The sequence below is a fragment of the Antechinus flavipes genome, chromosome 2 (genome assembly GCF_016432865.1).
Source record: "Antechinus flavipes isolate AdamAnt ecotype Samford, QLD, Australia chromosome 2, AdamAnt_v2, whole genome shotgun sequence".
NCBI lineage: Eukaryota > Metazoa > Chordata > Mammalia > Dasyuromorphia > Dasyuridae > Antechinus > Antechinus flavipes.
Window position 1 is genome coordinate 115,134,348 of NC_067399.1, and position 144,179 is coordinate 115,278,526.

The 144,179-nt window shown below is 35.0% G+C and overlaps 1 protein-coding gene across 2 annotated transcripts; it reads left to right on the forward strand.

Moving 5' to 3' along the window:
• The first annotated feature begins 65,073 nt into the window (after positions 1-65,073).
• Positions 65,074-119,769, forward strand: ACTR2 (actin related protein 2). Of its 2 annotated transcripts, XM_051975396.1 has the most exons (9): positions 65,074-65,256; positions 82,297-82,407; positions 88,017-88,232; positions 90,719-90,791; positions 99,536-99,672; positions 101,536-101,685; positions 105,818-105,963; positions 109,049-109,181; positions 116,803-119,769. In XM_051975396.1, exons 1-9 carry the CDS (start codon positions 65,209-65,211, stop codon positions 116,971-116,973), a joined length of 1,185 nt encoding a protein of 394 aa, XP_051831356.1. In that variant the 5' UTR covers positions 65,074-65,208; the 3' UTR covers positions 116,974-119,769. The 2 variants fall into 2 exon arrangements, with proteins under 2 accessions (XP_051831356.1, XP_051831357.1); XM_051975397.1 differs by lacking the exons at positions 65,074-65,256; positions 82,297-82,407 and adding an exon at positions 86,083-86,850.
• Positions 119,770-144,179: the final 24,410 nt, after the last annotated feature.

Consider the following 144,179-nt stretch of genomic DNA (forward strand, 5'->3'; position numbering starts at 1 on the left):
GATTAATCAGAACAACAAATGACATAAATGGTCTAATTTCCTAAAAGAGATGGAAGGGAGTGAAAGGAAGGCTCAATTCTAGGCCTTCATAAGCAAGAAAAAGGGGAAGGCACCCTGAGAAAAACAGGGTAAGAATTAAAAAAAAAATCTCAGACCTATAATTTTTAAACCAATTTTGATTATTTTTTATTGATGTTTTATATAATTTTACCTGATTACAATTTAATTCAATCAAATCAACAAAAAATTTATTACTACTGTAAGAATGCATTGTACTAGATGGTGAGGAGGAGATACCTAATTTAGATGTTATCATTTCTGTCCTTATGGAGTATGTAGTACATTGTGAAAAATCATGGCAAATTTTAACTACAATATAAGATGAAATATCACTTTGACCACCAGGAGGGGTGCTACTACTATTACTGGACACTACTTGTTGATGGCCAGAGGCTGCCCATTTTATATTTAATCTACCTAACACTAGAGGGCAGTGAGAGTTATGGGGTAAACAATAAGCTGGAGGGTTCCAGTGAGTTTACCAGAATTCTCTACCCCCTCCTCATGGGGCCATCAGTGAATGTCTCAATTCCTCTAGGCTAGTGGTTTTTTTTTTTTTAATTTTTAATAACTTTTTATTGATAGAACCCATGCCAGGGTAATTTTTTACAGCATTATCCCTTGCATTCACTTCTGTTCCGATTTTTCCCCTCCCTCCCTCCACCCTTCCCCCAGATGGCAAGAGTCCTTTACATGTTGAATAGGTTACAGTATATCCTAGATACAATATATGTGTGCAGAACCGAACAGTTTTCTTGTTGCACAGAGAGAATTGAATTCAGAAGGTAGAAATAACCCGGGAAGAAAAACAAAAATGCAAGCAGTTTATATTCATTTCCCAGTGTTCTTTCTCTGGGTGTAGCTGCTTCTGTTCATCCTTGATCAATTGAAACTGAATTAGCTCTCTTTATCGAAGAGATCCACTTCCATCAGAATACATCCTCAAACAGTATCGTTGTTGAGGTATATAATGATCTCCTGGTTCTGCTCATTTCACTCAGCATCAGTTCATGTAAGTCTCGCCAGTCCTCTCTGTATTCATCCTGCTGGTCGTTCCTTACAGAACAATAATATTCCATAACATTCATATACCACAATTTACTCAACCATTCTTCAATTGATGGACATCCTTTCATTTTCCAGCTTCTATAGGCTAGTGGTTTGTATGGATTAACTAATGTCTTGACTCAAACTCTTAATTCTTGGTTTCCCACCCTTTTCCTTTTCTACTTTTTCCATCAATGGACCCTAATAACAAAGTCTTGGAATCAATAACACAGGCTGAGGCTAAGTATATAGGCTTTTCCCCTGCATTTAATGCCTTTCCACTACCTACTTCTCAATCCTTTGCAATCTTCTTTTAACATCATCATTCTACTGGAACTGCTCTCTCCAAAATGGCCACTGATCTCTTAATTGCTAAATCCCATGATCTTTTCTACAATCCTCTGTGGCATTTGACACTGTTAACTACTTCTCCTGGATGCTGCCCCTCTGGGTTTTGTGACACTTCTCTACCCTAGTTCTCTTCCTGCCTGATTGCTCCTTTCATAATTTAACACTCCAAACACTCCCATACTTGGGGAGGGTACATATGTACCTGTTACATAGTCACAACCCACATTGCTCTTTCCTAATCTGAATTCTTAGATAACACAGTCTAGCAGTTAAGACTAACCCAGAGAAAACAAAGGTTAGCTCTCTAACTAGATTGCAAACTCTTTGAGATCAGCAAACACATAGTATCTCACAACATCTAGCTTTGTGCTTGGTGCTCATTAGATACTTTTTAGGATCACAGAACTTGAATATGCTTTGCTATATTAGCAGAACGGCAGATCAGAGCTCCTGTGATTTCCCAGTTGATTTTCTAGGAGTCTAACTATAGCCAGATAGAGTCTGCCAACAACAGTGGCCTGGAAGTCAGGTGAGCTAGATTCCATCTGTGATTCTGTGTGGCCAAGACCCAACCTTCAGGGCCACAAAATGGCACTAGACTAGACAACCTTTCTTTAGTGCTTGGAAATTTTATGAATCTCTCTGTTCAGAGGTGAATGATTTTAGTGATAAGGACATGATCCTTGAGAGATGGGGTGAACACTTCCATGGTGTTCTCAACAGATCATCACTGATCGAAGCTAAGGTCCTGGACCGTTTACCTGAGATTGAAATCAATCCTTCTCTAGCTGAAATTCCAGGTGAAGAAGAGGTTTTAAATGCCATTAAGCTACTTTCATGCAGCAAAGAATCTGATGCTGATTCTATTCTAGCTGAGATTTCAAGGAATCCAGGTGTTATGATGCAGAGGTCCACCATACCAAAAGGGGAGAATGAGGACTAAAAAGTCAAGTTAGTTCCAATGACTTCAAAGCTCGTCAGTTCTATTTACTTTAATGGGAGATAACTAAATGCATGAAGAATAGTACTGATGTAAAATATTCCCTGAAGGGAGTTCTGCAGCGATTCAACAGGCAAGCTTAGATGGCAAAATTATCAGGATAAACCAGACATCCAAAGCTGGATAAATGAGGTTACAATGTACTTAATCAATTTAACTATCTCTATATGTGACATATCTGGTCTAATAAATACAAGCAAAGTAGCAGTTTCACTGACAGCCAAATAAATATAGAACTGAGAAAGCAACTTGTTTCCAGCTCCAGAATAAAACCATAGTGACACAAAGCCCCTCTCCCCCTTCCCCCCCAGAAAAGACAACTCCAAAGTCAGTGGTATTCTAAGCCAGGTTTTCAACTCCCTTCCCCCCAACTTATATTAAGTACAGTGCAAAGAAATGTTCATTCCAAATGGCTCTTTTATGAAATATTTTGTAAATCACAGTGTTTGGTCTCAGTGTCCTATTTAATTAATGTGGAAAAATGAGACATAACTAAAATAATAAGCCTGATTCCAGGAATCTCACAGGTAAACAGCTTCATGATTTTATAGTCATATCTTCATATATTTTGAATTGAATTATTTTATTTTTCTTTCACCTTTCAGAAGAGATTCCCTGGATTCATTCCCAAAGGCAATTAACATAAAAACAAGGGCATATTTAATTGGGAAAAGAAAAGGCTCAGGAGGACATAACAGCAGTTTTCAGATATCAGAATGCTGTCATACATTTGAGGAGTTAAAACTAGTTATGAATCAGAACCAGAAAACTAAGAGCAGTGGGGTGGGAGCTACAAAGAAGCAGATCAGAGTTGCCCATCAAGAAATATTTCCAACAAAGCACCTTCCCAAAGTGGAATGGTCTGCCTCTGGAAGCTGCAGATTCCTTCTTACTAGAAGTCTTGAACTGACTGGCCCCAGGGAAATCCCTTCCGATCCTGAAATTCTGCTGTTTTGTGATTATATCAAAGGAATACTGCACTTTCACAGGGTAACTTACTTGCAAAAACAAAGTGACCTATGGTTAAATTTTTTTTCCTAGTTTTCACATTAGTTTATAACCAGAAGCTCTTTGGAGATAAGGACTCTTATAAATATAATTTTACTTCTTTCAGCAACAACTTGAAAACACCTAAATTGTTAACATTTAATATTATATTAACATAGACAATAATTTACATATTGATGAATCTAGCAGATATTTAATAAATAAAGGGGCTGAGTTCACTTGCCTCTTGATCCTGTCCTTAGTACAAGTGAAATAAAATAGACATTAATAATTTCATTGCAAACTCCCTTCCTGACTTTTCTTTGTGGGTCTGACTTGGGCAGGAAGGTGGTGCAGTGTTCAAATATGGCCTCAAACATATTTACTGGTTGTATGACCCGGGCAAGTCATTCTGATGTAATAGAACTGTGTCCCCTGATCTTTGTGGAGGGTGGGTCACCTGGCCTGGGGAAATTCCTAAAAATGATCTCCACCCACCTAAATCTCCCTTGGGAAGGCTATCTTGTCTCCCTTGGGAAACATCTACCTCCAATTAATCTGTGAATCACTTTTCTGGGAAACAATCAATACCCTTTATTAATTTGAAAATTAGCCCTTAATTACTCCCTAACCCTAAACCATAGATGGCTAATAAAAAATGACTGTACCCCAAACCTTTGCTAATTCCTATCTGGAAGAGCTCACTAGATAGCTTCTTAGTGTAATAAACCCATATTTTACCAAAACAAACAAACAAACAAACAAACAAACAAAAAAAAACCCTTGCCTACAGATCGGGACTGCAAATTCTTTTGCAAAAACTTGCAATATTGGCCTGAAGACCCCATCACTGTTAGCGTATCTCTCACCCCTCATTTCTCACACCTCAACAACTTCATCCTGTTTGCCTGTTTTCTCTGGAAAGAGGAGAAGCTGAAAAGAGAGAGCTGGAGAAGAAAATGGCAAACCACTCCAGTATCTTTGCCAAGAAAATCTCAAATGATGTCACAGAATCAGAAATGATGGAAAAATGACTGAACAATTCTGAACTAATTATATTGGTAGATGCTAAGAGATAAAGCCAGTCTTCTCCCTGATTCTTGGGGTCCCAAGCTCTAAGATGACAATTCTCCTCTTAGTGAATCAGCTGCGAACCTTAGATACATTATTTGTAGAATCAAAAGTCAGACAGAGATATAGGGCACAGAGACAAATGTATGTCACAATAAAGATAAATTGTTGACACCCCTAAAGGAATATGTGCAGTTAGGGTGTGCAACAAATAGCAGGGAGCCTGGAATCTGGAAGACTTGAGTTTAAATCTAGCCTTGTATACTTACTAGTTATATGACCTTGAGCAAGTCATTTAACCTAGTTTCCTTGACTGTCAAATGAGTTAGAGAAAACCCCCAATGAGGTGATGAAAAGTTGGACAAGACTGAAATGACTGAACAACAAAAACTGATGAAATATCAGAGGAGGAAGAAAGTCCTATATTTAAGACCAGGCAATGTGGTTTTGACGAGGGGAGCCCTGAAACTCTCTCTCTGACTTTAGGGGGGAACACTAAGCTCTTCCCTGAGAGACCTGCCCCAGGAAATCAAGATAAAGTGGTTTTCATTCTGTTATCTAGGTGGGACTGGTTGAGTCCAGGACCACTCCTAATCCTACTAACTTGTAAATTAGCCCAGAGACACTCATTCAATTCCAAGATTTTCTATTCTTATTTTAGCTCAAACTGCTCCTAGCCCCCATCAAGAGCTGCCCCCAACTTCTAGCCAAGGGTTCAATTATAAAAAGAGGCAACTTGGGGCTCACTCCTTGCAGAAGGCCTAAAGTAGCTTGTTCAGCTTCAACTCTGCCCACTGAAATGACATTCTCTTTCAGTGTTACCCCTTCTTTATCTTTTTTACCTATATCCCTTACAAGACCTTATTCACCTCTCTATTGGGATTTCTCTAGAAACATTATCTCTCTCTCTCTCTCTGCCTGGACTTTTCACTAGAAGCTTTACTTCTCTGTCAGGACCTGCCACCAAGGAATTCAGTCTTTCTAGCAAAGGCTGATTTCCCAATGCCAGTAATAAACTTCTTTTTGCCAGTCTAGCTTTTTGGGTTTGTAAATTCCTTTACGAAGAACCTCTGCGCCGATCAAAGGGGTTCCCACAACTCTCTGTCCTGTGCCAAATCCTAGGGGAATCGAGGGGACTCTGTGCTGAACCTCATCATTTGGGGACAGAACCCCAAACCTCATCAGTTTGAGCTTGTATTATATTCTATGAAAAATTGAATGTTTGCTTATTATCTGTGGAGGAATGAATAAATAAGTGAATGAAAAAGCACTTATTAAGGTCCTGTTATATGAAAATATTGGGATGCTGGACCAGGACTTTTAATTAGAAGTTGATTTCATAGTTCTTTTCCCAATAAACATACCAATCATTTTCTCTAGCTCTCTTTCTCGTAGTAAGAAGAGAAAGCTCCACTTTTCTTCCACATCACTTTCTAGCCTATTTCTTTTTCTACATTTTTCTTTGCATAAATCCTAGGACCAGTGAAGGAACTGCAGCTATTCCCTCTGGATATAGTTATCCAGACTCCGCCCTTTAAACAAAATGCCCTTCTAAATCATCAAAACATCAGGATTCATTCTAAAAAAGGAAGTATTTAGGAAAAAAGAAAATAGATGGAAAAACTAGTAATAAGAAAAAGGGGATTGCAGAATACCCACATTAGTCCTCTCCCCTCAGAAATTTCTTTGCATTTAATCTATATTTTGGATCTAATCTTTTGTGTACATGTTGTTTTCTTCCAATGGAATGTAAACTCCTCAAAGGTAAATACTATTGCTTTTTTTTCCCTTTATAGGCATTTATAATGCCTGGCATACAGTAGCAGTTTACTAAATGCATAATGGATGCATGATAATCATGCATTAACTCTCAAAAAATAATGTAACTTGTGTTTTTTAGAAACAAACCTTTTCTCCTGTTTACTGGGTAGTGAGCTTCTGTGGTTAGCTAATACATTTAACATTTCTTGGATTTCGCTTTTCCTTCCATTTCCTCCATATCAACTAAAAATAGGAAATAAATATTTTGAAAACACGTTCTTGTCATAAAGGCATTACACGGATACTTACTGCATTTAGAACACTCACTACAGTAACACATCAGTGACATACAAGCTAGTTATTTTCTTATATTATATCAGCCTTGATCACTGACTTATAACCATCTAAGATTTCTGCAACTACATTCTGTTTCCTGGAATAATAATTGCCATATCACAACCTCTACTTTGTGGCTTCTCTTGATGGCAAAATCTGCTAATACTTAATTGTGAATTCAGAAAAGGAACCAGAAATATTTTAAACATTTTTTCCTCTTGGATATTCATTTTTTAAATTCCACATTAGGGTTGATGTGCAGGTTGATTATTCTTATAAAAGACAGTTATGAAACCCCTGTGATGTGAAGGACACTGGGATAAATGAAGGGGATGAAAAAAGAGGCAAAAGGCAGTCCCTGCCCTCAAGGAATTTATAATCTAATGGATTTGTAGCACTAATTTACATGTTACATCATCTAAGAGTATCTAATAAAAGTTAGGCAAGTAAAACAGAGTGCTGGTTGAACTGGGAACAGAAAGATGATATTATGGTTCCACTCAGTCATTTGCCTGCTATAGTAGGGCATAGATAAATCAATCTGTGTATCCCTCAAAGGGAAAAATAGAATCTTTTGTCTTTTCCCCATGTTTGTTGTGAAAGCAAAATTATATTAAAAAAATGAAATCCATCCCAAGAACTTTACTAGAACCTTTGATGCTCTATAAACATAAAAAAAAAAAAAAAATCCTACAGTGATGAAACAGAAACCAGTTCTCACTCTATTCCTCAACATACAGTGCTTGAAGAAGATAAATGGAAATAATTAGGAAGGGCTTGGAACATCCTGAACTAGATTGTTAGGAGTGCACTACTCTCTCTTTGATAGAAAAGAGATTATTGCCTACTTGCTCCAAGAATACATCCACTTTTAGAGTGTGGAGATTTTTAAAAGCCTATTAAAAGTGGAAAATAACAAACATTTTAAATTGTTTGCCAGTTTCTCACTGCAGACTAATCAAAATCCCACTGGTATTTATTCAACTTTCCTCCTGTGCTAACTAGGTTGGAGAAAAAAGAGAATCCATTTACTGAGCTTTTCTTTTTAAACCTCCCTTTAAGGTTATTTCTCTCGAAGACATCATAAAGAAGAAATATTTAGTGTTTTTAAAAAAGTCATTAAATGCCCAATATGTTCAGAGTGGTAAGCAAATGGAGAGAGAAAAGGCAAAGTTTAGTGTAACATTTTGAAGGTGTCTCCAGATTGGGGCTTGTTCCAGTACAAGAAATGCCTTCAACCAGCATGATTCTTAAAAGTGATTACAGGCTTTTATTGACTACAAGTCACTGGGGAAGCTGGAGGAGCTATCCAGGAGAAAGTGGATATGGTAAACAAGGGACACGTCCCTCAGAAGCACAGAAAAAGATGGAGAAGAGGGAAAGATTTTCTGGAGAACTTGGACAGTTGCTTTGAAAAGAGACATCTGGTCTGGTCTGGGAAAAGCCTTATAAGGGGCTCTAGGGAACCTTTCTTAATTAGGCAGGTGGGTGGGTATTCACAAACCTGGATGAAAACTCTAAGGATCTTCATAATTATGGCTTTGGCAATGATTTTTTTTGTTGGATTGTTTTTAAATCCCAAAGGTAGAGTGGACTCTGTGTGTGTGTGTGTGTGTGCGCGCGCGTGCACATGCACATGAATGCATGCCTGTATATGCTGCTGAGGTTACCTTCTAGGGATTTATTCTAGGTTTGTCTTAAAACAGAAGGCATCTAAATGACTAATTTGTCTAGGAATTATTAGAATAAATCTGAGTTTATTCTAAAACTTGAAAATTTACAGGAACCATCTTGGTAAGGAAAAATATCTTTGAATAGTTACTGACAGACTATATCTAATTAAAAATCTTACAAAGAAGTCTGTATGCATAGTAAATTCAATTTATTCCCTCCCAAAAAATGAAAAAAAAAAATGAATCAGATCTGTTTGTGTCTAAAGTAGCAGTTCTATGGTGATTATGTTTGTAATATTCTTATGGCACTAAATCTCTTCTTTTAGGATAAAGATAAACTGCTAAAATGAAATCATTTAGTGACCACTTTGACTACTACTTAAAAATGAATTTTTAATATATAGAAGAAAATACCTTCCTAGACATTTGAAGAGAGTAGATCCTTGAAGTATTTGAGTAACCTACTTCATTCCATTCATTACCCTCAATTCTCTTCTTTACTCTAGTTTCTGATGAAGAGACAATCCTTCTCTTCAGAGATTTTAATACCTTCATTCATACTCTGGATCCTACCCTCTCCCATCTTCTCAGAGAGCCTGCCCCCACAATCATTTCCTCTTTCTAATCTATAATCTGCTGGCTCCTTCCTTTTGGCCTACAAATAATCCCAGGGTTTCTCATTCTTAAAGAAATCTTACTTGACCCTAGAACCTCTTCAAGCTATCCTTCTATTTCTCTCTAATCTCTCAGGGCCAAACTCCTAGAATAAGTTGTTTATTTCCTTTCCTCTCTTTTCTTCTTGATCTTTTGCAACCTCTGTCTGAATACACCATTCAAATGAAATGCTTCTCTTCAAAATTACCAATGATTTTTGAACTGACAAATCTAATGGCCTTTTCTCCACATCTCTATCAAGCTCCTTAAATTCTGACACTGCTGACCACTTCTCCTCCCAGGCACTCTGTCTCTTCTGAGTTTCTGTGATTCTGCTCTAGGTTTTTCCTCGTACCTTCTGGTTGCTCCTCAGGCCTCAGGTAATGAATCATTACCATTTCATTTCTTGGCTCAACAAATCCCAGTGACTCCTATAACTTCTAGGATAAAAAAAAGTTTTTGTTTGCCATTGAAAGCCTGGCTCGAGGTACCTCTCTAACCTTACTACATATAGTACTCCCCTGCACATACTTTGTGGTCCCAAGCCAGACAGGCCTTTTTGTTCCTCCATAGGACAACCCTTTGGTTAACTCTGTGCACAGGCTGTTCTCCATGACAATTCACTCCCTCTTTACTTTGGGATCTGTCATATAGTTAATTGAACTAAGAAGAAAATACATAGATGATGAAGATCAACACTTCTGGGTTTCTGGCCAATTCTGGCTTCTGCTAGTAATTTAAGCAGATCTATTATTTTCTGTAAATGGTGGCTGTTCAGGGAGAACCTAAAGCTAGAGAAAGGAAATCTTACAAGAAATGAAATCAAGGAATAATGCTGGGTTCTGTTGAGTACATGCAAAGTCAGGATTTATTTTTAAAATTATAATACTTTCTATTAACTTGCCTTATGTAGTAGTACTTCTGAGAACAAACATAGCATGCTTAATAGCTCCCAACTATTAAATTCTTTCACTGACTTACATCTAGAAGTCAGCTTGAATACCACCTACCTTTTTCTGTACTTGTATGCAGAAACATACTCAATAAATACACGGATGTGCTCTTTAATGGAGGAGGATCACAGAATTAGGACTGGAAGGGACCGCAAAGGCCATATAACCAATCCTCTAATTTTAGAAATAAAGAAATAGAATCTTAGGAAGGTACACCCTTTGTGTTTTTTTCTTTTAAGCCCCATGTTCTGATCTTTCCCCTTACTTTGTGGAACAGGAAGTGGCAGGAATCTAAGCTATGGGTAAGATTTGGGATTTCCTCTCCATTTTCCCCAATAACTTGTTGATAGGAATGAGGCTCAGTTGGATAAAACTTAATGTAAGTCCTTCAAGAATTCATCTTTTGATTTTAAGATTATTTAGAAGATAAAAGATTGTTTCACAGATCAAGGAAATTAATTGAGAATAATGAATAATTTAGGTAGCTAAAAAAAGACTAAATTTTTTAGGCTTTTATGTACTGTGTTATAAAAGAATACATTTTAGTTTTTAAAATGTGGCTGAATTGCATGTTTAAATAGAAAAATCCCCAAATAATCTGTATGCTTAAATTTACTTCCTTATAAATAATTTACAAAAAATAGATTTACAGATAGGAAGTGTAATAAATATGTATGAATAAGGGTATATACTATATTATCATAATGATGGAGTTTGATCCAAATTTTAACTAATACATTTAACACAAAATGTTTCTGAAGTATCCCAGAGTCATGATTCATAGTTGGTTAAAAATAATTTAAAGAGACTTTCTTAAAGTTACAAAAGATGTTTAACATAAAAGCATACCAGACCAGGCTCTGAAAGAGTTTAGTAATTGGTAAAAGTTGGGAGAGCTTTACATATTGAAATCTCAGAGCAAGGACCAGATAAGGGAGGAGTCAAGATGTCTTTTAGCAAAGGGTAAGGAGACAGTTAGTCAGGGCTTTTACTAAAGACAAATAAAGAGCAACAGATGAGAGGTTTTATTGTTCTGCATTCCTTAGCTAGATATGCAGTTCTGAGTAGACTGTGAACTCTGACCCATCATCTTCCTCCATTTGTCTTTTGTGGAGAGGAAATTCTGGGGAAAAGGTTTGGGTACCTATCATTTCTAGTCAGAAAGTCTCAGAATAACATCAAAGATATATGATTGTTAAGGAATATGTCACTAAGTTACTAATGTGTGATCTAAGATAGAGATCTACGAATATCTAAATATTAAAACAATTTTTTTCCTGTGGCCATTTTATGGCAACTTTTGTTCATCAAATAATCAACAAAATTTCTTAAATATGTGCCAGGGACTTTGCAAAGCACTGGCTAATTCAAGAATGTTTTTAAAAATGGTCTCTGCCCTCAAGAAACTTATATTCAGATCAGTACATAATCAATTCTGCAAATACAGGTACATACAATATAAATGAAAGGTAATACCAGAGCCAGAGGAAGATATCAGTTCAAAAGATTCTGGGAAATGTCTTTTGCAGAAGAAACTGGGATTTGACAGAAGTAAGTGAATCTAGGAAGCAGAGGTTAGGAAAACATTCCTGGCAAGTGTGACAGATACTACAAAGGAATATATTTGGGAGATAAAGCAGAAAGTTCAAATGGATCTATGTCTCAAACAAAACGCAGAAATTGCCTCACCCTCACCAAATACCTTAATTAAAAATTCTGATTGATTATAGCTGTTAAGGAAACCAGACAACGTTGTTGATGGACTACAAACATTATGAAAACTAGACAAGATCTGGTGAAGATATCATAATTTTCTATGAAGACGCAAACCCCAAATTATATATGTATCAGATTGATACTCTTAACTATATTCTCTTGATTTGTAAATTACTGCTCAGAATGAAGTTATAAAATATGGGAAGTGTTAACTTTTTCTTCCTTAAAGTAACATTTATAATTTAATATGAATGACTATAAAATGACTATTTACTATTAAAATATAAAAATAATCTCAGAAATAAAGTATCATGCCCAGAGAAGCTTGCTTCCCCTCACTCAAATATTCCTATGGTCAGAAAATATGCAAAGAACAGGATAAAATATAATATACTTTGCAAATCTTAAAACTATGTAAATGTTATATACTTTAACATATTTAACATGTATTGGTCTACCTGCCATCTGGGAGAGGGGTTGGGGGGAAGGAGGGGAAAAGTTGGAACAGAAGGTTTTGTAAGGGTCAATGCTGAAAAATTACCTATGCATATATTTTGTAAATAAAAAGCTATAATAAAAATATAAAAACCCAAGCCCCCCCAAACTATGTAAATGTTAATTTTTATTATTTTAAATCATACAGATTAAAAAAACCAGAACTCTTCCAATTGTAAGCTTCTGGAGGACAGGGACTAGCTCTCATAATTCTAGCAATATTCATTTTACACACCACATACTTAATTGACTAATTCTATGACAAAGGAGGAAACAGTTGTAAAACCTAAACTACTTTTTCTCAGCTTGAAGTAATATAGTGAATGACTGGTCTTAATAAATATTTGTTAATTGATTGTAAAAATGCATCAATCATGAGTCCAAAATCCAAACATTACCTGATAAGTATCAGCACTGTGCTTGCTTAGCATATATTCATTTTCTTCTATGATGAAAACCACCTTCTTTTACAAAAGCCAAGGCCTCTTTTCCAATAAGCAGACTGTGAACTGATGTATCCATGACCTTTCAAACCACACTAAGGGGTGTTCCAAATCTTTTTAAGACAAGAAAGTATTACAATGTAATTTGTATGTATTGCTTACATAAAGGATATGTTTATTATTCTCTTAATTCCTATAACTCTTAAAAGTTTTTTTTTTAACATTTTTAAAATTTTGAGTTCCATATTCTCTCTCTCCCTTCAGCCCCTCTCCTACCCTTTGAGAAGGCAAGCAATATAATACCTATTATAAATGTGAAGTCATGTAAAACGTATTTCCATTTTAGGCATGTGGGAAAAAAGCAAGAATAAAGAAAGTTAAAAAAAAAAAAAAGCTTCAATTTGTAGTCAGTCAGTCTTCATCAATTCCCTCCCTGGAAATGGATAGCATTTTTCACTATGAGTTCTTTGGATGAATTCCTATAATTCTTATTCTAAACCAAGTGTTAATCCAAACATTTCATAGATGCTTATTTCCACAATATTTTTAAAGAATTATGTCTTAGACTTTTTTTTTTTTTAACTCTTCCCCACATCCTAGCTTTATACAGAACAATCAATGGGCAATGATTTATTAAGTATTTACTAAGTGTGAGGCACTGTCCTAGGTGCTGGAGAAATAAACACAAAAATGAAACAGTTCTCTTCAAAGTTCTTAGACTCTACTAATAAAAACCTGTTGCTTTAAATACAATATGATCAAGTGCTATCTTTTTTTAAAGAAAAATTTAAAGTAGATTAGTAGAAAAAATAGGATCAAAGAATTAAATTAATTGAAACAAGCTGATTTTTATAAGAGAAATTATAGATGGTTGGACCTTTCTGCTTTTGTTTTATTCTTACTCTTTCCCACTTCCTCAAGGACTTAGGGCATTGAATTATTCCCTCTCTTTCACTAATCAACTGATAGGTGTTCTTTAAAGCGCTTACTTAGTATCAGCAGATTCTGAACAAAATGAGATCCCCTCTCAGCTGAAGGCTAAGGAAACTAGTTTTAAAATAATTAATCTAAAATCTGACAGTCATGTCTACATCACTTTTAGCTGCATCCAACTACACTAGACATATAAAGAACTTGTGGGATTACAGAAAGCATCCAGAATTAATTTCTACAAATGGAACCAGAAACCTGAGGAGGGCACTGCTGCTTTAATGATGGAGCAATGTTGGCTCTCAACACTGCAATTTGGGAGATTTCCTAGGAGACATGTTCTGGGGTTCTCTTGAATGTGCAGGGCACGAATAGGACCTCAGAGAAGACCCCAAGAATGAACCAAACTTAATATTTATATAATATATAAATTATACTATAATTTATATTATATCTAGAAATCGAGAACAGTGAGGATCAGTACGTAATTGGACGAGGAGGCTACTCAAAAAAAGATGGGCTGGTTCAGTGTAATACAGCTGTCATGGAAGGGGTCCTTGATTGAGTTGTGGCAGTGGCAGCCTTACCTGGGTATGTGTTGATTTGTTAATGTAAACACATTAATGTTATGTGTGCTTAACAAGCTCACTGAGATTGTGTCATTTGTTATTTAAATACTTTGGGAGCTAGAATTTCACCAGTGTGAGGACTCCTTCAATTGATGAACACAGCAACGCCCTTTTTATAACTTAGTAGAAAGTCTCTTAAGCATTGTCAAGATCAATACAAACAAACAAACAAACCCCAAAACCAAAAACCAAAACAAAAATCTCATCAGTCTACAGAAAAATTAGAGAGAACTTTCTTCATCCCTAGGTTGGTCCTCAGACTACAGACATTCAGCAAACACCTCTGGTACCACAGCCAAGCTTGCACTCTGGGCTCTGGGAGGCGAGCTGTCACTCCCTCAGCCAGAATCACACAGCTTGTCAGAGATGTGACAAGTACTCCTCCTCTCGGGGAGGCTTCCGGCCCTCCCCTTCCCAACTCTAGTTCCCCAAGGGGCCTGGTTTTCTCTCCCTGAACCGTAAGTAAACTGAGACAAGGACTGCTTTGCTTGCTCCTATTTGTAAATTACCTGTTCATCCATTTGGCGCGTACTCGATGCCCTGGTATGGTAGGGTCTACAAGAGCATGCTCCTCCAGCAAAACCTTCAGGACCTCAGAATTACCTCCATGTTAGCTAATACTTATAGGGGACTTTAAGGCTCCCAAAGCCCTTTACAGATCTCATCTCATCCTCAACCTTGTGGGGCAGTACTAGTATTATCCCCATTTTGTAGATGAGGCAACTCATGCAGATAGTGACTGAATAACCTACCCAGAGTCACACTACTAGATTTAATAATGATAATCGTGATAACTATGTGCCAGGTACTGTGCTAAGCACTTTGCCATCATCATCTTCTCTGATTCTCACAACCACCCTGGCCAGTAGGTGACAGATGGGGAAACTGAGGTGGAGAGAGGTTAAGTGACTTGCTTAGGCTCACACAGCCCAGAAGGGTTTCAGGCTGAACGGGAGCTCTGAACTCCAGGTCCAGCGACTTGCTAATATGGAGAGCTGCTCCTTGCAATGTTTAGCACTTAAATGCTCACTGGCACAAAGTCAGTGCCCTATCAATGCTTATTCCCTTTCCTCCTTCCTGCCTCCATGCCATGATTAAGACTTTTGTGGGGTCTGAATCACTACGTATTGCAGAAATTATGAAAGTAGTTCCAGTGAGCAATTCTGTTGTTAGCATGCTAGCAGAGATTTTTTGTAGAATGAAACCAGGAAGTACATGTCTTTAAGGTTAAGCTTCCGTGACTACATTGAGAAAATATGCTTTTCAAGGATCATCAAATTGAATCAATCACTTGAATCAATCAACAAACATTTATTAAGTATCTACTACCAGACATTATTCGAGGCCCTATTTCCCAGGAGTTGTAATGCTCCTACTTATATTACAATAAACTTTAAAATTATATCAGGTAGCAAAAATACTTCAATATTTCAGACTATAGAAGTACTAGATAGAAATTGATTCTAGTTGCAGTATATCAATAATTGATAAAGTTACCTTTTACCACAGTTATCAGCCCTTCCATACATTGGTATCATTCAGTTAATACTGCTGGAACCTCTGCTATAGGTATATAATGTTTCTGTGTAGAAATTGATTTATTATTCTTTGGAAGCAGTACAAAAAGGTTCTTATTCATACCACCAAGAAAAAAGTTATTCAAACTATGGAGGCAGATTTTGGGAATAGATGGGTACAACAAGAATCTCTGGTTATCACAATGTAGTTTTCAAGGGACATCCACTGTGCCATTTCATTAGGATCCTGCTATTATACTGACTGGTTTGAAAGTTAAAAATAGCTTTTTTTAAATAAAAAAGTGAAAAATTTGAGCATTGAATCAAATGTGGCGCTCATGATGGTTGAACTATGCCAATTGTGCTGAGCTAAAGATAAGAAACTTTGTAGAGATGGTGAAGACTGTAAGTTTATTGTTAGTGAGGTGCTTTAATGAAAATAAAACCTAATCTGTTTTCCGTCATTTTCTTGATATTTTTGCTAAAGGACAGACCTTTGCTAAGTCTTGTCCAAACTTATCAAAGGATGATTTTTAATGATGCTCCTATAGATGCCTCCATACAATCATTACTTATCAAAGGGCATTCAGAGTTAAGTATCTTCAGCTTTAAATGCTATTGCTTCTAAAACTATGAAAATGGAGACTGAACGCTGACTGATAAAAATCCCTTGAATCTGAAGATTGTGAGTCATTAATAATTTTCAGGAAGCTATTTCAGTAGAGTAATGAGAAGGGGAATTGAAATGATTGGGGATGGGTAGAGTAAGCAGCAAAGCAAGAAGCAGAAGCAACAAGTATGGACCAATAATTAAAGAAATTGGGCTATGAAACAAAAGAAAGAAATAGTGGCGGCAGTCCTGTAAAGTGAAATTTTTTCAAGATTGAGATTAGTCATGATAGTGGACAGTGAGGAAATAAGTAAAAGGAAGAGATGAAAAATGTGGGGAAAGAAAGTTTAATTGAAAGGATCAGAACCCTTAGGAGGAAGAATAGAATAGGGTCAAAGGCACACCATGCCTTAATAGCAAGTTATTACTTATCAGTATGTATACTCATGTGTATATATGGGTATCAATTTATGTATATGCACACACTGTATCTAAACATATGAAAGAAAAATATTTGTTAATAATCATGTGAATATGTGAATTATGATTATATATGTTAAAAGATTTTGTATGTGACTATTTCCTTCCTGCGGACCTTCATTGTAAAATGAACCTTCATTGTAATAAGCACACTTAACATTAATGTATTTATTTACATTAACAAAATTCAACACATACCCAGTAAAGGCTGCCACTGCCACAACTCAACCAAGGACCCCTTCCATGACAGCTATATCACACTGGACCAGCCCATCTTTATTTGAGTAGCCTCCTTGTCCAATTATGTATTGATACTCACTGTTCTCGATTTCTAGACATAATTAAAAGCAGACCATAATTAATGCCTAACTTTGGTTATGTATTTTATAAGGTGGTTTGGAAAGTAAATATCAATCTGAAAAGTTACTACTATACCATAACAATAGTGTGGTTATTAATTATCAAAGAATTCATAAAAACATTTTTAAAATTTTTCTTACGTTTCCTTCAAAAGATCTGTGATTTCATCAAAATAAGCATATCCTCTTATCATTAAAGATTGCAATTTATATCTTCTTATTTACCTGGCATGCTGGAGATCTTCCTCTAATTAAAAAAAATACATTCTGAGGCTAGCAATATGGCCATTCTTCTGTATTTTCTCATTCTTGCTATATGAAAGGCTTACTCCCGCCCCCTGAGTTTATCATTATATCACTATAAACATGCACAATCTACTCTGTCCAAATCTCTCCACTGCTTTTTACAGGTCCCCCACAAGTTTGATTCTTTGAAGACTGGTGATATTCACAACCATTTGATGTCAATTAAAAAAATTTTGTGTTAAAATAGATGCGGTTCTTGCTAGATAATTAAAAGAAGTAAACAACTTCCCAAATGTATTAATCTGTTTTCTTCCTATTCAAATCTGAGCTTAATTCACAAATCTATTAATAGTGCATATCCCAATAAGGTGGCTTTTCAAGTGTATGTCAAAGCCTAAACAAATTGAATTTTTCATTCATTTGGTTTCTTTCTATATTTGGATAATTAGGTATCTCTCTTTTGAATAGCCACTCAAAATCAGGTTCAATAAAGAAGCCCCTCAGAGCTCTAGGTTTAATAAAATTAGCAATTATCATCACCTTACAGAAATATGTATCCTTCTCAATCACTTTTTCTTTGGGTAGCAATATCATCTAATGATTCCCTATCTCTCTCTCATTCTCTTAGTATGTTCCCTTCTTTGAATAAGACTAATAAAATGATTCCTTAATTCTTTCACTGGCATCTCTATTCTGGATTTCATTGGCACATACCTGGTCTGTTTTACTTTGTGTCTTCTAGTGATACTTCTACTCCTCAAATATCATGGAGAAGACTAAAGTACTAGCATCCAAATGTGGCAGTTTCACTCTCTGATGATGAAAAGGGTTGTAAGACTGTGTATTTTAGAGATAGATGGGACTTTTAAAGGTTCCTTTGAGAACAATCCCTCTCATTTCATAGGTGAGGAATTTGAGGTTATAGGGTCTAAGTTACTTAACCAGGGTTATATAGCTAGTAAATATCTGATGGGAGACTAAAACCCAGGTTCTTTTAACTCCAAGTTTAGTGCTCCATCCAGTCCACCACATTCCTCATTACAGAATCACTGACAAATCTTTTCTAATTTCTGTCTAATTGTTGTTCTCCTACCACTCCTTGTATAAATGCCTTCGGGATAAGGCTCAGTTGGGATTTATGCTAAGTTTTCCATAGCTTTTATCTCCATTGCTTTTCAGTTTTATGAAGTGATACTACTTATAATCTTCCCATCCTCCTCCTGCAGTATGTGGGTTTCCTGAGTCCACCTAGCACTCAACTCTCACCTGAGGCTTCAAAAAGTTTAACATGTACAAGGCCAAGTCCCAGTAAACCATCTTGACGGATGAGTTGAACCAGGTTAAGAGTCATCACAGGCCTCCATCCATGACTTGGAGGTGTCTGTGACCTCAAGCACGTAAACCAGTATACCACTGGAATAGTGGTGGGGGAGAACAATTTGTTCCAGCAATCTTGACAGCAGAAGCCAAGTGTGGTTGGGCATTGAAGATGCTGTCCAGTGCATCCTGGGCCATTACTGGTCAGCCAGAATTTTCTCTTGCCATTGGAATTTGAAGACTCTCTAAGAGAGAGGAGACTGAAGACTGTGCAACTTTGCCTCACTCTTAAATCCAATTCACTGATGAAATCAAGACATCACCCTGGGATGTCCTTGTCCTCTTTGAAAATGAAACACAAACAACATCCTTCTTTATAGAATTTTAAAATTAATTTTATTTTTCAATTATTAATTATTTTTTCTCCCTCCTATCTTCTCCCTTGGAAAAAACAAAAACATAATGCAAACCAAATTTCCATGTATTGTCCATGTCTAAAAATGGGTATTTAATCCTGCATATTTAATTCTGCAATTTAATTCTAGCACTGACATCTGTCAAAAAGTGAATAGCATTCTTTATCACTGGTCCTCTGGAATCATGGCTAATTATTATAATGGTAGGAATTTTCAAGTCAGTCTATAGTATTTTATGAATTAATCTGAATGCTAAATCTTAATGTGAATCTTAACCATTACCTCTTTCTGCTAGTCAATACTGAATGTCTGCTGGTTCAGATGGCTTCTTGGATCTTGACCTCCTAATGGTGGTGGTTACTTTATATTAGTTAAATTTCTTTAGGAAGAGGTGAGAGGAAGATGTCTTAGACTTTTTCTGTTTTCCATTTTTACTATCAATAACTCGTCTGACAAGACCAAATTGAAATGGTTGCATTTATATACAATTTTAATCACTATCTTTTCTTCTAATTTGAGAAGTATATAGCGTTGGGGTTGGAGTAAAGAAGACTCGAGTTCAAATTTTACCTCTAAGATTTACTAGTCAGTACATAGCACAACACTTGGCATATAAGACATAAGACATATTTATTGACTAACAAGCTTTATGATCATGGATAAGTCATTTAGCTTCTTTTCTCATCTTTAAACTCAGGATAAGAATTGTAATACCTACAATTCATAAGTTGATTATGAAACTAAAATTAGAAAATATATAGTGTTTTGTAAACCTCAGAGTACCAGATAATAGCTAGATATAACTGCTGTAATTTGACACTGATTGATTTTGACCTTCACTTTAAATAGTTGATGACTGATTGCATTTTTGACAGTTGATTCTGATATTGCTCTTACACCCCAGATTAGTGGTGTCTTGCCTCTTAAGATGAAATTGATTTGATTTTGTGGTAATAGTTGTTTGATGTTCTCTGTGTTCAGCATCTTCTGGCTTTATTCTTGAAGAAAGCATTCATGACTACAAGTTATGAGTTGATAGGCCCTTGTCCTCTTTCTTTCTCTTTTACATATTATTTTTCCTGTTCTTCCCTGATCTATCAACTTTCAAAATATTTGTTAACTTGATTTGAAACATGATGTGATTTTCTAGGCAAGAAAAAATACTGTAGATATGAAAGACAAATAGAAAAGACTTCAGTTTAAAAAGTTATATTTGCTAAATCTTAAAAGGAAAAAAATAAGCAATTGTTTTCCATTTTTCTTTTAAATCCAAACAAAGATATTTCCTACTTTCTTATTAAGATTATCTCCTTTGGAACCCTGTTCCCACACTTATCCTCTTCAGTCTCCAGCATTTCTAATTTCTCTATGTTTGCTGACTGTTCTTCTATCTTCAAACATGCACTGATTTCTTCCTCATTGAAAAATTATTGACTTGTTTTCCAGTGAATAAGTGGTCAAAATATATAAACAAATAGTTCTCAAAAGAACTGCTAATTATTAACAACCACAGGAAAGAATGCTCCTAATAAGAATCCAAATCAAAGAATTGTGAAGATTCACTTCAAACCTAGAAAAAATAGCAAAGATGAGAAAATATAGAAATAGTAAATATTGCAAGGGCTGTAGAAAAATGGGCACACTAATATACTTAGTGGAGCTACAAATTGGTTCAACCATTTTGGCAAACAATTTGGAATTTTACTAAGATGCTTACTAAAATGATCAAATCCTTTGACTCAGGGATCACATTACTACACAAGACATATACCTGAAGGCATATATAAAACAAAATATTTATAGCAGCACTTTTTCTAGTAGCAAAGAAATGAAAACAAAGTAAATGCCCATCAGCTGGGAAATTATTAAGATGGATTATGATTCCTGAGTGTGCTAGAATATTACTGCATCCCCAAAAATGGTGAATGTAAACACAATAGAGAGGCAGGGAAAAATTTATATGAATTGATGAAAAGTGAAATAAGAAAGAGTAGGAAAATAATATATAAAAGGATTACAAAAATGTAAATGAAAAGAATTAGTATCAAAAATTAAAATTGAATAGTTTGTAGTTATAATGATGGATGATCTTGACCTTGAAGAAATATGAGAATGCACAGAAAGCACTTCCCTCTTGTCTTTGAAGGAGGGGAGAGGATCTATGCCATGTAGAACACAACATATAGTTTGATCAATATACTGACTTGTTTTGCTGAACTACTTTCTTCTTTCTTTCCTTTGTTAGAAGAAACACCTGTCTGGATGAGAGAGGTAAAGGATGTGATAGGAAATGAAAAAGATTAATAAAAAAATAGAAACAAAAATTAATTTAAATAAGAAAAATTTTTGATGCTCTTTTTATAGACCATCCCATTTCTCTCCTTTCTTTCACTTCAAATTTATCTTATTTCATTTCCTCACCATCCCTTCCTTCTTTCACCTTCTGCTGTCTGTTTTCCTTATCTATCTTCTATGTGAAATTTTACTCAAAATGTATGAGTTATCTCTTTGACAAATCATGGGAGTTCAATGAATCTTGAATTATTCCAGATTTCTTTGAGATATAATTCACACAAATGTTCTTTCTCCTTTTCTCAAATGATCTTAAAGGTTTCTTATAAACACTTCTATGGTTTTTTTTGTCATACTGTTCTCTGAATGTCCTCTCCACTTTTCACCTAGCTAAATTTTCTTAACTTTCAAAGTTTAGCTTAAGCTCCTTCTCCAAAAAACATTTTCAACCTATTTGAAGCCACAGTGACTTCTAAACTAACAGCATTCACTGTCTCTAATATTCATTTAGAAATCAGATATATTTTATGAATATTTTTATATTATTGTTTTTATTGCTATTTAAATTTTCTTAGGCTTATCCCTTGTCTACAAATCTTTGAGGATATAATCTAGGTTCACAATCTTAGTAAGGACTGCAAAGATCACTACCAGCTATACCATCTCTCTAAAGAATTTCCAACAGCTCTATATGCCCTACACAAAGCAGGCCCACTTTGAAATTGTCTTCTCTAGACTTGTTGCTATTCAGTCGTTTCAGTTTTCTCCAACTCTTGGTGACCCCATTTGGGGTTTTCTGGGCAAAGACACTGGAGTGGTTTGCCAAAAAAGTGAAGTAAAAAGTTGACTTGTCCAGGGTCACACAGTTAGTAAGTATCTGAAGCAGAATTTGAACTCAAGAAGAAGCGTTCCTGATTCTAAGCCCAGCATTCTATATACTGTGCCTCTTAGCTTCCCTCCTCTTTAGGTTACTTCACTTTACATATTTCTGTGGTTCCCTGTATTTCTTTTTCTTATTCTTCTTCATTCCCTCAGGTATGGTCATTCCCAAAGGCTCAATTTTAACTCTAAGAAGAAAACATTTTAAAAAGTACAACTCAATATTAAAAAAAAATTAATATAACTCAAAACAACTAGTAATGTTTTTAAAAACAACACAATAATAGATTGCATTAGAGAAGTATTATGGTTATATGAAGGGAGGTAACACTCTTTCTGGATAGACCACATTTAAAATTGTGTTCAGTATGGGATGTTATGTTTGTAGGGTGGTGGGTAACATGTTGATAAAATGGAATATATCAAGAAGAGAATGACCAGATATTACAGGTCTAGAAATTGTCAATATAGAAAATGAGGATCTATAGCTTGGAAAAGGGAAGAATAAAAAAGAACAAGAAAGTTTTTTTCAACTTTTTGAAGGGTGTTTTATGAAAGAGGAAGTAGTTATCCTTTGCCATTCTTAAATGCAGATCCAGAACAAAAGGGTAGAAAAACATAGGGAAGTTTTTTTATGAGGTAGTCAATTCCCCCTCTTCACTGGTATGTATTAAGCAAGAAATTTAAAATCCATATGAAAGGCTAAAACAAATATATACACAAATAATTTGCAACAAAAATAAAATTTGAAAAGTAATTTTATAATATGGGTTTACATTAATGAAAGAATGACAATTATAGCTGATATGAACACCTGCATGAAAAGAATATTGACTAATTTCAACTAGAATTATAGGGTTTAGAAAAAGAGAATGCCATCTTGTCATTAAGTCTACTACCCAATTTTTACTTGATTTATCATAATTTCTTCTAAGCCCCGACTGACTAATGCTTTCCTGGCTACTCCCTTGATAAAATATGCTTATAACTTCATACTTTCTAAATATGTAACAACATAAACTTTAAAAAGTACAAAACTGTAAATACTCCCTAATAAAGTATATTTCTCTAAGTTATTTAAAGTCTTGATATTTACTGTATTCAACATAGCCTCTTTCCTGACCTATACTATCTTTAAAATTAACAAAGAAATTTAGTTTGAAAAGAATTTAAATTTAATAAACAGCAATCACAAAAAAGCCAATCAAGTCTAATCAAAACCATCTTTGTCCCAGTGGCCATATTTTAAATTACACAAAGAAATCTTAACCATGTTTAGAAGAAAACTTAAATTCATAAGACCTTATGACAGGGAAGATTTTAATTTTATAAAAAATTGTGCATTTTTTCTGTGTGAAATGCTCTTTCATTGAGCCTGGTAGATTTCATCTACAGGAGCTAAATTCAATTAGTTCATAGCAATATGGTTTCCACCCTACTGGGAATTATGTTTCTGTATCTTTATGAAGGGTAAAAAATGAAAATAGAGATGAATTCTTGAGGCTTCATATTTTAATTAGCCCCTCTAGTCAAGAGATTTCTTGAGCTCTGTCATTCTCTTAGGATCTACTGTACTAAGTAGAGTGATGTAAGTTAAAAAAAAAAAAAACACTTCCTCCTAATGGGGTAAATAAACACATGCATAAATATAAAGTGAAATAATATATATGCATAGTATACACAAATATATGGCAAATAAAACATACATAAATACATACATGTAAGGTAGTTACCAGCAGTTAGCAAGCTCTCTAAGAAAGTCCTTGGGCAGAATGGTGCTTGAGCCTGAACTCACTATTAGGAGAATGAGGTAATAAGACAGTACATTCCTAGGCATAGGAGACAGCTATAATGAGGGAACACATTCCTAGGCATGCGAGACAGCTGGAGTGTATTATGTGTGAGGGACAGAAAGAACAGTTTCACTGGATTGTACAGTGTGGGAGGAAAATCATTTCTAATGAGGTTTGAAAGCTATGCTGGGGACAGACTGTAGAGTTTTAAAAACTAAAGAAAGGTTTTTTATTCGTGTGACAATAACAAACCATTGAAATTTATTTAGTACATGAATGACATAGTCATTTCTGTAGTTAAGGAAAATTACTTTGGCAGCTGGAGATTGGACAGGAATGGGGAGAAATAAAATGCAGGGAAATCAAAAGGTTGTTGTTCTATCCAAGAGATGATAAGGGCCTGAACTAAGGTGACAGCTGTATGAGTGGAGAGAATGTGGGATGTGGGAGTTATTGGGATGACAGAAGCAGTGATATTTGGCAATTGTTTAGATATGTGGATTAAGAGAGAGTGAGAAGTTCAGGATTATAAACCTAGGAAACAGGAAGGATGCTAGCGCTTTCTACAGAAATAGGGATGCTTGGAAGAAAGTTTTGGAAAAAGAAAAGCACTCCAGTTATGGAGATGATGAATTTAAAATTCTCTGGTATATCCAATTTGAAATGTTCAACAGGAAAATGATGATGTGGGACTAAAGTTCAAGGGAAAGACAAGCTAGATATATAGACCTGGGGTCCTCTGAGTTAAGCTCATGGGAGCTGAAGAGATTCCTGAGAGACAGGATGTAGTGGCAGAAAGGATGGCCTAGGACACAGAACCTTGAGAAACACCCACCTGCATTTAAGGGCTGTGATACCAGACTAAGAACTTGCCAAGGAGATGAAAGAAAATTCTGACAGGGAGATGAACCAAAAGGGGGCAACATTATGAAAACCCAGAAAGGAGAAAGAATCCAGGAGGAGTGTGGTCAAAAGAGTAGCAAATGTGACAAGAAGGAAGGAGGAAAACCACCAAAGCAGACAATTAAGAGATCACTGCAGTTTAGGGTTAGTTTCCATTGAACGGAGTAATGAGTTAAGAATGGCAAGGGGTTGAAAAGTGAAAGAAATGGAGGTAAGGTAAAGGCAGCTTTTTCCTGGAATCTGGCTGAGAAGAAAGGCCCAATTTAAATGCGTGCTAAATGGGATTAGGAAGGAGTATTTAGTGATGGTACTTAAAGTCTCAGGGAGACACAGGCCTTTTTGAAGGCATTAAGAAACCAATTAAAAGATTTGCAGTGACAGGGAAGATTGTGGATGTGATGTTGGAGAAGAGAGGAGAGGATGGGATGCACATAGAAGCAGGTTGGTCTTGGCGAAGAAAAAGGCCTCCTATTTGCCATACTAGGGGAAAGAAAAGGGAGTGGTGGATGTCAAGGAGTTTTACAGTGAAGATAAGGGAGGAAAGAGTTCCCCTAGGAGAAGGAGTTAATGTCAAATGGTCCCAATTTATCGTAAATAAGAGGCAAGATCTGTACCTGAGGATAGGAAGAGAATATGTAAAAGACTTGAAGAAAGAGAAAGTTCAGAATAGCTTCTTTGGCAAGTGAGGCAGGGCATTAATGAGGGAGGAATAAAAAGATTGCCTTGTTACAGGAAGAACCCACTGGATATTGGATAAATCCGTATTGTATCCAGTCGACATGGCTATGAGACTTCATTTGTGTTTAGCATCTCCTGAGCAACAAAGAAGAAAGTAGAAGGGGAAGTAAACCAGGGTTGAGGTCTGCCAAGAGAAGAGAAGAGGCAAGTGGGCAAGATGACCACATAGAACTGATATGGGTAAACATTGGGCTGAGGGTGGAGAGGGAATAAATTACAGAACAGTTGTTGGCCTAAGGAAGTACTGAGAGAAGGAGGGTTTGGAAATCTTGGTGAAGAACAGGTTTAAGAAAGGTGGAATGATAGGAGATTATAGCTGGATAGAGAAATGTCAGTTTCTAATTAGAACAATGGATTATTTATGGGTAATGGTGAGATCTAATGTGTGATCATTTCCTTGGGTGGATGAGATAGAGTAGAGGAATAGGTCACTGGATTTACTGAGCCTGAAGAAATAGGAAGCTAGGAAGTCTGATGAAGCACCTAATTGGATATTAAAGTCCCCTACTATAAAGGGAAGAAAGAAAGATGGTGAGCTAGGTAATGAACTATTTGAGAAAGGAGGGAGAATGACCATAATTCAGACATCAGTTGTTAAAAATTGATGAAATTGACTTGTCACTCTGATGGAATATCAATAATATTCTCTAAGGCCCCTATATAGATATTCAAAGCATCATTCATTGAAACAAATTTCTCCTGCTTATTTCAAAATGTGATGCAACAATTATCTGTCTTCAATTTAACAAGTACTTATTATGCACCAACTACACGAAAAATATATACCTCCCTCTTCTCCTGCATCTCTAATGCTCTTTGATCCAGTAATGTTGGCCTCCTTGCTGTTCATTAAATAAAAAACTCCATCTCCATTGTCTTTCTCCTTAAGGTGCTTAAGAATATTTAATGATTGACATTTGGGCACTGGAATACAGTGCCAAGCCTAAAACTGCTGTTTTCTTGTTGTTAAGGAAAACTAAGGATAACAAAAAGGGTTTTAAAAACTAAAAACTATAAATTGGGAAAATGAGGAATAATACAAGAAGAACAAGGACAGAAAGAAGGCCTAAATGTTCAACTCTTAGCTTGTTTCTGTTCTCTTTGCCTAGGAAAAAAAATGATCTTTGTTAAGTCAGTAGTAAGCATTTAAGTGCTCACTATATGTCAGGCACTGTGCTAAGTACTGGGTACAGAAAGATAAAAGAGGGCAGCTAGGTGGCACAGTGGATAGTGCATCAGCCCTGAAGTCAGGAGGACCTGAGTTCAAATTAACACTTCCTAGCTATGTGACCCTGGGCACCCTGGGCAAGTTACTTAATTCCAAATGCCTCAGTCAAAAAAAAAAGGTAAAAGATAATCCTTGTCTTCAAGGAGCTCACAATCTAATGAGGGAGACAACAAGCAAACAGAAGCAAAAATAAGCTATATAGGGAATAAGTGGAAAATAATTCGCAAAAATAATGATTGGGAAGGGCTTGTATTAGAAAATAGGATTTTAACTTTGGCCCTCTTTGAAAAGGAAGCACGAATAATAGAGTTTTAACTGAGATTTGAAGGAGTTCAGGGAGGAAGCCAATGGGCAGAGAGGAGGGAAAGCACTCAAGGCCTGGGGAACAGTCAAAGAAAGTGCCTGGTATCAAGAAGCCTTTGGACTGGAAAGATTTCTCATGAATTATCAATTCCACATTCATATCATGGAAAGAATTTGGTAAGCTCCTTTCTTTTGCTATTTTTGCAAAACAGTTTGCATAATATTGGAATAAACTGTTCTCTGTATTTAATACTGGATAGAATTCATTCGTGTATCCATCTGCTTCCAGAGTGTTTTGGAGGAAGTTAATTTATGTCTTGTTCAATTTCTTTTTCTAAGGTTAGGTCATCAAAATTAAATTTTCTATTTCTTATTCTATTAATTTGGATATTTTGTATTTTTATAAATAGTTATTTCACTTGACTTGTTTGGCTTTTTTACCATATAGTTGGGCAAAACAATTTCTAACAATTTCATTTGTTTTTTCTTTATTATAAACAGTGTACTCTTAATTGTTAAATCTGACAAGTATACCTTCTTTATTCTTCTGATTAAGTCCAATTTAACACACATTTATAAGTACCTATTATGTACAAGACATTTGGAATCTAATAATAAAATGAAAAATGGTTCCTGCTCTTCAGAGAGCTTGCAATCTATTGGGAAGATACAACATATAAATAATTATAAGATCAAAGATTTAGAGCTAGACCTCTTTCCTTATAAAACAAAAAGATTGTACTATGTTCTCTGATCCTATAGTATTATTAAGTATATACATGATGAGGAGGATGGAGAAGAGAGCATTAATAATCAAGGGGATCTGGAAAAGCTTCCTACAGTAGACAGCACATAAGATGAGCCTTCAAGAAACCTAAGCATTCCTATGGGTGGAGATGAGGAATGAGTATATTCCAGCTATGGAGTCCCACATTTGTATAAAATTATGGAGGGAGAAAGAGTACAAAATTTGTTTTTTTTCTTTTTTAAAAATATCAGTTTTATTTTCCTTTTACATTTTTTTATTATAGCTTTTTATTTACAAGATATATGCATGGGCAATTTTTCAGCATTGACAATTGCAAAACCTTTTGTTCCAATTTTTCCCCTCCTCATTCCTCTCCCTTCCCCCAGATGGCAGGTAGACCAATACATGTTAAATACATTAACATATACGTTAAATACAATATATGTACACCTATCCATACAGTTATTTGGTTGCACAAGAAGAATCGGATTTTGAAATAATGTACAATTAACCTGTGAAGGAAATAAAAAATGCAGGCGGACAAAAATAGAGGGATTGGGATTGCTATGTAGTGGTTCACACTCATTTCCCAGAGTTCTTTCGCTGGGTGTAGCTGGTTCAGTTCATTACTGAATAATTGGAACTGATTTGATTCATCTCATTGTTGAAGAGAGCCACATCCATCAGAATTGATCATCATATAGTGTTATTGTTGAAGTATATAATGATCTCCTGGTCCTGCTCATTTCACTCAGCATCAGTTCATGTTAAGTCTCTCCAGGCCTTTCTGAAACCATCCTGTGGTCTTTTCTTACAGAACAATAATATTCCATAACATCCATAGACCACAATTTATTCAGCCATTTTCCAATTGATGGGCATCTACTCAGTTTCCAATTTCTGGCCACTACAAAAAGGGCTGCCACAAACATTCTTGCACATACAGGTCCCTTTCCCTTCTTTGGGAGTACAAAATTTGGAAAACTCTTCCTTACCCCTCTTAATTTTGATGCCTTTCAATGTTATTATTTATTCTGTACATAGCTTGTATATAGATAGGATTTTCATATTGCCTCTCCCATCAGAGTTCCATGAGGGCAGGAAGTTTTTTGCCTTTCATTGTATCCCCAGTACTTAGCATGGTACCTGGTACATCACAAGTGCTTAATAAATGTTTACTGACTCACAGAAATAAGAATTCTAATTGAATGAAATAAAATCTTAAAAAAGCAACAAAATGGAATACTGTATAGTTATAATAACTAATCTTAATTTTCAGAAGAAGCTCCCACTTTTCATTGGAAATGGAGAGTGTGAAATGTTTCACGTGATATCTAATTCAAATACCATTTCAAATGGATTTGCTTAAATGCTAGATTAAGGAAAATTTGCTGCAAGGAGAGGACTAGAAGAGGTTTTTTCAGAAAAAGTGTGATGTAAATGCAAAAGGCATAAACAAAACAAAAATAAGTTTCTCTCTCTCTCTCTCTCTTTCTCTCTCTGTCTTTCATTCTTTCTTTCTTTTATGATGCAACTGGAATTGTGATTTGCCAGAGTCATAGCTAGTAAGTGTTAAATGTCTGAGGCCAGGTTTAATTTAGATCCTCTTGACTTCAGGACCACTGCTCAATCCACTGCACTATCTAGCTGCCCAAATAAATTATTCTTTTAACAAAGGATAAAAGTCAGAGATCCAGTATGAAAGAGGATTTAACAAAAGATTGCAAGTTCCAGGGAACACTGAGGAACCCAGAGAACAGTGATGAGGAGGGGGAGAGCTAAACTCAACAGGTATAAGGCACTGAGAAAAATCAAGGGGGGAAAAGTTGTTATTGCTTAAGAAGATGCCAATTCCAAATCATAGATATTAGAAGAGCTAAAGTTAGGAATTTCCTACAATATAAAAGGAAGTATACTAAGTAAGAAAAGTTTATAGATTAAATCAAAACTCAAATTAAATGTTAGGCCTCTCTAATGTTATTTGCTAAGTGGAACTTCATCAGTTGATTTCCACTGAATTTAGTCCTTTCTACCAAAACATAATGACTCCTTTTTACAACCTCTTTAATTTTCAAATTTTTTTTCCATTAATAAATCAAGTGGTTGGTTTGGAATTATGCAAAAAAAATTTAAAAAAATATATCTATTGATTGAGAATTACCACTGCTGGGCATATGGCCCAAGAAGTTTGGAAAAGGTCCTATAGACTGAGAAAAGACCACTAGATTTAATCTTCAATGACTAGTACAAATAGTAGGCAAATAGGAGTTTAGTAAATGTTTGTAGATTGATAAGAAAAAAAGTAAAAGTTCTACAATTACAAAAAAAATTCATAATAAAACTTTTGTGGTTGCAACCCCATCTCCATGTCCTTCCTCCCCCACAAAAAACCAACCACCACCAGCGTAAAAACTAAATATCTATCTATTAGGCAATCTATAGTATGGGAAGCTAGATGACACAGTAGATAAGAGTCAGGTCTGGATTCAGGAACTCCAGACTCATCTTCCTGAATTCAAATCCTGCCTCAGACACTTATTAAATATGTGACCCTGGGCAAGTCACTTAACCCCATTCTCTTCATTTTCTTCATCTGTAAAATGAGCTGCAGAAGGAAATGGCAAATAATTCTATTATCTTGACTAAGAAAACTTCAAATGAGATCACAAAGAGCTGGATGATAGAAAATGCCCAAACACACAAATACACATTATTTATAAGTAGCAAGGCATCTGAGAAGAGCCAAGAAGCATCATGTGCCAGACAAATTAAATGATCACTACCATTTGACTTCTATCCTTTCTGCTTTATTTATTTATTTATTTAACTTCGGGAAATAATTTTTTTTCAATTACATGTAAATACAGTTTTCAACATTTTTAAGAATAAGATTATGAATTTTATTTTTTTTCTCCTCATCACTTTCCCCCATATGGCAAGCAATCTGCTATAGGTTACACATGTGCAATCATAAAAATGTATTTCCACATTAGTCATGCTGTGAAAGAAGAAACAGAACATAAGGGAACAGTCACAAGGAAAAATAAAAAATAAGTAAAAATAGCATACTTTGAGCTGTACTCAGAATCCATAGTTCATCTTCTGGATATGGATAGCATTTTCCATCATGAATCTTTTGTAATTGCCTTAAATCACTGTGTATCATGCTCTCCTGGTTCTTCTCACTTCACTCAGCATCAGTTTACATGAGTCTTTCCAGATTTTTCTTAAATCTGACTGCTCATCAATTTCATATCAATAGTATTCCATTGCATGCATATACCACAACTTGTTTAGCCATTCCCTAGCTGACTGAGTGAAAGAGCATTTCCTCAATTTCCAATTCTTTGCCACCACAAAAAGAGCTGCTTATATAAATCTTTGTATATGTAGGTCCTTTCCCCCTTTTAATGATCTCTTTGGGATAGAAGACCTAGTAGTAGTATTGTGGGAGCAAAGGGCATGGGCTCCATCTCTTCTTAAACTTGAATAGACAAAGATCAGGTTTCAGAACCCAAGAACTCTGAGAAGTGAAGTGCTCCACAGCCTAGACCCTGAAGCTATCATTCTGAGAAGCCATCCATGTAGAAAAGTGATCCATTAAGCACAGCTGTAGGTTCTGCAGCAACCACAGCTACTGAAGCCTGGGAAAAGAAAATTACTACCTCCCAAAGTTCTTGATACTGTCAACTACCGTAACACCGGCAATGGATATACTTTTATCAGTGGAACTGATATTAAAGATGTGTTATGATCTGCTTCACTGATGCATCCTAAGGACTATGAGACCTTCTTATTCTTTGCAACTACATGTGTTATCAGCTTCATTAGAATATGAGCCCCATGAAAACTAGGAAAGACTCCATTATTTGTATGTCCCACAGTGCTTGGCAGACACTAAACACAAATTCTTTTTTCATTTGATCATTTGCATTGCAGTATTTGGATATAAAGAAATGTTATTTACTGCACTGTAATAAAGGATGGAAATAACAGTCTAGAGAAATTTAAGATTTGTATGAACTAAAGAACCAAAAAAACATAATGACCTGAGTAATATAAAGAAAAAACATGTTAAAAAGATATCAAAATTCACTTAATCTTCTTCAAAATTCACTTAATCTTCTTTGATTTCAAATAACTAATGATGAAACACATTTCTCTCGACAACAAAGTGTTAGAGGAAGGGAATGAAATTCTATCAATGATGATACATGTATAACCTGTCAGGCATGACTAATGGGTGAGTTTGTTTGACTTAGCTGTTCCTCTTTGTTACAATGGGAGGGTTAGGGGTGTGGTAGCAATGGTTATTATGAAATGACAGTGATATAAAATAATAGATAAATCAATAAAACCTTTTAAAAACAAAAGAAAATAAGATAGAGCTTAATTTTTTTTAATACCATTCTATAGTATTATTTTAGATTTGGAAGAAAGAGTTAATTAGCTCCTTGGCTGTCCATACTCTATCTGGAAGCCAGGAATAAAATGATTAGTTAGAACAAGAGTGGGCTAAAGATTTTCTTCAGGGAATTCTAAGACAATATTTCAGTTGGATTTAGAAAAACCAGAACAGAGAGGAGAAAAAAGGATGATTAAGATGCATTAGACACATTATATCTAGAATAAATGGAAAAGGCTGTTTGCCATTCATCTGACATAGTCTTTTTTATTTGCTAAACTCATGTCTTTATTTTTGCCTTGTTTATTTAAAGCTTCGTGGGTATTAAACAGATTCTGAAAAGGCTCTTGTTGTTCCAGTCCCTGCTGTTGGCTGCCTAGGTTGTCTTAAACGCCCCTTTCTGTCATCATTCATTAAAGATCTAAATTTGCCTCTGCCCCCACAAGCTTTGTGTTCTCTTTTTTATTGCAAATTATCAGCATTCAATTTTGAGCCTGAGCTCAGAGCAGAGAAAGTGCAATTTAGGTAGAAAATAATATTAATCCAAATGAAATTTCTTTTCACTCCTATTTTCATCTTTTGAATGATTCTTAAAATGGGAACTTAGATTACTGTTTTGATACCTTCATCACTCTTGGCCATAGGATCATAGATTTAGAGATGGAAATGATCTTAGATACCATCTAGTCCAATTCCTTCATTTTGGAGATGAGGAAACTGAGACCTTGACAGATGAAGGGGAACCAAAAGATGAGGGTTACTTGTCCAAGGTCACAGATGGCATGTGGGGAAAATATGTTTAAAATTTAGGTGCTCTGACTACAAAGCCATCATTGTTCCCAATGCACTAACCTGCCCTTAATAGGTCAAATGGCACAGATTAACAGAAAGTCAAAAGCTTGGTTTCTGCTACTCTCAGGCACATATTTTGAAAATTCATTTGTAAAACATTCTAAAGCACTCAAAATTAAACGATATTAGAATGAGTTAAATATGTTACCTCAAAATTGACTGCTAAAAATACAACTGTGCTATTTTTAATATGGGTCAGACTAATATATTGTACATTGTATTTTCTGGTGAAATGGATTCCCACCCTTATTCTTTACCAAAATGACACAGATCTGTTGTGTGAAAGCTAAGAAAACCTTATTATGAGAATAGTCGTTAAACCCACCAGTGAAATATGTAGCAATATCACTGTAAAGAATAATGAAGATAACTCCTTGAGAGAATGCTGTAACATTATGAACCTAATTGAAAAAGTAGATTACATTTATACCTACTTAATTCCTTTCTTCTAAAGATTTTTAAAGGATTTAATGAAACTAGAAGACAGAATGAAGTTAGCAGGAAAATGGAAAGATAGCTAATTGATTTTATTAGGTATTCAATGGTGTAAAAAAAACTTAAATTCATGGGATATTTTGGCCATTTCTCAAGGTAAATATAAATCTGGAATAATCTGGTAGAAACCAGAATTCTCACAATCATTTGTTTTTGTATCCCCAGCAACCAACACAGTGCCTTGCACATAGCAAGTACTTAAAGAAGCTTGTCGATCAACTTCATTCCTACCTTCCTTCGAAGTTCAACTCAAAAGATTACCTGAAAAAAAGACCTTTCCTGATTTCCCTAGTTACTTGTTTCTTCCCTGTCAATTAACTTTGTTTTTTATTATGGACATACTTCAGTATATATTTAAATACATATCTGTTATTTCCTAAACAGTATGTAAAGTCCTTGAGAAGAGGGACCATTTTACTTTTCTTGTATTGGCAAGAACTGCACAATGCCTGGCACAGGGTAAATAATTAATAAATGCTTAGTGATTAGCTGATTAACAGATTGATTTCTCAGAAAAGAACAAGAAAATGTTGGATATGGTGAACACTGAATACCATAATGTTTAATAGACAAAAAATACCTCATTTTTAATGTGCTAATCATTCCTGAGTCACTGTCTACATATAGTCAAATTTTTTGGAACAAACATCAAAATTTTTAAAAAGCTGAAAAAATAAAAATGAGAAAAAGATGTGGTTGGCAAAAAAACAAATCCAAGTTGCTTTATTAAAATTATTGATGCCAAAAAATGGAATGTAACAGAAAATGTTAACATTACAATAATTTCATATAAAAGTTTAACTGGCATAAATCAATTGCCATAACAAGAAGATGAAGAGGCCCTAAATAGATCTAGTCAGTAAATAGTTACTGTCAAATTGAGAGATAAAGGCAGCCAATAGCAAAACTAATGTATAGAATGTGAGATCACTGGGAAAACTGTATAGTATATAGCAGAAGATTATGAGCAGTTATCACACCATAAAAAAACAGGAATTGGGATGTAAACCCTTTTTTTAAAATTTTACCTTGGGCTTGGAAATAATTTAAGAAAATATACTCTTTCCTTTTTTTGGAGATGGAGGATTACAGATGTGGGATACTGAATATGTTGTCAGATATGATTGCTACATTGGTTAGTTGTGTTGAAAATCTTTTTTTTCCCCTCTTTTAAAATTCCTATTAGAAGAGTTGGCTTTCTGGGTAGGAGAGATATATATGAAAATCCACATAACATAAAAAAAGGATCCATAAATATACATTAAAAAAAATAAAGTTCAGTGAGATGCAAAGTCATTCTGAGAATACTGACAGATGGAAAGAGAAGAAGAGCAACATACCAATGAAAGATGAAAAGATCAGCAAAAATTTTTTATCATAAACTCAGACTCTAACATCACAGTCCTAGGTGGGATCAGAGAAGAAGTAGAAACACTAAATAGAACAGATATGGGAAAAAAAGCTGGACTAGATTAAATGTACAAGGAGAAAGTCTATGTTCAATTCTAAGGGCCAAGGAGAGTGATTCTCAGTTATTTATTTGAAAGGGGAAGATAGCAAAAGGGTGGGGAGGAAAAAAGCTTCATTAGTCCTTAAAAAAAAGTTAACTTAGGGAATATGAGCAATTATTAGATGCCAACCTGTATGTGTGTGTATATGTGTGTGTGTGTGTGCCACAATAAAGACCACATTTTCACTATAACTGACTGAAAGTCTATTTTTTTAAATATGAAAAAGCATTTGACTCTAGAACAAAATGCTGTCTCTAGAAATAGTGTTTCTTATGATTATATCAAAATTATACAAGATTCCCTTAAATATTTTATAGATATTATCTAGTATAATAACTTTCTAATGAATACCATAAGGGGAAACTTTGTAACACGGGCACATATGTTTATCAAAGGTAGTCACTTCTGTTATAGGAGAAATCCAATATACATTTTAAGTAAAAAAATAGATTTCCTACAGCGGAAAGGTCATCCAAATATTGCTTTTTGCAGATGACACTGTGCTGATTGTCTTAATCTTTAGAATACTGCAGATGAGTGTAATACTCATTAAAAAATGAAAAGGTTCACCTATTTTTAGGCAATGCTTATCATCTATATTCTGATACTCAATTTGAAGGCAAATCTATGCAACTCTTCTAGCTTAAATAGCTTAAAATCTAGCTTAAATACTTAACAACGAAATGAAAAGGCATAATGGGGGTATAACGAACTTAGAAAATCTCAAAATTGTTTTTTTTACAAAAAAAAAAGGAGGGCTCATTTTTTCCCCCTTCAAATGATCTTTATTTGTTATGAACTCAAGGTCCTTCATTATTTTGGATAACTTCCTCTAAATATTTTTAGTTTATCAATATCCTTTTTTCAATAATAGCTTTTTATTTTCAAAATACATGCAAAGATAGTTTTCAACATTTACTCTTAGAGGCAGCAAGGTGGCGCAGTGGATAGAGCACCAGCCCTGAAGTCAGGAGGACCTGAGTTCAAATGTGACCTCAAACATTCTAACACTTCCTAGCTATGTGACTCTGGGCAAATCACTTAAGCCCAATTGCCTCAGCAAAATGCAAAAAATAAAATAAAAATAAAAATTCGCCCTTGCAAAAGCTTGTGTTCCAAATTTTTCTTCCTACCTTCCCCCCATTCCCCCCCTAGACAATAAGTAATCCAATATAAGTTAAACATGTGCAATTCTTCTAAACATATTTCCACATTCATCATGCTGAACAAGAAAAATCAGAAAAAAAAGTGAAGGCTCATCTTTTTAATATCAATATTGATAGGTAGGCAAGCCAGCCTAACTCAAGTCCTTGAGGCAGAAAAGGGATCAAGTGTCAAGTAAGTCAAATTACTGCTCCTACCTAGACTACAATCTCTCCATTCAGAGCCTGACAAGAGTCAGTCTAACACTGAACTCGAGTTTTAGAAATAGTGATGTTCCACAAACCACAATTCCTGCTTCGGATCCTCATTTTGAAGTCACATTTGAGGAGAAAAAGGAACCTACTTTCCTCAACACCATAACCAACTGCTGATCCATGGCTACCAAAAGGCAGATAGATAGGTAGAGCCCTGAGATGGGCAGATTCCCCAAACCACCAATCTTGCTTAAGCCCAGACTCATCCTTTAAGGAGGTAGCTCCTGTGGAAAAGGGATCAGTCACACTCACTATCTATCAATCAATTGGCATCCACAAAGGAGACAAGCCGACGTGGCTGAAACAGTAAGGTACTCAAAGGAAAAGATGAAAAGCAGCATGAACCAGGCAAGCCAACAACCACCATCTCCACTTGGACCTGAACCCAAAAGCCTTGGGAATGGCAATGCTTCCAATTTTGTGTCCACATGTAACCTGATGATGGCTCCCACAAAGGTTTATAGCCACATCTACTGAAGACCCATAAAAGAAATTTCTTGCCACCAAAGTCCTTGGCACTGTTAAATGGCTCAACATAAAACCAAGGTGATTTTATCAGTGAAAATTACATTAAAGAAGAGGTATCACCATCTGCATTGAACTCTAAAATAAATTTGTCATAGTGACATAAGTTGAAACTTTCCATATTTTGTCTCCCCCATTATAATGTGAGCTCCTTGAGAGAAGGGACTGTCTTAATTATTTATTTGTGATCTCCAACACTTAAGATTGTGCTTTTCATGTGTAAATAAATAAAACTAATAAATGCTTTATTCATTTATATATTTAATAATCTCTTGTACTACACAGCTTAGAGTTAAGATCCCTGAAAAACTAAAAAAGAGTATCACCCACAGGGTAACAGTGAGATTCATGATGGGGGTGAGTAGACTGTGACACATTACAAAGAATCATAAAACAAAGCAGAATATACTATGAATGCTGGCAAAGAAACATGAAAGGATATGGGCTAGTTATGGAGTAAAAGTGGTGGATAATCTATAGACTGTCCATATGCTCCTTTGATATCCTTGTGACATCAAGAAGGCTTTTCACATATGAGATTGACCTTATGTGATTGACTTTGGGTCAACATTCAAGAGTCAATAAGCAGAATGGGTAAAAATAATAAGTAAAAGGCCGGGACAAATGAAGACAAGATGGAGAAGTTTTTTCCTCTCTTTCTGATTGCTATAATGGCAATCTTCTGATAGCTACCTCTTCATAAAGATAGTGACTTTCATAAATCTAGAGGGTTTTTGAAACCTTTATTAGCTTAATTAAGCCACTCCAGTGAATTGATAATCAGTACATATATCTAGGGCAGGCACTTCCTATAGAGAATGAGATGGGACATCCTCATTGCACAGGAGGAAAAGAACAGGCTGATTGCAAATGGGAAACTGGGTAATATCATTAACCTCTTCAAAATATAACTCACAAGAAAATCACATCTTTTTAATATGAGTGTTCTACATTTGGTGCTGCGTGTTCAAGAATCTTGGAATATCAGTACAATTTTGATAATTGTGTTTCAAAAGAACTGGTTTCCTTTTAATTCTAAGTATTTTATTTTATACATTTAAAAATAGTATTCTGAGAAGGGGCCACAGGAGCTCATGACAAAATGTTAAAATCCTGTGGCCCAAAAGAACTCTCCTAAAACTTCAGGTAGATCCTAATAGAAGATCAATGAGAGGACATGGGCAAGAATGGTGAGGGTGAGATATAGTTCTCCACTGATGGAAAGAATATCCAAATTGATGAGATCATTGAAATTGTGAAGCATCTCTATTCTCATTTTCCTATAATCTGAAAGAGAAGTAGAATGAATAGTTTCTATCCTGGCTTAACTGCAACATGACACTTCCTTCTTGATTATCTCAGCAACGATCCATCCTTTGCAAAGTCAGAACAGGGAAAGCTCATTCATTTAAGAATTACCTTGATATTATAAAGATGCTTTCTCACTTTCTCTTCATAAATCACAAATTTAGAGGTGGAAAGCACCTCATAATCTGTCTAGTTCAACCTACTTACTCTATAGTTGCAGTAGCTAAGATTCAAAGATGTTAAATGACTTATTTAAAAGCATATAGTAAGCGGCAAAGCTAGGATTTAAACCCATGCTCATTACTCTCAATCAAGCTCTCTTTTCACTAAGTCATGCTGCCTGTCTTTTAATTTAGGAAGCTCATGGTACATGCTATTACATCTTGAATATAGTCTGTGCAAAGCATCCTCATTTTCATAGGATGCAACAAACTCGAGATAATTTAAATCCTAGTTCCACTTTTATTGCTATATTTTCTTTAAACTTTCTGAAGTAGAAATACATTGATTTCAAGGATTTTAAATAGCCTGATGAGGTCTCCAGACTTTTATGAAGATGGGTACTATTATCCATATAAATAAGTTCCAAGAGGCCAGGGACTTTGTTTTGCTTAAATTCCTTGGCCTAGCCCAAGGTCTTAGGTTTTCACAATCACCTCAATCTACTGTTCTGAAAACTTTTTTTATTCCAATTACATGTAAAAATAGTTTTTTGTTATTTATTTTTGTAAGACTTTGAGTTCCAAATTTTTTCTCCCTTCTCCTCAAGATAGTAAGCAATCTGATATAGGCGATACATGTTCAATTACATTAAGCATATTTCCATATTAGTCATGCCGTGAAAAAAGAATTTTAATAAAGGAAAAGCCACAAGAAAAAACAAATTAAAAAAACTAAAAATAATATGCTTCGATCTGCCTTCAGAATCCATAGTTCGTTCTTTGGATATGGAAGGCATTTTTTACCACAAGTCTTTTGGAATTGTCTTGGATCACTGTATTTCTGAGGAAGAACAAAAATCATAATTGATAATTACAAAATCTTGCTATTATTGTCTATAATGTTCTTCTGGGAATGCTCATTTCATTCACCATCAGTTCATGTAAGTCTTTCTAAGCTTTTCTGGAGTCAGCCTGCTCATCATTTTTTATAGAACAGTAATATTCCATTACCTTCATATACAACTTCTTCAGCCATTCCCATCTGATGGACATCTACTCAATTTCCAATTGTTTGTTGCCATAAAAATACTCTAATTATTTTTGTACATGTGAGTCCTTTTTCTTTTTTTTAAAAATGATTTCTTTGAGATATAGACCTATTAATAGTATTGTAGCACATTTTTATAGCCCTTTAGGCCTAGATCCAAATTGTTTTCCAGAACGGCTGGATCAGTTCACAATTTCATCAACAGTGTATTAGTGTTCCTGTTTTTCCATATTCCCTTCAATATTTATCATTTTCTTTTATTATTAAAGCTTTAAATTTTCAAATTACACCTGAAGATGTTTTTCAATATTTACCCTTCCAAAACTTTGTCTTCTAAATATTTTTTCCCTCCCTTTTTCCCACCCTCTCCCTAGATGGCAAGTAATCCAATATATAACTTTTTCTTTTTGGCATTTTAGCCAATCTGATAGATGTGATGTGGCACCTCAGAGCTATTTTAATCTGAGTTTCTCTAATCAATAATGAATTAGAGCATTTTTTCATATGACTATAAATAGTTTTAATTTCATCTGAAAATTGTTCATATCCTTTAACCATTTATCAATTGGGCAAAAACATTGCTAACAATGAAACTCCATAAAGAAGGATTCCAAAGCATATTAGACTTTAGAGACTAATTCTGACTAATTCTAATAAATATCACCTCCAGAAAAAAGTATAAATCCTTGTGTCATAAGATTCCATCATAAGATATCATGGATATCATTAATACGTAAAATTTCAAGATGGAATCTCTCATTTCTTGAGAATTCACTGAAAACTGAAATACCTTAGTTTAAGTTACATTTCTTGCTTGGACATGTCACATTCATAGGCAATGCTGTTTTGTTAACAAAGAGAACATTGGTAAGGAATGCATTCTAAGGATCAGGCTAAAAGGCTAAGCTGGAAAAAATGAGATGGTGGAGTAGATGAGTTTTGGATCTGACAGCAGAAGGTCCATTGGGTTCAACTCCCAGCACTGTCACTCAATATTTCTGTGATTCTGGACAAGTGTCTTCACATCACTGTTTCTTCTTCTGTAAGGTTAGGTGTGTTCCCCTAATGAATTCCTCTGAAGATACACAATTGGAAAAAAGGGCGCATAGCTCATAGCTGTGGAGCAGCCAGAGTAGCAGAGACACCTGGTTGTTTCAAAGTCCCTCAAAGTTAACTAGTTCATGTCTACCAACCTGAAACAAAAATTGTTCTTTTGGACGATGGAATTTTGGGAGAATGATATGATGATCTGGATTTCTTGAGATTAAAGTTTATATTCTGGTCCAATGGTTCTAAAACTTTCTTAAGATCCCTAAAACCAAAGGAGTCTCTAGACCCTTTTACAATTTTAAAAACTATGTACTCATGAAAAGCTTTAGTTTATAGCTAATAGCAATATATTAGAACTTAAAATGTCTAAATATTATGATGGAAATGGTTTTGGCTTTGCAGACCACAGTTTGAGAGCTGCTTCAGTCAGAGAAAACTGCTCTATTTGTAAGAACATAAAGCAATTGGTAATTGAAATTTATCGTCATTAAATGAACACTTTTAGCAAGAATGACCCCTTCAAGCATATGAGTGAAATCTAAATCCATTGTAACAGGGATCAAAGATATAGATGGAAGATGTATATCAAAGATGGAAAGGAAGAAAGAAGTCATCTAGTTCTTGTTCTCTGTAATGTTGGTATCTCACATAAATCATCTGTCTTGACCACATAAATCAATAGCCTTTCTGGAAAAGTTCAACAGGGAAAAAAAGGAAGTTACTTAAAATAACTACAGAATGTATACAATATTTAGGAGTCTTTCTACCAAGTCATATAAAATAATTACATGAATATAACTATAAAATACCTTTTGCAGAAATGGAAAGACTTACATAATTGGAAATACATTTCTTTTAGAAGGGCTAAGCTAAAATAAAACTAACAACACTATATTACTTAAATTACATTATACTTTGAGACATATCATTCAAACAATTTAGTAAATACTTTATAGCTCTAGAAAAAAATGATAATAAAATTCAGTCAAAAGAAAAACAGATGTAGAATCTCAATGAATAAATGGTGGGGGAAAAAGGGCTTAACATCAAGTTTTATTAAAAAGTGATCATCCAAACATTATGGCACTGGTTTAAATAAAAAAAGAAAAAATTAATCAATAGAACAGAAGCAAATAAATCTAGTATGCTATAAAACCAAAGAACCCAATAGCCAAGTTAAGGTTGACATTCAATAAAATGTCTGGGAAAACTGGAAAGACTTCTGCAGAAATTAGGCTTATTTACACCATATACCACAATAAGCTCCAAATGAATACAATCACATCATAAAAAATTAAGAGAGGCAGGGAAGAAATACATTTCACAAATAAGGAAGATTTCTTGACCAAACAAAAGGTAGCAAGGATAATAAATAATAAAATGAACAATTATGATTATATCAAGTTGAGAAGTCACAACTTCTCAAATATAAATGAATGAAATTGATATTAGAAGGAAAAAAACTGAGAAACAAAAATCTCTGTAGCAAGTTTGTCTGATAAATCAAAATTTAATACTGAAAATATCGAGAGAGCTGATTATTATTTTTTAAAAAGTTATCCTTTAAGAGACAAACTATCAAGCTATGAATAGGCAATTCTCAAAAGAAAAGCAAGGATACCAAAAACTGTAAATCAACAGTATTAAGAAAAATGCAGTTTTAAAACTGAGGATCTACTTCACATTCATCAAATTAGGAAAGATGATGAAAAACCCCAGTAATTGTTGGAGGGGAGTTGGGAGGACAGGCATAAAAACTATGTTGTTGATAGAGCTGTGAATTGGTTGAGCCACTTTTAATAGCAATCACAAGTAAGCATAAATTTCAAAAAAAGGGAGAGAAAACAAATGTACAAAAATGTTCATAGTCATACTTGTTACAGTAAATAAATAGAAATGACAGGATTATTCATCAACTAGGAAATGGCTAACCAAATATGATATGTGAATGTAATGGAATATTATCTAATAAGAAATTATGAAAAAGATGTATCAAAAGAAACTGGGAAGATTTAGTGTGGATAGAGGAAAATGAGCAGAATCAGAACAATTTATGTAATAACTACAATGTTATAAATGTTATAAAAAAAAGCAACTTTTAAAAGATGAGAAATCAGATCAATGCAATGATCAACCACAAATCCAAGGGATCAATGATGAAGCATATCAGTCACAGAGGTTCAGAGAAAAGAATGATGCAACTGTTTTTCAGAAATGGTTAATGTAGAAATTTGTTGCAATTTTTCATTTGAGAGATTAGGTAGAGAATTGTTTATTGAAAAGAAGTATTTTTTTTTTTTTAAGAAAAACAACTTTGAAAGACTTGAGAGCTATGTTCAAATATAACTTCAGAAGATGGATAATGAAATGAGTTTCTCATGATAGAGAAGGGATAGACTAGAGGTACAGAGGAAGATCTACATTTTTGGACCTGGTCAATATGTGGCTTTGTTTTACTTGACTATGCTTCTACAGATGACACCCATGAAAAACCTTTCCTGATTCACTCCACAAACTAAGGTTCTCCTTCCCAAACTACCCTGCATCTGTTCTCTTTATATTTATTCTGTCTCCTCACCCCAGATATACACACACCTGTGTGTATGTATATGATTGTATGTGCAGCAGGATGACTATGAAAATAAATTTAGAAGAATTACACATGTTTAACCTTTTAAAAAAATGTTCTCAATTTCCTTGTAGGCAATAAACAAAGAAGGCAGAGAATGAAAACAAACACCATGTTTCTTCTGCTTTGTATTCAAAGTTGGATTTCCCTAAATCAAGTCAACAAATTGATTGCTAAGAAGCTAGAAAATCTGTACTTATTTTTATTAGTGTCATTTTCCACAGGAAACTCCTTATTTGGCCAGAATCCTAGATGTTCTCGAAATATCCTGAAATCTCCCTTCTTCTCTCCTGTTTCTCTCTGTTTTTTCTTCCTCTTTTCTAACTTATTTTTTCTCTCCTTTCCCCTCTTTTCTTTGTCAACTATTCTATACCATTTCTATTATTAATTTCATTTTCTCCTATGAATGCAATTATGATCTTTATGCTGATAATTCTCCATGTTACAGCCTTTTATCTCATATCTCCAATTACCTATCATCTCAAACTGGATATCCTATAGATATTTTCAACTCAACATGCTCAAAATTTAACTCATTATGTTTGTCCCCACACCTCCTAACTTACTGCTAGTTAAATGACAAGCTATTATTGTCAAGCATACCACCATTTCCCAGGGACTACGGCTTACAACCTAGGTCTTATCTACCTATTTTCCACCCACTTTTTCCATCCATATTGCATGCAATATTTTTTGAAAAATCCTATCAAATTTACCTTCATAACATTTCTCACATATTCTCCCTTCTCTGTTCTATGACATCCATTAAAATGTAGAACATCATAGAGTCAAAGACAGATTTCTGATGTACTCTCTACTATAGAAGTCACTCCAAGTTGATTTTATCCATCAATCTTTGGGTTTGGATATTCAACTAGTTCCTGAATTCACTTAATTATATTATGATCTATCTCACACACCAGCCTCTTAATAAGCATTTTTGATATGTCATAAACATTTTGCTAACAGGGAATACAAAGAAAGGGTAAAACACAGTCCTAGCCCTCAAGAAATTCATGTTTTAAGGGGAGAGGCTGCCAATTTTGTACATTTCAAATATACACAGAGAAAATGGAAGGCAATCTTAGAAGGAAAGCACTAGTAATGGTGGTTATGAGTGAAAGGTGAGAAAGACCTCCTGAAGAAAGTAGAATTTGAGTTGGGTCTTAAAGAAAGCCAGAGAAGCCAGGGAACAGAAGTGGGGAAACAAAGGAAGTATATTCCCAGGGATGGGGGAACAGCCAGTGAAAAAGTAGAGTTAAAATGAAATGTCAGGTGTGAAGAAGTTCAAGATTATTGGATTGCAGATAGCATAGAAAGGAGTAAGACTAGAATGGTTTAAGGGGCCAGCTTATTAAAGACTTTAAAAGCTAAAAATGGTGGATTTTATATTCAATCCTTGGGACAACAGTCATTGGAGTTTACTGGAAGAGACTGGGGCTGACATGGTCAGATGTGCACTTTAGGAAGATCATTTTGGCAACTGAGTGGAGGATAGGCTAGAATGGAAAAAGACTTGATTCAGGGAGGGTAATCAAAGGACTAATGAGCTAATCCATATATGAAGTGGTGAGTTCTGAACCAGAGTAGCAGTGAGAGTAAAGAGAATGGGTAGTATCTGACAGATATTGTGACAGACATAAGAAAGAGTAAGTAACAGACTGTGAAGAGAAAGTTCATTTTCACCTCACAGTGAAAAACAGAAGCAGAAGGGAGCATCAAGTGAAAGGTCAAGAATAACACCTTGATTGTGCTCCTGGGTGCCCTCAGTATTAATGGAGAAGCAAATTCCCAAGGGAATTTGTGATTGGATTTTGTTTTAAACAACATGTTGTCTTTGAGATGCCTATAGAATATCCAGCTTGAGGTGATATGAGACCAAAGGATAGGAGGAGTTTAGGACTAGATAAATAGATCTGACAACAACATCTAAAGAAATAATAATTGAACCCAGAGTAGCTGATGAGATCACAAAGGAGACAGAAGGGAGATCAAAGAAAGATGGACCAGGATAGATTGTCAAAGAATATTTACCATTAAAGGAGGTGATATGGAAGATGTTTCAACAAAGGACACTGATTCTGGAGCAGTCAGAATGGTAGAAGAACTGGGAAAAAACAATGTCCAAAAAACTAGAAAGGAGAGAGTATACAGGAGGAAAGAATGACAGTGTCAAAGACTAGAAAAAGATGAAAAAAGATGAAGATTTAGAAAAAGACATTAGATCTGGCGATTAAGAAATCATTGATAACTTTGGAAAGACCACTTTCAGTTGAAAGCAGACCACTCAGTTTCTGTAAGTCTGCTGAGAGTTCTTCCTTTTAGGGTTGACTCTAGCACTCTTAATTTTGAAATTATAAAAATCTAAGTTTTTATCAGAAATGCAGAAATTTCCAGAGATTGCCTGGACATAGTTATTCAAGAATCCAGCCTTCTATCCCTTATTAGGAAATCCCTAGGGAAGGAATTCCTAGACTTAGAATCGGGCATGTGCCAATATTTTCTTTTAAAGAAAACTTTCTTCTAAAGAAGTTTAGAATTGAGTGATGAGAGAAGGTGAATATATGGCTTCATCCAAGAATTTAGCTATGAAAAGAAGATAACTGATGATGGTCAGATAAAGTCTTTTCATTTTTAGAATGGGAAAACTTGGGAGCAGATTGTATCAAAAGGAAACCACCAGAAGATAGGGAGAAATTTCAGATTGGTGACAGAATGGGGATAGTAGCGGGGACAATTTGCTGAAAAATACAAGACACAATGGGATCACGTGCATATAGAGGAATTTGTCTTTACTAAGAGAAAGACCATCTCTTTATTTGAGTAGAAATGAAAGATAAGTCAGTAGGGTAAATGTCTGAATGATGTAAAATGAGGAAAAGGGAAGTCTTAGAAAATAATCTTAATAGTGAAATGAACCAAGTCCTTAGTCAAGAGTGAAGAACGGAAATTGCTTGGAATCTGAAAAGGTTTAAAATAGCCACCATGGTAAATGTGGTGATGAACTGGTTAGGGAGATAGGAAAAAAAATGTTCTCCTGAAATGAAGGCCTATATGGGGAGTGCGAAAACTGGAATAGAAACAGGGCCAGTACTGTAGTGGGTGTTGCCCTCCTAAGGTTGTGCTTATCTACCTGTTGTGGTAGTTAGCAGTTGTTGTTGATGGTGATGAAGAAAGTGGAATCCTTCTCCATCTTGGTTTCTTCTCTCAATTATGGCTGAAGGGACTGAGTTGGAAATAGGTCTAGTGGTTGGGGATGTGAGGGTGTGTGTGTGTGTGTGTGTGTGTGTGTGTGTGTGTGTGTGTGTGTGTAAGCATTATAAAATTTTGTTCTTCACTTCATTGTTTTGAACTATATGACTTAATCTTATTAGTCTGATAGAGTATGTACATCAGTGTGATTCATCAGGGGAGGTGGACTGACAGAGTACCCTTGAAGCTTGGGTGGGCTTTTCTAAATATTTGAGGGGAGATCTGGGGTGATCACAGTACTATACAAAAAAATTCTACCTCCGTGTCCAAAACACCTTCACACTTCAATATGTATTATTTACCAAACATGTTAAGGCTGGCTCTAGATTTTTTAATTTTGCTTGAGATAAACTAAAAGTTTATATCTTTGTAGTATAATTCTTTATTATACTAGTAAATATATAGTAGTAACTCTTTATAAACTGATTTTTAAAATGACAACCTACATAAATATTTAGTCCCTCTCACTTCTACATATCTGTTTTTTGCTTCATCCATTGATTTTAAAAACATGTTTCTGGAAATTAAAAAATGATTTTTTAGCATTGCCAAGAAAAAAATGGGCAGCAGCTTAGGAAACAGAGAAATCTAGGCCATAAACATTATAATGTGTTAGTTTTGCTGAACTTTAAACAACTAGTGGTCTAAGTTTAAAGGAATTGTACCAACAATTAGTGTAGAACTCTGATCCCATCTGGAACGTCTCACTATAAAATACATTAATAATATGGTTATTATTGGGCAAAAAATAGTATTATCCTAAATTTATACTCAAACACTTGACAGGAAAGTAATTAGATATTATAATCTACAAAAAGAATTTTTACCTAAGCAATATTGAGAAAAAAAATCTATTTTAAGCCATGGATCTTTATGTTTAAATGAATTTTTAAACATTAAGATCCAATAAAGAAGGAAAGAAAAGTTCCTTTAAAAAGAGCAACTGATAGGATAAGAATAGGCTTATATTCTATGTGTTAGAAGATTGCCAGAGCAAAGAAATAAAGATTAACATTTTTGTGGCCTCAAAAAAATGAAAAATTTTGGATTATATTACTTTTTTCCCCTCAAAGTAAACTTTAAATATTTCAGCAATATTACAGCTTCTCTGGTATAGTTTCTATCTCTAATGACAAAATGATAAATTCACTCCACATCTTTTGTTATTATCATCTCTGGGAAGCTGAAATTTACTTAGACTATGGAACTTTGATTTTGGATCTGACTTTTAAATTGACCTTTTCAATTAAGCTGACTTCATTTAATTTTATTTCATTTAAGGCACTCCTCATGGCCCCCTCTTGTGGCACTCCTCATGGCTCTTTCTTGTGGCCCCTGCTCATGGTCCCCTCTTGTGGCCCTTCCTCTCATGGCCTTTCCTCTCATGGGTCTTCTTGTGGCACTCCTCGTGGTCCCCTCTCGTGGCCACTCCTCATGGTCATTTTTGTAGCACTTCTCGTGGCACTCCTTGTGGCTCTTCTCATGGCACTCCTTGTATATGATGTTTAAAGAGAGTATTCTCTGCTTTTTTTTTTTTTTAAACAACTATCGAGGGTAATTTTCATAGCAAATGTATAATTTAATGGGAAAGTAGACTAATATTATCTTTCACTTAATGATACCTATAAAAAGGTGGATATTAAAATTTTGAGGCCCCATTACCCAAAAAACACAACAAACATACTTAAAATTTTTTTACTAAATTTCAATAGTGTGTACATTTTTCCCTTTTCAATGTGAATTCTGACAAAAATACAAGAAATGAACATTTCTATATTAAAAAAACAGAAAGAAAATTACATGTAGAGGGCCGAAACTATGGAATTAATGCACTGAGGTCAGGACTGCTGAGTGCTTAAGGCTAACTACTGACTGGACAATAATCTATGGACATATGCTTGGAAAATGGTCTTTTCCACTATCCATACTGGCTCAATGATTGGTGTATAGAGGATTGTAGGAGGGGCGAAGGGGTGGAGTAAAGCTAGCCAGGTACACACATGTTCTGCAGTAGGCGAGAGAGAAGGCCCTTGCAGAGATTCTCTTCCATGCCCTTCATTTCTACCCCTAAAGACCAAGAATAAAGACATATTGTTGCTTATCCTGACTCCGACTGATTCTGGGGTGTCCTGGGTGCTAGTGCAGTTGTTACAATTACATACTCTATTTCTTAGCCAGTACTAAATGGTTTTGATGACCGCTGCTTTATAATAGTTTTTGGTCTGGCCCAGCTAGGCCACCTTCATTGGCAATTTTTTCATTAATTCCCTTGAAATTCTTGATCTTTTGTTTTTCCAGATAAACTTTGGTATTATTTTTTTAGAACTGTAAATTAATTTCTTGAGAGTTTGATTGGTATAGCATTAAATAAGTAGATTGACTTAGGTAGTATTGTCATTTTTATTATATTCACTTGGCTTACCCATGAGCACTTGATATTTTTCCAATTGTTTAGATCTGACTTTATTTGTGTAGAAAGTATTTTGTAGTTGTGTTTATATAGTTCCTGGTTTCCTTTGACAGATAGACTCCCAAATATTTTATATTATCAACAGTTATTTTAAATGCAATTTCTCTTTGTATCCCTCGCTGCTGGACTTTGTTGGTAATATATAAAAAAGCTGATCATTTCTGTGAATTACTAAAGTTGTGGATTGTTTTTAGTTTGTTAGTTTTTTAGCTTTTTAGTTGATTCTCTAAGGTTCTCTAAGTACCCCATCGTATCATCTCCAAAGAGCAATAATTTGGTTTCCTCATTATCCATTCTAATTCCTTTCATCTATTTTTTCTTCTTATTACCAAAGCTAACATTATTAATGCAACATTTACTAATAATAGTGATAGTGATTTTAGTGGAAATGTTTCTAGTTTGTCCCCATTACATGATGCTTGTTGATAGTTTTAAATAGATGCTACTGATTATTTTAAGGAAAATATAATTTATTCCTATATTCTCTAGTGTTTTTTAATAGAAATGGGTACTGGATTTTATCAAATGCTTTTCCTGCATCTATTGAGATAATCATAAGATTTCTGTAAGTTTGGTTATTGACAGAGTCAACTATGCTAATAGTTTCCCTTATATTGAACCAGCCCTGAATTTCTGATACAAATTCTACTTTGTCATAGTATATTATTCCTGGGGGAAAGTTTTCTATAATGTCTTTGCTAATCTTTTATTAAGATTTTTGCATCAATATTTATTAGAAAAATTAGTTTATAATTTTCTTTCTCTCTTTTTGCCCTCTCTGATTTAGGTATCAGTATCATATCTATGTCATAAAAGTAATTTGGTAGGTATCCTTCTTTCTCTATTTTTTCAAATAGTTTATATAGTATTAAAATTAACTGCTCTTTAAATGTTTGTTAGAATTTACATGTAAATCCATCTGGCCGATGAGATTTTTTCTTAGGGAGTTGATTAACAGCTTATTCTATTTCTTTTTCTAAAATGGGAGTATTTAAATAATTTATTTCCTCTTCTATTATTCTGGGCAATCTATATTTTTGTAGGTATTCTTCTGTTTCACTTAGATCACCAAATTTATTGACATAGAGTTGGACAAAATAATTCCTAATTATTACTCTAATTTCCTCTTCAGTGCTTCCAGTCTACCTTCCACCTGTGTTTTATGGGAGAGTTCATCCCATTCACATTCACAATTAAAATAACTAATTCTATATTAACTGCCATCTTATTTATCCCAAGTTATGCTTTTCTTTTTCCATTTCCCTCCTTCCCAGGATTTTACTATTGACCACTATCTGCATTAAACAGCCCTTCCCTTTTATAGCCCTCCCCCTTTCTTGTACCTTTCCCCTACTACTTCTGTTTTCTTTAGTTCTCCCTTTTCATTTTTTAAGACTAGCAATTTTCTCTTCTTTTCTTTTTCTAATCAAATTAACTAAAGGTTTATCTATTTTATTGGATTTTTCATAAAACTAATTCTTATTTTTGTTTATTAATTTAATAGTCTTCTTAATTTAAATTTTTTACTTAAATTTATTTAATTTTATTTAAATAATAAATAAATAAAATTTATTTAAATTTAAATTTAAATCCCCCTTCCATTTTCAGAATGTCAAATTTGGTATTTAATTGAGGGTTTTTAATTTGTTCTTTTTTCTAAGTGAAAACCAATTCATTTTTTTTCTCTCCATTATGTACAGAAATATACAATTTCCCCTAATAATCACTTTGGGTGCATTTCACAAATTTTGGTATGTTGTCTCATTATTGTCATTCTCTTGGATGAAGTTATTGAATATGTCTATGCTTTTTTTTTTTTTTTCATTCATTCATCTTATAGGATTAGCTTATTTAGTTTCCAATTAATTTTTGATCAAATTCCCCAGGCTTTTATTGCATGTGATTTTTATTGCATCATAATCTGAAAAAATGCATTTACTATTTCTGCTTTTCTAAATTTGATTTTGAGCTTTTTATGTCCTAATACATGATCAATTTTTGCATAGATTCCATGAACTACCAAGAAAAAACTAAACTCCTTTCTGTCTCCATTCAATTTTCTCCAAAGATCGCCAAGAAAACAAATTGTGATTCAATTTATCTAGTTCTGAGAGAGCAAATTTGAGATCCCCCACTGGTTTAGTTTTGTGCTCTATTTCTTCTTGCAGCTTTCTTACTTTCTCTTCTAGGAATTTGGATGCTACATCACTTGGTGCATATATGTTTAGTATTGATATTGCATCATTATAATACCTTCCTTATCTCTTTTAATTAGATCTATTTTTGCTTTTGCATGATCTGAGATTAGGATTGCTACTCTTCTTTTTGTTACTTCACTTGAAACATAATAGATTCTGCTCTAGCCTTTTACTTTTACTCTGCATGTATCATTTTGCTTTAAATGGGTTTCTTGTAAACAACATATTATAGGATTTTGACTTTCAAATCCAGTCAGCTCTACACTTCCACTTTATGGGAGAGTTCATCCCATTCACATTCACAGTTAAAACAACTAATTCTGTATTTCCTGCCATCCTATTTACTCCAAGTTATGCTTTTTTCTTCCTTTTCCCCTTTCCTCCTCTCCAGTATTTTGCTCTTGACTACCACCTCCCTTAAACAGCCCTCACCCTTTATAGCTCTCCCCCTTTCTTATACCTTTCCCCTACTACTTCTATTTTCCTTTCTATTAGTATCCCCCTTTTCTTTCCCCTTTCACCACCCACTTCTTGCTAAGGTGAGACAAGTCTGTTTCTCTCTGAAATCCAATATATCTGATATTCTCCTTTTGAGCAAAATCTGATGAGAGTAAGATTCGCACAAAGTTTACCCCCCCTCCCCCTTCTTTCCCTCAATTATAGGTATTCTTTGCCTCTTCATTACATGCAGTTCTCTCATTTTACCTTCATTTTTCTCTTTTTTCCAGTACAATCCCCTTTCCACCTCTATTTTGTTTTTCATATTATCACAATAACATCAAATTATATCCATATGCTCTAAGTATATTCTTAGAGTTATAATTCTCAAGAGTTTTTTGCTTTTTACCTTTTTAATGCTTCTCTTGAGTTCTGTATTTGGAGATCAAATTTTTTGTTCAGCTTTGGTCTTTTCATCAAAAATAAATGAAATTTACTTGTATCATTGAATGTGTATCTTCCTCCCTCAAAAATAATGCTCAATTTAGCTAATAGTTTATTCTTGATTACAATCCAAGTTCCTTTGCCTTTTGGAATATGAAATTCCAGGCTTTTCGATTCTTTAAAGTGCAAGCTGCTAGGTCCTAGACAATCCTGTTATGGCTCTTCAATATTTAAATTATTTTTTCAGGCTGCCTGCAATATTTTTACTTGATCTGATGGTTCTGAAATTTTGCTATGGTATTCCTTGGAGTTTTCATTTTTGCATCTCAGTAGGTGATTGGTGAACTCTTTCAATGGCTACTTTACCTTCTGGTTCTAGGACATCAATGTAGTTTGTCTTGAGGATTTCCTAAAAGAGGATATACAGGCTTTTTTTTTTTCCATCATAGGTTTCAGAATGTCTAACAATCCATAGATTGTCTTTCCTAGATATATTTTCTACACCAGTTGTTTTTTAATGAAGCATTTCACATTTTCTTGTGTTTTGTTTGTTTTATTTGACAGATTCTTGAACTCTTGAGTCATTCACTTTTATTTCTTCAGTTCTAACTTTTAGTGCATTATTTTCTTCAGTTACCTTTTTTAGCTCCTTTTATATTTGGCCAATTGAATTTTTAAATAAGTTAAATAAGTTTAAATAAGTTTTAAATAAAATTTAAATAATAAATAAGAATATTTTAAATAAAAATAATTTTTGTCCAATGCATTTTTTTTCCATTTCACATATTCTGTTTTCCAATGAATTGATGTGTGTATGTGTGTGTGTGTGTGTGTGTGTGTGTGTGTGTGTGTATGTATATGTATATAGTAAGGAGTTCATTTTTTCATTTCCTCAAATTTCTTTTGTAAGGAGTTATAGTTTTCTCCATTTCATCATATTTATTTTTTTAAGAAATTTTCTTCAATTTGTTTTTCCTTTTTCATATCTTTTTTCAAAGATCTCATTTCTTCTTTTCCCCATTTTTCCTCTAGCTCTCTTTTAAGATACTTTTTGAAATCTTCCAAGAAAGCCTTGTGAAATGGGAACCAGCTCATATCAGTCTATGGGGTTACATCTGGATTTGATTTGCGTTTAGGAGCCTCAGGGTTTCACATCTGTTCTTCTCTCCATAAAAACTGTCTATGATCCGAGTTATTTTTGCTTTTTGGCTCATTTTTAAGGGTTGAGATCTGCTCTTAAGGTGATGGGGTGACAGTCACTTTAATCTGCCCTGAGGTAGTTCTGCTGGCTGAATTCTGGTGCTGGGAAATCATGGCCAGTTCCCTTGTTCTTCTGAGGATCACTTTTGTATTTGCTTTTGGAGAATTTTACCACTAATCTGCTAATCCACCTGCTTGAAACCAAGACAGAATAGCCTAAGAACTTCTTCCCTGGTGTGCAGATGCCTCAACTCTCTGGCTCCTCACCCCAGCTCCTCTCCTAAGCTCCCTATGCTGCAGTCTGGGCTTGGCAGACTGTCCCCGATTAAAAGTTCTTCCCAAGTATTTTCTTCTGGCAATGTGTTGTATTCTAAATATTTATGGGTACCACAGTCTAAAAACAATTTAGAGACTTAATTCTGCTATTGGTTTTAGAGAATATGGGAGAGGGTCAGATAAAAGTTATTTCTACTCTCCACCATGTTGGCTTTGCCTTCTAAAAGTCTCATTTCTAAAATATTTAAAGAATTGACTGAAATTTATAAGAATTTAAGCCATTCTCCAATTAAGAAATGGCCAAAGTATAATGAACAGACAATTTTCAAATGAAGAACTTAAAAACATTTCTAGTCATATGAAATGGTACTCTAAATCACTGTTGATCAGAGAAATGCAAATTAAGACATCTCTGAGGTACCACTATATACCACTCATATTTGCTAAAATGACAGGAAGAGATAATGATTAATGTTGCAGGTTATGTGGGAAAACTGGGACACTAATAAATTGTTGGAGGATTTGTGAACTGATTCAACCATTCTGGAGAGCAATTTCAAACTATACCCAAAGGGCTATGAATCTGTGCATACCCATTGGTCCAGCAGCATTTCTAATGGGCTGATATCCTAAAAAGATGGCAAAAGAAGGAAAGGGACCCACATATGCAAAAACGATTGTGGTAGTCCTTTGAATGGATATTCATTAATTGGAGAATGGCTGGATGAGTTATGATATATGAATGTTATGGAATATTATTGTATAATAAATGATCAGCAGGATGATTTCAGAGAGGCCTGGAGAGACTTACATGAACTGATGCTAAGTGAAATGAACAGAACCAGGAATACATGGCAATAGCAAGATCATACAATGATAAATTCTGATGGACACGCCTCTTGTCAACAATGAGATGATTCTGGCCAATTCCAATGGTCTTGTGATGAAGAAAGCCATCTGGACCCAGAAAGAGTACAGTGGGAACTGAATGTGAACCACAATATAGTACTTTCTCTCTTTCTGTTGTTTGCTTGCATTTTTTTCTCATTTTTTCTTTTTTTTTTTGACCTGATTTTTTGTGCAGCATGATATTTGTGGAAATATATATGGAAGAATTGCACATTTTTAATATATATTGGATCATTTGCCATCTGGGGAGGAGGTGGGGAAAAGGGGGGGGAGGAATTAGAGCACAAGATTTTGTAGCGGTTAATGTTGTAAATTATTCACATATTTATTTTGAAAATAAAAGCTTTAATTACAAAATAACTGCATGTACATATGTCAAGAAGAATGAAGACCAAGAAAAGATCATTGGGTTTGGCAACTGATAGATTATTAGTAACGTTGGAATTTCAAAATCCAACTTCTGAGATGCTAAGAAGAGAATGAGAGATGGGAAAATGGAGGCTCCTATAGTGAATGGCCTTTTTAAGTAGTTTGCCAACAATGTGTAGAGGAGGTATAAGATAACATGAGATAAGGAACAATCAAGCAAAGATTTTTTTTCAGGTTAGGGAAGAGATGAGTATGCTTTTAGGCAATAGAAAATGAGCCAATAGAGAGATTGAAAGTAAGTGAAAGAATGAAGATGACTGAGGAGGAATATATTAGAGGAAGTAAGGTAGATTGGGATCTTTTAAGAAGTGGATGACTTAGCCTTTGTAATGAATAATTCCATTTCATTATGTAAGAAAAGAGTGAAGGAAGAAAAGGGAACAGAAAGGAATTTGAATGATAGCAGATGAAGATGTAAATTGACCTTTTTTTTGCCAAAAAAAAAAAAAAAGAGGCAAAATTCTTAGCTAAGAACATAGATAGATAGGAAACCATTGGAGCCTTGAGAAGAGATGAAAAGTTTAGAAACTCCTCTGTGGACAATTGGACAGTGAATAGATAAAGGAAAAATGGTGGGGTTATTGGCACATGCTTATTTTCTGTTAGGCCATTAAGCTTTTCATGAGCAGGGACTGTTTTATTCTTATTTGTATCTTTAGCACTTACTATGGCACCTCATATGTGGTAAGGACTTTATAAATGCTTGTTAATTATTTTTCCCATGGTCAAGCAAAGTGGGGGAAACAAATCCAGATTTTCTGTCTCCAAAAGCAGTTTCTACTGCCTCTTGGATTAGTTAGTATGGCACAAAGGGACTTGAAAGGATTCTTTGAATTTGTTTAAAAGCATATATATATATATGTGTATATATATATATATATTAATACAGTTAAGTTTCCTTTGTCCTATGTATTTTATTTCATACATTTAAAAATGTTGGTTTTTTGCTTTTTTGCTGAGGCAATTGGGGTTTTAAGTGACTTGCCCAGAGTCACACAGGTAGAAGGCTTAAGTATCTGAGGCTAAATTTGAAGTCCAGGTCTCCTCCTGACTTCAGGGCTGGTGCTCTATCCACTGCATCATCTAGCTGCCCCAAAAATAAAGTTTTGAAAAGAGATCCATAAGCTTCATCAGATTGTCAAAGGGGTGTACAATATCAAAAAACATGTTAAATCTTTGGACCAGAGAAGCTACACTGCTGAGCTGAAGAAGAACTGCATTCAAATCCAATTTCAGATAACAATAGCTACCATTTATATAGCTCTTTAAGGTGGGCAAAGCACTTTACATGCATGCTTTGTCATTTGTTAATGTTTAGACTATGGATGAATATTTTAACCAGCCTCAGCCTTAGTTTCCTCCCTTTTAAATTGAGTATAAAAATATTTAGCACTTAACTCAAAATTGATGTGAATTTAAAATGCTTAGCAAAACATTAATATGGGTATATTTGTATATCATTATTATATATTATATTTCTGTGCTATATAAAAATACATTTAGTAAATTAAATACTATATTGTATATCATCTTAACACATTAATTGCATGTTATCTATTAAAATGCATTGATAAGTTAATATAATACATGTGTGTTAAACTGTAATGGGCTGAGGCTTGAGTTGATGCACTGAGGTCCCAAGCACGTGAGGCTAACTAGTAATTGGACCATACTCTGTTAATATATATGCTGGGAGAATGGCCCCGCCCACTCTTTGTGCAAGTCCTGATGTGTTGTATAGGAAATAACATTTTCAGTGGGTGGAGGCAGGGGAGTGGAAAGAGAAGCGGAAGGAGAGACTGTTGGCTGGCGTCTTGTCACAGCTCCTCACATTGCTATTGCAACCGCTCTTCATCTCCAATCCCCCTCTGCTAGCTGGCTTCCTGTCGCAGCTGCCCATATTGCTATCGCAATCTTTCTTGCCCATATTGCTATTGCAATCCTTTTTCACCTCTTCACTTCAATAAAGATTGAAGATTTTTCCCTTAACCTGAATTCCTGACTCCAGCTGAGTTTAAATATGCAGTCATCACATTTGGCGCCCAAGCATGGGAACCAAGAACCCTACTTTCACTGAAGAAGTCTCCAGTGACCAGGAACTTAGGTGAGTATAACAGACTAAACTAGTAACCTTTTTTGGCTGAAATGGGACAGATCCTAGCTAAAGATTCTCCATGCCCCACCCCAACCCCCCACCCCCAGCCCCACCCAGGAGTGGCGCTATAGAAAACCTGCTTAAGCTGATAGAAGATCAGGGGCTACTTGTAACTTGGGAACAGGCAGCTAGACTTCTGGCTACATTAAAATGCACCTCCTCTTGGTTCTTAGAGAAAGAGCAAATCTCTCTAGATAATTGGGCATTGATTGGTCAACAGCTCTCCTCATATTACAGTGAAAATGGTCCTCATTCAATTTCCTTCGAGGCATTCTATTTATACAATATGATACAGTTGGCCTTAAGAAACCATATAAGTTCTAGGAGAAAAGGAAAAAACTCTAGGAATAGCCAAATGGGGAAGCCTGAGATAAAGGAGGAAGACAAAGAACAGATTAATGGCCATATCCCCACAGGGCAGGGAGACTTAAGTGAGGCTCAAGGGCGGGGTGAATCTGAGGCAGCTTCAGCTGCACCTGAGGAGCAGGTAATTGACTCTCCTCCATCAACTCCACCCTCCAGGATGGAGGGAGGAGGGGTAATGGGGGGGGCAGTGACAGCACCAGCACCTCCCCCCCAGCATCCAGCACCTCCCCCCCAGCATCCAGCTGCTCCTATGAGCAGATAGCAAAAGGGACTAATTAAGGCCAAAGAGGAAGGGAGAAATGTATTGGAATTTCAACACCACATTTTTCCTGTAATTCAACAGTTTAATTCTTCAGGTCAAGAAAATAGAAAATACGCTCCTTTTGATAAAGAAATCCTCAAAGACCTGAAAAAGGCTTGCACTTTTTATGGGGCTACATCAGCTTATGGTAAGATGTTATTACAGAATTTGGCTTTAGAAATCTTGACCCCTAATGACTGGAGATCTATAGCAAGAATATGCCTAGAACCTGGACAGAATTACTTGTGGCTTTCTGAATATAGTGAGCTCTGTAGGATACAAGCCCAACAAAATAGTCAAAGTGGAGTTCATACTGCAATCACCTGTGACCTACTAACAGGTGTAGGTCCTTATGCAGACATCACAGTACAGATTAATTATTCTATAGCAGCATATCAGCAAATTGCTGCTAATGCTATCAAAGCATGGGCTTCTCTCCACAATAAAGATGACAAGGGGGGGGCCTTCACAAAAATAACACAAGGCCCAAATGAACCCTTTGCTGACTTTGTGAGACGTTTGCAGACAGCTATCACAAGAACAAATGGGGAAAATGCAGTAACAGACATTTTGCTAAGGCAACTTGCTAAGGAAAATACTAATGAGGTTTGCAGAAGAATTATACTAGGACTGCACAAGGATGCTCCTTTAGAGGAGCTCATAAGACGCTGTGCCACAGTGGGCACAGGTGCCTTTTATAGCCAGGCTATGATGCAGACTTCCCAAAATCCCAACATGGGAAGACAGAGTCCCTCTTGGCAAGGGACTTCCAGAAAGACTCATAGATGAAGTTCAATGTTGGTATAGAGACAGAATGGGAAAACAGGGTGGGAGAATAAGACCCATGGGCCCATGTCCAAAATGCAACAGAGGCTTCCATTGGGCCTCAGAATGTAGACAGATTCAGGGAAACAGGATGAGGGGCCCAGCCCAGGGCTCAAGGCAAAAAACACTTGGGGCATGATGGCAGCTAATGGTGCACCCAGAGAGTGGCTAGAAGTCCAGTACCCAGACATGACCAATCAGCCAGAAATCCATATGATGGGAGAAGGGGATTACACAGTCAACCAGCCAGGAAGCAACCTGATGGCAGAAGGGAATTACAATTGGGGAGAATAGAGCTGTATGCAGCTGGGACAACTGAGATACCCCCTGGAGAGGTGAAATCTGTTCCTCTCCAGCCTATGGATCCCTTACCTCCAGGCACAGTAGGCTTGACCATTTCACCTCCTTTTTGTATGTACAAAACAGTGTCCATCCACACACTGATGTGGGAAACTGGGGAATGTGTAAATAATACCCCAGTCACTAATACAGGTAGACAGTGTGTGACTTATCACCCAGGAGAAGTAGTAGCATCAGGTTTACTCATACAGAATCCTAATAAGCAACCTGGTGATAGTCACCCAGACACTGACTCCAGACCACAAAAACCAGGAATATACCAGACAGCAGCTGTAACAGTTGACCGACCTATGCTCACGATCTATATAAATGGCCTACCATTAGAAGGATTGGTAGACACAGGTGCAGATCGTACAGTCATTAGAGGTGCCAATTGGCCCAGTCACTGGCCAAAGATTAAAGCAGACACCTATATGTCTGGAGTAGGAGGATCAATAGCAGCTGAAGTTAGTGCTGCCCTATGAGATGGACTTTTGAAGGCAAAACAGGAGTTTTTACTCTTTTTATAGTTGAAAAATCCCCATGAATCTGTGGAGAAGAGACATTTTACAGCAATTAGGGTTAAAAATGAGTACTTCGGTTTTTAAAGCAGGGCTGCTGTTGAAGGCCTGCCAACACTTTCACCTGTTCCTATCCAATGGAAAACTGATACACCAGTGTGGATAGAACAGTGGCCCTTCGGTGGCGATAAAGTTCAGGCCTTATTAGATATAGTACAGGAGCAGCTTGAACAAGGGCACTTACAATCTTCTCTAAGTCCTTGGAATTCCCCAGTGTTCATTGTAAAAAAGAAATCTGGAAAATGGAGGATGCTCACTGATTTAAGAAAAGTGAATAAACAGATGGAAACTATGGGAACTCTTCAGCCTGGACTTCCATCTCCTATTCAATTGCCTAGAGAATGGCTTCTTTGGGTCACAGATATTAAAGATTGTTTCTATTCTATCCCTCTGGATAAGGAGGATATGAAAAGATTTGCCTTTTCAGTGCCCAGCGTTAACTTAGCTGAGCCTTATAAAAGATATGAATGGACAGTTTTGCCACAGGGAATGAAAAACAGCCCCACTATGTGTCAAATGTATGTTGCTGCTGCTCTTGCTCCAGTATGAAAAGCATTTCCAAAAGTTATGCTATTACATTATATGGATGATATATTGGGATGTGCACCTGAGGAACAAATGCTAGAAGCATGTCTACAAAAGACCATAGAAACACTAAGATACTACAAATTGTACATAGCTGAAGAGAAAATTCAAAGACATGCTCCTATTCAATATTTAGGATATGAAGTATACCCTAAGGTGCTTACAGTACAAAAACTGTCCTTAAGAACAGAGAAGCTAAATACCTTAAATGATTTTCAGAAATTGATAGGAGATATCCAATGGATGCAACCAGTGTTAGGCTTGACTACCTATCAGTTACAACCATTATATGACAATTTAAGGGGAGACAGTGCTTTAAATTCATCACGGCAGCTTACAAAAGAAGCTCAAGAGGCTTTGAGAAAAGTTGAATTGGCTTTATCCAATGTGGTTTAAAGAGTCACTCAAAAACCCTTGGAAATATCAGTTTTTGCCACACAAGAGGCACCCACAGTAGTCCTTCATCAAGGAGACAGTGTGATAGAGTGGGTGAACCTCCCAGCACAACCAGAACAAAGCCTTACTCCTTACCCAGTGCTTGTGGCTAGAATTTTATTAAAGGCCATTAAGCAAGCAGTACAATTATCTGGGACAAGACCTGACAAGATATACACACCTTTTATACTAATACACAAATTAATGTGTGCTGTGAGACCATCCCAGAGTGGCAAATTTTATTAGCCATGGCTCCAAATTTTACACATGGGTCTCCATTAAAGATAACCAGACTTTTACATAATTGGCGATGGATTCTTAAAGAAAAAGTTTCTAAAGTTCCTCTTAAAGGACCAACTATCTTTACAGATGCATCCAAACACAATATTTGTGCTGTATACTCTCATGATTTAACTATAAAGAGAGTAGTCAGAACTCCTTTTCAATCCACTCAGTCTATATAACGAATTATATACAATCATGCTAGCTCTCACTTATTACCCAGGAGACATAAATATAATATCGGATTCAGCCTATTCAGTAGGTGTGATACCAAGAATTGCCACAGCCCAAATAAAATTTGCAGCTTCTAATATATATCAGCTCTTTAAGGAACTTCAGGAGCAAGTGAGAAAGCATCCAGGAAAGATTTATATCTTGCATGTCCACTCATATGGTGGACTTCCAGGTTCTATTTTTGATGGGAATTCAAAGGCAGATAGCCTTTTAACTACGTTAGCCAGTACACCTTTATTTCAGGAGGCCCAGGAATCCCATTCTAAATACCATCAGGCTGCTCGAGCTTTGGTTTACAATTTGGGATAACAAAAGAGGAAGCTACGAGCATAATAAAAAGCTGTACAGCTTGCCTTCCTTTCCATGCTCCTACACTGCCTCCAGGGAAGAACCCTCGTGGTTTGAGACCCAGTGATATCTGGCAAATGGATGTGACCTATTATAAATCTTTTGGTCGTCTGTCTTTTATCCATGTTGTGGTAGACACCTTTTCAGGATTTACTTCTGCAATACCAGCAGCAAAAGAGACAGCCCGAGTGGTCACTGAATTCCTCACACAAGAATTTGCCATTATGGGTGTGCTACAAGCAATAAAAACGGACAATGGTCCTGCATATACCTCCAAACATTTCGCACACTTTTGTGCACATTATAAGATTTTACATACCACTGACAACCCCTTTAATCCTCAAGGACAGGCAATAGTAGAGAGGAGAAACAGAAACATTAAAACGCTGCTCCAAAAACAAAAGAAAGGGGGAACCCTAGAGAACTACTAAATCTAGCACTTTATACTATTAACTTCTTGATTTTTGACAAAGATGCACTGGCTCCGGCAGACAGGTTTTATAACCCACCGGAAGGGCAGTGTCCAGTGCGAGCAGCTCCACTATCTTTAGATAATCGCCAGGTGATGTGGAGAGACCCAGAAAGTGGTGAATGGAAGGGACCAGATAGGCTAACTACTTGGGGGAGAGGGTTTGCTTGTATCTCTACAGGTGGATAAGGAATCAGATGGGTGCCAATGAGCCGTATTTGCCTTGTCCATTGCAAAGAGATGGAGCAGATCCTTGAAACGAAGGAGAAGACCCAAGAAATATCGGGTGGTTCTGTTGCTGATTGTGATCACCATTGAAAGAGCGTGGCAGTTATGGGCATTTGACTCATGGACATAGAAAATTGTTGGACTTCAAAGCCCGCAGGAATCATTGGATTCTCTGAGAAATGATAAGATTCTTACAGGACTTCAAAATCTGCTGGAATCATTGGATTCCCTAACACATAAAAAGACTTTTACAGGACTTCAAAAACTTGGGGAGATGATTGGATTCCCTGATATGTGAAGCAATGGACAATAGATTGGTTTTGGACTACCTCTTGGCTGCTGAAGAAGGCATATGTGTGAGTGCTTTTTACATACTCTCCTTCTAGGACTTCTGGCAATCTTTCACAACACAATGTTGATTTATATTGTTTGTTACACCATTACTTGCATGTACAATTCATGTTTGTTACACCACATCAAGTCTGCACTGACTGTGGGGAGAGTCATCACTAATAGCCTCTGCGTTATTGCTATGTGCTTGTGTAATACCTCCCATGCTGATGGGTTTGTGCATAATAAGACCCTTCAGCCCAGAAACCTGCTAGCAACCTCCACTTCCCTTTGGTGCTTTTCATCTCCCTTCCTGAGATGTCAGGGAGGGCATGATTATCTCCTTTTTAGTGCTTTCACTTCCCTTCCTGAGAAGTCAGGGGGGGGGGTCGTGATTATCTCCTTTTTAGTGCTTTCACTTCCCTTCCTGAGAAGTCAGGGAGGGTCGTGATCACCTTTTTTTCGGTGCTTTCACCTCCTTTCCTAAGAAGTCAGGGAGGGTGTGATCACCTCTCCTTGGGGGCTCTGACCTCCCTGAGGAGTCAGGGATGGCATGACCACCTGTGTTCTAAAACAAAAGAAAGCGGGAGATGTAATGGGCTGAGGCTTGAGTTGATGCAGAGGTACCAAGCACGTGAGGCTAAATAGTAATTGGACCATATTCTATTAATATATATGCTTGGAGAAAGAATGGCCCCGCCCACTCTTTGTGTAAGTCCTCATGTGTTGTATAGTTTTTGGTGGGTGGAAGCAGAGGAGTGGAGAGGGAAGCGGAAGGAGAGACTGCTGGGTGGTATCTTGACACAGCTGCTTGCATTGCCATTGTGACGGCCTTTCATCTTCGATCTCCCTCTGCTAGTTGGCTTCCTATTGCAGTTGCCCATATTGCTATCGCAATCCTTTTTCACCTCTTCACTTCAATAAAGATTGAAGATTTTTCCCTTAACCTGAATTCCTGACTCTGGCTCATTTTAAATCCGCAGTCATCACATTAAACAATGAATATGTATTAATATGTTTCAAATAAAAAAGGAATATATATTAATATGTGTATAAATGAATAAATATCAACATCAATTAATACATTGAATATGTAGTAACTAATACAATAATTAGTATTGAATAATCAGAATATGTATTAAAGGCAGTTAGGTGTTGCAGGGGAAAGAGTGCCAGACTTAGAGTCAGAAAGCTTCACCTTTCTGAGTTCAAAACTGACCTCAGCTGTTTCCTAGCTGCGCCAGTCCAGGCAAGTCATTTCACTCTGCCTCACTTTCCTCATAAAACGTACTGGAGAAGTAAATGGCAAACCAAGTAACTGTCAAAAAAAACCCAAATTGTGTCACAAAGAGTGTAAAACATACCTGAATAACAAAAATGCATATATGTATTAAATAATATATATAATATGTATTAATACAATTGCTTAATACACATATATAACAATTACTTAATTCACATAATATGCATTAATTCATAAAAGTATCAATACACATATATAATTACATATAATCACCAACTAATGTAGATATGCATTAAGGCCTCTAATATTAATACTCAACAATATTTCTCAATACATATAATATGTATTAATATGCACAATACGAATTAGCAAAGTTGTGTTATGTTCAAATCTACGGCACCATGTAAACAAAAGATTCTTTGCAAAGACACTAGTGCATGTTGCCACTACCTTCTCTTCCATGCATCTTTATTTTATAGGTAAGAAACGGAGGTAAAAGAAATTTAAGTGACTTGTCCAGGATCACACAACCAGTTAAGTGTCCGAGTTCAAATTTGAATTCAGATCTCTGGACTCCCGGTGCTCATCTAGTTGCCCAATTAACAATATTAATATACATTGATACATATTATTAAAAGCGTACTTTTATTATTTAATATTTTAATTATTTAATGTTTTATTATTAAGACTGGCTAATTAATACAAATGTCGTTATCTTAACCTACGGATAATGTGTAATTAATGCATCGCAATGTAATGTTATAAATAACAGAATGCTATACTATTCCGCGGAGAGTGGCTTTAGTTTCTAAAGGAGCGCTGGGAGGCGGGGCTCTCGCTCCATAGCGCCCCCTCACTCCTGGCTCCAGAAGGGTTGGCCGCCTCACCGCCTTCTCCTTCCGCCCGCCCGCTCCTCTCCCTTTGCCCGTCACCTGTCATCATCTCTTGCACGGCGCCCGTAGTCCCAACCCCATGCTTGAGCAGCAAGCCCGATTTCCGCACACCGGCAGCGAGAGCCAAGTGCTTACGGCGGCAAACATGACAACGCCCCGAGGAGGACTGGAAACGAGAGGAAAGGGAGGAAGAAGGACTACGGGTAGCAGGGCGCGGCGGCCGGAAGCGAGGCAGCGGCCGTGGGCGGGAGGAAAGCAACCATAGAGAAAAAAAAGAGAAGACAGAATCGGGAGGAAAAGGCGTGGGGCGGAGCCTCCGCCTCCTCCAGCTTCTCATTGGACAGTAATGCTGCCAGTCCTTGAACACTTTCTTGGAGTCCTCCATCCATCTCTCTTCCGCCCCTCTCAAGGAGCTGTCAGTTATACAGCGGGCGGGGCAAATCATTTCCGGTTAGGTCCAGAAAGTTGGGTTGAAGGAGGGGCGGAAAGGAGGAGGAAGAGGAAAAGAGCTTGGGCGGTGGCAGCGGCGGCGGCGGCGGCTGTAGTAGCTTCCTCAGCAGCAGCGGCAGGGCGGCGACGACTAGCCCAGCTGAAGTGGGAGAGAAGCACGCAGGCGGCGTTGATTCTCTCCGGGGCTCACAATGGACAGCCAGGGCAGGAAGGTGGTGGTGTGTGACAACGGCACCGGGGTAAGCGCTGAGCCCGGAGGAGGCCTGTGGGCACCGCAGTCAAAGACGGCCGGGAGGGAGAAGGGAGATGTGTGGGCTGGCTGCCTAGGTGGGTGCGGTACACCGGGGCCTGTGGGTGTGTGTGGGGAACCTGTGCCTTCCGCCCCCGCAGGTCTTCTGTCAGCCCCTCAACCCCCACCCCCACGCCGCGCCTCTTGTCCTCTTGGGTGGGGGGATGGTCTCCTATTCGCCCCCTTCCCGAGTGACTTGGAGATTGGTACTGAGGGCGATGGGTTAGACAGATTCAAGGTAGTCCTTGGCAATTCGGAGGAGCTTCTGATTTAAAAAAATAAGAATCCTCGGGCCTTCCTCTTCCTGTAAAATCGAAGGTAGAGCTTCGGGGGCAGGAAGTAGGGCCGGCAGCCTGGGTCTTGAAGCCTAGTTCCTGGAGGGGCTCCGGGAAGGCAGTTTAGTGGGAGGCGTTCAACTTCGCAAGATCTAGGGGGCACTGGAGGTGAGGTGCCTTAGCGGGAAAGACCTGTGGGGCCAGGACTGCGGAAGCCCGAAGGCCGGTGTGGGGGGTGGTGACCTTGGGGGAAGTTACCGAGCCCCTTGTCTTCCTCTTTTTTTCCCTAATTGCAAATTGCGAATGAGTGTGGTCTTAAAAGAGATCCAGAAACGCAAAGAGTTGTAAAAACAGTATTACTCTTTTTTTCCCTTTTTCTATATGCCTCATTTGAGAAGGGGGGAGGTCTGCCCCTTTTTTTGCTTTTTATCAAATGATAGCAAAATCAGAACAAACCGCAAGACTGAAACACGATTTATTTTGAATGCCCTCTCCGTGATGCTTTTCATATTACATTTGTTCTCAACTCTTTGGAGGTTCCTTCAGCATGCTAGTGATGTCTATTTTTTGGAGGCGGGGGAGTTTTGGATTATTACAGTTCTCACCCAGCAGGATCTAGGATATGAATTACACTTTTAAAAAATTTGTTGTTACATTCTTCTAGAATTCTGCTGTTGAGAATGTAATGAACTTTAAATTAACATCCTCTTACAAATTAGGAAATTAAAGCCCAGAGTAGTTGTGGCTTGCACTAGCTAACACTGCATTATTAGTGGCATAGCTGGGACTAAAATCCTGTTTGCTAATTTATTACTTTGTAGGTTACATAGGTCTGCCTCATATAATCATAAGGGCTTTTGGGAATCATTGTTACATTATTTAGTTTGATGCTGCTATAGCATTTTAAAGAGACTGTTAAAAATGAACTACTGAAAAAATAACGCTGATTTCCAATGACACCGTTTGATTTGGTTTTTGTCACATGAAAAAAATTGAAATTTAGGATTATCTCAGGTTTATCTCCATTGTACTCACAGTAATGTTCAGAAAACAGAATTGTATATGTATTTAGAGATCTATATATAGCTAGAGATACAGTTCATTGGCCCAGAAAACTTCTAAATGAGGAAATACCCTCTACAGACAATGCAAATTGACCCTTTTTCTGCAATTTATAGTTTTAAGACCAGGGATTCTTAACCTGGGGTCCATAGACCTTGTGGATTGATTTTAGGGAACCCATGAAATTGATTGGTTGAGATAAGGGTATGTCTTTATTTTCACCAATCTCTGAAATCTAGCATTTCTTTCAATTACTTAAAAATGTTTGTATGAAACGATGTCCCGGGCTTCATCAGATGCCCATAATTAAAAATAAATAAATGAATTCCCCTTTCTTAGAATATTGCTTAAGAGTCAGTCAACACCGATGTTTACTATGTACCAGACTTTATGCTAAGCATTGGAGATACAAGAAAAGCAAAAGACAGTCTCTGCTCTTGAGGAGCTCACACTTAATAGAGAAATGACATGATAGCAGCTATGTACCAACAAGTTAATACAAAATAAATTTAAAATACTCAACAGAAAAAAAGTTTTAGCTTTAACTAAATTCTAATTTAGCATTAGAATCTGGAAAGACTTCTCGTAGAAGGTAGGATTTTAACTGATTCTTAGAAAAGTAGCCTGGAGATAGAGATTTAGGGGAGCAATTAAGTGTCTTGCCTAGGGTCAGGAAGCTTTATGTGTATGTGTGTCTGTTTGTCTGTCTGAGGCAGGACTCCAACTCCAAGTCAAAGTTGTGCTTTAAGAACAACGCTCTATCCCCTTTGCCTTTCAGGTCTGTTCAATTGTTTTGCTTTTCATATGCTGAAATTTTCACTTATATAAATCAAATTATTTCTTACCTCCTGTTAGTATGTGAACACATAGACAATTACTTTCTATTTTATATAATAAAACACTAGCAGTAGAGATGCCAGGTACCTATGTGGTATAATAGTGCAATGGAGAGACTTATCTCTGAGTTCAAATCTGGCCTTAGACTACAATCTGTATGACTCTGGGCAAGTCACTTAATTGTGTTTGCCAGTTTCTTCATTTGTAAAATGAACTGGAGAGGGAAATGGCAAAACACTTCAGTATCTTTGCCAAGAAAACCCTAATGGGGTCATGAAAATTGGATATGACTGAAAAATTACTGAACGACAAAAAGCATTAGAGATGGATTTTAATTTGATATTGGAAAGCCTATTGTATAAATAGCACAATGGACCTGACATTTAAGATTCATTTTCCCCAGTAACATTTTGAGGGGGGGGAAAGTTTGCAAGATTAAATTTAAAAACCTAGTTCCTTTCATTTTCTGTTAATGATCTAGTAAATTGATTTTGAAATTAACTGCTGGTGTTTGCAAATGTGAACATTAACTATTTTAAAATGAAGAAAGAGCCTGGACTAGTACAGAAGTCACATTGATAGCATCATAATATATTCAGAGATACTTTAACATTTCTATAAGCTTTAGACATAGACATTTTAAAGCTATGCAATCTAATAAATCAGTTATACCCTGTCTTTTATCCTGATTTTATTCTAGAACAACATTACATATGCAATTAAATTTAAGGCCATAAAAAATTTGTGCATGTAGCATTTTTATTTGTTCTTTGCTCATTTAAAATTTTCTTAGTGATAGTTTATCTGAAAGTTTGGTAATTTTTTTAGTATCTACTGGCTTGGCCTCTTTTCTTGGGATGTTTCTGGATTTGCAAATAACGATGTACTGATTTTATCAGGCCTCAGAAGATTGCAGAGCCTTCTAAATCAATTAGAAAGTTCATTATATTCACAAATGCCTACTTCCCAGACTGATAATATAGTTTGGTAGGCAATCTATAGCTTCTGTCCATTGATCACATATTTAAAGAAAATAAGCCACGGAGCAAGAAATCTTCCATGTTAGCTTGTATGAATTGACTGGACACTTAAAAGATACTTTTAAAAAAAAAGCTAAACTATCCCTTAATAGTAAGGCTATGCTGAGAGTCAAACAAGGGGAGGAATGAGGCAGATTGTGTTAAGTTGAAGTTATTTTAATGACAACTTTTCTCCAAGCTTCTGCCTGAAACAAAAAGTTTTTAACACCAGTAGTCTTCTTGTGATGTTACATAGTCATATATAATAATAATCTAAAAGGCAGCAGAGAGCTTTGTGATAGGCATGGGTAGGATGCAGCACATTACGAACCAGAAATGACTTGTGAAAGCCTTGTAGTAAAGAACATAATCAGAAGTACATGATAAGGAAAAGTAAAGGAAAAGATAAGTTAGCAAAGAGTAATTAATACAGCCAGTACACTTCACTGATATCTACTGGTGTCCTAGAAAATGAGTAGGTTCCCAATCATTAGGTGGACCATTTGTGCGAGGAAATGAAGCTGCATGGATGATTTCTAGTCTTCATCATTGGAAGGGATGAAACTATATATATAAATCCTGAAAACATTTCCAATTCTAATGCAGTGATTCATTCAGGAATCCTCATGTAGTAGGGGTAACTAAGTGGTGCAAAATAGAATATCAGGCCTAGAGTCAGTAAGACTAACTGAAATCAGATGTGGCCTCAGAAACTTAACCGTTTGCCTCAACTTTCTCATCTGAAAAATGAAGTGGAGAAGGAAATAGCAAACCACTCTAGTATTATTGCAAGAAAACGCCCCAAAATTGGATCATGAAGAATTGACAAGGGTGAACTCGATAAAAATTATGTAAAATAATCACTGAAACTATGTCCCCTTTGATCTGCAAAAAAAAGAGAGATTGGGGTCTCCCGGGCTCCAAAGAGTCTAGGAGAAAACATACTTTCCAAGCTGGACTTTTTCTAAGGCAAATCCCTTCCCCCTTTTCTCCCCCCCCCTCCCCCCAATTGATCTTTTTGGGAAACTGGATTCCCCATTCAGGCAGAAAAATCCTTCAAAGTGATTTTCATTCATTTGGGAGCTCTGGGCCTGATATTGTTAAGTATCTAGGTTTGGGGACTTTGGCTTTCTTTCACCTGGGAACTTAAGTCTCAGATTTCCTATTAAAGGACAATTTTACACTCATTTCTTTGCAGAATGTCCAAAGTAGAATTATGTCTTATCAAGGAACCTTTCTCTCCTTGGCATAGTTGCCTGCCAGCCAGGACTCCTGCCTGTTGTGAAGAGACCCTCTTCTCAGCAAAAAACCTTTAGTTATTTCTCTGCCATTGAGCAAGTCAGTCTCCTAGCAAAACTGACTTCTGCAGTGCCGATAAAACTTCTTTTTTTGCCATTAATATTTCGAGTTCGTGAATTCTTTCACATTAAACCTGCCCTGACCAGAAGGGGATTCTTACACCTCAACTCTGCACTGCCACTAGAACAGCATCAGAATCAGATACGACTCAACAACTACCACCACCGATAATGTAGTTGAATTCTGAACTTTGCTAGTTACAAGTTACCATCCTGTGAACACTAGTTTATACAAGTACTGTATTCGTATATGAATTTTCTAAGGAGCTTTTAGGGACTCTGCTGATTGTATGGGCCATATTGAGGTTGTTTGAAATAAAACCATCATCTAGTTCACTTAGTAGTAGATTCACTCAGAATAACTTTGAAGTGAAAGTCAGTAACTCTTTAGACAAAGTTTTTGTGAACAAATAGGGTTATAGCATGGTATTCTAATGAATGTCTGATTAAAATATGGAAAAAGGACTATTCTGATAAAATTAATGGAAGGAAAAAGACGAGTAGAAGCAAAATTTAAATTTGCTTTTATAAAACATTTTGTGAGCTAATGTAGTTAATATTCTTGCCGAATATGATATACTGTGAATGTTCTTACCATTTGATGACTCAGTGGGAAGTAAGAGAGCCAGTTTCAACCACAATGCTATGAAGAGGAAACTATATATGGTAAAATGTATTTCTAAAATGCAGCCATCTATGCAGTATGTGCCGGATAAATGTAGTACACATCGGGGGAAATTAGTAGCTAAGTTTTTAAATGAGAGGGTTCTTAGCATATGCTATGTCACATTTTGCCTTTTAAGGATTAAATGACAAAATAATGGTTTGAAAATTAAGACTTATTTTCTTGATTTTGTAAATTAATAAATTTAGCATTTTATACTTTTTTTAAAAAAAATGTTATTTTAGTGCAGGAAGAATGAATATTGATGATTCTTTCCTCTCCAAATTTCTTTGTATTTCTTTTTTTTAAAAGAGTATCCCATTTAATTTTAACACATAATAGTAAATGTACTTTAATTTTGTTTATATAAATGAAATTAGTTGACGTTTTAAAAATATTAAATTCATAGTATATTCAAGACACATAGACAAACATAGAGGTTACTATGTATTTTTGGGAGCTAACACATTCATTGTGAAAGCTACCATATATATAAGAAAATTTAAACTCATACATAAGTCATTAGGTACAGTGTGTTTAGTGGACACAGACTTATCAGCTATTTCTTGGGGATACCAAAATCAAAGTTTCTAAAATTCCCCATCTTTTATTAATGTGAAAAATTACCCTGTCAAATTCTTTATAATTTCATGGAAAGAAGGTATTCCTTGTGGCGGGCTGGAGGAGGAATGTCTAGTCCTATTTAGTTGTACCAACTTACTTTCCCTTCTCTTTTGCTCCACTGTCTCCTAGGAGTATGTAGATTACCTTAGGCTCTTAATTCAATTCAGTAAACATTTTGTTAATGCTACTATATGCCAAATTGTATGCTAAGCCCTAGGCATACAAATAAAAAGAAAAACTGTTCTTGTTGAGTTCACAATTTAAGTGGAGAAGGACTTGTAGGGGCAAAATGAGAGCTCTGGCCCTGAAATTGGGGGGACTTGAGTTCAAATGTGACCTCAGATACTTAACACTTACTAGCTATGTGACCTGGGCTGGCAAGTCACTTAAACCCCAATTTTGGTCTTGCGAAAGACCAAAAGAAAAGAATTTAAGTGGAAGGGGGTGGAGAGGGATGACCACCCTCAAAATGAAGCTGGAAAGCAGGGGGAGTCAGTGTTTAGGCCTGGAGCCCGATGTTATGTAGCAGCTGACTAAAAGACAGTTACCTGGGGTTAGTATGTATTTTTAATTTAGTGATATTCTTTTAAACTATGTTCCTGTTATAATTTGAAGTAATTTTAAAATTTGAAATAAAAGATGTGTGCCAAAGTGTATGGAGTAGTTTTGACTGAGCAACCCAAAGAAATCCTTCTAGAAATGTTAGCCGTTATTTGATAAATTTACTACATAGTAATTTAACAACACACCAGACATGGTTTTTCTTTGAACCAGTAGAAATTCAAGTAACTTCAGAAATGCCATCTAAATTGTTTCCATGTTCAGTACTCTTTAAACTTGTCAACTTTGACAGTGAAGCTCTTGAAGTTTTCTAAACAATTAAGATTTAAGAATATTAGATTCTCTGACTTAGCATTGTCATTGTACCTAGAGACCTAAGAACACTTAAACACTTTTAGTTGTTTGAATAGCAACTTGAATAATATCTAGTCAATCTTCTTTTTTAAAAACATCATAAATTTGATCCCATCGTATAAATGTAAATCAATTTGCTTTTTTTCATTCTAGTTATATACATACTATGACCATAAATGAACATTTAAAACTTTGAAAGCTTAGCTTTGCCTAAGGTGTCATAACTTCCCTTAGTGACACACTTTCTTCAACAATTGTTTGAAACCCTCTCTTTTCTCCAAGACTCCCATGTTTTACCTTTCCTCTCAGAGTTCTTCCTCATACTTTCCTGAGAAAATAAAAGCCATAGCCTTAAGCTTCATATTTTCTTCTACTCTGTATGTTAAAAGTCCTTGTCATTATTCTCCATTCTGTCCTTTCATTGCAAATGAAATGGTGGTTTTTGTCCAAGCCATCCCCTCTACTTGTACTCTTGATTCCCTCCCATCTCTTGTATGCTACCCCTTACAATCTTCCCCTCTCTAGATCTTCTGTTTTTTTCTCTAGTGAAACATTTCCAGTAATCTACAAACATGTCTAAATCTCTCTAAAAAAGAGAGATGGGGGAGGGAAAGAACCACTTAGACTTCCCTTAACTTTCAGTCACTTTTTAACTCTTTTAAATCTAGCTTCTGACCTCCTCTCCATGCTTTCAAATCAACTTTCTCCAAAGTTACCTACCAGTGATCTTTTAGTTGCAAAAACCAGTTATGTTTTTCAGTCGTCATTCTTGATCTCTCTGCAGCATTTGACACTTTTTGACCATTCTTTTCTGTATAATTTTTCCTCTGAATTTTTGTGGTGCTTTTGTCTACTTACCTGTTTCTCAGTCATCTTTGTTGGATTATCATTCATATCTTAGGCTTTAATTGGAAGTATATTCCCAGACTTAATCAGTAGAAGCTCCTCACTCTCATTCCACTTAACCAGTTGCTAAGCCTTGTCAGTTCTACTTCTACAGTGTTGTTTATATGTCCTCTTTCCACTCTCATGTTCACCCCTTTGACCTCTTCCCCTGCCCTACTCCCCCCCATCAAAGTATTCATCACCTCTTGTTTGGAATATTGTAATAACTTAGTTTCCCAGTCTCAAGACTCCCCCCTCCCTGGATCATTACCAAAGTGATATTCCTAAACTACGGGTTTGACTACATAAACTATCCTAATCAGTAAACTACAATGACTCCCTAATGCTTCTATGATGAAATAGAAACTTCAACCTACTTTTACAGGCTTGTTATACCAGTATCCTCCCCTTCTTTAAGGATAGGAGACACATGGACTTATTTTAGGCAGCTGGAAATCTGCTATAGACATACTAATCTCTACCCCAAACAGAACTCAATATTGTTTCCTCCAAATATTCCCTTTTTATGAACTCTTTTATTCCTGCCAAGACCATCATCTTGTCAGTTCCCTAAGCTCACAACCATAATGTCCTTGATTCTTTATTAACATTTAGCGCACATGTGCAATATAGTGCTATATCTTGTCATTTTTACCTTTACAACATTTCTTATATACATTTCATTCTCTCCATTCATAAATCTGCCACCCTAGTGCAGACCTTCACTACTTTAATCACTGGACTATTGCCATAATGTTATTTCAGTAGTTTTCTGGTTGATCTTCCTAAAAAGCATAGATCTGACAGTGTTTCTCTACTCAATCTCTGGTGATCAACTGTAATCCTGTTTAGCTTTTAAAGCCCTTCATGATTTTGTCCCTTCTTACCTTTCCATACTTCTTAACAGTTTGCTCCCTACTCTGTATTCTACTAACCAGCAGAACTGGCTCTCGCTGTTATTTCCATATAATATTTATCTTCACAGTCTTTTTGCTGGCTGGCTTCCATGCCTGAATTCTTCTTTATTCTTCCCTGCTGGCTTTCTTTATGGCTCATCTCAAATCTTCTGTAAGAGGCCTTTCTTAGGCTCCTCTACTGTGAATGGCTTCTCTCTGGGATAACTTCCCATTTATGCTGTATATGTCATATTTGCATAATAGTTTGTATGTTAGGAGCTCCTTTTGGGCAGGGACAATATTTTTGTTTTTCTTTTTGTCCCCAGTGCTAAGTTTAGTACCTGACATAGATATTTAATACATGTTTATTGACTTGATATGAAGTTGACTGTCTGAAATTACCTTCTATTTTTATTTGTCTTGTAAATACTTTATGTAGATATGTTGTTTCTCACAATAGTTTTTAATAAGCTCCTTGAAGGCAGGAACTATTGTGTTTTTTGTCTTTGTATCTTGCATACCTGGGATGCAGTAAAGTAGGTGTTTGATAAAACTGTTTCCTTTATGTCATTTAGGGTGAGGAGGAAATTTCAAGAACCTTTTGAGCTTTTTTCCTTACTTTGCTGCCATCTTCTTCATCCCTCTACCCATTAGGCTTTATTCATGTTAACTGCTTCTGCAGACCAACCTCCAATAACTTCCTACTTCTTTAGACACTGAAAGTGGCCCTAGTAGAGAATAGGCATGATATAGCTTATCTAGCAAAGTTAACCATTTTTATCTTATAAAATTACCAGAGGCCTTTGTGACCCTTCATGTATTTACATCTAGTCATTACTTTGAAATTAATATAAAAGTATGATATTAAAATAATTATAATTGAATGCCCATATTTTACTAAACTCCTCTTCTAATCCCTCTTAGTGGAATGTATGTGAGATTCTTGAAGACTATGCGAGTTGAGTACAGTTCTAACAAGTAGTTATGGAGGTTCAAGATCAATGAAATGAATCTGTTATCTGATAGAAGATAATTATCAGGTTGGCCACAAGGTAATTTTTGGCTATAAAGACTATTTGCCAGATCAAATAGTAAATATGTTGGTGATGGTATGGGAAAGACCCACAATTGACATCCTTCCCCCTAAAAAAATCCATTTGGAATAGCTTTTCAGAATGCAGGAAGATCTATCATTGGGTTACCCTTTCCCCTTCAACTAGGGTCCTTGATGGTGCACAAGATTTGTTTGAGATTGGAGTTAACAGCTCTTCCTTCTGATGAGATGGTCTTAATCATTTACCTTACAAATACCTCCTGAGGTCTTCTGGGCTTTACCATTAGTTCTGCATCTATTCCTTGTACTGTCATTTGACCTTCTTATGTAATGGCAGGACCCCTGAACTTGGTCATTTATCCTACTGCAGTAAACATAGGACTTCTAGGACTTTTCATCTGTCTTGTAGCTGATCTTTCTTTTGTGTTTTCTTCTTTTTAGTGGTGCCCCTAGCATTTAGTCAATATTTGGTATATAGTTAGTGATTAATAGAAGCTTGTTCTTTAAGGTATTGAAGTATTTAAATTAATATATGTGTTGGCTAATGTAGATTGTGTCTAGGAGCTCATTATTTGAGTGGAAGATATTCTTTCATTCTTCTCTTCCCCTTTTGATTTTTAGCTAGTCGTTTCAGTTAAGGTCAAGAGACTAGCTCTGGGTAAAAGCCAAGTTTCTGAAGTCCTTTTAGCACAAAAATACTTGATTTAAGAAGTAAATCCTAGGTCTTTTAGTGCTGATGCAAATAAGTCTGGGGAGTGATGAGGTTAAGCAAGTACTTTGTATTGTTTTGTTTCTATTACTCTTAATTTTTGTCTCAGTAAGAATTGCCTTTATTCTAAACTGTAGGAAAATAGAATAATGATGTCTTCCTTTGATGTTGTTTTTAGTAAATCTTGGAAAGAGTGAATCAATCCTGGATTAATCCTTTAAAATAAACCTGATACTTCAGGGGATAATTATTTAGTGTTTTGTACATAAAAGAAATTTCCAGATAGAATTTTATTAAAGATTTATTAGTCTGTTGAAGAGAGCATGACTTTTGACACATTTCACAAGCCCCATCTTGTTAAATCCAAGTAGAATTCTAAATGGCAGCATATCTTGAGCTAGTTATGATTAAATAGATGTGTTCAGAATCTTTCTCCAGATTGCAGTAGAGGAGATTTGTCCTAGGCCACTTGTTAGTGTTTGAGGCTGCATTTGAACTCGGGGTTTTTTGAGTCCTCTATTCATTGTACTAATTAACTATCCCTAAAGTCTCCCATTTTTCAAATATGAAAAAAGACCTGTGTGGGTAATTGATGGTCTGTCTCCTATGGTCTGTCTCCTCTCTTCTCTTCTCTTCTCTTCTCTTCTCTTCTCTTCTCTTCTCTTCTCTTCTCTTCTCTTCTCTTCTCTTCTCTTCTCTTCTCTTCTCTTCTCTTCTCTTCTCTTCTCTTCTCTTCTCTCTCTCTCTCTGTGTATATATATATGTGTGTGTGTGTGTGTGTGTATATATATAATATGAGGTATTTGGTATTCTTTCCTCCCTGTAAAAGAGCTTGAAAATTGATCTTTCAGTGCTTTCAAAGTTGTCACCTCCTCTATAAATTTCCTTTCTGTGTATTTGATCAGATCCAGTCAGTTTCTTCCTATCTTTTAAAGTGTCATTTCAGCTTACTCATATAGCTCATCAGGCACTAATTGTTAGATTCTGAATATGGAAGATGATTTGAGTTTCTTTGCTGTCCTCCCTCTGATATCACTTATAAATATTTTTGGTGATCTGACTTAGTTGATGTGAAATTAAGCATTCTATATATTGTTTTCCTCTTGTTATTTGTCGCTATTTTGTAAGGTATAGTGTTTTTAATTTTCTGCCATTTTCCTTGTGTAATTCTTTACTTAGAATATTAAGGCCTTCCATTGTGGGTTCCTTCTCTCTCTCTCTCTCTCTCTCTCTCTCTCTCTCTCTCTCTCTCTCGTTATATATCTTATATCTCCTCAACTTTATTCCTCCATTCTATTGTTCCATTTTGAGAATGAGGTGACCCTTCTATTTTTATGTCAAGCCTACTTCTTTTTGATCCTATCTGTTTCCATTTCTGGGAGCTTGCCCCTTCAGTTGTACTCTCTTCTTTGTCTTTAATGTTTATTGTCTCTTGTTCCCCTGCTTCCTTCCCTTTTGCCTGTAGACATATTTAGTTCTTTTCTGAAATCTTTAGTTGTTCTTTTCGTATCCTTAAGCTATCTTACTCAATATCTTTCTTTCACAAACACTTAGAAGAACTGTTTTCACTTTTCACCTCTAATTTAATCCTTAACATCTTGCAATGCAATTTAACTAATAATGTATTAATTTCCAAATCCATTGATCTTTTCTCACTCATCTTTTTTGATCTCTACAATTTTTTTTTACACTTTGCCCTTCTTCCAATTTTTTTCCTCTCTGGATTTTTATGAAATTATTGTCTCCTGATTTTCCTGTTGTCTAACTTCTTTCTCAGAATCCTTTGCTGAATTATCATCCATGCATCCAGTCTCCTCATTTTGAAGGTGAGGAAACTGAGATGCAAGGAAATTAAGTGATTTATCTAAGGAGACATACTCAAGAACAGTGATCTTCTGTTGTCTAACTTTGCCCTCCCTTCTCTTGAATAAATTGTCCCCAATGTTTAATTATAATCTCCATATAGATAACTCAAATTTACATACCTAAATTCTCATTATTAATTCTCTCCAAGATTACCTGTTGCCTGATTATCTCCTTCTACATGTGTCAAGCTCGATATTGCCAAAGCCAAACTCTCTCTTCCCTTTCCCATTTCCTCCCACTCCTAGTTCATTTTCTCAACTTCCTTATTCTGCTGGGGATACCATCATTCTCACAATCACCCAGATTTGCTACACTAGGGTTATACTCCTTTCTCTCACCTTTTGTGGCTAATTGTTATATCATATTAAAAAAATCTACTTGGCTGAGACAACAGAAGCCATGAATTACAGATATCTTCTGCTCTGTTGTACTCCTCAGCACCCCTTTGTTATTTCCCCAGGCTCCTTTTCTCTAATCTCATGAAGGAGATGACTTCTTGCCAAAGCCATGGAGGTTCCTGATGCCATCCCCATCTAGAAGTTTGGAAGTTTGTCCCCTTAATCATTTCTTTGTCATTTTCATGTATCCTTTGTTCAGTGACTCCTTTAATGTTGTTTTCAAACATACCGAAGTCTCCATCATGCTTAAAATTTTAATTTGTCCTTTCCATATGACTTAGTTTGGAAATTCACAGGAGCTTTTTGGGAGTGGAGATGATCAGACTCCTCCCTGTCATCTAATAGCAAAGGCTATTAGAAAAAGCAAGCCCATACAAAAAACTTAGACATCCTAGAAAACCTTATTGAAAGATGACTTGATAAATTTGTGAATAAGCAACCCTGTTTTTTTGGGTATTCCCCAAGAAAGACTACAACTGCAGCTGAAAACGGGGCAAGAATCATATTTTAATCAGCACCAAGTATGGGGGCAAACAACAAAGAAGGTACAGAGACTGGGTGAAAGGGAGATAGCAATGCACAGAAAAATGCTGTGAAGAAAGGCAGATGGTGATGAATAAGATATAGGAGAAGAGTCAGACAGTATCACTTTAGGTAATCATGAAGTAAGAGTTGGGGACATTTGATAATATTGACCAATGAAAATGAATGAGTGTTGTGGGGGTGTGGGTATGGAAAGGGCAAAAGTGTGAGGTCTCATTTTTATTGTTTTTGGGGGGAACACACTCTTTATGCTACCTTGGGATTAGTTCATTAGCATAACTAAATCATCTCAAAGTTGTCAGTAAAATTTGAAAGTTAACATTGCCTCAAAATATCAGCAATTTTTCTTATTGAAGATGTCTGAAACTTGGCTTAGATTTATATATTGTAGGACCAGAGCTCTGATAGTAACATTGAGATGGCTTCTACTGATTTAGCACATAGTACCAGAATGTGAATTTTGATTTTTATCTGACAAAATCTTTGGGACAGTTTGTACATGACTTTCAGGTTCTCCTTTGCTATGTTACTTCCTGCTATACTGGCTACTTACAAACTTAACTATACTGACTACAAGTAGGAAGTGGTCAGGAGGACTAGAACAAGATAAAATTTTAACACAAGTATTAGGATTTTTCTCCTAGGTACTTTTAGAAAGGAAAATTAAACTTTATTCAGGTTGGTAAATTATCTTAATAGTTACAAACCATCTTAACTATTCGTGTCCCCACATGTTCATAATAAGACTAAAGTGGTTCTCCAGCTTTTCCCTCATATGAAGAAAAAATACTATCTTTGATACATATTTGATGATATTTCGTCACTTCCCTCCCTTCTTAGAGATTCTAGGTCAGTTACTGATTGAAAGACAAAATGTTATTTAATACCTTGATCCTTAAATCTATACTTTGGAATCTTTTAGTTTTATAGTTGATTGAAGTGAAGAAAAAAAAAATTGAGGGAAGGGTCCAAGTCAGTATGATTATGAAGAAGTATGAGGATAGCAAATAATTGAAAGCCAAAAAATAGTATTGTTTGTGTGTTATCTGAATTTATGACAATCCAGTTCTCTAGGACAGTATCCAGATTTTAAAGGATTTAGATATAATACAGGTTAGCATTCACTTAGGGATCTTGTTCATTGCTTCATTTATTGGGATATCTTACATTATAAGATAAATCAGCAATGATGGGGAGAGGGAAGGACTAAAAAGACTAGTAGTGTACCATCCCCTTTAATTATTATATCATTTTTCCTTTATGTAAAGTTGTTGGAAGGATTTCTGTATTCGTTGGCTCATTTGCCTCATTTCCCTCTCCTCTATTCTCTGGCATTTTATCTTTCCAACTCCACTACTTGTTTGGCAAGATTAACAATGATTTCTTTACATGCTAAATCCAATAGCTTTTTCCTAGTCTTTATCCAACTTGACCTGTCTGCAGCTTTTGACACTTAAACCTCACTTCCTCTTGCCTTTGCTTTAGTGATACTGTTATTGTTTCTACCTATTGTTTCTTCTGCCTTTTCTTTCTCATTTATCTTTGCTTGTCCATTATCACACTAAATTTGGACATCCTCCAGAATTTCTCTCCTTGGTTCTTTTCTTTCTTTTTTCTATCATTTGGTGATCCCAAGTTAAACTGTCAGCCTTAGGCATGTGACTCTCAAAATCTTTTTCTGACTCTGTTCTATCTCATTCCGAGTTACTAAGGTATAACTACAACATCTCTTGCATCTATTGTCCCCTGTTCTCTAATTCAGTCACTTTGTTTCCCCATTTAAAGTATCTGTATTTAAAACTTTGTGTAGGTGGTCCTCCAGATCCATTTCTGCCTTTTGGAATCACTTAGCTTCCTTTGAAATACAACTCAGGTGACACCTATTGTAGGAAGCCTTTCCTGATTTTAAGTGCCAGCCTTACCATTGTTAATGCTTTCTGTTCTTGAAACGTATTTCCTGTTAATTCCATCTATACTTTTTATTGGCATGTGTATAAATATATCTTGACACCATCCCTACTTCCTGAAAGGAGCAGACTAGTTGTAGCCACTTTACTTTGTATAAAGTAGAAATGAATGGATTTAAATGATTATTGATGCTTTAGAGCTCAAAATGAAATCTTCTTTATTTGCTTCTCCCTGGGAGAAACTGGGCAGGTTACTGAATACTGTTTGCCTCAGTTCTTCAGCTATTAAATCTTTGGATAGAAAGATGATATTTGGACTATCAGTAATTAATGTCATTTATGGAATGTCTACAGCAGAGATTCTTAACCTTTTTAGGTGTTAATAGACCCCTTTGGCAGTCTGGTATAGCCCATGGAAACCAGACTACCAGAAGGGTCCATAACAACTATCACCACCTATTGGTCATGGATATTTCCTCTTTCACATGCTGAGATCTGTCTAGTCTGGCCTTATCTTTGCTCCTTACACAAGACACTCATTCTCTCCTCTCTGTGCCTTTGTTTTAGCTGTCCACATACCTTTAGAGTCCTCTCATTCTTTGAGTCATAGCTCAGGAACCAGGTTCCTCATTCTCCTAACTGCTAGTATTCTTCCTCCTGAATTATCTTATATTTAATATATTTCAGCTATGAATTACATTAGAATGTAAACTCCTTTTGAATAGAAATTGTTTCTTTTATTTGTATTACCAGAAGCTAATATAATATTTAGCACAGAGTAGATACTTAAAAAATACTTGTTGATTGATAGACAATGAGTCAGTACTTTAGAAGACTGAATCACAGCCAGCAGACCTAATTTAGCTTGGTTTACAGAAACTGCCAGATTTTGTGTTTTGTTGGTATATCAAGACCTCAGGGTTTGATAGATGAGATATTGGGGCAAAACTTATGTGGAGAATTAAATATTTATTGTTGAATAGAGTATTAAAATATTTTGTTAAAATATACAGTGTGTGGTAGCTAGATGGCACAGTAGATCAAGCACTGGCCTTCAAGTCAGGAGGATCTATGTTCAAATTTAGCCTCAGACACTTATTATTTGTTGATTGTGTGGCCCTGAGCAAGTCACTTAATTCCAGTTGTCTCACGAAAAAGAAAAAAAATATTCAGTGGTATTTACTTATTGATTCACATGTAGAAGTATGCAGAGTGTTCATACACTAATTTATAATTCCCTGAAAATTGTTATTGGGGTTTTTCGGGGAGGGAGGGGATAGAGTAATTTTGTTTTTGGTCTATAAAATATATTGTTTGTGGTGAACTCATCTGGAACAATTTTAGGAAGACATTTATTAGGTTGTTTGGTAGAGAGAGCTGGAAAGAAGGGGTAAGCCCTTCCTCAAGTCTTTGTGAGGTTATATAGAATTGAGAAAAGGGCATATGGACATTTGCCTGATTAGTCTAAGGCAGTAGATGGTCTGCAAAAGGAGGACAGTTTGAGATGAACATTAGTAAGTCAGAACTCTGGGGAGCCCAAAACACAAACTTGGTGTTGACTCAAAACTAGGTGAGGGGAACCTAAAAGGAGCAGCAAGTGAAATCTAAGCATTACCTGAAGCATCTCTTGAGATTAGCCTTACCTCTTTAGTAAACTTTTGGGATTAGACAATTTTTAGCCATATAAAGCTAGGTTCAAACAGTATGAACAGATGATAAATATAAAGGTTCACAGTATAAAGGTGAATACCAAAAATACAAATCAAGATTATAATAAAATTTTTTATTCTATTCTATTGTTCCTTTATAATTTAGATGTATTTTACTCTTTAAAGGTGGCATTCTATATCAAGTGAAGTAATGTGTGTAAACGTATTTTGTTAGTATTCTACTATTTGTAATAATAGTTTAATAGCCATACTTAAAAGGATTTAGGAAATGATAAATATTAACACTTTTTTTTTTTTTTCCCTTTCAGTTTGTCAAATGTGGATATGCAGGCTCTAATTTTCCAGAACACATCTTTCCAGCTTTGGTTGGAAGACCTATTATCAGATCAACCACCAAAGTGGGAAATATTGAAATCAAGGTAATATTTTATTTATAAGTAAATCAGGAATAAAGTCTCTGAATTGTTATCTGAAATAATTTTTGTTAAACAAAACAGTGATCAAGCAAAGTAAAACATTGATGCCAATTTAAATCCAATGCCAATTTAAATCCAATTTTGTTTACTTTGTGACTACAGCATATATTTGGAATAAAATACATATTAGGTTCTGTATATAATACTTAATGTCTACTGAGGATTTTAATCCGGGCTACACAATAGAGTGATTTTTAGAATGTTTTGTTCTTTAAATTCAAAAGGTCTTTTTCTATCTTTCTATTTTATAGGGCAACTGCTGTTATATAAATGCTTCTTTGGAAACTTGCTCATTTTCTTTCAATGCTTTGTGGCCTGATCCTGTACTTTTTCACAGTATAACTGTGGAAAACTTTGGATGCCATGTAAATATGTGTTCTGCTCAACTAACAGTACCAACCTCCTCTACTCTACTTTAGGAGGAAGCTATGCATGTCTTCCATTTGGCTTTTGCCCAAAGGTTCTCTGGTGTACTATTTCTTAATCTTGGAAGGGGGAGAGCAAGCAGGTAATATAGAACGTTATGGCTCTTAGAGTCCAGAAAGTTGTTCATGAATGAGCTAGTGTTGTAGGTCTTAGTTATGTAGTCTTTTTGTAAGATTTTTGGGTCCTATTAGAACACCACATCACTTGAATTAAGAGTTTAGGATGTAGTCAGTCTTTGGAGATGGAGAGCTACAGTAAAATATAGATTTATAGTAATAGTCATTTGTTTTCTTGCTAAATTATTTATTAGCTCAGTGAATAAATGTACTAGCTGATATATATTTTTTTTTAATCCTAAATTACATGTAAAATCTTTTTTAAAAGGCTTTAAAAAGACTTGGCTTCTTCATATTAAAAAAAAAAAAAATCACCAGAGAAACCTATAACAAATTGAAGCAGTAGAAATATGTTAAAACAGAAATAAATTGTTTGAAATAAGAAATGAATATATTAATTTCTAGCTAAAGTCCCTTACAGCTTTATCATTGTTATGATATCTTATTTTCCAAGCACCTTTTTCTTTAATTCTGAACAAATTCCATCTTGAAATTTAAATCTTAATTTCAATTTGAGCATAATTATGATTACATAAGTTAAACATTTAATGATTGCAATAAGTATGACTGCCTTTCTTAAACTGAAATTAATGCTATCCTTTTTATTTGATGATATACCCAGTTGAAAGTTAAAAATGCCATTTCTACTTTACCGGAAGATTAAAAACAGTATTAGCATATTTAAACAGTGTTTGTTGTGTAGTTGTAACTTATCCGCAAATATTTGTTCATATATTTTGTACTTACATGTCCTCATTCTAGGAAGTGGTTCATTTTACATTTAAAGCCATGGAATGGTTATGGACTATGTTTTCATTCTCTCCATGATTTTTGCTATAAATGCAAAATGATTAGCAGGGGGGCGGGGGGCATTTCCCCTGCAAGATTAGTCTACTGTTCTCCATTGGTTCAGTCTGATCAACTTGTCATGCCTTTTGAAATTAGAACATCATATAATTAAGGTTGAAAAAATGTGGCATAAGGGATGTGACTAATCCATTCTTTCTTACAAGAACCAGAAATAACAGCCTTGAACTACCTACCTAGAGAAAGTCTTTGTTTCCTTTTTTTTTTTTTTTAACTTTCAGAAAATCAGATGTTATTAACATTAATTAATGAATTTGGAGAGATGCTTGGAATTTGAAATTACCTGTTTGGTAGATATGTTCTGTTTCATTCTTTTTGGCTTAAACAGCTAAACATTTAAGTCATAAATAGCAAATTCCATTTATAAATAAAGTGTCTGAACTTTCCTTTTTTTAGGGTTGATGATACTGACCATGTTAATTTGGCCCTGATTTTATTAACTCAATAAAAATCATAGCAGTACTGCATCTGACTTCTACTTAATTTGTCTCTCTTGCTTGTGTGTTTAAAATTTTTAGTGAGGATTTTATTTAGGCCTTTCTGACTCTTACTTCTACCTTCTCTCTCTTCACCTTTCTTGACCTGTTGAAGTAGAATAACAAGATGGTAAGTGAGGTTATACCATGCTCTGTTTGTTTTCCACTTTTGCTTTATGGGACCAGTAGCTGTTATTTTGTGTCCCTTAGTATTTGGGAGGGGGGGATATTTCCATAATTTTTTTTTTAATACATTCATTCATTTTTTAAAAACTTTTTTTTTTTCTTTCATTGCTTCAGTTTAGTGGCAACTAATTTAAGTCTTATGCTTTTTTTCTGAATGGGACATGTACCAAGGACCAAACATTCTAATCACTAACATAGTTTTGACTTTTTTTTGTCTACCATGTAGAAAAATTTAATAGTAAAACGGAATGTGGTGTGCATTATATTAGAATTCAAGTGATTCTATACAGGATTAAGTGTTAAATAGAAAAAAGGATCAGTAGAATTTTCAAGTTGCAAGTAAGTTTAATTAGCATAGCTGTGTTCAGTCAAATATTGTACTCATAGCTATGTATATTTGTCATGCTTTATGCTATCTGCAAAGTATCAGAGTAAAATTTTTATATGCAAGTGAAATGTAAATGGAGGAAAAGGAAGGGAGCAATATTGATCAGTTTCTTCTAGTGAGGAGTAATAGAAACCACAAACGTGAGGCTAAAAAAAAGAGAATACTCATAAGAATTTCAACTATCAATGTTCATTTCATTTTTTCAAATAAATGTAGTTATACAGTAACCTTTTCTTGTGACTCCCATAGCTTTGTCCCAGAAGATTTGTTCTGTCCTTTTATTATATTTCTTTGAAATTTAATATATATTTTTAAATCCATTTGCTTATTTTTGGATATTTTTAAAGACTTTAACATGTCTACATTGTATCTTTCCTTGCTTGAAAATTAAGAATGTTGAATGATTCTAGTGATTGTACAAAAGCATTTTAAGTATTTAGTCTTTGTCATATTAGTTTCCTAATAAATATCAAAAAGTCTAAAAATATGGGGAAATGTCTAGGCTTAGTCCAAAATAAGTGCCAAAATTTAATATTAAAAAATCTAAAAAGGTACATATTAATATTAGGTTGAATGTTATAAACATTTTTGTGGAAAGTAATATGTGTACAACAATATACCATGTGCTTTTCATTGAGTGTTTGTAGCTATTGCAAAATGCAGATTTAGAATCTTATGACTTTAATTTAGTCGCATACTTCAGAATTGTTCTTATTGATAATTGAAATTTGCACTGCCTGATGTTTGCAAAATATAATTTTTGCTGCTTGTTGTATGTATTAACATCTTTCTAAAGGCATTTCAGATAGTTACCATAATTTCTAATTCTTTTCAGGCAACAAGTGATGTTTTAGGCTTGAGTGCCCAGTGAAGACTACTGCTGTCAAGAGAGTAGTAAAGCCTGAGGCCTGACCTTATAGTTCACACCTTGTTTCAAAGGTCTGAGGGCAGGATGCATGATTGTCTCAGTAGATTTTGTTTTAAGAAGTTGAGGTCCTCTTTGAAAGAGTACATGTTATTGTTATTGTATTAAAATCTTAGTCATAGGTAACAATTCATAGAAAGATAACACACATAATTTACATTTATTCATTCACATTTTTATTGCATTTTTTTCTTCTTTTCCAAATTTCCCTATATGCTGAAGAGTAGTAAAGGTAATTTTGTTGATTCAGAAATTTCTTTCAGTTTTTTTTTTTCTTTTGGAGTAAAGTAAAGCAAGTTAAGTGACTTGCCTAGGCTAACATATCTCTTAAGTGTAAAATATCTTGAGGTCAGATTAGAACTCACATCTATACATTGTGCCACCTATCTGCCCCTTCAGTTAACTTTTAAGTATTTTCAAAATAAGATGTTGATTTGGTTGTGAGGAAAAATACCATTGGAAAAGAGTTTTCCTAAAATGAAGCGTTTGTACAGAGTTAAATTAGTGAAATTGTAAAGCATGATTATTTTACTGAGTAATAATAATACTGATGATTCATGCTGTCCTTAATGTTTATATAATACTTTGAGGAGATTTGTTTTAAAAAAAATTCCTTATAATAAACTTGTAGAATAGGAAAGGTCTGTGTTGTAGATCCCATTTTATAATTCATGAAACTGATAATTAGAGAATAGTCAGTGTTGGAGCCAGCATTTGAATCCAGCTCTGCTGAGAAGTTTTGTAGTTTTTTTCCTATATTTCTTCTAATAACCTTAAGTAAGCCATTTAAAATGTATAAAATACAAGACAATGTGTACTAAAATGTGTTAAAATTAAGGTTAAATTTCCATATAAGTGTTGAGTATCTTAAGGATTAAAGTGCTGATATATTTATTAATTCTTGATTTTTTATCTTTTATGAGTGATACTGAAGTATTAAAATGTTTAAAGAATCAAGCACTTATAATACTTCAGTTTTGAAAAGGGCCAATCATAAATAAGGTGAGCACTGTAATTTTATTGCCTCCTGATAAATGTGGTGGAATTCCTTTTCAGCTTTTTCTTATTGTTTTAAATATTTGTACAACTTATTTGTTAGAAATCTTAGTTTTTTTCAATAGGATTCTCCTCCCTAATCTTAAGATTGAATGTGTTTTAATAGTGTTGCTCTCTTCTTCCTTAAAGAGTATTTTAGAGATGGACATTTTTAGAAAAAAAACAGTATTAACTAATTCCTTATATTCTGTTGAGATTGCCTAATTGTCATTAAACATTGGAGGAAAAAAGTTTTATTTCTGTAATTCTTTCCCACAAATTGTAATATTGTATAGCTGGATAATATTAATGCTAATATAATTGGAAACAGAGTATATCTGTGTGTGTGTGTGTGTGTGTGTGTGTGTATACAGACAGATAGGTAATGGGTTTTATGTGTGATATCATGTTTTTCTGAAATGCTTTTGAGGTTTACATTATTATTCATACTAGGGATACTTATTGAAAGAGTTGGGGCTTCTTCCCTAAAGATTTAGATACCTTAATACTCATTTGGGATGTGAACTTTCAATTCTAGGCTGACATGTTGTTTGGGGCTGGCATAGGGAGATATATATATATAATGCTAATGTAAAATTGTGGCCCCTTTTTTGATTTAACTATTCTATATCTTTCAGATACTTATTACTACCATTTTGGTAACAAGAAGAATATTCACAATATGCTAAATTGAACATTTTTCTATCAACTTATCTTCTCCCTCTTTATATGATATCTAACCGTTCACATACTTTATTATTTAAGTATTAGATCAAAAGCAACAAAAGAAAACCACACAGAAAGCCCTTTAATATAACAAAATCTAGAATTTATTTATACTAATAACTCTTTCTTTTGGGATCATAAGAACAGAAGGTAAGATCAGTTTATTATTTCAAACCACAATTATACATTGAAATTTGTCGTTCAAAAATGAAACTTTTCAAAGTGATTTTGAAAGACCAGAGTTTAATGTGACCCTGAAAACTGGTAAGGGGAAGTGTATATTTGAAAGAACTGCAGTAAATCAGGGATTGTTGTTTCTTAAAATATAAAAGAAATGTAATTTTTTTTTTAAATAACTTGTATATAAAAGTTGGAATAGTTTAACATTCTCCTGTTGTAATTTTTAGGATCTTATGGTTGGTGATGAGGCAAGTGAATTGCGATCAATGTTAGAAGTTAATTATCCTATGGAAAATGGCATAGTTCGAAACTGGGATGATATGAAGCATCTGTGGGACTATACATTTGGACCAGAAAAACTTAACATAGATACCAGAAATTGTAAAATCTTACTTACGGAGCCTCCTATGAACCCAACAAAAAACAGGGAGAAGATTGTGGAGGTAAATTTAAGATGGGGTTTATGTATATACATTTTTCTGTGAGAAAATTTCAAAATTAGAAAGATCTAAAAAATGTTGTCTTTCCCAAATTTTGGAGATGTGAGTGACTTTCCAAAATAAGGTAAGTAGCCAAAGGGAAAAAGAGTAAAGAAAGTCTGAGTCATCAACAGTATTAGTCTCCTGTATTTCTATAGCTTTTTACATAGAGACCTAGTGAAAGATTTTGAGCCATAGTAGGCTCCCCAAACTCTTTTCTTTTACAATAGAATAAACTGTATTCAGGGTCTTAACTAATTTCATATTCTCAGTGGTGGCAAAAGCAAGATTATAGCCTAGGTCTTCTATTTGTTAGGTTGAATGTTAGAAATATTTAGCTAAAATGTGTAAGGTAAGTTTATCTTATTCCAATGAGCATAGATGTGAAGCTAGTAACTTTTTTTTAAATGTAGCTATTTTAAATTAAAAATGGACTTGTTTTGAAATGTGGTTAGCTCAGTTTTTCATTTTGTACTTGTAGCCCACGCTACATCTTAAATTAATTTAAACATGGTTACACTTCCCTTTTTGAAGATTTAACACAATTGTAAGCCATTGTTCTTTTAAAGGGTCTTGAACAGGGACAGGTTATTTCCTGGGATATTGCTAGCATTTAAGTTAAAGATTTAAAAAGTCTTAGCTTAGCTATCAAGCTATATACTTTTAAGAACTAATTTCATTCAGCTACTATTTATTAATAGCACCTGATGTGTGTAAAGCCCTGTGTAAATACAAGCTGGATATAGAAATAATTAAGACTTGGTTCCTGACCTAGCAGGGCTTAAAGATGTCTCTGCTATTCTGGATTGGAGTTACCATTTTTGTATTGGAATTCTGTGCTTTTAAGTATAAATTTTTCTAAAACTGACTATCTAATTTAAAAATTGTTCTATTAATATCAAGAGAAAGAAGAAGAAACTCATTTGTATAGCGTTTTGAAGTTTGCAAACTGTCCTCTTCACACCCCTGTGACATATACATGGTATAATGTAAATACTCTCCTTTTACAGATTAAGGAAACAGGCTTATTATGGAAGCTATTTTTAATACTACAAAAAACTTTAATGACTTTACTAATAATAGAAGGGAAATGATTATTGGATTCAGTGTAACAGACAGAAAACTTTCAGGATTGCAAGCCATATAATTCACTTTTTTTTAAAAATAATTATAACTTTTTATTGACACAACCCATGCCTGGGTAATTTTTTACAACATTATCCCTTGCACTCACTTCTATTCTAACTTTTCCCCTCCCTCCCCTAGATGGCAAGCAGTCCTATACATGCTAAATATGTCACAGTATTTCCTAGATATAATATATGTGTGCAGAATGATAGAAGTGTCAGCTTTGGAGGAGGATCTGATTTCAAATATGGCTTCAGACACTTAAAAGATACACACACATACATATATTGAAAGACACACACATATATTATATCTAGGTGTGATGCTGAGCAAGTCACTTAAAACTTTGCCTTTTTAAAAAAAAAATGATAATGGAGTATGCTTGCCAAGATATCTCATGGATATAACTGCATTGTTATATTTGATGGCAGTATGTTTAAATTTTATGAACTTTTTTATGTAATGTTAAAATATTCACATTCTTTAAAAGCATAGAATTTTCTCAACTTTTTTTTAATCAATGGGGAATAATATGCATAATCAAAAACTGAATATGCAAATGTTCCCATTTTCATTGGATTTGAGGCCTTAGGATGTCATAGGTTCCCTCTGTCCCAGGAGTCACAATTCTGATCCAGTCAAAGTATAAGGAAATTTGCCTGTTCAAAGCAGTCCATTTCCCATTTGCTACCCAATTAGCATGCTACCCTGGTAGGTAGGCATAGAGTCCTAATCTAGCAGGATTGCTTCATAGCAAGCAAATTCTAATTTTTGCCCAGCTTCAGTAATTGACTATATGTGTATATATATATGTATATGTGTGTGTGTATATATATGTATGTATGTATATATGTATATATTTTAGTTTTCTGTCTTCTCTTGGTATCCTTTTTTTCTTTTCTAAATTATCTCCATACAAAATGATGATATCTGATATTCTATAATTTGAATTGAAATCTTTTTCCCACAGAAAGCACTGATTATAAGGTAGACTTGTTCTTTTCTAGAAGTCTTTAATTTTATCATAATTACTAAATAATTGAAATGCTTAGAATCTTTCATTTATATTATTTTGTTAAATTGGTGATATGATTTCATTGAATTTCACAAAAGTGTTATTAGACTAGGAAAATATGTAACTATTTAAGTAGTGAGAGTTGTGAAGACCAGACTCATGTTGAACATGGACTGAATTGTGTAGTATTGTCTTTCTGTAACATTTATTAAGAGAGAACTAATCAGTAAGTGAATAATACATAATGAAGGTTGAATAATTTTCTAAGGGTTTTCTGTTAGTCATGGATACTTTTAATTTCTTTTAGGTCATGTTTGAGACTTACCAGTTTTCTGGTGTATATGTAGCCATCCAGGCTGTTCTTACTTTGTATGCTCAAGGTAGGTGAAACAACTATCAGGGAACTATTTCTCAGTTATTCAATTTGTATGTTAGCTAATTCAAAGAAAACACATTCTTTTTCAACTAAATTATCTGCTGTGTATGCTCTAATCAATACTGTAAATTTTAAATCTCTGAAATAATTTGGGAAATTAGTCTATCATGGACATTGAATTTCTAAAATTACCTTTTGTTAAACAAGAAAAAAGTCTGGTATAGATACACATAAATCTATTTATTCAATAATGCTGAATCAAGGAAACTTTTTAGGCTAGTAATATTTTCTTTTACATTTATCCTAAAATTATGATGTTACTGGCAATAAAAATACAGAATTTCTTACCCTGAGAAGGGACACAAATAAAAACATAGATACAGCAAGAGTTTAAATGATCATGGATGGTAATTTTATAATGGACTAAAAAGGAAAAATTAAAATAGTTTGCAATAGATATTTAACCATTAGAGATATGCTTTGTGCATATAATGCTGATTTGAATAAACCAAGGACTATATCTACTAAATATTTCTGCTCTTGTTATTTTATGTGATTAAAACTTATTAATCTTATAATTAATACTTATTAATTAATAATAATTAATTAATTATTAATTATTATTAATACTTATTAATTAAGTATTAAAATTACTTATTTTAATTTAAAATAAATTACTTATTTATTTTACTTATTAAATACTTATTAAAGTGCTTTTTTGCTTTGCTTGTTTACACAACTGAAACTTCTTTAAAATAAAAATTTTGTGATAGTCATCTATTGTACATATGAAAAATTTTAATTAAATCACTAATCATGAGGAAATTAAATATAGATTTTTAAGCTATTTGGTTTGCTGCTGTGCAGATTAGGTATACAAATACTTGTAAGTTTTAAAGTATATTGAAAAATATTTTAGAGAAGTAAAAATTATTGTAGAGATAAGTCAATGAATATGTGAATCTCATTAATTAGGATGTCATCTATCATTACCATTAAATCCTTGGGAATACACATCCTTCCATAAACTTCTTTAGGGAGCCTACCCCACATACTAAAAGTCTTCCTTTATATCTGTTATTATTTTAATGCAGTGGAGTATACAGCTTGTCCAGCATACATCTCTCTGGTGTCCCTCTTTACATAGCTTTTTTGATGCAATAATTGATGCAATTATAGTTGTTTCATTAATATTGTGACCATGGTGTTGGGACTACTTATGACTACCAACAATGAATGAATGAATGAATGAATAAATGAAAATACACTTATTGAGAACTTTGTAAGTCTCTTCAACTGTACCAAGTAATAAGGATACCAGATACTTATCTTTTGCCTTTTGAGTGATCTGCCTTTTAATTCTAGAGACTGTGGTTTCATGGTTTATAGCAGCTATACATCAGCACTAAAAGAACATTGTGATTTTTTTTTTTAATGGGCCTTTATTTTGAGAAACAAGTTGAGACCAATGAAAGTTTTTTTTTTTTTTTTTGTAAATTGTATCTTTTTGATCAAACAATTGATCAAACAAAAAAATAAGGTATGGAGAATATAAGGTTTCCTAATAATTGCTATTTATGGGTTGTGGGTTTTGTTTTTCTACAACATTTAGTTTGATAGAAGAAAATACAAAAGTTTTCTTAACAAGGTGTTCTATGTGTGTTTGTCAGAATAAAACACCAACTATGTAAGATTCAAAGGTTATCAAAAAACTTTGCTTAATTCACTGATTATCATAACATTAAGTGTATATCAGGGCACAAAACTTTTCTGTAACTAGTGTTCTAGAAGATTTCCTGTATCAAGTTGAAATAGAAAAATTTTTATTTGTGTATGGAGAGGTCCCATCATTTGTAAATGACAGTGTATTGAATTGGTCTTTTAAAATTTGACTTTTAAATTAAGAATTTTTCAGGAATATTATTTTATTAATTGGATGAAAGCAGAGTTGTCATGCATCAACCTTTTAATGATAGAACTGGGGGAGGAATATATCAAGTTTGTGGGATAACAGAATTTGAATCCAGAAATGTTTTTAACTGACTGGAATAATAAGTAAATGGTATTCAGTGAGGATAAATGTGAAATCTTATACTTAGATTCAATTATGGAAGCAAAGATTGAGAGAGATGTCTATTATTTATGATGGATTTGTAGTGTAGTGTAAGTCATCAATGTTACATGGCAGTCAAAAAAGCTAATTTGAAATTAAACTCAATTAAAAAAAGAAAAGAAAAGAAATTAGTGTCCAGAAAAAAGACTTTATAATTCCACTCTACTCTGCACTGATCCTGGCTGTCACATTAAAGAAAGGAAATAGACAAATTAGTCTAGATAAGGGTGACTAGAATATTAGAGAGACTCAAAACTACTTGGATGGATTATTCAGAATATTAACTTAAAGAGAAAACCATGATCATTACCTTAAAGTTTCTTAAGGGCTTTTATGTGGAATCAAGCTGACTTTCTTAATGGTTCTATGAACCAAACAAGGACCTTGTTGAGAAAACCTGACTTTGAATCTGTCTTAGTCACTTAATAGTCCTATGACCCTGGACAAGGCGCACTTAACCTCTTTGAGCTTAAGACTTTTTCTTACTAGACCTTTTTTCTCTTAGTAGAAATGAATGAATGATTTTAATTTGTAGCTGTAGGCCAGTGTCTATTAAATGAAATTTTGAAAATTTTTGATACGATGATATTGTCTTTGAATAAAAATCTTAGTTTTGTTTTGTTTTGTTTCTAATTTCCACTGATCATAACTAACTTTTCCCCTCCTCATTTGACATCATTCAGATATTTTCCCTTACTGTGTCCTCCTTCACTCATCGCCTTTCATGCCAGAGAAAAACTCTGTACCTTGATCCCATACCATTTGTCTTCAGCAGATTCTGCCCTCTTACACCCTAAATTTTTGATTATGCTCTATCTTATTTCTTTCCATATCTAACTTAACACTTCTCAGTTTCCTTTGCTAGATTATCATCTAAGTAACTCTCACTATAGGTATCCCCCAAAGCTGTATTCCTGGGGTTCCCCCCCCCCTTGGGAATTTCACTTAGTGATCTTAATAACTCAACTGAGTTGTTACTACTTTAGGCCCTCTCTCTACTACCATCATTTATAACCTCTTTTTGAGGTTCATTCAGTCCCTATTTACCAAGATTCTGGTGGCTGTTATCTAATGACCTCCTTCCAACCTCAATGCATTCGTTAACTCTCTTTTCTTCCTAAACTCTTGTCTTTATACTGAGGAATTTTGACATACATATTGATTCTCCCTCAAAAACCATAACTTATCAATTTCTCAACTTATCACCTATGATCCATTTCTTTCTTCCAACACAGCTATATGCAGAGATGGTGAGGTCTGTGATCTTGCTGTCACCTAAAAATGTTCCTTATCCATGTTCGTGAACTCTGAAACTCTAAGCTCTGGTGTTCTTTTTCCATGGCTTCTTATCTTTGTTACTTCTTAGTTCTTTCCTAGATTATCACTTTTTTTTTTTTTTTTTTTGTTACATTCTCCTAGTAAGCTCTATCATATCCTCATATCTTGAATCCCTTGCCTCTTTATTTTATGGCAAAACAATCCTTTTTACATCTATCACTAATCTGTGTTCACTATTGAACTCATCAATCATTTTTTTCCCAAAAACTTTTCATCTCTTCTCAAATCTCCAGTAGCTCTTCCTTGTTCCCCTTCTCATCTGTGGATTTTGTCTCATATTTCACTGAAAAAACTGAGGCCATTTACAAAACTTCATTATCTCACCTCATTTAGATTCTTTCTACAACTGCCTCCTCCGTTACCTCTGTTTGACATAAAGAGATGGGCTTTCAAAGGCAAACCCTTTAATAATGCACAACTTTCCCCTTCCCCGGATCATCTGCATCATATTGCCTTCTCTATTACCATCCTTCCTCAGTAATTTTCAGTCACTCATTTCTGTGTATTGGCTGTACATAATGCTTATGTCTCCCCTTTCTCAAAAAAACTTTCACTTGACTCATCGATATTCACTAGTTATCAATCTCTTTTCCGTAGGCTTTTCTGGCATTGCTGTTTCCCTCTTTCTCCTCTCCTTGTAAGATTGTACCTTCTCAGTTTTCCTTTTCTGGATCTCCATCCATGTAATGCCAGCTCACAATGGGTGTAACTCAGCTTCCCCAAAGCTCTGTTCTGGGCCCTTCCTTACCTCTGTACTTTTTAACTGGTGATTACATCAGTTCTTTTGGAATTAACCTTAAATTAAGGTTTATTTGTCCACCTCTAAGCTCTCTCCTAACCTTTAGTTTTCTTTACCCAACTTCCTTTGGATATTTGGAATTGGATATCCCACACTCATTTGTAATTCAACATGTCTGAAACTGAATTCATCTTTTTCCCTTCCTTTTTCCTCACCCCACATGAACTGTTCCCCCTTTCTAACTTATTACAGTCAAAAGTACTACTACCCTCTTGATGACCCAGGCTTGACAGCCAGAATGTCATCTTTCAACTTTTCCTCAGTCTTTCTCACATCTACCATATCCTGTCTATATCAAAGATCACTTAAGTTACAAGTTGTCAAATCCTGTTATTTCTAACTTTGTAACAAACATCTTTTTCCTCTGACATTGCTACCAGACTAGTAAAGGCCCTTATCATCTCACGCCTGAACTATTGCAATAATATTATTGATCTGCTGCAAGTCTTTTCCCACTCCAGTCCATCCTTTTGTCTGCTTTCAAATTGCTCTTCCTAACATATAGATTGAACAGTGTTGCTATTCCTCCTTCAGTAAATTCTGTATCAGTTGCTCCTTGTTACCTTAAGGATAAAATATAAAATCCCTCTGTTTAACTTCTTTTTCTAGTACATTTAATTTATTTTTAATATACATTGCTTTATGAATCACATTGGGAAAGAAAAATCAGAGCAAAAGGGAAAAATCATAGAAGAAATTTTTTTAAAAAACACAGAAAAAAGAAGTGAACATAGCCTGCGTTAATTTACATTCACTCTCCTTAGTTCTTTTTTCTGGCTGCAGGTGGCATTTTCTGTTCAAGTTCTGCTGGGATTGCTTCAGATCACTGAATCACTGAGAAGAACCAAGCCGTTATAGCTGATCATTGCACATTATTATTGTGTACAAAGTATTCCTCGTTCTGCTTGTTTCACTTAGCATCAGTTCATGTAAATCTTTCCAGGCCTTTCTAAAAGCAGCTTGTTCATCATTTTTTATAGAACAGTAATATTCCATTACCTTCATTTACCAGCCATTCCCCAATGGATAGGCATCCACTCCTTTTCTAATTCTTTGCTACCATAAAAAAGCAGCTACAAATATTTTTGTACATGTTAGTCTTTTCCCCTCCTTTATGATTTCCTTGGGATACATACCCAGTAATGTCACTGCTAGGTCAAAGGGTATGCATACTTTGATAGCCCTTTGGGCATAATTCAGATTGTTCTTTAGAATGATTGGATCAGTTCACAGTTCCATCAACAATGCATTAGTGTCCCAGTTTTCCCATATCCCTCCAACATTTACCATTATCTTTTCTGGTCATCTTTGCCAATCTGAGAAGTATGAGTTGGTACCTCAGAGTTATTTTAATTTGCATTTCCCTAATCAATAGTGATTTATAGCATTTTTTCATATAACTATAGATGGCTTTAATTTCATCATTTGAAAATCTGTTTAGCTTTTAAAGCCCTTCATAACCTGGTTGGTTTCCTACATTTTCAATCTTTTTACATTTTACTCATATCTCTTATAACTTACTCTGTGATCCAATAATATTAGCATCCTTACTGTTCCTTGAACTTGACACTCTTGTCTCTGAATGTTTTCATTGGTTTTTCCACTTTCCCTTTTTCCCTTCCAGACTAACCTAGAGTTACACTTGCAAGAAGCCTTTCCCAATCTTCATTGATCTTCATGCTTTCTCTCTGAAATGTCCCCCAGTTTATTCTGTCTTAGCATTGTTATTTACATGTTGTCTCCTTTATTAGATTGTTATCTCTCTGAGAATAGGAATTGCTTTTTTGCCTATTTTTGTGTTTCCCAGTACTTAGCACAGTGCCTGACTTTATAAATACTGATCAGAATTCTCCCCCTAGTCCCTACTTATCAAGCTATCTATTTCAAAAATATTTGGCCAAACCAACCAGTTTGATATCATAAGCAAATTTCTATACTTTATACCTTCACCTCTTCAGCAAAAAGAAGGTGCTTTTTCCTCATTTCTTCCTTGGAACCAAACTTTAGTATATAATAATTATATATTATCATAATTTTACAACCAACTTATTTAATATACATCTAAATGGTTCTAAAACACTTTAAAATTATGTGTATACAAAGCAAATAAAGATTATGGTTAAAAACTTTTTAATTTCTTGGTTTTGTTTAAGGCTAATAATTTTTATTATACTATCTTGAGTTCTTTAGTACTTATCCATATAAGGACAAAGATCTTTTAAAATTTCACAAAATTTGGAATGACAATTTCATATGGTGGCTACTGTAATCTAGATTATAATGGAATAGTAAGAGAACATGAATTTGCTAACTTGTCTCTTGCTTCTCAGACATTTTTGTTGTTGTATAGTTGTTTCAGTAATGTCTAATTCCTTGTGGCCCCATTTGGTTTTTTGGGTTGGGGGGGAAGCTACTAGAGTGATTACCATTTTTCTTTCCAGCTCATTACATAGATGAGGAAACTGAGGTAAGCAGGGTTAAGTGATTTGATATAGTTAGGAAGTTTCTGAGGCCATATTTGAATTCCTGACTTCAGGATGGGCACTCTATCCATTGTGCCATCTAGCTGCACCATCTCAGACATTACTTAGTGATAAAAAGGTATTGCCTCCAAGGTGCATAGCAATATTTTGTAAAGTTTGAAGTTTTTTTTTTTTTAATTGAAGGATAGTAATTGTAGTTTTGGGTAATTAGATTAGTTTTTGACCCAAATTCATGACTGCATGTGGTCTTACTATCACCAGGGAATCTTACAATAATAAAGCAGTATTATATTTTTAAATATTTGAGAGCTTTAAATCAATGATTATGCATAAAATACTACAGCTTGTTTTCACAGTAATTTGTAAAGTCTTTTTTTTCCTTCTATTATTTTTTACCAGATGTCTAGGGAATGTGAGGTAGAATTTTAATTATTCCAAATTGATTAAACTCAAATTTTTTATTTGGCTTATAAGGACTATTCTAGGTATTTGTTTAATACATATTAAATACCTAATGGTTTCAATGGATTGTACTAGGCAATTACTATTTAATTTTATCTAGCACTTTAGGTTTACAAAATCCTTTCCTTACTACCTCATTAAGTTGGTAGTCTGGCAAGTTTTGTTTTTATTTTACTGAGGAACCAATCTGGAAGTGATGTGTAGGATTTTCTTGATAGGAGGAAGCTTCAGACAAGGATTACTTTTAGAGATGCAACAAAGACTTTAACTGGGTGGTGATACAGTGGAATGGAAAAAGAAAAGTATGTCAGTGTGAGATATGGAAGCCTAAAATCAAAAGAGAAGTGATCAAAAAAATCACTCAGGTTATAAGCTTGGGTTACTGAGAGAATGGTATTCAGGGAAAAGAATCAATATTTATATAGAAAAGATGTATGAATGATTTATCTAGATAAAGGTAAGTTCAGATTTTAGACTTAAGCTTGAAATGAATTTTATGAAGAAAGTGATATTCAAGTAGAAATCACAAGTATAAAATTTGGTGCTGGAAAGAACCATCTAGTCCAGATGGTGAGGGTGGGAGATGACAGAGTAAGCAATAGAGGAGGCACATGAAGTCAGAGATGATTTCAAGTCTATTATTGTTTAAATATTGGAAATCTACCTGCAAGAACATAGAAGGAAGATCAGAGAGCCACGAATGGGGCCTTGAGAAATACATGCTTACATGTATATGTACATTGAAGGAGTAGGAAAAGGGGACGAAAAAGGAAGTAGTCAGGAAATTATTAAGAGAACCTGGGGCAATGACATGTTGTCAGGGGGCAGTGTTATAGAGATGGTCTAAGACATCTGAGAGGATAGTTAACAGTGTTGGTGATTAGGACATTCCAGGAGAAGGTTGTGTATTTCTCATATTGTATCGTTAAGCCTTTTCACAAATCGTCTGCATTTGCTCTTGATACATATTTTCAACAAATTTATTTCTTGAAATAACTGTTAAGTGATGGCATCGTGTCTAGAGTTCTAGACTTGGAATCAGGAAGAACTTGAATCCTGTCTCAGATACCTCAAAACTGTATGACCTTGGCCAAATTACTTCTTTGAGCCTTAGTTCCTTCTTCTACAAGATGGGAATAACTATAGGATCCATTTCACAAGATAATTATGATTATCAAGTAGATATAATAAATATAGTGAAGTCCTTTGCAAACTCTAAAGTGATATATATATATATATATATATATATATATGTTAGCTTATAATTATTTTCATTTTTTTTTTTTTGAGGCTTTCCATTTTTTCTTTATTTGAAAGATCTTATTTTTCCCTTTAGTCTATTAAATACAATTTTAATCCTTTTACTTAGAACTGTTTAAAAGAGAACCTGTATTTCAATTGTATACAAATTTTATGTTGTAGATTGAGAGCTATATGTTTCTATCACTTCCCAGTTGCTAAAATGTCATTCTTTACTCCACCAATTTTTAAAATGTGTTCGCTACAATTTTTTGCTTTTTCCTTTTATTTCATATGCTATTTCTCTTGTCTAGGTTTATTGACTGGTGTTGTTGTGGACTCTGGTGATGGTGTAACTCATATATGTCCAGTGTATGAAGGCTTTTCTCTTCCTCACCTTACCAGAAGACTGGATATTGCTGGAAGAGACATTACCAGATATCTTATCAAGGTAAACTGGAGGGGAGACATAGTAAATATATTCTGGTTTGTCTTCATTAAACTGCACTGTTGAATAGTTCGCATTTCAGAGAATATCAAAAAAATCTCTCCAGTCTACAGGATACATAATGGGAAAAAAACTCTTATTTATTAATTAGCCTCCTAGTAATGTTTTCTTCCCAATAGCTTTTAAAACAAGTGAATAGGTCTTATGTAATCCAGGTGTTCCCAGTAAATGGGATTATTATTTAGGATTAGGATTAATCAAGGATTAGGAATCATCCTAATTATTTAAATTCTACTCTAATTCTTTTTTCTGTTACAAATCAGGTGAATATAGTTAAGGATTAAATTTATAACTTTTTTATCCATTAAATTTATAACTTTTTAGGCCCAGTAATTTTTTCAAATTTGAATTGAACTGGTCCTTAAAGAGAGAAAGGTTGTCAGTAGGGAGAGATGGGAGAAGAGAACTTAGCCCCATGTATAAGAATTGCTTCCTGAAAACCAGAAGATAGAGAGTGTCAAATGAAGCAAAAAAAAAAAAAGAGGGAGTTGGCCAGTTCAGTTGCTATATAAAATCTATACAAAAGGAAGTGCTGTGAAATATGACTAGAAGGATAGGTTCACTCCAGATAAGGAGAGGCATTGACTGCTAAGCTAGGAAATTTGTGTTTTTTATTCAGTAGGCAGTGATAAACCATTAAAGGCTTTATTCAGTGTGAGAGTTTTGTGACCCGGGTTATATGGTAGGAAATACATTGGCAGCAATTTAAAAGGATCAGATAGAGAGTACTAAGGAACTGGGGTAAATGCTTATGAAGTTTAGAATCAGAATGCCTGAATTTAAAGCTCTGATGTAGTTCTAATTCTTTGTGACTCAGGAAATGTCACTTAATCTCAGAGCCTTTTTCCTTATTGGTAAAATGGGTATAATACTTGGATTTATAGTTTTTGTGAGATTATGTAAGAATGACCTAATAGGCAAGAGAAGAGAAGATTTGGGTTTCAACCAAGTTGGTGGAGTAGAAATGAAAACTACATAATAAGATATAAGGGATTTCAGAGATAGAATTAGGATGTAGCATCCTGTTGTGGAAATATTTGGAGGATTTTCATGGTAAATGGAGTGGTGACACAACCTTTCTCTCATATAAACTTTTGTTTAATATAAGAATATCAAGTAAGAGAAAAGGCCATGATGTATCATTTTCATACTTCTAATACTTTAGGGGTATATAATTTCATTGTCTTGGAGTAATTTTCCCTTTCATTAAGATTACAACTCCTTCCTGCTTTACAGTATAGATCTCTTATTGATTCTTGGGTCTGGATGAATTGGGTCCAGAAGTAATTGATTATTTGCAGACTAGCTCTCTTTTATAACCTCTTAAATAAACCTCTTTTATGAATATTAGTATATTTCTGTGAATGCATGCCTGTTAAGGCTATATATCTTTGATTGAACTGATTTACAGAATTTCTTCCTTTTATATTTCATGGACAAATGCCATAAGAAAGATTTGAGTTGAGTTATGAGAACAAAGTCAGATTGGAAGAGATTGAGAAGTAATTATAAACATGGAATATAGACAAAGGAAGGTAAAGGGGAAGGGATTGTTAGTGTTTAATACATCCTGTGTATATGACACAGCAGAACAAAAAGATCCCACTGGATTGGAATCAGAAGACCCCTATATTTCAATTCTATTACAGAGCAGGACACTGAACCTTTTTGTGCCTGACTTTTTTCACCTGCAAAAGGTCATGTTGAAAACCTTGAAATACTGTGTAAGTGTTGACTGCTGTTGTGTAGAATTTAAAATCTAAAAACAGAAATAGCAGTGCACATTCTCTCTTGTTTTCATGTCAGTTGCTGCTTCTTCGAGGATATGCCTTCAACCATTCTGCTGATTTCGAAACTGTTCGCATGATTAAAGAAAAACTGTGCTATGTGGGGTACAATATTGAACAGGAGCAGAAACTGGCCCTAGAAACCACAGTATTAGTTGAATCTTATACAGTGAGTATGATGTATCTAATTTCAGAAATTATAAGTCATAATCAATGTTTTTTCTTCATGACTGAGCTTCATCTACATTGAAGAAAACAATATGCACATTGATGAAATTAGAGCATTTAAAATAGTGCAGTGTATTTGCTTTTTTAGAGGACATTTCCTACTTGAAAGTAAATGTTTTTATTCATGTATTAAGAATTATAAATAATTGTTTGAAAGATTGGGGTACATTGTTTTTAAAATTCCCTTCCATTTCTTAAGATTTATTATGAAATGATCATTTTATAACACAGCATAGACTGAAGCTGAAAATTCTGTATACATTTGTTCTGTCTTGTTCTACTTCCATCCTTCCCCAAGTTTGGGTATATAAAAGTTTGCTTTTACAGATCAATATATAGCATTCTTTTCTTTGAATCAGGGTTTAACTAATTGTTCCTAAATCCTATCCATTAAATAAAATTAATGGAATGGATAACATTTATTTCCCTGTAACAGAGTTAACTTTTTAAAAGACTTCAGTTGTTGACTTAAAAGTAACAACATTTATTAGCTTTTAAGTTTATTTAAATATGGCTGTCGTTTCTTAATTTTATTTAGGAAAGAAAGCCATATTTAACACTGACTAAATATGTAATGAAATCTTTTTTTTTTTTTTTTTTAAGCAAAATCACAATTATTGAGCTCCTTCTATAGCTTTTTCCAAAAGGTATGCTTAAGGCATTCCTAGATTCCTAATCTTTTACTTGCCTTCATGATTCATATTGGAGAAAAATGGGGGGGGAGGAAATGAAAAAATTGGATCCTACCAATAAGGGAATTAGAAACAGTGATGATATGGCAATATAAAAGAAAAGGACAAAATGTTTCATAAAGTGTGAGATGTTATGTATAGCCAAGACCAGGGGTCCTCAAACTTTTTAAATAGGGGGCCATTTCACTGTCCCTCAGACTGTTGGAGGGCCGGACTATAGTAAAAACAAAAACTTAGTTTTGTGAGCCTTTAAATAAAGAAACTTCAGTAACCCTGGATGAGGGGATAATCGTCCTCAACTGCTGCATCTGGCCCGGGCGTAGTTTGAGGACCCCTGGCCAAGACCATCTACCTAATCTTTGAATATTTTCCTCTCAGATCTCTTGATCTGTTAAAAAGCAAACTTTTTTGTTAAACTCGCTTGAGATATTCAAGGATACCATACATTGGTTTGTAATTTGTATGTTTAAAATTTACATTTCACAACTCGAAAATAAAATATAAGGCAGTCAGTTCTACTATAATTTGAAATGTGTTCTAAAAATTACTGCTATGCAAAATTGTACAGTAAAAACCATAGCTTTTGGGGGAATATGGCATTAGGAAAATACACTGAAAACTTTGTCAGTGAAACATAAAAAAAGATAGAAACCTAATCACTAGTACAATTTAAAACATCATTTGTTTAAGAAATACATAGATGCTAAAGTAAATAGTGGTGCTGCTTATCTTGACAAAATGAGTGTGTTTGTGCTTGAATATACATATTGCTCCAGCTGTACCAGAAGATAAAAGAAAAAATGCTGTTTCACCTTGGAAAATAAGATCTTAAGTTTGGTTGTAGGAATGAGCATTAAAAGAATTATAGGGTATGAATTACTATGAATTGGGGCACTTTTCTCTGGTCTCACTCTTTCTCTCTGATGAAATAAGTCCTAAACAAACTCAAAATTTATTTTATGCTCAGATTTTTACCACATAGGAACAGATTTGTTTTTTAAAATGCATGTTATAATAGAATTGAATGTACTTCTTGTTAAGATACTGATGTTAATTTGATTATTATAGCCAACAGATGCAATAGTTTTAGATGAGTTATTTCTATCATGGGAACTAATTATATAACAGAATCAATTGAGGAGATGCTAAATATAATGAATATGTTAAAAATTTTAAAGCAACTGTGATTAAATACCATAATTAGTTTTAGGATCTCATGAAGAAATACATCAAATGCCAACTTAGCAGTGCACATATTTGGCTTGTAATTTCAATCTGCTGAACAGTATAGTGGTAGTAGAGAGGAAATTTCTTTTCAGAATTGCTCATTTAAATAAATGTAATCTTGGTATTACCAAAGTATTTGCTTCACAAAACCATATACTTTAAAAAATTGATATAAAGCTTACATTTTTTATAGCTTATATTAAATGTTTTAAATTTTTATCTTAAATGTTCTGTTGCTGCAGAACACCAAACTATAACCAAGTTATTTAATCTTTGGTAAATAATAAACCCTTAGCCTCCAATACTCTGAACAGAGAGTGAAAATCCAGATTTTGATTGCAGTTTATATATACATTCTTTAGATACTTAGAGTGGTATTTTGAGAGTAGATATATTCACATTTCTATGCACATAGCCCCCCAATTTTTTCTTCTTTTTGCTGAGCTCCAGTCTTAGGTCATAGTACTTAAGTTCCAGAAGATCTTGTAGATCTTTTGCCCAATTCCCATTTTATTGACCAAAAACAACTGAGACCTAGGGCAGAGAAGTGACTTGTTCTTGCGTTCATACAGATAGTAAGCATCAGAGGCAGAATTTGAACCCAACTCTGACATCTTCATATTCAGTACTCTTTCCATTGCACCATGTTGTTGGACATCTGCACTTAGAGGTCCCAAAGGTATCCAACTCACCCTATTCAAAATGGGATTTAGAACACATTATCTTCTTCTCCCAGATCCACCTTTTCCTGTACCCTCAACTTTCTCCATTGCCTTTTGGAGAAAATACATAGTCTTTTGTGTTCATTTAAAGTCTTCATAACTGCCCAAAGGGCTATCAAATTCTACATACTCTCTGATACAGCAGTGTCTCTACTGGGTCTACATCCCAAAGAAATTTTAAAGAAGGGAACAGGACCCAAATGTGCAAAAAATGTTTTGGCTGCTCTTTTTGTAGTGGCAAGAAACTAGAAACCGAGTGGATGCTCATCAATTGGAGAACGGCTAAATAAGTTATGATATGTTAATGTTATGGAATATTATTGTTCTATAAGAAACGACCAACAGGATGATTTCAGAGTGGCCTGGAGAGGCTTACATGAACTGATGCTAAGTGAAGTGAACACAACCAAAAGAACATTGTACACAGCAACAAGATTAGGTGATGTTCAACTCTAATGAATGGGACTCTTTTCCACAATGAAATGATTCAGGCCAATTCCAGTAGAGAGAGCCATCTATGGCCAGTTTGAGGACTATGGGGACTGAATTTGTATCAATAGTATTTTCACCTTTTTTGTTATTGTTCTTTTTTTTTTTTTTGAGTGTATGTGTTTTCTTTTGCCTTTTGATCTGATTTTTCTTGTGTAGCATGATGAATATGGAAATACGTTTAAAAGAATAGTATATGTATAACCTATATTGAATTACTTGCTGTCTATGGGTAGGAGTAGAGGGAGTGAGGTAGAAGAATTTGGAACACAATGTGTGTTCCACATGTGCAAAGGTGATTATTGAAAACTGTTTTTGCATGTATAGGAAAAATAAAAAGCTATTAAAAAAGAAATTGGGGGGGACGCTTCACAATCTAGCTTCAACATATTTTTCTATGTTGACTACATAACATAAGCAATTATGTGCTCTACCTATAATTCAAGCCAAATTAGCCTAGTTATCTTTACACAGATTTCTTCCCACATTTTCTCTCATACTTCTCCACCTTTTGGGAAACCAATTTCCTTCAAGGTTCAGATCAAGTGCTGCCTCTTTTAAAAGTATTGTTTTGATTTCTTCTGATTGTTAAATGAATCTATATTTATTTTTGTGTTTACTTGTCTGTGAATAGGCTTTATCCCCCAAGTAGAGTAAAAACTCTTTGAGGGTAACAACTGTTTACATCTGTAGGGCCTAGCATATTTCCTGACCATAACAAGAGCTTTATAAAAACTTATTGATTGACCTGCATTTTAAAGGTGAGGGAAAAGAATTATAGAAGTTTGTATGACATGCCCAGTCATTCAGGCATTTAAGTGGTAGAGTCTGTATTTGAACTTGTCCATTATTCTATTAAAACACAAAAGCCAATTCTAATTTTGGCCACTATGGTCATAATTCTTATTAAATATATTTCTACTCATATTTTCTTACATTTTAGCTCCCAGATGGCCGAATTATCAAAGTTGGTGGAGAGAGGTTTGAAGCACCTGAAGCTTTATTTCAACCTCATTTGATCAATGTAGAAGGAGTGGGTGTTGCTGAATTGCTTTTCAACACAATCCAGGCTGCTGATATTGATACCAGGTAGGTTAGGATGATTTGTGCTTTTATATAAACTTTTAGAACTGGATATTTGTAAATAGTGGTTGAGCTGTTGTTTAATTCACAATAGTTAATATTTTTAAGTACAGGAAAGTAATTTCTGAAGGATGGCAGTGAACTTCAAACATTAAAAATAGACTCTTGATATAGTGGGTTAAAAAGCTACTTTTAAAAGCATAGATTAGTTGACCATAATTTAAGGGAATATGCTCAATGAGTCATTTAGGTAAAGTAATTGTGGAAAAGGAGATAATGAGTATAAGTTAAAACAGAACATTTATTTTGGGCTGGGTCTTGGCAAACATTGAGATTAATAGAAGACTGTCAGATACCCCTCTAATTGACACTTTCTAATTATGGTAAATATTTTTGGCAGGGATATTTTTGTTTCTTAGTTGATATTATAATGTCTGTTAAAGTCCATGTGGTCCATTTTTGTTCAAAAGATTCTAGTGTGGAAGGAACCTTAAAGGCCATCTCATCCAATTTCTACTTAAAACAATACAAAAAAATTCTGTCACACACCAAATGAGTATTTCCATACAGAATTGTGGATGAACTATATAGCTCTATATTATGTAGAGCTTGCTTTTCTTCTGATACAGAATAAATTCAGCATGTGACTATTTTTCCTTTAAAAAAAATTTATATTTTATTTTCCCCCAGTTACATGTAAAACAACTTTTTAAAACTTTGAGATCCAGATTCTTTCTCTTCTTCCCTCCCCCATCTCCCCTCTGATTAAGAAGGCACATGTGAAATTATATAAGACATTTCCATCGAAGTTATTAGCATGTAACTTTCAAAATTATGCTTTTTATTGTCTGTGATTCTTTTTGACTTTTTCTTTGTTTTTTCAAAAATGCTTATGCCTTTTTTCTTCCTTGCTCTCTGTTTTTCTTTTCTGTGCTTTTTTTTTGATGTGTAATCCTATCCTTAGTTTGCTGCTTTTCCCTTCTTACATCTCTTTATTTGAAAAAAAAAGTTACTCAAAACTAGTGTGACAAATGAAAATAAATCTCTACAGTGGCCAAGTCTGCAAATATATTTGCATTTTGAGTCCATCTGACTCCTCTGTCAGAAGGTGGGTTGTATCTTTCATCTTTGAAACTGAGGACCCAGAATGTTGTTTTGTCCAGGGTCATACATGGTAGTGTCAGGGAAGATGTGAACTTGTCTCTTCTGATGCCAGAGTCAGTGTTCTTTCCACCATATCATGCTGCCTCCTGTAATGACCGTGTATTTAAAATCAGCCAGAGTCAGGAATTCAGGTTAAGGGGAAAATCTTCAATCTTTATTGAAGTGAAGAGATGAATAAGGATTGCGATAGCAATATGGGCAAGAAAAATTGCAATAGCAATATGGGCAGCTGTGACGGGAAGCCAGCTAACAGAGAGAGATCTGAGTTGAGCAAACTGTTGCAATGGCAATGCAAAGTCTCCTTCCCCTTCCTTTTCCCCTCCCCTGCCTCCATCCACCAAAATCGTCATTTCCTATACAACACTTCAGGACTTGCACAAAGAGTGGGCGGGGCCATTCTTTCTCCAAGCTTATATATTAATAGAGTATGGTCCAATTACTATTTAGCTTCACATGCTTGGTACCTCTGCATCAACTCGAGCCGCAGCCCATTACAGCCTCCCATTGTTTATCTATGACTAGTATTTGGTTTTTTTGCATTTTTTTAAAAACACCTTTAAATACACAAAACATAATTTGAGCCATAACAAGTTATTTATTACCCAAAAGTGTTTTACATTTGAGAGTAATATAACTTTATATATGTATATATATATATATATATAGTTCGTTACACATAGAAAAACATACCTAAGTACTTAATATTCATATGTGTACATATATGTATATGTGCATATTTTTAATCCTCATAGCTCTTGATGCAGAGTATCTACTCTTATCAATAAATAGAATAATATGCCACTTAGTAGAATACATAATTATGGTACCATAACATAATTGAGAGGCTTGTTGTCCACTGGCAGCACCAACAAGTATCTGTTAAGGTCTGTGACTAGTAGTGTTTTTCCATGCAGTATTGTTGGAAAATGGAGACTTTGCAGGATTATCTAGATGAAACCAAATTAAAAGCAACACCAGGAATAAGTAGCTGCTCTGGAAAGAGCATGGATGTGGAAACCGGCAGTCAGCAAATATTTATTAAGAATTTACTGTTTTCTGGGCCCAGTGCTAGAAGCTGGGTTTGAGTTTCAGCTCTGCCACTTGTTAATTTGGACAGGCATGGGATGGAAATCTTTCACATGGATATGGTGGCATGGCTTCCAGATTCCTATCAGTAACACTCTTGACCTTCATATACCCAGCAAGAGTGAGGGTGATGATGGAGGGTCCAGGAGGGCTTCATGACTCCTGAGTGGGTACCACTCAGAGTTCCTTATAGATTCTCTAAAGTGCATTGATTTCAGTGTCAAAATGGCAGGGGGAGGGAGAAACTGATAGGCATTTCATCCTACATTTAAACTTGACTGAGCCATGTAGTACAGGAGAATGGGCATATTGGCTCTGGAGTTAGAAGGTCCAGGTTCAAGCTCTGACTCTTGTTGGCAATTCTCTTTATGACCCTGGGCAAAGCACTTCCTTTCTCAACCTGTGAAAAGATGGGATCAGATCATAACCTCTAAAGGCCCTTCCACCTCTGAATTATGATTTATAAATTTACTTAATCTCAGTTTATCTGCATGGTCTCAGGCAAGTCTTTTGACCTCTCAAAATCTCAGCTTTGTTGTCAGAGAAGGGTATCTGAGAAGATGATCTTTAGCTCAGTCGCATGATGCTCCCTCCCTGGTATATACCAAACAAATTGGTCACTACCATACTCTGCTGCATTCTGACAGCACTGAATAGAGCACCGAACTGGTGACAAGAAACCTGATTTTTAGTTCCATTTGCATCACACTTTTGATAAATCATTTTACTTAGTTTCTGTTCCTTCTCTTCATCTGTAGAATAAGGGATTGGAGGAATGGATGATTGATTTCTTGTTCTCTTTTTTGAATTCTCAATCTATAACCTCATTTATTTTCTCTAGATCTGAATTTTATAAGCACATTGTGCTTTCTGGAGGTTCTACCATGTACCCTGGGCTGCCATCTCGTTTGGAACGTGAACTTAAACAGCTTTACTTAGAACGAGTTTTAAAGGGAGATGTGGAAAAACTTTCGGTAAGTGTGAGCAACATCATGGAGAGAACTGTAGTTTTAGAATTCTAGTTTGATCCTGACAGCCACTAGAGGGAGCCAGGAGCTCAGCTTTTGCATGATATATAATCAGCTAGAACAACTTGGAGAATGGAGTGATCTTTTTCTTGCGTCTTCTGACTTAGGAGTGACCAGATAGGACCAAACCTTTCAGGCAAACTTCAGAGATTGTGATAAGAGTCACATAGTTACTTTGAGAATTATCCTTTCTGATTTTATTATTTATAACCAATTCTCCAGCTGAAATGACTAAACATTTCTCTTTGCTTTTCTAAATATTTGCTGTCTTTGCTTTAGACTAAACAAACTCCTTTACTGTGTTTAAGACTTTTATTATATGTTATAAAACAGTACAGAGTTTAAAATTTGTATATTCCTTTCCTATCCTCTTCATTTCTGACTACTTAATGAGCTGTTCTCCTCATTGATCATCTCCCATCCCCACCCCATTTAACCCTTTATTTCCTAAAACCAACTCAATATATCTCCCCCAAAACCCTCTTCTGATCTCTGAATTTCTGAGGCAGCTAGGACCTGCAGTCAGGAGTACCAGAGTTCCAATCTGGCCTGTATGACCCTAGCAAGTCATTTAATCTCTCTTTGTCTCAATTTCCTGAAGTATAAAATGGAGATAACAACAATACCCGCTTTTCCAGATTGTTGTGAGGATCAAATAAAATAACATGTAAAAAGTTTCGAGTGAAGTATCTGGCACTTATAAATACTGATTTATTTCCTTCTCCTCTTTCTCAATTGATGACATTATCTCCCTGTCAGGCAACCAGTTTGAAAATCCTGAATCATTTTTGACTCTTTCCTCTCTCTCTCTCTCTTTTTTTTTTTTTTTGGTAACCAATTAGGTGTCACATCCTGTGGAATTTCTTTGTGTGGTATTGTTCATATCCATTGCCTTCTTGCCCCAAACTATAAGTTAAAATAATTTTACTATCAGTTTTCTGGTCTCCAGTCTCATCCTCTTAGAATCCATCATAGCTATCATAGCTTCTAATGACTCTTAAGTATCTCCTGAATAAAAATCAAATTCTTGAACCTGGCATTTTAATCTTATGAGCACTCTGATCTATTATAGCTTTGTGACCTTTATTTAGTCCCCTTCATGTACCCTGAGTTCCAGCTCAACTGGATTACACAATCTCCTCAAGCATTTCAATATTTGCTATGATTTGTTCTAATTTTTCTTTACTTTCTGTTCTTTTGCCCAATGTGTCTTGTCTGTTGGTATTCTTTGTAGTTTTCAAGGTCCATTTTAAATATTAGCCAGTCTTCTTTAATTACCTCTTGGTGAAAATTTAACATTCTTCTCTACATTCAAAACATTTTGCTCACTCTTATTTACTCTTGTCTATTTTGTGCTTTAGTTCTGTTGTATTGTAAGTTGCCTTTGAGGACAAAAATTGTATTTTATTTCTATATCTTCACTCAGTGCCTGAAGGGAACCAAGTATTCATTAAGTACCTATAATATATCAGATATTGTGTAAGTACTTTCCAGTTATTTCATTTGATCCTCACAACAACCCTGGGAATTAAGTATTGCTCTTCTTCTCATTTTCCATTTGAGGAAATGGAGGCATTTAGAGGAAGTGACTCTCCCAGCTCACCCAGCCAGTAAATCTGTGAGGTTGAATTTGAATTCAAATCTTCCTGACTCCAGATCCAGTGTGTGGGCAGATCACTTTGGGTCTCAGTTCCCTAATTTGTATAAATTATTTCTAAGGCTCTTTACAGTAAAGTAAAGATTTCCTAGGTAATAGAGAATATGTTTAAGGTAACCAAGCAGGAGTATAGAGCAGAGGTTCTTAACCAGGGGTCCCTGACCTTGTTTTTGAAATAAATTTATAACTACTTCAATATCATTGTCTTCTCATGTAGTCATAGCTATATTAAAAAAGGAAAAAAAAATTCTGAGAAGGGATCTATAGATTTCATCAGGTGATTATCTCACCTGGGAGAGCTTAGTACTCTTATTTCCTTACTTATTTTGGTTATCCATTCCCAGTTATCTGGGAGTCTTATTTTGTAGAGGAAACAAAAAGTAGGAATCTTAACATTTGTGCCTTCTCTTCCCTATTGATTATCCAACATAACTTTTAAAGCTAGTTTTGTTAACATTGGTTTTTATCTCACTTTCAACTTATTCTTTTCTTAAGCACTTATAATATTCTTCTGGATTATACTGTGCTTTTGAACTCATTCTCTATTTTCTGTCTTTTGACATGTCTTTTTAGTTTCCTCTGGAGCTATGTTACATGCCTTTGGACAACACCCCCTTTTCCTTATCCAGGTTTTTTTCTTCTTTATGTCTTTAGGATTTCATTATTGAGTCCTTTTTGTGTGACTCCCTATAGAATTTTAAACCATAAGATTGTTTCCTTTTTTAAAATTTTTGTGAAATATTTCTCCTCAAATCTAGGCTCTGCCTCGCTTTCTTGTCTTCTGTCACACATTTGAAGACAAAATGGTTATTCTCCCTAAGGCTTTGATAGAAAAGTGCTAAGTCAAACTGATGGCAGACTTGAAGCTGGGAAGACTTGGATTTTATTCCTTCCTTTGACACTTATTAGCTATGTGATTTTGAGCATGTTATTTAACTTCTCTCCACCTTAGCGTCTTTATCTGTAAAATGGAGGTGAAAACTATGAGTACTTACCTCGTTGATGAAGATCAAATTAGGTAATATAAGTATAGTATAGATATGAAGTATAGATAGAATAAAGCATTTTGAAAACCCTCACATGCTATATAAATAATAGTTTTAATTATTTACACCCCAGAAACAAGTTCCTCTTTTGTGTGAGAATTAAGTTTCAGAATAAGACTTTTTCCTGGTTGATCTCTTTCACTTGGAAGAATGCAATTATCATTAAAACATAACAAGAAAGGACTTGCTATTCTGTATTTGGCAGACCTCCAGTAGCTGTCCACATAATTCAAATTCTGTGTCACTACTATATCATTTCCCTGTGCTAAACTTATAACTTATTTCCTAAATTCCACATATAATTACTTTTTTGGCCTATTTGTCTTGTATATTCCAAAGAAAAAATGGCTTCCATTTCTCTTTCTATTAATCTTCATCCAAATGTTCCTCACTATATTTCTCCCTTCTGATTCCTAGATTTCTGTACATGAATAAACTCAATATGCAATGCTACTCCTTATTGCCCTCACATCTCCTTAAACCATTAGGAAAAGTATACTTATTTAATGAATGTTATCTGGAAGGGGAAAGCTAACTATTAAAAATTATCTAAAGAAAAATGAAGTCTGGATACCATTATTTGAATAATGGCTGAATAAGCTATTCTTTAGATTCCTTGTTTTTTATTTTGCTGAGTGGTGAGGTGAAGATAGTATGTCCTCATAGAAATATATACAGGTCAAATATGAAAGAAATAGAAAATAATTGTAGAGAGGCAGGCTAGAATTTTAAACTTTTGTTGTTATCCTGAACCCTATGGCATTCTCATGAAGCCTATTGAGCTCTTCTTAAAATAATGTTTTAAATGCATAAAAATATAGAATTACAAAGAGAAACCAATTACATTGAAATAGTTATATATGTATGTGTGTGTGTGTGTGTATATATATATATATATATATATATCATATATATATATAAAAGATCATGGGACTTAAAGATTAAGAACTCCTGTGCTAGGTGGGATTAATAAAGGCTTCATGTAGAAAGTGCTGCTTGAGCAGCTGAGTTTTGAAGGAAAAGGTGAAGATGATGAGCATTACAAGCAAATGTGGGAAGAGTGAGACAGCTGGGTTAGGAAAGGGAGCAGTATATAATAAAGTAGGAAAGAAAAAAATCTCCATCAACATGATCAACTTTTGAATTGGCCTAGATCTCTGTCTTCTCAGTTTACATTCTATGAGAGGAAGACAGCATAGATCATTATAGCTAACATTTACATAGCCTCAACTATATGCCAGCCACTGTTCTACATACTTAAAAGAAATTATCTTAGTGGATCCCTATAACACTCCTGCAAGACAAATGCTGTTATTAGCTCCATTTAACAGTTGAGGAAACTGAGGTAAATAGCTTAAGTGACTTATTCGAGGTCACAGGACTAGTAAGTTTTTGTGGTCAGATTTGAACTCAGGTTTATCTAAATCCTGGGGCAGCTAAGGGGCACTATGGAGAGCGTGTCAGGCTTGGAGTCAGACACTAGTATGACCCTGGGGAAATCACTTAACCCTGTTTGTTCCTGTTTCTTCCTCTGTGAAATGAACTGGAGAAGGAAATGGCAAACCATTCCAATATCTTTGCCAAGAAAACCCCAAATAAGGTCATGAAGGATTGGACACAACTGAAATGATTGAATTTCTGATACTCCAGAACCAGCTGTCTTTCCACTGTGTTATTTTCCTGTCCCAACATGAAATATTTATATAATATACAGGAAATAAAGACAAAGTAGCTCCTATAGGGAGCAGTTTGAGTCCAGTCCTTGCTGGATAAATAAAAAGCAAATATGAACAATTTTTATGTTGTAAGTAATCACTTCAAAGTCATAAAGAAATGCAGATTACACTAATTTTGAGACTCTGCCAAGTAATTTTTAGATTGTCAAAAATACAAAACTTAACAAAATTCCTCCAATAGCAAGTTTGTCTTATATTGTTATAGGGACTAGTAGTAAACTTTTTTTATAGAGAAATCTGGTATTATACAAGGAAAATTACAAAAGTAGCCATGTCATTTAACTTGGTATAAAAATATCTCTAGAAAACCTCCATTTTCAACATTTGAATATTATTCTATATTAAAGCAATTAATACAATACTATAATGCAACATAAAATTAACTGATATATAAACAAACTAGACAAGAAAGAATAGCATAAATGCAAATTAAAACTATAAAAATATATTCTAAAATGTAGATCAAAATTGAAAGGGGAAATAGCATAATTAATACATAATTTACATTTTAAATATAGTGATTCCTTTTTAAAAGATAATTATAAATGCATGCTGGTTGGATTTTTTTTTTTTTAATTGTTTTAGTCTTGACTGGCTCTGAGTATTTGTATCTATTCTCAGTACTTTAGTACTGTGCCTTGCTTATTAGTTAGTTAATACTTGTTGACTGTCTTCTTACCCTACTAATTTGGAGATCTCTTTTGACAAATGTTTAAATTAAATTACACATTTGAAATATTATTCACCTTTTTGCTTGTCTACCCTATCAAATTAAGATTCACTATTCTGTGTATGTGACAAAATGGATAATTTTAAAAGGTAATGAGTTGATTTGTGTTCCTCTCTCCTTTTCTCTGGTTCTAGGAAATAAAGTCATCTTTAGCCTTGTTTCTTTCCACATGTTGATTATGAATATGCCCTTTTATTTTAGCCAGTACAGAGATTGTTTTCACTTTTCATTGTTTCATTTGTTATTTCATGAGCTTTTAAAATGAGTTTAAAATAGTAGGAATAATAGCTAACAGTTATTTAGTATTTACTACTGAATGTAGACACTGTTCTAAGCACTTTACAATTATTTCACTTGATTCTCACAAAAATCCTGGGAGGTGGTAAGTACATTATTATCCCTATTTTTACAGATGACAAAACTAAAGAAACATTGGTCGAGTGACTTGCTCAAGAGTCACACAACTATTGAGTGTCTGAGGGCAAATTGAATGCAGGTATTCTTGATTCCAGGTCCAATTTTCTGTATACTACACTATTACCTGCATCTATAGTTTGCTTTTTAGTAGCCTCTATTTTAAGAATTATTTCATTGTTATGGGCCAGAACTCTGAACTTGAAACAAAGGATTCTTACAAGATACTAAGTCAGTGGAATTGATCAAGATAATAGTTATCTGGCTTAGCATGGTTCAGTATGATAGATTTACTCTTACAACAAATAATGGTTTCCTAGTGATACAGTGATTGGCTTATACTCAGTGTGGGGCATATAAGCTAGAAGCTCTCAGGGCCAGAGAAGACAAGTGCACTAGAAGTTCTCGGAGGCTGAGACACATTCATTCCATCGTCCATCTTTGTGGTGGCTGGAGGCTGAAGCACAAACCTTTGGATTCGGAGAGATTCAGAGGCCAGAGAAGACAGAAGGCTGAAGCACAAGCCCCTGGACTATTCATTCACTTCATCTCACATCACCTTGATGTCAGGCTCTCCTCCTTCACTTCTTTACTGAAACCAAGACTCCAGAAGGCTTCCAGAAAACTAGCCGAACCCCAAGTGAAGGAGATAGGACTTTGAAGGAGACAATAAAGTATTTGGATTTTAACACCCAGCTGCACTTGTGGTGATTACTGAACTGAAACGAAGGCTGCTCCCAGAGACCCTAAAGAAAGTGAAATGGAGAACACTACCTTTCATCTTACCTCTTTTAGAAAATTTTATTTCAATTTGGTTCTGTAGAAAAGGGGTTTGTCAAAATAAGGTCAAAATGGGTTCATGATTTAAACATAAAGGGTGATATTACAAGCATATTAGGAAAACAAGGTATAGTCTATCTCAGATTTGTGGAGAAAGAAGGAATGTATGACCAACATTATGAAATACAAAATTGGTAATTTTGATTATATTAAATTAAAAAGATTTTGTACAAACAAAACCAATGCAGCCAAGATTAAAAGGAAAGCAGAAAATTGGGGGGGGGGGGGAATTTTACATCCAAAGTTTCTGATAAAGACCATATTTCTAAAATATATAGAAAATTGAGTCAAATTTATAAGAATAGAAATCATTCTCCCATTGATAAATGGTCAAAGGATATGAACAATTTTCACATGAAGTAATTAAGACCATTTCTAGTTATATGTAAAAATGCTCTAAATCATTATTGATTAGAAAAATGCAAATTAAGACAACTCTGAAGTACTACTTCACTCCTTTCAAATTGGCTAAGATGACAGGATAAGATAATGATGAATGTTAGTGGGCATGTGGGAAAACTGGGACATTAATGCATTGTTGGCGGAGTTGTGAACTGACTTAACCATTTTGGAGAACATTGGAACTATGCCCAAATGGCTATCAAACTGTGCATACCTTTTGATCCAGCAGTTCTGTCTTGGGTCTGTATCCCAAAGATATCATAAAAAAGAAAATGAAGTTTGGATTTTTTTAAAAATCACAGAATCTAGAGGCCAACTAGTCCCAACTTAAATATGTACAAGAAACTAACAATTGTCACTGCAATTGACACTGACAAGTGGTCATCTTGTCTTTGAAGCTCTCTAGTGTAGAAGAATCTACTAATTTCTAAAATAACTCACTCTGCTGCTTTCCATATAATTGGCACTTAATAATTGTTTCAATTGCATTATTTTGGATAGATATTTAATTATTAGGAATTTAATCCTCATTAAAAACTTCATTCTGCTTCTCTTTACCTTCTTATTACTCTTCTCATGCTCCTTTAGGGCCAAGCCGAACATGTTTGATTCCATCTCCATATTCATCTTTTCAAATACTCAAAGACAGCCATTGCTACACTTTCAGATTGGCTAGGCTATTCATTGAGATGGCAAATTCCCTACAACTGGGATTTTAATTTTATCTTTCTCCCCTTTTTAGAAATTTAAGATACGCATTGAGGACCCACCTCGCCGAAAGCACATGGTGTTTCTGGGCGGTGCAGTTCTGGCAGATATTATGAAGGACAAAGACAACTTTTGGATGACCAGACAAGAATACCAGGAAAAGGGTGTTCGTGTGCTGGAGAAACTGGGTGTGACTGTTCGATAAACTCAAAGCTTCTTCCCATCACATCTTTAAAGCTTTCTTTTTTCCCCCCCTCTTTATTGCCAATTTTTGAACTCATTCAGCTACATGACATGGAAAAGGCCTCTCTGTGCCCTTTGACATGAAAGGTCAGGTTTTGTTCTGATTTCTCTGGGAAGCTTTGGTAAATGTTAGTTAATGTGGCTAAATTTGACTATTTAATTTGCCCACTTCCCTACAAACAAAACAGGAGAGCTAAGGGCCCTGTCTGTTGCATTGTTTCTTTCTGTAGGCATTTGGATAATTCCTGTAGACTTTTTTATTTTCAGTTTACTGCTCTAATGCTGCTAGCTTTTGTCTTTAGCACACCAGGTGGTTTGCCTTTCTTAGCATAAGAAAAACTTTTACAGCAGCTTTTATATCCTATTACTTTTGTGGAGGAGTTACCTTTGCACCCTTTGTAGCCTTTCTTCCATAATATGGAGCTTTAAGCTGTCACTGCTACTACTATAAATACCTTAAAGCCTTCCATGTTTAATGTCTTGGGAAATAATCTGGCTGTAAACTAAACTGTTAAAGTTCTCCTCCCTTTCCTCCAGAGGTTAGTGGGGTACGGGAGTGGAAATGAGTTGAGAGATACTGTGTTTTGATCTTGAGTTGTATATCTTTTATCTGTGATCATTTAGGGTGAACTTTATTTTCATTCATTTTATTTTCTAAGTTTTCCATTTTAATTTTGGTATACATTTCCATATGATACAAAAAAGCAAGGGTAGAGTAATATCTAATCCATTGCCATATGGTTTCCCTAGCTTAAAAAAATTTTTTTTTTAATTTCATACATCATCATTCTGGGACTGGTTTCTCTAGAATTTGTCAAGTGAAAGATGCTTTTTAGTAATTCTAAGTACAGAGAAAAGTGTTACTTAAAAAACTGAATTGTAAAATTGGTTATTTTTCTAAAGTGCTTTTGTTTATTTCTAAAGCACTTATATTAAATTTTGCAGTAGCAGTAATCTGATGCCAAGTACTGTTCTTAAAAAGTGGAGATTTCCTGTAACTGACCAGTGCTGATTTAAATAAAACAAGCCGATATGGTTGCTGGCAGTAATTAAGAAGAAATACCTCTACTTGTTGGATTAAAAAATAACATTGGGTTGTGGGACTTGTTGCCAGTTGATAAATATTCATTCACAAGTAATTTTTGCTTGTCTTGATTTGATACTGGGAAGGGGGGCAGGGTGAAATTCAATTGTTTGAAATGTTGTTTACAAAAGAAAAATCAAGATTAAAAATCTCTAACAACTATTGAAAAAAAATAATTGTAGCTGCTAACTATCATCCATTTTTTTATGCTTGAAAGAAGAGTTGTTTTATGTAACTGCGTAGCAGGCTGCTGGTTATGCTACATCATCTGTATAAAACTACACAATAGTTCTTAGTATTTATTGGAAATATCAAATAATATCATGCAGATGAAGTTTTTAATTTTTTGAATAAAGTAACAGGAAATCATATAACTGATTTTTAAAATGAGCATTTTGAAGACCCTTATTCCAGAAGTGAAGTTCATTCACAAATAGTGATGTCTAAAAAAAGAGGGATAAAGATGATTGGACCTAGGTTTTCATTTAATGAAGACTTCTCTCAAGAAGAGCATCCTCGAGGATCCTTAGGAAAGTGTCCTAGGCATTTAAGAGGTTTAGTGACTTCCCCCAGAGACAGTACACAAACCCCCAGGCTTCCTAATTTCCAGGCCACATGCACCACTGCCTCTCATTTCTGAAATTTCTTACCTTTTCCCTCTTTTGGACTCAATAAAATCAGAAAAATTGACTTAGTCCTGTATTTATGAAAACTTAAACAAAATCTTCTGTTTAAAAGCAACAAGTACAAAAAAGAAGTAATGCAGCCAGTATTTTGATAATGGTGATTAAATTTGTTTAACCCTTAACTTGGAAAAAGGCAAATTTTGTAGGCATGCTGGATGTGCTTTCAATACCTTTACATGTGATAGGAGGTAATAAATTTGAGTAGTATTGATTTGAAGTATTTCGGATTCTTAAAATCTTCTAAATGGACTTCATTGGATGGAATACTCATATAACTATAAATTGGTTACTGTCTCGAGCACTGGCCATGTCAGATGATCCACATTTAGGAGAAGTACTGGTTGCTATTTTCAACATTAAAGGAATAACTCATTTTACCTTCAGACAGTTGTCAATCCATGGAATAAATAATTAAAACAAATTGAACATTGTTTTTAAAAAAATGTTGAATTCTGAATTGAAAATTTTCATTATACTACTTACCTTTCTACACTTACTATAAAATTCCATTTTAAAATCTGATTCTCATGACTTTTGAATGCGTACACTTAGAAATGTCTTTTTGGGTGTCTCTGTTTAATTGGTGTTTTTGTTGTGTCAGATAAAGTTCCCACAGGGAAGTTTCCAACTGCTCTCACAGCTTACAACAGAATGCTGTGAAAAGAAAATAGTCACTCAAATTTTTAATTATGATACTTCATTTGAATTTTTTTAATCTAGAATTTGCGTATGTCTTTGACAGTTAAAGGGTTTCTTAGGGTTGCATCCTACTTTTAAACATCTATCTGCTTTAAAACCACACCAAATCTTGGTATTTAGGATGTTAACCTAGGTAAACAAATAAAATCAAAAGCGTTATTACAGTTATGAGCAATGTTAAAATATCTGGAAAGCCATTTGAGAAACTGTCAATGCATATTTCACTAGTTTAAAATTTAATTTGAGCACGGGCCTTTTTTTATTAAAAAATAAAATCAAATTTTTCAGAGTTTGTTTGGTTTTAGTCTTATCTTTTGATAAGTGTGTTTGACCGCATTGTGTTTCATTTTCATTCATGTTTTGTTTTGCTTTGTTAGAATGTGATCAGTTGACAATCTTTAGGAAGCATCTTATGAAAAAGATTAGGCTGAGTTTTCCCTTGACTTCCACTTCCACGTTTGGCCAAAACCAGCACTCTTATTTTGGTATATTTACTAGTTTTGTCTTATTGAGTGAAAATTTTAAGTAAGATAGGCCATGAAGATTACCAAAGTACAGATTATTATTAATCTTGTACAAAGCTTAGATAATAATCCATTTTCAAGGTTTAATAGCTTTCATAAAGACCTTGACAATTCAGGTTTTAAAATGAACTGAATTGACAATGTGGATAAAGCAATCTGAATGTCATATATAACTAAATATCCACATGATATTTGTAATTTATCCTCTTTATGATTTACTCAGGGTTGGTGGTGGAGTGGTAGTAAATGTATGTTTTTCCTTTATTTCTCCATATTTAACTATCAGCCACTCCAGTAATGTCCTCCTCTTTATCTTTGAATTCCTTTACTTGTTTTTACCCTATAATTCTCAGCTTTGGTTGAATTCTGCTGTGTTTTCTCGTATTCCCAAGCTACTTAAGCAAATCACAAGTCTTGCTAATGGAATCTACTACAAATATGCACTTTTTAATATCAACAGGGTTCTCTTATATGACAATCTTTATTCACTTCCTGTTGACAATAATAATATACTTTCTTTGTATCCTCAAGTTCTCCTAGAGTCTCCCAGCAGTCAACCTTAGACTCCTATTTGATTGAATATATTGAGGACATTTCAGGTGAATTTCAGTTCCACTGTTCTGTGTCCCCAAACCATCTTCTCTCTAGCTTCACAGGTTGAAATAATAATTGCTAAAGCTAACCCCACCATCTGTATTGTTGAGACATATTTTTTTCCGGTTTTTCTCATGCATAAAAAAACTTATTTGATTCATCTTGTCTCTTTAAGCTTCCATCTCAGCTCTTTGCCCTTTAATGCCAGATTTTGAAAAATAGCCAATACTTCTGCCTATGTTATCTTACCACCTACTTAGCTTCTTGCAATCTTCTATTCCCACCATTATACTAAAATCAACCCTCTTCCTATCACTAAAATCTATTTTTCTTCTGTATTCTCACCACTTTTTTTTTTTTTGACACTTTCCTACCCCTGATTTTCCTCCTGTCTGAACACTTATCTTTTTTATTGATTTTTTTTTTTCATCTCCCCTCTTATTTTAAAATCACAACTGCTTTTTTCTCTCCTTCAGGTGTCTGTTCTTAGCCACATTTTCTTCTCTTTTCCCCCACATTTATGACTTTCATACTCATCATTTTTCTTAGCCTTTCCACTCCTTCCCAGAAAGCTGCCCCAAATAAGTGGGGTTTTTTAATGCAAAGGAGAAAAAATCTGCTTAACTGAGTAATACTGCAAAAAAAAAAAATTCTGAAAACATGTAATGTGAAATACTTGCAGAACTTCTATCTCTATAAGAGAATAAGTTGGGAATGTCTTTTCATCTGTCTTCTTTTGGCCCATGATATAAATTGTGTGTGTGTGTGTGTATGTGTTCTTTCCATTTATCTGGTGGTGGTTATTGTATATATTGTTTTCTTGGTTCTATTTATGTCATTCTGCATCAGTTCTCATTGATCTTTTCCATGCTTCTATGTACAGTAATATTCATGTACTATAGTTTACTTAGGTATTCCCCAATTGATGAGTATTTGTATTGTTTCCAATTTTTTGATATCGCAAAAAAATGTTGCTATGTTTTTGTATATATTTCTTATCAATGACTTCCCTTGGGGTATAAGCCCAGTAATAGAATCTCTGGGTCAAAGGGAAGAACTCATGTAGTTGTAACTTTGCATAGTTCCAAATTGCTTTCCAGAATGTACCAACAATGTACCTAGTTTGTTTCTTCTCACAATTTTTCTAACATTGCCCAGTTGATTGTTTCTAGTATCCTGATGGAATTCTGTATATGTTCACTTGTTATATATCAAACTTAATAGGTTCAAATCTGAACCTATCTCTCCCTTACCATCTCTGTTATTGATAGAATAGTAATTCTCCTGCTTATCCAGGTTTCTGATCTCTAGATTAATTCTTTAAATGCAATCAAGAAGACTTACATTCAAATTTAGCCTCAGGTTCTCTCTAAATGCATAGTCCTAGGTAGTTCAATCAACTTCTGACTACTTGTTTCTTTAACTATATAAAAATGAGGATAATAGTAGCTGCCTTCCAAGATTGTGCGATCACATGAGATATATTTTTTAAATTTTATTTTATTATTATAGATTTTTATTTATAAAACATATGCATGGGTAATGTTTCAACATTGACCCTTGCAAAACCTGTTCCAACTTTTCTTCTTTCTCCAGCCCTTCCTCTAGATGGCATGTAGTCCAATACATGTTAACTATGTTTTAGTATATATTAAATCCAACATATATATACATATTTATATAGTTATCTTGCTGCACAAGAAAAATCGGATTTAGCAAGAAAAAACCCTGAGAAGGAAAACAAAAATGAAGCAAACAATAACAGAAAAAGTGAAAATGCTATGTTGTGGTTCACACTCAGCTGCCACTGTCCTCTCTTTGGGTGTAGGTGGCCCTCTTCATCACTGAACAATTGGAACTGTTTCATTGTTGAAGAAAGCCAAATCCATTAGAGTAAATCATCATATGATCTTGTTGCCGTGTATAATGATCAAATGAGATATTTTTAAAGCATTTAGTACAGTGCCTAACACCTAACACATAGTAGGCATTTAATAAATAATGCTTCCCTTCTCCTGTCCTTCCTTCTGCTTTGCTACATACACCTAGTCATCAAATTTTGGTAATTCTATCTTTAAATTCTGCAACATGATCATAGTCTCCCAAATAGTCTTGTGACTTAATCTATGCCCTCTCCCAAGCATTCTTCACACTTTTGCCTGAATAATGTTAATTTCATTAGTCAAACCTTTGGCTTCCTATTGTCTAGCATTTAAAGACCCTCTACTTTTCCAACATATATTGTATTATCTTCATGTATTCTATAGTTTAGCCAAACTGATACAATATCTTTTTGGTTGTTAGTCCTTCTGCCTGGAATGTATTGTTCTATCTCTTCTCCCAAATATATTGAAGTCCCTTTTTTCCCTCAGATTCTAGGTCGTGCCATTTTTCTTCCATGAAGTCTTCTCTGATAACCTCCCTCTCCATTTCATTACTATCCCTTGTAACATTTTCTGAGTCTTTCTTTCCATTAAATTAATGAACTTTCTGAAAGCAGTCAGTCTTACCTATCTTCATATCCTCCATGATTAGTACAGTGCCATATGCATAATGATATTTAGCAAATATTTGTTTTTTATTGGGGGAATAAAGATGTCTAAACAGTTGAAAGGGGCAAAGTCATGAAAACCAGGAAAGTGGAAGGAGAGAAAGAGAGTGAGAGTGCTCTAATATGGATAGGAATTGTTCCATAGTCACCATTAAGTCTTCATAGAGCCCTATTGCCTGTTCTCATTTTTTTTATGGAATATGTTTACATGGAGATATTCTACTATGCTTTTATAACAATAAAAGCACATGGATGGTATGTATCAGACTACTTTTTATGTTTTTATAGAGCACTTACTATGAGCAGAATCCTGTTGTCTCTCTCCCTCAGCTTCCCCCCCAACTTTAATTTTTCTCAATGTATGAGAGAATATTTAATGCATAATATTTTGATTGTAGCATCTTAGAAGGAACGAATTCTGCTCTAAAAGCAACAGAGTGATACATTCAAATTAATAGATATTTCCTATGTACTAAAATATACAAAACCAGAAAGGAACCTGTCCCCACTTTCAGGTAGCTCATGTTCTATCAGGAGAGAGAACGTGTTTACAAAAAAATACAAGGTGAATTGATAGGGGAGAGAGAGAGTGTATGAAACCCTGGGCAAGCACTTAAGTTCTTGGTACCCATATAATAATAATCCATATAACTCAAAAGACTGTAAAACCTTTATAAAAGATTCTGATACTGACTGAATCATGGTTCCAAACCAAAAAGGAACAGTGGATTAAGAAAATCAAGGATTGATCGCTTTTTAATATTTATCTTGTCACGTGACCTTGGGTAAATTGTTTGACTTTTCAAAAACCATTTTAAAGTGGTACCAACCATATTGATATGAGTGGGGTTAATGTTTTTCTGGATCTGATGATGAAACAGGTATTGTACAAGGGAAGAAAATATTTCTCACCATCTTAAGGAAATTACTGTAAAAGGGTGGCTATAAGAATTCCATCAGGGTCAGAAAAATAAATTAGAATGATTGATGAAAAAGAGATGTTAACAAAGGGATTTGAGTGAAAAGGTTACTATAATTCAAATTAAATTGTCCTATGTGAATATTCACTCAAGCTGTGCCTGTCTTATAATAGCATTTATTGCAAAGTATTTTTGTGTGTATTATCACATTTGATTCGCAATGACCCTGTAAGGTAAATGCTGTTATTATCCCCATTTTATAAATGAGTAAACTATAGTTGAAAAGTTAAGTGATTTGCTGTGGTCAGCTAGCAATCTTGTGAGATTTGAATTCAAATCTTCCTAATTAGCTCAACATTCTACCCATTCTGGTCCTAACCATGATTGAATTTGAATGTTAATCTTGAAGTCTGAAAGACTAATTCAGATCTCTTTGATGACACTGGGCAACTTAACCCCTTTATGTAGGAGAAAGGGCCTTAGGACTTAGCTAGTAATTTTTTTTTTTTTTAAGGTTGCATTTGTGGAATCAGTTCCCCTGAATCTATATACTTTGAAATCAGAGTTTATTCACATGAATAATATTTCTTTGCAATAGTCATGAAAAGCAAGTTTTGCAAATAAAATTAGAAACAGGTAAGGAAAGGGATGCTCAGTTTAAATGATTTGCCCTTGGTTACACAGCTAGTCTACATCTAAGGCAGGACTTGTAACAAAGATCTCTTGACTCAGTAAAGCCAAACAGATCCTGTGAAGGCACCATTTCCTCCCCAAAACAAACAACTTTGTTCCTACTACATAGTATCTTTATCAGGTATTTGCAAATGTGTGAAATCATATCTATATGGAATATGTGAATTTTTTTTCCTTGGGAAAAAAGAAAGATCAAACATCCATTTCTTTTCTTCTCATTGACTGAAAGGCACTTGGCAGATAATTTTTCCAAGATGACTTGTGAATAGACACCTTGGAGAATTTGCATGTGGTAGTATAGACAAAGTTGTAAATAGTGTGTGATAAGTAGAAGCACAAGTTTGATAAATATAGTATTAGGGATAGGCCTAGACAAAATAGTAGGTCATTGATTATTAGTAAAAAGAGGTTTACTCAATTTTAATATGGCAAAATATTCAGGACACGACACGGTCAGAGCACCCAGTAACCCCTTTTAGTTCCACATAGAAACAAGTTTGGTCATCAGGGCAGGGTGTAGTATCTTAAAGTCTGAAGGACTCTCAACCCAGTGTGGATGGCTCAGGAATGGACAGTACCATCTTTAGGTTCACTCAAGTAAAAGAAAATCCAGTTAAAAGCCTGGAGGAGAGGTATCTAAAAAAGGGGTCACCTATTGATCTTATTACATGTAGCACATATGAATTCCAGGAAAATATTTAGTTAGCCTTTTGCATGCACTTTTGAGAAGTAGAAGAAAAAAATCCCATTCTATTCTCCTTGAGAAACAACCCCAGATACAAAATTTTAAGAACAAGCTCAGTAAGGATGTTATTTATAAATGTTCCTGTACATAAAGATGGATTGATTATAAATTTTTAAATGCAAAGACATTAATACACCTAAAGGTTGAGAATTTAAGCATTCACTTCAGGAAACTCTAAAGGGAAGGTCTACCACAACATTAATTTGATCCTTTTGAATTTCTTTTGTTTAATATATACCTTTCTGTTTTCCTTGAGGGGGAAGATAGGTATATCATAAAATATGCACAAGAGAATTTAAAGTATTATAATTATTTCAGGAAACCAAACTTAAGGATTTCCTGATGGTGAACTGTTCTCCCTTTATTGCTCTTACTTTGCTATTTCATTTTCAGGATTGATTTTTGTTTGTTTGAAGAATAAGAAATGAAATTTTCTGCTTTGCTGAGACTCGGACAAAATATAATAGGGAATGGTAGTAAGTGATGAAATTTTGATTTGGGGCTCTAAATTCTTTTCATTTAATTTTAAATTAAGTATTGGATGATTTCTTAGGATTTATTCTTAGGATTTACCTAATCCTTGATCCCAGATCAGAAATGGGAAGCCCAGAAAGATTCTCATCAGCTCCTCTGTGTGTGTGTATATATATATATATATATATATATCCGGCCTTATTCTCCCTCCTAAATTCCAGTTTTAACTCAAGCCCGTAAAACATCTCAAACTCAACATATCCAAAATAGAATTCATTATCTTTTCCTTTCAACCTTCCTCCCCCAACTTATCTATATCTGTCAAAGGTAGTAGCTTCCAGTAGTCCAATTTGGGTCTCATCTTTGGCTTTCCATTCTTCACCACTCAATATTTGGCTTTCTGATTTTTGACTCATCATCTCACACGACCATGACTCTAATTGAGGCCTTCATCATCTCTATCCTGGATTCTTGTTACAGTTTCATTCATCTCCCTGCCACAAGCCTCTCCACTTTCTGGTACTTCTCTCCTTATCAGTGATGGATACTGGTGTGATCTTGGACAAGTCATTTAGAGTGAATGGGTTTTTTAAATTTCTTCATCTGTAAAATAAGATTGGATGACATTACCTCCAGCAGTTGAGGAGTCTAAAACACAGGTCATGTCACTTAGGTGTTGGAAGTCTAGGAGCCTCAGCCAAACTTGCCACCTTGCTTGTCCCTCATATCTATCTATCTGTAAGCCTTTGTTTGCATGTCTTGACCCTCATCTTTGATTGAATTTATTCCTCCCCTCTTCTCACAACCCTTACAACTTACTCTAGAGCTCAGTCCAGGTGTCACTTTCTACAAGAACCCTTTCTGGATTCCCATAGCTGCTAATAGCCCTTCCTCAGAATTACTTTGACTTAACTTTGTATATATCTTGCTTTTACTTGAGTTATCTGTGTTGTTTCCCAATAAAATTGTTTTTTAGGCAAGAAACTGTTGTTTCTATTAGCGCGCAGTATCTGGTGCATAGTAGACACATATAAAATAGGCTTGTGGAATAAATAAGTGATCTACAGATCAAGATCAAACAATAGAAGCAATTAGAACTGAAACTGAAGTCTGATGATTCCTACCCTTTTTTTTCTTTATTTTTAGTGTAAAAAAAAAAAAAGTCATTTTAGGTCCCCAAAATGTGACAGTCAAAAGACCAAAACAATTGCCTCTAAACTGAGAAGACAGTTTTTTCTTTGTCTTTTAAGTGGAATATGGATAACAGATTCTTGCAGCCCACAAGATTGTATATTTTCCTCAACTTATAAACAATTTAAAAAGAAACTCTAAATGGAAACCACTTTTCAGGCTTATTTTGGATATTGAATATCCAATCCACACAATAAATAAATTATTATTTCAATGTGGTTGCTTAGGTAGAATACAATTAGTTGGAAGAGGCCATAGTAGTATCAATCCCAATCTCTTGATTTTAACATAGGAAGTAAACTAGGCTCAGAAAGATGAAATTATTTGCCTAAAGTTATAAAACTTGTTAATATGGAAACTTGAATAGGTTCCAAGTCTTATGAATTCCAGTCTAGGAAGCTTTGCAGGGATAGTAATGATAAAACCAGGGATATTTCCTAAATGAATTGCTACCTATTATTTCAGACAATTGAATGAAGCAGGTAATATCCCCTCTCTTAGAAAGAACTGCCCTTCCTAGCCTGTCCCCTCTACTTGAGCAGTTATTTCATTTAAAAACAGAACTTTGAGAAACTATGGATTCACAACTGCAAAAAGAAGCTGTATAGTGTGAAAAGGGGATAGGGCACATTAACAGGCTCCTGCCTTGGGCCTTTGAGACTGGCTCTCCAAGGTTAAATATCTCTTCTTCATAAAGCCCCCAATTTTTCACTTAACTTTGTTATGTTCACCAGTTAAAGATTCTGTTGAGCTACCTAGCTCTAAAATAACACATAAATATATTTGTAAATTTCACAAGACTTGAATTAACTCAGATTACTTCTAACAAGCTGTGATCAGTTGCTTTATAGAAAAAGGAGTTTTGACTGGGGAAAAAGAGATAGGCAGCATGCCTTTTTTTTAGGAGAGGGTGGGAGTGGATTAGGGGGTATTACATGGGAAAACAAAGCAACATGTATGTCTCAAGAGAGAGAGAGTTCTAGAAAGGGAGGTAGAAAGGTACCAAAAACAAATTTAACCTGTTGGGAAATTTTGCCTCTGACATTAAATCTATAAAAGTGGGGAGTATAAAGGATATTTGCCAGTATCTAGCTTTTATCTGTCTTCTGAGGCTTAATCTCATTTCCAGTGATCTTCTGGATAGCCTATGAATATACTATCATTAGCTTTCCTTCAGCTTTTACCCTCTTTTCCTCTGCAGTTTTTCCTTTTCCAGTATTCAATGATATGTTCTAGGAATCTGAAATTCAGGCTGGTAGTAATATATAGTACTATAGTTTTCCCTTATTTATAAGTTAAATGGGTTTTTCTGGACTAGCCTGGGAACCCAATTTCAATATTTTTATGTGAAAAGTTTTGAATTGTAATCAGCAAACTTAGAATTGAACTTTTGAAACACAATTGTTTTGTAAGTTAAGTACTTCGTATAGTTCTTCAAAGACCTTGGCCATTTAAAAATGGTGTTTGTATCTCCACTCCTGAGTTCCAGACTTATATTTCCAATATAACCTTCTGGATGTGCTATTAATACCTTAAAACTCATCAGATATTAAACTACCTATTTTCCTCTTTATCTGTTTCCCTCACCCCTAAAGAAAACCCCAATAGTTCCAGTATATCCTGCATTTCTGTTAATAGTTTTATCAGGCTTACTTATTCACCTAGGCACAAAGCCTTTGGATTTCCTGACTTTTCCTTCTTTGTTTGCCATATTTATTTGATTGCTAGATAATGCTGACTCAACCTCCTCAAGATTTCTTATTTCAGTTCCCAGTGTCATAATTCATTTGCCACTATTCTAATTCAGGCTTTCATGCCTCTCACTTGAACAAAAGTTTGACCAGTCTTCCTGACCCTTTTTCTATTCTCTAGCCCCTCTTACATAATCCTTCTAAAGCATGAATTCAGTCACATTCATTCTTATGCTCAAAAATATCTGATGCCATCCCATTACCTCCTAAATAATGTCCAAATGGCTTCACTTGACAAAGTTTAAAAAAATTTTTTTATTAAAAATCTTTTTTTCTTCCCTGTTTATAAATTTAATCTATTCTTAAAGTCCTGAAGCCTTTATCAGAGAACTTGCTGCAAAGGACATTAAAGTTCAGACGAAAAATGTTTTCTCTCATGCTATAAATGTTTATTGAGTTTTAACTGTAGAGTTCAATATTGTTGTAGACTTAAGGGGAAAAAAACCAGCTAGTAGCACATCAAATATTATTACTGCACTATGACTATTTATATAGTGCCTATACCAGGTATAATGCTAAGACCTCTATAAATATTAAGTCATCCTTAACAATAACTCTGAGATAAGATGTTATTATCCCTGCTTCACAAATGAGAGGCAAATAAATTAAGTGACTTGCCTAGGGTCAGCAACTAGAAAACTAAGGCGGTATCTGATTCCAGGTTTTTTTGACTCCAAGACTACTCTATTCACTGTCCCACCTGGCTGCTTTCTGCTGTGTTTTACACAGTCACACAGAGAGAGTAAATTTGTAGCTTAAGTTAATTGTACCAAGACTTTAATATATTTGTGGATGTAGAGTACCCTGTATATGTTTTGTGTATTTTGATGAAAGCATATATGTATGTGTGTGAGTCCTCTATGTAAACCTATGTGTATAGGTATATATAGAGAAAGATTCACATATATTATATATCAAGTTAATAAAGAACAATCTAGTCAGGTATTCCATTTAACAACTGACATTTATATAGTATTTCCTGGTTTACAAAGCATTTACAAATTTTTACCTATCTTTCTTGATTCTTCTGATACTATTTTATAGATAAGGATCATCAGATCTAGGATTCAAATATAGGGCCCTTCTAGTCGACTATACAATGTTCATTCTGCTTTATAGAGAAAGAGAAAGCTAGATAACAAGCATTTGTGTGCTAAGTTTATTAATACAAATTAAGCTTTGTTGCTTAATAGTTGTTTCTGACTCTGACCCTTTTTAGGGTTTTCTCAGCAAAGATACCGGAGTAGTTTGCCTTTTCCAGTTCATTTTATAGATGAGGAAGATGAGACAAACAGGGTGAAATGATTTGCCCAGGGTGATGTCTGAAACTAGATTTGGACCTAAGAAGTCTTTCTGACTCCAGGTCCAGCATGCTATCCATTGTGCCAGCATGCTATCCATTGTGCCAGGTCCAGCATGCTATCCATTTAGAGGCACTTTGCTAATCATTAGGATACAAATACAAGCAAACAAGATAGCTTCTAGCTTCAGTGAGCTTAAATTCTAATTGAGGGGAGAGGAGGAGGAAGCAAAACCATTCTGGGGTTGGCACGGGAATATAAGGTAATATGGATGCTTGAATCTCCTGAAATATAAGTTGAAAACTCACCTATTCAAGCCAGGAAATACCCAAGGAGTAAAGTCCAGAAGAGGTTCTATGAAAGGAAGTAGAGGATGATGTCTTGAGAGCAGAAAGTAGGCATGGAGTGGAAAGTGGTCTGGGTCCTACTAACTAGGATGAATGGTCTCCATGAAAGGAATGTCTAGTTTTTCAATTCCTGTTCACTGAGAAATGTATGTCTTACTAGCAATGGGATATGCTGATCCTGTGAATCAGTAGGGAGCAACTTTATTTCAGGAAATTCACTAACTTTTAAGCCATGAAAGTGACTTTTCAGGCCCTAGAAAATTGATTTCCAGTTGTAAAAGCTTGATATTTCCCTTTACTACATCTCTTATTTTCCGGCCGATTCTACAAGAAAAGTACTGGATTTTGTTTTGCTGTCTTATTCTTTATCTTTTTTAGCTTTCCTTTTCACTTCTAGGTCATCACACTGACAAAACAGCTTCTAGCCTTTGCAAACATCCCCTCTAAGATCTAGAGCGCAGATGGCTATAAAAACACATGCTGGATCATTAGGAGCTTTATCAATTCTGAATGTTGACCTTTAGAAAATTGTCCAAGAGTAGCAGTGTCTAATTGTTCTTAATGACCAATAGTCCACACATTAATTTTAATGACTTTGCTATAAATATATTTCTCCTGACAGCAAAATGAACTGAACAATCACAAGGTGTCTTTTAAAGCAGTGTTGTCTACAACTGTGGCTTTCTAGCGTATTCATGCTTCCTGTTAGCCTTTTCTTAAAAACATGAGGTGTAAGGGACACCAAGAACATTTTAGCTACTATTTTAAGCTGTTAGACCTTACCCTCTGTTATTTCTGACTTTTAAAAAAAAATTGGTGTGACAAGTTTTTATTCCTATCCTATGAGTGTTTATTAATTCTAGTGTAAGAAGCATGTGACAATATCCTGCAAATACCTCAGTACCGTCTTCCTGTTACCACAAGTTCCAGTTAAGTTTTGACTCAGCTTTCACTCCCTGAAGCCATTTTTCTTTTAGATCTAACTATTAACAAATTACTTAAACTTCATGCCAGAAAGATGAGACAATTTATTTAGATAATATAATAACATCAAATATGAACCGAATGCATCAAATACTAGTAGCACAAAATTGTGTCCTCTTACCAAAGCTCTGACCTTCCATGTACCCAATATCCAGCCTCAGGAAGCTAACAGGTTCAGGATATAAGACTTGACACAGATGAACACACAAAGGATTTTGTCCTGTTGTTTAGGCTTTTGAGGCATTCTCAAAGAAAACCGAGAGACAACAGGATTTATTTGGAGTCACCTTTGAGATTTCTGAGAACTCAGGGATTGGGTGCTGCTTGTTCCCATCAAAATTATGGAGGGAGGAAAGGAAGGAGACTCCCCTCAAAGCTGGCAATTTTGTGGGAAGGGATAAGTCACCAGGGAAGCATCCTTTCAAAAACTGTTAGCTCCTAGTCTTTTTCATCTTCTCAGTGTTCAAACTGGTTACTTCACCTCTACATGTCTGCTTATTCATTAAATGTTCATGTCTGTTAGATGCAAAGAATCTAGGGAAGGAAGGGCAAACATTCAAAGCAGTATATTTCTGACCAGATTCCCCCAAACCTCCTGATACAATTTCAAAGTGAAGACTGAAAATAATTGTTGTTTCTTCCCATTTCCATTTTATATGTGTAGCACTCTTCTTTTTAGGTTTTTTGTCTTCTCTGGAAAACATTGAAATGAAGGAACGATTGGTGATACATACAACAAATCTTACATGGACAATTTTAGAAACAAACAAAAAAATGGTTTCTTTGGAAATTTGATGTTTTGTAACATTTTGTGTGTGCTGTATATTTATGTATGTATTTATTTAATAAAACCTCTTCTGAAAATTGGAAGATGGCATTTAGGTAGACAGCAGAAGGATATGTCTAGAAGCAGGTGAGAGATGAGGTAAAGCCTGAGCTTTCCAGTTGTAGTCTATTAACTTGATAGATTGCTGCCCTCAGTTACAGCTTTCTTTTGTTGATCATAAGGACTCAGACACTGAAGCACTCACCCTAAAACACATTGCTGCTTTTGGGGATCATGAAATTTCAGAAATTCTTTGAGACAACTAGACAGGTCAGTCTGCAGGTCAAAAGCAGAGAGCAGTTGGGAAGAATAACTCTTTCTGGAGTTTGCTTTAATTGAACTGATACTATCAGACACCTTGGGTGTAAGGCTTATGCAGAGACAGAGTATCTGTGCAGCAAAACTTCTGTCATCTAGCCTCCTATCACACCTTTACTCTCCAACTTTATTGATTAATCAAGGGTAAGATTTCCTGTTATTATTAGGCTATAAACTCTATGAGGGCAGGGACCAGGGTCTTTTCTAAGTTTTATTTTTCTGCCAGTAGTCTAGATCAAGGCTCAAGGGCTTAATAAAAAATAGAGAAAATAAGTAGGTAAAATGATGCAGTAGTAGAAAGGTGATAAGACAGGGTAGGAAAGTGAGCTTTCTGTTGCCCACTCTGCCAATTATCGAGTGACCTTAAAGAAGTCATCCTCTCTAGACCTTAGTTCACTCTTCTGTAAGATAGGGCTAATTCAACCTATCCTGCTTATTTATAGTGTTGTTAGGAGGATCAACTGAATTAATGTATATACAATATTATAAAGCTCACCCTACAAATGTCAACTAATTCAAATGGCTTTTCCTCTGGATGATGCTCTTCAGGAAAGAATAGGACAGATGAAAAGGATCTCTACATTTCAGTGTAGTTCTTATTTTCAAGAATATGGTCTGTTTTCTGTAGAATCAGAGCCTGGTTGCTAAAATAATAATCTGTGAAGCAGACAGAGGAAAAGAGTTGCATCTGCACAAGACAGGAAGAAGAGAATATAGTTGGGGAGGAAAATACTCTGCTGAAACCACAGCTGCCCACCATGAAGAGTAAGAAGGCTTGCCAAGAATATTCAGATTGATTTAAGAAGGAAACCATTTAAGCCCAGATATCTTGGATTTGTGACAGGATCTGTGTAAATCATTTCCATTTAGGTCCAAGGTAGATTCTGAGTCATGTAGGTGTTATACTCCCCAGCAGTACTCATCCTTCCTGGGAGTTCTCAGTGTCATGAGTAACTTATGGAAAAAGGCCTCAAAGCTAAGGACTCTTAGGCCAAAAATTTAAGACAGGATAGTCAAAGCTCTTCTTGAAAATAATTTCATCTTCTCATTCTGACATTTCCAAAAGGCTCTACCCTGATTTGGAGTTTTTCCAAGAATGAAGACCAGGTTACATGGCAAGTATTTCACCTGCCTAGCCCAATGCTGAGCATAGGAGAAGGCAGTTTTCACATACTTTGTTTGAAGTTGCTCATGAAATAAAAATTTACTACACCCTGGTTTATATTTCTAGAGTCTATTAATTAAAACTTGGGGAAAGAAAGCCGGACATTCCAATTTGACAAGTACTTCTTAAGAGATGGTTTTAAAATGTCTTGTCTCTAATGACAGAGACTCTTAAGACTGTCAGACCTGAACTGAGAAGAAATAGCAGGTGATTTTTTTGTAAAGGCAACATGTGTCTACTGAGACTTGTTGATGAGAATAGTAGGAAAAATGAGGAAAAAGGAAAGATGAATTAGTGCAAAATCACTTTTTTCCCTTTTCCACTCTTCCTGAGTGCCCTGGGAAGAAATTGTAACTTTGTTAGTAAAGGAGTAGGGAGGATGGAATTTAACTCAGTGGGAGAGTGCTGTGGGGCACTGATGTGGCAGGAATGATTAAAGTCACTATTATGGTTTGAATTATCCAGAAGAATTTGCTTTTCTGTGTATAGTAAATTATTCTGAAGAATACAATTAGGTGTATTTTGCAGTTTGCCAACAAGTAAAGGCCATATAATTATAAGATATTTGGATCAAATGTAGACTTATATTTTTAGGCTATATCAAGTTGGGGATTTTTCCTTAAATATTGGCTTAATTTTGTCTATTTGGATTTTTTTGGTTCAGTTTGGCAAGAGACCCCAGATCTATATGAGAACTTGACAGATCAATAAGCTGAGTTTTGAGAATCTCCCTTCAAGGAAGGAAAGCAAGAAATGGAAAGAATCTAAATTATTAAAGTTTGCAGAGGCCTTGGATTCCAAACAGCCCATACAAAGAACATTTGGGAAGGGCAGGCAAGAATTTCAAATAGCCTGTGTTCTCTCTTCTGTATTGATGGGCCTTCTGAAACTGGCTCACTGCAAGAATGCTCTTGGTGTGTTCCTTGATGGTGACAATCTAATTCAAAGCTCACATATAAAGATGAGTTTATGTCAAGAATTGTATCTGAAGAGAAGATGCTATGGGACCTATACACAGCAGCTGTGTGTTACTCAAGCAGCAGCTAATTTAGCTATCTGAATTCAAGGATATCTTCCCAGATCTCTAGACAATGAAGAGCAGTGTTGTTTAGGCTCATCATTCCTGCTTACATTCTCCTTTGACTGGGGCAAAGGGAAGAAGCTTGATTCTTGGTTGTTGCTGGGGCAGAAGGACATGATTAGTGGTTAGCCTAGTATAGGAAACTCCTGGGGTATCAAGACTACTGAACTTGAAGGAAGGAAGGAAATTGTGTAGGATTAAACAAAAAAATTTTTTTAAGTCTCAGGAAAACTCTTTAGATGAGCAAGAATTCAGATATATATGGGAGATTTGAGATTTATGGGTCATAGTAAATGCTTTCATATAAAATGGGAATACCAAGAAAATAGCAACAGGCAGAGTGGAGTGACTGGCTAGTCTAAAGCTGCATTAGAAACAGACTAGTTTCATGTTTCTGTATATTTAGATGCATCACAATCCACATATTAATTGTTTTAAATATACACAGTAAATTTTAGAAGTCAAGCTACAAAGTGAACTTGAATTTTCCAGTGTGAAATTAAACAGGCTTATTAATGTTGCTATTTACTATAAGTAATCACTTTAAAAATTAAAGGAGAGTGACATTCAATGAACATTTGAGGATTAGTCCAAAGCAAACTCAGATCCTAGTTTCTCCTGGCAATATTTTAGGGAAAAACAAAGGACATACTTGGCTTGCTTTCCCTCACAGATGACATGGGATTCTTTGGTAGAAGAAGACTTTAGATTCGGACCATGATGATAAGTGTAATAGCAGTTCAGCCCAACCAGAAGGTAAACAATCCTACTTCTAACATAGAGACCTACTCATTTGAGATCTTCATTAGTTTTTGGGTGAAGCACCCCAAACCTTCAGTAATTAAGCATTATAATATTTTGCAACAACACTAAATTATTCCAACCTTTAGTTTGCCAAGTTCTAATAAGCCAAGTGGTATGTGGCAGTTTGAAGTCTTCGTCTTACACAGCTGTTCTTGTTGGGGCTTTGGGGACTGGAGCATGTTGGAGCCAAATATTTTGCAGGTTTTTTTGCGTGTAAACAAAACCAGCCAGGCAGACAGTCCGGGGCCAAGTGAAATTAGCCTGAAGATGATCTGTCAGGTTTAACCCAACAATTAATAATTCCTTCTATCATCCTGTGTATATATAATGACTTTCCATCGGTATACATTAAACCTATTTGAGGAGCCTTAGGTATAGAATTGGTTCTTTGTGAAACCAGTCTTTATTCCCGGAAGATAACATTACTGTAATTCTGCTTCTATCACAAATTGGCCACACAGCTTGTACTTAAGAGAATCATTCAAGGACCTCAGGTAGCTTTTCTTATTTCACAAGCCACATTTTACAGGCAGCAATGCCTTCTGTTAAATTACTCAGGTTGAAATTTATATTTCCACTCCTCTTCCTCATTCTGTCTGTAAATCACAGGATTCTAGAATTAAATAACAGTCATGTCCCATCTCACCACCAATTTACAGGATATCCATCATGGCTAGAATGCTCTACCCTGTCACTTCTTCCTTTATTTTTCCTTGTTTCTTTGATTAGTGATGAATACTTATTAAATACTTGTCAAAACCCACCTTCTGCTGAAGACTTCTCCTGGTCCCCCAAGATGTTAATGTCTTCCTCTTTTATATTAACTTTATATACTCTGTATATGTCTCATATGTATCTAGGTACCCATATATTTACATGTTTTCTCTATAGAATGTACACTCCTTGATAGCAGAGACTGTCATTAGGCTGTTGCCACTGTTATGAGCCCACCGTATCTTATATCTGAGCTGTAATCTCCATTGCACTGGCACCTGCCGGTCCTATGTGGTACTGTCATCCCTGGGTGTCTACATTGAGCTATTCTGTGCAGGATCTCTTGCCCTGTGTTCACCTTTTGTTGTACTGAACTAACTATACATGCTATATAAGCTTCTGGAGGGGGAAAGGGTGGGAGGGAGGAAGAAGTGAGGTATGGTGAGGGGGTAGGATGTCAACTCTTTTAGTCATAACCTCAGGAGCTATTTCAGTTCTTTTTGTGAATCTGACTCAATAGTCAATACAACAAGTCAGCAAAAACCAGCAGAAGCTTTCAGGGCTTGGACTGTCTTTTGAATTTCTTGTCTATACTTCAGGTTTTTTGTTCCTTGAACACAGTCTGTTCTTTAGATTGTGGAGAGAAATCCTTTAAATTCCCATCATCCCTTTGTTCACTATCAACATCCATATGAATCACCATGGGATCTTCACTAAGCAAAAAAGGGATAGGGATAGGACTTTTTGCCCTGCTTCTTTTCTAGCAATAAAAAAATGTAGTTTTCCCATACAGAATATACTGTGAGTTTACTCTTGCTAAGAATAACAGCTTTATTTGTAATTGCTTTAAGATGATTTCCCTTTCAGAAAAGATGCCCTCATTCATACCTTTACGTTGACAGTCAAAGTATCTATATGGTAGGAAAAGGTATTTGCTTTACGTAGGCTGAGCTGGTTTCTCTTTAAAAGAGCAGAAAAGCTGTTCTTGGGATTTGGCTTTGAGCTTTTGCCATGGCTTCCTGGTTGCCTGAGCTATATAAAGCTCAAGAGAAATTGGTGGTCTTCAGGCTTGAGAGAGTCCCCACTGCATTGCAAGTCAATTTTATTTCTCTAACATGGCAAGCCCAGAAATAGAACAGAGAAGCATTTTCCTAAATCAGTGATTGTATCCTTTTGAAAGGTTTTACTGTTAAATACATTTATTTTTGCTTAACTCTATCTAGTCTACAAAGTGTTTTCAAATTTAAGTTTGAATCACTGGGACTGAACTGAGGTAGGCCTGGCTCAGAAGTGACTGATAGGACTAAATTCAGACTCAAGCCTTAATCTTGAATGGTGTATATTTTGTTTTTTATTAGATTCTTTCATTTCACTGAAAAGTGAACTATAGGATATTAAAGATGGAAGATGCTGGGATCACCTAGTCCAATTTTGTCATTTTTACAAATGAGGAAACTTAGGCCAGAGAAGTAAAGGGACATAACTTATCCAAAGGGTTACAGCTGTTTAAATGCAAATTTTATGCCAGAGATTAAAGCCAACTTTTAGGAAGGTACAAATTGTACTGATTCAAAATAAGGTTTCCAACCCAATCTTCCTTACTTCCCCAGTAGTTTGAAAAAGAAATCTCTGGAAGGCACATTCTATTTTTTTTGTTTGTTTATTTTAAGACAATTAGGGTTAAGTGAGTTGTCTAGTCTCACACAGCTAGGAAGTATTCAGTGTCTAAGGTCAGATTTGAACTCAGATCCTCCTAACTCCAAGACTGGTGCCATCTAGCTGCCTCCGCCATGTTCTATTTTTAATAAACTTCTCATTTTGAATTTCTTCTCCCAATCCTTTCATCTTGAAATAACAGAAATCTGGCTCTTCTTAGAAGACTCTGGCTCCTTTTCCACCATTCCAGTACCAGCTGCATTTTCTTTCATTCCTCCATCAGACTACTTTAATAATTTGAACCAGGAAGAAGAGTTGGCAAAGTCTTCTCACTGCCACTTCCAGACTTTCTTTTGGCTTCATTCACTAAGCAACCTCTCTCTCTTTGAGTTCTACAACATCTACATTGATTCAGCACTTTATCCAGAAACTTGAGGAAGTCACTTGTTGACTCAAAGATCATTCTACTTCCTTTCTCAAAGAGTACAGGGTTTGACTTACAGACTTCTCTGTATCCCATCCCCTACCCTCATCTATAAATATGTCGATACACACATAGATATTCCTTTAATTGTTCTGGCCTTTCATCAACCTTTGTTCCTATGACCTACATCTTCACTCTACTGTCCCTACACATAGGGATGGTCATATCCTGGACCTGACCCATAATTGCTTTAGTTCCATTATTCAAAATTCTGTAATTCTTTTTATTGATCTCAATATCCTGCTCTTCCAATTCTTCCTCTTCTTTAGGCCTTCTAAATCTTTTCTTCTAAATCCTTCTTCTCCAAGAGAGTTCCAATTACTCTATTCTTTCCTGCTCTCTCACATCAGCTTAATTCTAGTTTACCTTTCCTGCCTTTGAAGTTTTGATTTTATAGTGAACCATTTCAATGATGCATTGCCTTCTTCCTTTGAATTCCTTGCCTCTTAATCCCAATCTCCATTCTCCATTCAAACTCCAGTCCTGCATTACCCTCACATCTACCCTCTTCGCTTACTTATACTGCTGAATACCACTGGAGGAAGTAATAAAATTTTTTCCAATTCAATCAACTAAATTTTATGTTATTCAGTCCCAACTGTATGCTCACTGATTGCTTTTAATATATTCCCCCAAACAGCCATTTCAAACTTTCTTTTCTAGTTTTCATCTACATTATTCCCTGTCCAGCCTCTCTCATTTTCCTAATTCTATATCTCAATATTTCTCTTTCTTAACCCTGTTCTTTTTTTCTCCATTCTCTGAAGAAGAGGTGACCCTCCTCTTGCCAAAACCAATTTTTCATGATTCCTCAATCCTACCCCTACCAGTCTTTAGGTAATTACCCTCTCAATAATCTTCCCTTCAACTCTTTCTTTTTCATTCTCTCCCCACTATACAGGTCTCCCTCATATTTAAAAAAAGGCTTTCATTTGAAGCTTGGAATAGATCCTTCAAGTTACTGTACTATATCTCTCTTCTCTTTCACAGTCATAATCGTAGAAAAAAATGTTTTACTTATTAACTCTGTTTTCTAAACTCCTGCTGACTTCACAACTCTTTGTTACCTCACCTCCATACTGCCAAAAATGTTTCCTTCAATGTTACCATCAATTCTTACTAAATCAGAAGGTCTTTTTTCAGTTCTCATCTTTCTTGATCTTTAGGCAACTTTCAATGACATAGTTGTTTTTTGGCTACTTCCCTTTACCTGGATAATTTCTCCTCCTTTAGTTCATGTAACTTCTCTTCTGATTTCCTTCCTCTCTAACTACTATCTCTCTCTTTCCTTTGCTGGATCATTATCTGTGTCTCATCCTCTAATTGTGGTATACTCAGGCTCTGCAGCTTCCCTGGATTCAATTATCATCTCTGAGCAGTTAAATCCCAAATCTATGTTTTCTGCCTGAGTTGATAATTGATTTATAAAATTATGAAATGAGGGCGGGCACACCCAGTTCTTTAGATACTTGCCAGGAAAGACCATAATTGGTGGTGAGAAACAGGATGGCAGTCACCTTTAATTAAACATAGAGATCATGGGGGCCAAAAAACCCTGATAAAAGCAATGAAAAACATACAGGGGCAGATAGCATAGCTCAGAGATGAGGAAATGGGAGAACGTTTGGGGGACAGGAGTTTGAGGTCTTATTTTTATGGTTTTTTTTTTTGAAAACAGACCAATTCCTATACATATCATATTGAGGTTAGTTCATTAATCTCATCTCAAATCATCTCAAAGCTATTGGTAAAACTTTAAAGTCATCTCAAAGTTATCAGTATCTTTTTGATGTTCCACCAGTCTGGAATTTATATATCATAGCACCAAAAAGCCCTCACAGCAGTGCCATATATTATCAGAATGTAAATTGTGTTTACTGTGGTGTAATTTTCAAATTATACTCCTTTGATCATTGGAATAATTTTTTCATGACTTCCATGTTCCCTGTTGCTGTCTTATTTTCTGCTAGTGATCTTCATATTGGCTACTTATAAACTTACTTATTATAATGACCAGAGAGAGGTACCCGAACGAGGGAACCAGAACAAGATACAATTTTAACTCATAGTCTCAATCATAGAAGCAATACATGTGGTCAGAAATATCTGGATTCAAACTCTTCCTTTGATCCTTGCCAGCTGTGTCATCACGAGTAAATTTAATTTAATCTCTCTGAGTTTTATTTTCTGTGAAATGGGGACAAAAATATCTCCATGGCCAATCTACAGTCAAATAAGGTAGTATATTCATTCAAAGTGTTTTATAAATTTTAAAACATGATACAAATGCCAGCTATTATTATTATCTTTCCTGTAAGCTTCTATCATTCAGCACCAATTGGATATCTTCTTATAGCTGAATGTTTCCATATGCTGTCCTGCAGGCAAGTCAGCATGTACAAAACGAACCTCATTCTGATTTCCTCCTGAATATGCTCATCTTCCAAGCTTATCTGTTTCATGTGAGAATATCACCATCCTTCTGGTTACTCTGGTTTGAACCTCAGAGTCATTCTCAACTTACCCCTCATCTTTTACTCTGCATTTTCATTTGCTAAAGCTTGTCAATTCTATTTGCACAATTATTTATCACATTCACTGGGATGTTTGTCATTCTGGCTCAAAAAGATGTATACTGAAAATTTGTGTTTTTACATCATTCTAGATTTCTCCTCTAGCAACTCTCATCCCTGAACCAGCAGTATCACCACAATCATTCTTTAATTTTAAAAGCAATAACAATAAAAACCACAATGTGACTTAAAAAATTTTTTTTGTTTGTTTTCAGTTCCAAATTCCCTCCCTTCTCCTAATGTTTCCCCCATCCATTGGTAAGGCAAGAAATAAAATACCATTATAGCTATGAAGTTATGCAAAACACATTTCCACATTATCCATGTTGCTGAGGGAATGGAAGAGAAGCAAGAAAAAAAAGATATCATATGGTAGAGCCAAAATAGCTAAGTAGAGGTAGCATGCAAGCTGAACTCTTCTAAAATCCTATCCAAGTAACTTTAAAATAATGTATCAAATCTAATTCTAGAATAACATAGTCAACAAAAGGTCAGAGTGAAACATTTTTCTAGCCAAGACAACTTAAAAAGAGATCTATGACAGAGGAATGGGGGCTGGCCCTGAGCATAGTACATAGCAACACCAGCTGGACTTTAGAGTCAATGGCAATAGCATCAGTAGGAGCAGGAGCAGTTTCAGGAGCTGTTATTACCCAGAGAAGATAAGGGGATAGGTCAGGAAGAAATTACAAGGGACCTCTGTGCTGGCCCAGGGCACAGGACTGGGTGTTATTTGGCAACCCCATTACTTATTACTCAAGTCCTGTCACAGAGGAGCATTGGCACTTGTGGTTGTGAGACATCAAATATCCTACCTTGATAAGGATCAGACCAGGAGAGCAATGACCATAACTATCCTTGTATCATATCATCCTGGAAGCACTGAAAACTTAGACACTCCAACAACTACTTGTGAAAACAGTACCTCACCATCCAAGGTGAGGAGAACCCAACTCAACATGAAGACCAGAGACATAAATTACCTGGAATAATAAGCAAACAAACAAAAATAAATTTATCATTAAAAAAAAAAAACTACTGTGGCAACAAGGAAGCTCAAGACATGAACAAAAGAAGGCAATTTGAAAAAAATCTGTAAGTAAAGCCTCAAAGAAAAATGCAGATTGGACATAAACCTAAGAAGAATTCCTGGAATAACTAAAGGAAGAGATTAAAAAAAGGTAAAGAAAAAAAATTATTTTTAAAATCAAAGTGCAAGAGGAAAAATTGGAAAAAGGAATGGGTGATCTATAGTTGAGGGAAGAGTTTATGACCAAACAAGATAGAAAGGATCACAGGAGGTAAAATGGATAATTTTGATTGCATGAAATTAAAGAAATTTTGCATTAACAAAATTAATGCAGCCAAAATTAGAAGGAAAGCAGAAAACTGGAAGGGAAGGAAGAGAAGTGTTGCAGCAAGTTTCTCTACTAAAGGCTTTATTTTTCAAACACATAAGGAATGGAGCCAAATTCACAAAAATATGAGTCAATAACCCAGTTCATAATTGATTACAAAATATGAACAAGCGGTTTTCAGAAGAATAAAACTATTAACAATCATAAAAATGCTCTAAATCACTACTAATGAGCAGAATCAGGAAAACACTGTACACAGTAACTGCAAGACTGTGTGGTGATCAACTGATGATCAACTATGATAGATTTAGCTCTTCTCAGAAATGCAGTGATCCAAGACAATTCCAATAGACTTTGGTTGGAAAATGCCATCTGCATGCAGAGAGAGAACTATGGAGACTTAATGCAGAATGAAGCATACTATTTTCACCTGTTGTGTTGTTGTTGTTTTGTTTATTTTTCTTGTGGTTTTTTCTTTTGCTCTGATTTTTCTTTCCCAACATGACTCATATGGAAATATGTTAAAAATTGATTGTACATGTGTAAGCTATATTAGATTACTTGCTGTTTTGGCGAAGGGAGAGGTAAGGGAGAGAAGGGGGAAAAATTAGAACTCAAAATCTTAACAAAAATGAATATTGAAAACCATCTTTATTTGTAATTGGAAAAATAATTTACCAATAAAGTAAAAAAAAAAAAAAAAAAGGCACTTCACTTTATGGGTGCTATCTTTTTGCAGGCCAGGACCGTATATGACACAATCCTTTTTTTTTCAAAGAACTTAAGAATGCTAAAGAGACAAAGACACAGCCAGATACAAAGTTACTAGCCTGTTCATTTTAATGAATAATATTCATGGTACAGGAGAAAGACTTGTTAAGGTCTTTTCTTTAAGGGACCAGAACACTTTGTGTTATAGGTGCTTTGAAGAAGACTATTCTTTAAAAAAATTTTTTTAAATTGACTTGCAAGTACAGTTTCCAGGGTCTAAATCTCATGGTGGCCATGCATAAGAATAAGCCAAAAATGGAATTAGATACATGTTAATGGGCAGCGGGGGAATAAAAATGGTAAAGCCCAGCAGACCCAGTGAAGAGACCTAGTTGGAATTAAAACAGATGGCAAGCCACACCACTCATTCTCAGCTGCAGACATCAAGCAGAAGGATCAACTCTACAGAAAACAGGTAGGCTATAAATTACAAGACTATCACATGAGACTGTATAGGGTGCCAATGATAGTAACTGGATTCCTTCCAAAACACAAAGCTGGAAAAATATGTAACCCCCCCAGCTGCAGATGCAATGCCAGTCTGCTCTACTCAGTGAAGCCAGGAACTTCAGGGTAGAAAAAAGGGGAAAGTGTGGATCAAGATCCTTTAGTTTAGAGTCAAGAGCCTGGACCACTAATTCTTGCCCAAGTTCTGTCCTTGACTAGCTTGAGATTTTAGACAGACCACATCACCTCTGCAGCCTTCAGCTCTCACATTAACTCAATAAAACAATCGGACTATTGGAAGAAACCCTTCCAGTAGTTCTAAAATTCTCTAACCCTTGTTGCCTCTGCAAAAGCTTAGGTAAGGGATAGATAATTTCCATCTGAATTCCACTTGGCATCTGAGATATAAGACTAGGAGATAGGCAAC

Coding starts and splice junctions, on each gene's coding strand:
- ACTR2 (XM_051975396.1), top strand. CDS start 65,209: ATGGACAGCCAGGGCAGGAAGGTGGTGGTGTGTGACAACGGCACCGGG. Junction 82,408..88,016: donor TGGGAAATATTGAAATCAAG/GTAATATTTTAT, acceptor TGTAATTTTTAG/GATCTTATGGTTGGTGATGA. Junction 105,964..109,048: donor GCTGCTGATATTGATACCAG/GTAGGTTAGGAT, acceptor TATTTTCTCTAG/ATCTGAATTTTATAAGCACA.